Raw genomic sequence first — 113,345 nt, 5'->3', positions numbered from 1 at the left:
TGCAGATTGACCGGTATCGATCTTGGACGCTGCAAAGAAAAAAAAATCTTTTTTGTTTTCTCAGTGCTCTATATTGTGTTTTAGAAAATTCACTAGCTTGCACTGTTTTCTCAGAACGTATGTATGTGTATAATAAAATTAAGCAATTTAACTGTTTTAGAAGCCCAACCAGTATATTGTTTATTGTCAACATACGCAAGACAGAGGTATATTTCACCCCAACGCCATTTGCACCTGTGGAAACAGAAGGCTAGCGTTTAAAAACTTTTTTCCAAAGAACATGAAGAAATCCGTTACATTTGCCATAAATAGCACACATATATCACTGAACATTATGAGTATCCAAAAAAAAAAAAAAAAAAAAAAAAAAAAAAAAAAAAAAAGAATTATGTGTAAATAAAAAAAAAATCTCGCTGTTGTTTTTACTTTCTCTTGACATTTACTATTCACACACAGTTTGTGTAAAAACATGAAATGAATAATGTAGTATGTTATAATACTGTATTTCTTCTAATTGTTTAAATGAAAAACGTGATCTTACCAAAATAAGTGGACGATGGAAAAATCAATGTTCACAGTAATAAGTTGTTTTTTTTTTTCAAAAAAATATACGACCTCAGAAGTTGTGTACATCAAAAGTAACCATGGTAACGAAAGTATCAAGTAATAACGTATCTTGGTAACTATCAATTCTAATTAGAATTCTTTGTTTGAATACCTGATATGGATAAGTTTAAATACCATTTTGAAAATCCAGACTATAACTGAACCAGAATATAACAACTTGAATGATAAAATACATTGTATTACGCTAAATTGTCGTAACGTAAAAACCGATACATACGTGACTAACTACATGTACGAGGGGTGATCAAAAAGTTCGCGAACTACCTCTATATTTAAAAAACCACAATTTCGATCAGAATGACATTTGGCACACATATAGTCAAACACATGTTCTATAAATAGCAGATGTTAAAAAATGTTTTGCTCCGTGTTTGTGACGTCACAATGTGAAAATGACGTCAGTATGTAGGTCACTTGTGACAAAAAATGGTTGACTCAGTCGTACTCGAGCAACGAACGGCTGTAAAGTTTAACGTATATCTCGGAAACTTCTTTGCAGTAGAATATAATAATTTGTAAAAGGTTTTTCAAGACAAAAGACTTACCAGATGTTCAATCATTAACTGGATTGAATGTTTTAGTGAAGGCAGGGAGATGGTTAAAATGATGTTTGTTCTGTTGCCCAGCCAAAGCAAGCCGGTAAAAAGATGTCTCCTTAGTTGATCAATTTGTTTTGAAAGATCGCCAAGTTACAGTTAGAAAAATAGTTGAATATCTGAGCAATGATATAATTATTAAATCCCTAAAATATAGTTTATTTTAGACTTTAAACATATGAGATATGAAAAAAAGAAGGCGCCCATACTTTTTCCACATTGGCTAAACGACGTTTCCGAGACAGATGGCTCGGGTTGTGATGGTCACCATGCTCACTCTGGGAAGGGATATCCTTATCCATCCATCCTATTGCCGAGATTTGGTCATTTCTGACAGATGGTCTGTTCTTGTTATAAAAAAATACTTGCATGGTAAGAAATATAAGACTCGGAAAAATCTCCTAGCTTTTGTGAACAGACCGCTACGAAGCATATCACGTGACTGGATGGATCACGTGATTTGCGCATGGGCAGAACAATGGCAGATGTGCATTAAAATCGGACAGGACTACTTTAAAAAATAATGAACACTGCAACCTCATTTTACTTCTCTTAAGGAAGTAAATCAATTAGTTCGCGAACTTTTTGATCACCCCTCGTATATGCACGATAAACGATTTAAATATGATTTGTTGGGTTAATTAAAGTTGAAGATCTTGCAATTGTTGTGTTTATTTTTTTATGGTATAGAACAATCAAATTGTATTTGTAACCTAATCAACAATTTCGGCCATCTATCAAAATAAACTGGGGGACATTTATAAATAAAGAAGCACAAAACAGATCAAATATTTTCTAATGAGTAAAAGGAGCATTAGGTATGTAGATAATAAAGTTTATAAGATTAACTATCATTCAGAAAGGTACATTTACTGTCAACTTATAACTCCCAACTATAAAACCATAATATTTTATTCTTAAAAAAGATGATAAAGGCTCAGTTTATACCTACGTTACCGAATGTTACGTAGGTATCCGAAAATATCCGAACTCTTTAAGATTTATTGATATGCATTGTACATGTACTACATTGATACTGATTAAATATCTGTATTTAGAACCATGATTTTCTTACTTTAACAGCAAGTAATGTGGTACATCGTGTGGGAAAAAAGTAATACAAGAATATTCGTAAAATTCTTGTAAGTATTGGTAACGTATTATTTTTCGGTAAGTTAATAAACTGTGCATTTTTCAGATTTTGAGAGTGATCTCCAAATTCGTATGCAATAAAAAATCTGAACATTTTACAAGAATAGAAGCATACTTAATAGGGCTTAACACATATATATATAATTTTAGAATGATGAATAACGTATGCATGTATTGGAGAAAATACAACCGATGAAGTATTAAAATGCATATGCGTCGTTTGAAAATATTTTTATGAAATTAAATATCAGATCCAGTTTACAAGATTGTTACGTATGTATCGAACAGTTTGGCGGCGACAAACTGCAAAAAATTGTCATTTACAGATGATTTAATCAGTTAATATTAGTTTTATGATTATATATGAATCTAATATGGCGTGCATTAAATTCCCTAGGATGAAAAAAACACCTCTATTAAATAAAAGTTTTTCAATTATGTATTAATTTTGAATCTCGGATCTAGCAGTAATATGTTTTGTTTCCATGTATTGAGCGACGTATTTATCTCGGAAGACTTTTGCCGATTTTGCTATATTTTTGCTTTTGTTTATGGACATTTATATCTGTTAAATTGCTCGTGCTGAAAAACATTCTTATTAGATATGGAATAACAAGGGCAAAATGTATATAAAGAGGATTTGAAAACCCAGGCGTTTCAAAAATATATTGCTAAAGTAAAGTAAAGACACAGGGGCTCGGTTGTCGGACATAAAAAAAAGTTATATATATATATATATATATATATATATATATATATTTCGAGGACAAAATTAATAAAAAAAAATAATTATAATCTTATGTGTGGTTCAGTGAATTAATTATAATAGAAACAACTCAAAAAATTACAGTATTTTATCGTTTAAAAAATGTATCACGTATGTTCATTAAAAATATTTTTTTAAATGTACATTGTGATACCATTTTTAAAACGACAAAATACTGGAATTTTGTGAGTTGTTTCCATTATAAAACACATATAAGATTATCATTTTTTTTAATTTTAGTCCTTGAAAAATATATAATATTTTACTATCCGACAACGAGCCCCTGTGATTAGAGATGGTGAACTCGTCCTATAATATATTATAGTTTTATTTTTTTATGTGTTTATTACGTGTTCAAAAGTTGACAGGTAACCGGGGGTACGATATCACGACTTATTGACACCACTCCTTTGTAAAGGCTAACTTGAATTTCCTCAGTTAATTCCTTCTTGATCCTGAACTGCATGGTATAGGAATAAAATACTACATGAACATAAGTCCAGTTTCTGAAGTCTAGACTAAATCTAATGTCTCTCATTTGTCTGGTATCTGCATCTTTCTTTCTTCCCTCTGTGAGTATTATAAGGCCATCTTTAAAAAAAAAAATGGTTGCCCTCTCCCGACCGACCGACCGACTAAAAATGGCCCGACTCAAAACTTTTTTTTTTCATTCCAGGACACGATTTTTTTTTTCCTTTTTACTCCTTTTATCCCGCCAAGAAATACGTTGAAATTTTCTGGAAAAAAGATGCTCTCATCTACCTACCGACCCAATGATTTTACCCTGAGTCGGGAGAGGGCAAACAAACATTATTTTAAAGATGATCTAATATTGAGATCCTATGATATTGAGTTGTTGATCCTACAGATTCTTCAGTTTCACTATTTACAAAACCACTGAGAATCTCTTTATAAAAAAAGGAAGTAAAGAAACAAGAAGTTAATATTGATGCAAAACATCAAATCGGCCGCAAAGTTTTTAAAACCATTGTTAAAGTATAACAATGTAGTAAATGGGAAAAAAAAATTGAATTTCCACATTTCTATTTTAGTTAAGAGGGGTAAAAAAAAATAATATTGGTTATATAAAATGAAAACTTTAAGACAATAACTTCCTTATGCGCACTTGCTATATATACTTGCAGATTTTGTAACCACCGGTATTCTTAATTGTGACTTGGATTTGAATTTTGCAAAAATATCAATGAATATTTTTATCAAAACAGTCTTTTACCAGGAAACTTTGTCTTTTCCAAATGCATTGAATATTAAACATATCATTAAATGATGCCAAAGGAATGGTGTTTTGTATTAGACATATTATCAGATTGCTGGTGTTTCTTATCTGAATAACATGTTTAAATATAAGCCAATAAAAAAGTAAAAGTGAAGAGAGAAAAAGATATAAAAGATCTTGCAACTTTACCATATTATCCCTAATAAGCGCCCCCCTCCAGCTCTCTTCAATTGTCGGAAAAAAGCCCACTTTTGTTTTCTTAATACAGATTTTAGTATTTCATTGAAAGTTGCTCGTTCTTAAAGAAGACTAATAACATCTCTAGTCTCCGAATATCTAAATCATCCGATTGTCTGTATTTTCCATAATGTATCAAAAGTCAGCCATTACATTAATAAAGCAAAAATGAAACTAAAAGTTGGGTAATTTGAGATTTAAGCCATTTACAACGTCAACCATACTTTCTTTATTCATAACGACATTATGATATATAACAGCCAATCAGGAAAGCAATTTACGGCGCACAAAAAATTGTACTAGTTTTAGACCGATTAAACTTATTTCCACCCAAATTCTATGAAGATATTTAGTACCATTAAATTCCCCAGGCATTTACTACCTTTACCTTTTTACTACGCTTTACTTGCCTCAGACCTTCTTTTGTACACGCAGGTAAAGTGACAATATCTGTAGCAAAATGTCCGAGCAATTTTTTGGATTCAGATATTTGTACAAAATGTGTTCGAAATAAGATTCATCAGCCCAAAATTAGCGCAATAATTACTTGTGCGCCATAAGTTGCATTTTTTTGTATGGGAGGAACTGTACCTCTACGGTCGCCCATCCGATTTTTTTCTGACCGGAGAGCTACAGTTCTGCAGCTAGAATCTTAACTACCCAAGAATGCTTCCAGAAAAGTCACAGCTTTTCTGGTTGAATAGTTTCTGAAAAGATTTTTCAAGATTTTTCTCTGAATATTCCTATGCAAAGATTCTACCCTACATTGTGGCGACACCCTACCCCCGGGAATCATGATTTGAACAAACTTGAATCTTCACTACCAAAGGATGCTTCCACATAAGTCCAGGGCACCAAAGGCCAACTTCTGAAAATGAATTTCTGGAGTTCTAATTATGATTATGGGGGCTTCTGGGACAATCTACTTACAAATAGACTGGTAAAATCGCTCCTCTACAATACGCTATACAAGTTCTATATAACAACATCCCGTAAGGGATTATCTCAGAGCGAACTTTTATTAGTCAATGAAATCACTGCTGTTGAAATCTTGACTGACAGTTCCAATGAACCTAAATTCCTGAGGTGTCTCGTGAAGTAAACAAAGACATGGTGAAGTGCATGTGTCGATTCAAAGTTAGTAGTGAGTCTTTTAACCCCAAGGAACCCCATGGAACACCAAGGATACCCTAATACAAATTGTAGAGATATACACTTACAGAGTTGCACTTGTCTCGTGTCTAATCAAAGGGTCATATACAAAAATATTTGTAAAATATAGCAAAATATGTCTTTTTTTAAATTTCTGACACATGTTAAAACATTAAATTCCTATTAAAGTAATAATGATTTTCCTTTTTATACTTAGTATTCCCATGTAAAAGTTCACACCCTATATGATTTTCCCTTATACTCCTATGTAAAAATTTGACCCCCCCCCCCCCCAACCGAAGCACACACACAGAAGCCCTACCCTACCCCTGTGATCATGATTTGAACAAACATGACTTTATACTACACGTGCATGCTTCAACATAAGTTTCAACTTTTCTGGCCAAATGGTTCTTGAAAAGAAGATTTTAAAAGATTTTTTCCTATACCATAAAATTGCTTTGTACCAAGTTTGGTTAAATTTGACCCACTGAGTGGTTCTAGAGAAGAAGTCAAAAATGAGAAAAGTTTATAGACAGATAGACGGACAGACAGACAGACAAACAATGGACAACAAGTGATCAGAAAAGCTCACTTGAACGTTTGGTTCAGGTGAGCTATAAAGCAGACCCAAACGAGACACAAAACGAACTCGGGGTCAGCTTTTGGGGTCTGGTCTGGTGTTAGGTTGTGTCTGGTCAGTACTGTATACATTTCGGAGAGATGAAAACCAAAAAACTAGCATGTAAACATATCTTTTCAAACCAGTATTTTGGGGAGATCTCCGCAGGAGAATCAATAATCACCGTTCGGCCATTAAGACCAAGAAAATCAATTCACCCGTTTGAGAATATTTCAACCTCGAAGGTCACAAATTGGAGGACATGACAGTAGTGGTTATTGACCATATTGCAAAATGGACCAATACTTAGAGAAAAGCTAATAAAAGTTTGGTTGCACAGGCTGAAGTCATTCCGCCCTGATGGTTTTAACAAACTGAATGACTTCATCAGGATGAACATGAGTTACATCACAATATGACAATCAAGACTTTTTTCAAAATGCTATTATTCGTCAAAAGTTTAAAATGATTATTTCAAAACTTAAATTTTTAGTCTTCTAATTTTGTTCTACGTGGCTCTGTTATGCTGTTAAGGTGGCGCGGCCTACTTTATAGTGAAATGTTTACTATGACATCACACAATTATAGCAATTCCTCACAATAACAGAAAATGACATAATTTGCAATTTTAAATTGCATAACTAAAGAGTAATGTACTACTTTGAAATTCATTTTTGTCCTAAATAATTCCAACATAGCAAGTTATAAACAAGTCACTAATCGCAAAGCACTTGTTGACATGACGTCATAACGATAAAATTTGACGCATTTTATGTGCAGTGAGAGGCAAATCAAGTAATATTTTACCACAATAAAAATGCATTTTATTATTAAATAGAATATTATTTTCAAATCTTAGGTATATAATTAATACAAATCTGAAACCTTTGTTTAGTGCCATTATTTGAAAACTATCGAGAGAATGGATTGAATTAATTTTGTGTGCAGGGTTTGCATGTTTCACACTGAGGTGCCTAATTAAATCGCCTTTTCGCGAGGGCATACACTTAATATATCTTGACCATGTTTTGAATATACTTAACGAAAACAATCAATACTTGAAAATTGCTGCTGCTTTCCTGAAATCGAAAGCATAACTTAATAAATACATAGAATACTTAGTAAAGGTCACACATAACGACTAAAGCAGCAGCACTTTACATAATCTTCAAGTTATGCAGATACAATTTATTACTTAAATTTCTAATTCTAACTAGGGTATCCCTGACAAAAATTTACCATAGTTAACTATAGTCAACTATAGTCTACCATACTTAACAATAGTAAAAACTTTGATACTTTGATTTACTATGAAACTTTACTCTGGAACTTTTTTGAGATTTCAAAGCTTAGAATCTTTTTCATTCGATAGCAGTGATGTAAAATTTTTATATAATATGTGAATCATTTAATTTCTATTACACAACTGATTCTGTTTAAATGAAAATTCTTTTGATAACTGGATCAATAAAATCTGGAGTTCACTTGCACTTAGCAGCCAATATTACCTTGGCTGACTTTACATATATATTTCCTGCTTCCAGATTATTTTGTGAAACTGAATACTTTTACCCTATTTTCCTGAATTTCAAAACTTGTCCGTGACCTTATTTTCCACTTTCGTTTCTTTTCAAATTACCCCCCCCCCCCCCTTTTGTTAAACAAATCAGATCGTGGCCTTAAATTTAACGGCTAGTTAAACTTAACTAACTTTCGTTCAACCGGATCCAGGTCATTATCGTATCACATATATTAGTAGCCATTCAACTGTTGCCCCCGACACCGGGGCCAAAATACAATCTGGAAAAGGGCGTATATACTGTTTCCTTATTAAAGTACAGAGATAAAGAACAGTTAATGACAGATAAGGGTTATTTTTTTTTTTAGATTTTCATAGTCTTTGACACCACGTCTGAGGCCCCCCAAAAATTAAGTTGGTTTCTTCTTCATTCATGAACGATACTACCAAACTGGTTTGAAATTGACTCAGAGAGTCAAAGATACTCGAAACATTTACGGATATTTACGGACAGTGATGGATAGGATTATTACCAATGACTTAATTACCCAGGTTTTATTAAAATACACAGATAAAACAAAACTTGCGCTGATTTTAGAATTTATTTTTTATTTATTAAGAAAATAAAATTAATATTAATGACTTGAAGATAAACATGTATTGTTTCTTAAAGGTCTATATACATGTACAAATGTATATACGATGTGTATATTTGTTCCCATAAAAGCCAACATTTGAAAATCTATGTAGATGTACAGAAATGTGCATATTGTATGAAAAATCCGAGTTAACAAAAATTATCATCGTTTGGTAGGTCTATACGTAGTAGATTACCAGAAATTCTTCTTTCTGTGACGTCACGAATTATTTGGGTTTTCCGATATTTTCAAGGAACAAGAAAGAGCTAGGGCAGATCTGCGTTCAATGATTTTTAAATCAAAATATTAAGGAAAAACATTTTTTTCTCCGAGACATTGAAATTTTGATTTTATGTCATTTTCTTGATGAAATATGTAACATATGTCGACTAAGCTGATAAAAATAGATTAAATCACTTCCAAGTCTGTGGATATACTCCTTATTTAGAACAGAATTAATATTAATTTCCCCATCAAAGTTTGATTTTTGGGGCAGTCATTAGGCATTACATAATATAGTCCCTTACTATATTTACTTTTATTGTTGCGGGTTCTCTTTATTAACAAGTTTAAAGAGACGCTAATTCAAGATTGCGATAGGTATTATTCAATTCAGTTAAGTTTATCTCTTGGTAATGTTGCGAATCATATACTCCTGTAGGGGACATCTCCTCACTACTAACATACTTCGTTGATTGGATTCCCTGTGACTTCCACTTTATAAACAGCCCCTTTCTGTAAAAAATAAAAGAAAAGGAAAAAAAAAAACAAGAAAAAAGCATATAAAGTGCATTATTTGAAAGCATCCAATACCATTGAAGCGTATATCTAACTAGAGGAACTGTGAGCGAGCTCACAAATTAGTACCCCCGCTGGAATTTTTTTTAAATGCTCATTCAAATACTGACTTTGAACTTCCCAAAATGACATTGGTTTTAAAAAATGACACATTTTCTGGTCATTTATAATCTTTTAGTGAAATATGGACATGCAATGTTTCTCCATTAGAAAGTTATAGACCTTTTTATACCAGTGACATTGAACTTGTATGAATAAACTTGGGCCAAGTTCATGACAACCTAGGGTCATAAACATATGAACTTCTAATGATTTTCAATAACTAAGTAAAAGAAAGGACAAGAATTTTTTTCTGCCATTGACCCTGAACTTCACAGAATGACCGTGGTTCAAGATCAAGACAAACTCAAAGGGTATAAATAGGCGTTGTACCAAGTATGATCTTCCAGTACTTCTCTATTACAGAGTTAGAGCCCAGACAAGAATTTTATACTTTTTTTACAAATGACCTTGAACTTGCTGGAATGACCTTCGGGCAAGTCCGTGATACACTATGAGGTCATAAACAATCCCGTTCCAAATATGAGCTTCCAGTGGTTCTGCATGGTAAAGTTATTTAACTATTTTTTGCCATTTACCTTGAACTTGATGGAATGACTTAGGGTTAGATCAAGATACACCCTTCAATCATAAGCAATCTCTGTACCAAGTATGAGCTTCCAATAATTCTCCATTACTTACTTATACAAGAATTATATATTTTTGTTTCCAAGACCTTGAATTTGCCGAGATGTCCTTGATTCAAGGTCAAGACACACCACTTGATCATAAGCAATCTCTTAACTAAATACGAGCTTCAAGTGATTGTCCATTACAAAGTCAAAGTTTTAGCCCAAACAAGAATTATATACTTTTTTTTTTGTCTGTAACCTTGAACTTGCTGAAATGACCTAGGGTCAAAGTTATGAAACATCATCAGGTCATAAGCAATGTCTGTACCAAGTATAAGCTTCCATTGATATTCCATTAAAAAGTTATGACCCAAACAACATTTTCATACTTTTTTGCAAGTGACCTTGAACTCGCCGAAACACATTCGGGTCATACGCAATCTTTGTACCAAGTATGAGCTTCCAGTGTTTCCCCGTAACAGAATCCCCAACCCCCCAATAAAAATCGTTTGCGGGGGAGGTGGGTATAATAATGTGGTTAATCAAATAAAAAAAAAATTAACAGAAGTGTGGACCAGCGTGGAGTGAATTATTTTAAATTTGCTTGCGCGTTATACAAAATAATACGTGTACACGTTTTTCAGTAAAATGTCATTTTAAAAGGGAACAAAAGAGGAATCTATGTTGATTTTTATACTTATTTCTTTGGCTGTCTGGATCACCATCTGGAAATCAGTGAAGTTTGCAAGGTAATGCTACCTTAAGATAATCATGTTTCTCTTGATATAGGTACTTCAAGATAAGTTCTAGGAAATGTGTGTTCCAAACTGTCATTCATTCTTTATAATGATAGGTTTAAATTGCACGAGTTAGTAAGTAACATTATTTTGTCTTTAATGTTAAATGGAAAAGATAAAATCGAAATGGCCTGTGTATTTTAAGCAACGCCGTATAAGTATTTCAAATGTACGCTAATTACTCCTTTTACATATAGTCTTCTGTTGCAACCACTATTGAAATAAGGCCCATTATTGAAATAATTATTTCTGCTTTGAAATGAACTTCCAACCACTATTGAAATAATTATTTCAATAGTGGTCATTATTTTTATAGTGGTTGCAACATTGCTATGAAACTTTTATTAATGAAACCTCATCAAACTGATTTATATATGCCGTGCATTAACAAAATACCTTTTGAAAATAATGACAATCACAACAAGTGTGATATTTAAGGAGATGGAACTTGCAATTCCAATTTCCAACGCAAAAACCATTGCACCACAATCTCTGAAGTCTGTCATTGTTTGATGATCTGCAATATTGACCAAAAAAAAAATGTAACCTCTGTATACACGGATCATATATTTCATAAACTTTGTAAAGGGCTATGTGATTATTATAAATTTAGAAACAGTTTGCCCTCTAGATGTCGATAAGAAGGGAAAAGATATAATGTCCTTTCAATATGTGATCCTTAATATAAGCCCCACCCTATATCAGCCCAAGGGCCGAGGGCTGATATAACATTTGATATGAATTTTAGTAAGTAGTATTCTATTTCTCATAATTCAAAATACTTTTTTATATTTGAGTTCACATAAAATCATTTAAGAATGTTTCGTACATATATGTGACCTTTTTCTTTAAAATCTAATAGAGCCAAATGTAGGTCTCTCAAAACAAATCAAGACGCAAAGATATAGTAAAAGAATTATATTACATGTATATTTCAATAATATCATTGACAAGGTTATTAACTTTCAAACTTTATACAAATTTTACTTCCAGTTTGATGTGGATTTTTGAACTCCGGTCTGATACGTAATATTGGTTTGCGGACCGGTCTTTTATTTTGGGGTATTGTGACGTCATCCGTTTCGTTCGGTGCTGAATCGTTGTATCTACTCTTAAGAAATAACTCAACAATTAAGGAGAGCAAATGAGTTTACACTTGTTTAATTCCAGTACTAACCTTTCACTATTACTTCACATAACTCAGTTGAGATAACTGGTTCATATCCTTTAGGATAAATAACTCCATCCAATCGTTCGTTGTAAAATATTACGTGTGATGCATGTCCCTTACAGATAGTTGTGAAATCTAAGGGAGGTAACAGTGGCCCGTCTTTATAACATAGATGACCATCCTCTTTCTTGGTAGTATTAGACAGGTAAAGAGAAAATCCTGCAAAGTGGCCTCTTTGCATGTTTTCTGAAAAAGAAATAGTGAGAAAATAATATACTTGAACATCATCCTCCATTTTCAACTACATATTGATTTTATCTGATCTATAAAAACAGAAACTAGGATATTAATAAACACGGATATTATCTACCATTTTAAAAACTAAGCAGTATTGTAGGTTATTCTCTATATTGTTGAAAGGAAATGTGGAGAATAATATAATTTGTTGATTAATAGATAAAAATGACTCTCGGAGAAAAGAGTTCTTACAAGCATAAAAAATTAAGACATGCGTACTCAGAAAAACTTAAATAATTGTGAAGTGTTCCCTTTCTAGAACTGTACAAAACAGCCTCTAAAACTTTTTTGTCGTTTCGGTTTGTTCTTTTTGTTTAAATGTTACATGCAAAATTTTAAATAAACAATGTGTTTGTGTTTGGTGTTTTTTTTTTTTTATACAATAGGATACCTGCAGTTATTTCACACGACGTTCCGAAAGTTATCTCATCCAAGTTATTAAAGAGGACCAGAAAATTAGAACAAACATAACATTAAACAACTTATTTAAAAACAAATCAGCTAAGCATGCTGGTTCAATGTAATGTGTATATGTACAGTACCAACCAGACCCAACCTGACACCAAAGCAGTCCCAGAAAGCAGTCCCCGGGACTGCTTTGGGACCGCTCTGGGACTGCTGTGGGACTGCTCTGGGACCGCTGTAGGACTGCTCTGGGACCGCTATGGGACTGCTCTGGGACTGCTGTGGGACTGCTCTAGAAAGCAGACCCAGCAGTCCCTGGGACTGCTTTCTGGGACTGCTTTGTTCACTCATGCGTGAAAAAGGTTCTGAGTGACATGATAGCTCCGCCCCTTGTGTATTCTGAATTTGCAGCTCCTTGTTGTTGTTTTGTTTACTTTCTGCAGAGAGGTGTTTAAGATAGAAACAAATATAAAAAAAAAACAAGTATTAATTTCTTACAAAAATTAAATAAATAGAGATAGTTATACATGTAATTACTAAATGTCTTAAGAGGGCTGTAAATTTTTACACAATTATAGTCTAGAATTAATTTTAAGAAAATAAAAGTAGTTAAAAAGGGAAGTCAGGGGATGATTTTTATCCCTTAAATCAAACTTCAAACTGTTTGAAAAAAAAAAAAAATTATCTAGGCCTATTTAATTAACTTATGCTTTCAAATTATATATGTACTCAAAGTTTGCATTAGCACTATTTAAAAACAAACAAACTTGTCATTTCAGTAAGATACATGTATTCAGAGGAACGTACTGTACTGGATTTTTTTTTTCTTAATGGAAAAAGCTAATACCATGCTTAAAAAAGAGCACTCCATGCTAATTTTTACCATCCTCAAATATAACCTAATAATTTATTTAATGACCATGAAATAAAATTATTCTACCATTCTTCTGTCACATAAACAATGTGAACAATTATTCGGGGATTTATTTATGAATTAGTTTTTAATTTATAAACAAGTTATTAAAAGAGTACATTTATTTAAAAAATAAACATTTGAAAATATCGGGAATTGTGACTTGTTTCTTATTTCTTTGTTTGTGTTTACCTGGCCGGTTAATACAGCTGGATTGTATAAAATGGTGTCAACACCTGAGGTTTCAATCGCCTTTGGGCATTAGCAGAAAGTCAATGCATGTTATTTGGGTATCAGTGTTATACATCATTGAACACGCTGGGCAACATTGACACTAATTTCAATCTATGTCCTGCAAAAAATCTTAGTTTCAATAATTGTGTATAAATTTATTTCGGGATTAATTAATTTTGAACATAATCTGAGGGTTCCATTTGCGTGATTTACAGATGTACACTCGAACATTTATATAATAAACACTTAAAACTGAGAATCTAAAGATAATTCAATTAAGAAGTCATTGAAAATAATCATGACTGAAATATAATACTCGGCAATGTTAAACAAAGAATTTTTCAAAAGCTCCAATACTTCAGAAAAATGCATTCAGAGTATAGTATGGGAATCGGTCTTGCTCTATAATTATTATTATCTATTTAAAGCTAATTCTGGTATAAAATAAACAATTCAAGTTTAATTTTCTATATAAAAAAATAAATATGAAAACCAATATCAATCACAAAAAATAATGAAATTGGTTTATTTTGGTTAAAAATTAATATACCAAATAATTGTGTTTAAATATGCATGTTATTAATATGTGTGAACGTCTTCTTCATTCAATAATTATAATTTGTTTCTATACGCGTACTGTGATTTTCTTAACAGTTCAGAAATGACTGTTGCGTAAGAATTGTAAATATTTGTTGACACTACTCAGAAAGAATTGCTCATCAATTTCAACTGCCTTTTATATAGTTACATTGTTTATTGGTAATCTCATTCTGAGTAAGCTCCGCCCATTAAATTAATTAACCCCGCCCACTGGGACTGCTGGGACTGCTTTCTGGGACTGCTGGGACTGCTTTCTGGGACCGCTGGGACTGCTGGGACCGCTGTGGGACTGCTGTGGGACTGCTCTGGGACAGCTCTGGGACTGCTCTGGGACCGCTCTGGGACTGCTTTAGCAGTCCCAGAAAGCAGTCCCCGGGACTGCTCTGGGACTGCTTTGTGTCAGGTTGGGTCTGGTTGGTACTGTATTGAGAGGCGGACCAAGTTATATTTTGACAGTGCAAATTTTATTTTATTACTTGATTTCACTATTACTCAACTAAGCGGAACTCTTTCGAGGTGGAGGTAGGAAACATACGTTACCTAGAGAAAAATGTGTCGTCGAATACATTGATATATCTATCACTTTTGACATTTTAAAGACAAATGAGAAAAGTACAGGTGAAATATGTTTCAAAACAATCGGTGAACCCCGCTAACTAAACGTAAATGCAACTTCTTGGTAGGCAGACCATTCTTATAGAAACCATCCATTCCTTTCTGATATTCAAACCTCATGGAAGTATATTAAATATCCTGAACAAGACGATCTCTAGTGCAATCATCATGAATATAATTTACTTTCGGCAAATAAATTTGTCGAACAATTGAATTTTCACTAGTGGTAACAATGTTCCAGAAATCTTGCAAGATTTAGGGCGTCCTGCACGTTTTTACAAAAGTTAACCATTAACTGAAGATTTTTTTATGATTTTGTTCAAAAAGACTGTCGTACATTTGTATCCAGCTTTTTCGGAGGGTCGCAGAAGATCTTCATAAATCAATTACTGGGGGGGGGGGGGTAAACTAAATGGATCATACTAGTACTCAGCTTAGAAGTGTTGTAATCCTAATAATGTTTCACAAATGACTTTTTAAACAATTAAATAGAAGTATCTACGTAATTATAGGATCAAAGCACTTTATATAATCTTCAAAGGCTGTTGATTTTTGACGTGTTTATCCTCTTGCAAGATTGAAGTTTATAGATGATCTAAATACCATAAGTATTTTTGCTACAATCAGATGATTTGATATTGACCTGTCGAAAAAGTCCATTTTATCGTCCCCATTATGTAATCTTGTATAAAACTGCATGTACTGAGTGTACTTTTTGAAAATTTTCATCCAAAAACAATCATTCTGAATGGAGGCGCAGCCGAGGCTGAGTGTTTTTCGAGGGGTGAACATTTTCCATGTTATACTCAACTGCATTATATATATTATACTGTAAAATCACATATTTTCGAGGGGTCAAAATTTCAAGGTTTGAGGAAAAAAATATTGGTTCAGTGGGATTTGATTTCATAATCTAAGCAGCGTAGCTTTCTATCATGTATTAAATTTTACAATTCACGGAGGACACGGATTCGTGGGTCTTTTCATTCCACGAAATTCAAACCCCAACGAAAAAACTGAATTCACTGTATAATACTGAATGTTTTATACAAATGCATGTAACAGTGAACCTTGCCTACATAAATTCTGCCACTCAATACCTTGTTGTCTGCCTGTCGAGAATTTTACATTCATATGGAGACGCCACCACTTGACGGTGGAGGGCTGCAAATTTAGACCTATACTCGGCACTCAGGGTCATTTAAAAATGAGGAATCCTTCACGTGCCAGCACCTACTACATCACGAGACCTCGGTCTAAGCCGAGGGGCCGGTCTTCACGTCCCGTTGTTGAATTAGAACCCGCGACATAAGGATCCCGACATAAGGATCCCTTCCTTACTCTGCGTCTCTAGATCCAACGCTTTTACCCCTGCACCACGCGGGCGACCAATATAGTATGAACATTACCCGTGATGAAGCATGGTTGACAGTTGCTCCGGTTGATGGTGTGACTTCATCATTTAGCGAGTAATAGTGTTTTCTTACAAAATTAATGTGTCTCTTCGAATCAAATTCAAGTTATTTACATGAAGGTATAATATTTCCAAATATGAAATTTTTCCCACGTTAACATGAATAATGGAATTCTAAAATGAATCACCAATCCCAATAATGTATTAAAAAAACATCATCGATATGTCCAGTTGGCATGCAACCTAACTGTACTACGAGCCCGCCAAAGGGTAATCAAAAAAAGAGGCCGATGGGCCATAATATTCACCTGAGTCACTGGACCTTCTGTTTTGCATTAGATATTTCCCCAAAAGATATTTTTCCCAATATACATGTATTGATATGTAAAAATTTTGATTATCCCAGCCTATACACAGCTAGGGATCGTGATAGTGATTTGAACAAAAACGATTCAACCTTTACAGAGGATGCTTCCTCATTAATATGTTTTTCTGATGTTACATGTAAGTGGGTAATTTTAAAGAATTTTTCTTATGTAATCCCTATGTGGTTTCCACAGTTTACAATAAACACTACATAGGAAGCTTCCACATAAGTTTCAGCTTTGCCATGTTTGACCAATTTAGAATTTACACTACATATGTTCCTCATGACGTTTTCACATAAGTTTCAGCTTTTCAATCCAAGGGGTTTTTGAGAAGAGGATTTTTAATGACTAAACCCTTTTTTCGCTTTTTTTTTTTTTTAAAATTGCCTATCCTTGGAAGAGGACGTGGCCTTTCATTTTAACAATTTATAATCCCCTTTATCCCAGGACGCGTTGTAAATACTGTGGTCAAAATTGGTCCAGTGGTTCTTGAGGAGAAGTCGAAAATGTGAATAAAATAAATCGACGCCGGACAATTGTTAACAGAAAAACGCAGTTGAGCTTTTAGATTATGTCAGATAAAAGAATTTGAAAAAAAGAAGAAGAAATTACCATACATTTGTCCGTAGGATTTAAATTGTATAATAATACTGTGTACACTGTAAACGCCTCCCAGATCCACATACCACCACACTGTCTTTAGTGGTAACGACTGATCGATGAAATGTGTCTTCATACACGTTCTTTTGTCTCTGTCTACTGCATTACTTGCCACACATTTAGATTCAGGAACGCATCCAAAAGTAGAGCTCTGTGCCGATCTCTTGCCATATGACAAATCATCTTCAATGTAAAATTCAATACACAAATCACTTTCACAGTTCTGTTTTTAGTAAGCGAAACATTTAATCGCCTTTTTATTCCATTCACGAAAGGGAATTTTCAGTCAATGTTTAAAGTGAAGTTTTTTGTAAAGAGGTAACATGTTTTGATACAAACACCAGTGAATGTTCAGTCTATGATCTTTGTCTCTTCATAATTTATACAGATTTCAATTTTGTTTATAATGCATACTTTATATGAGCATAGAAGTACACCTTACTTTATCAGAAATATTTATTTAATTTATATAGGATAATTTTGCAGACTGAGGCAAAACGATTTTATTCAATGTCATTACATACATTTGTTGCTAGAAATAAATATTTGCCTCTAATTTCTATTGAATGATTTGTATTTTTACTGCATAGTTATAATATGCGTATTAGATGCTGATTACCATCTGTTGTAGAATCAAAGAGATACTTTCTAACCCTACTTTAATCTTGAAGTTTGGGGAAGGTATTTGAAATCATTTGCTAGGAAACTAAATCAAACGAAAAGGGACTTTTTATTTTTATTCTTTAAAACCTGTAACTTTCAAACCTATCGACATTTAGTAAACATTTTTCCCCCAGCAATAGCAGTGTATATCTCTTCCTTCTTGCAAATGATTTGTTTTTAATTGTATGTTAAAGGAAAGTCAACGCGACAACTAAATAGTTTAAATTATTTAGCAAGGAAATTTTTCCATCTTGTGATCGATCATTTACAAAATTACTCTTTTAAAATTCTACAAATAAATACTTTTAAGTTGATATTCAAAAGATGTAGAATTTCTTTATTGATAACATATGTGTAATCCTAGGAGACCAGGTATTCCAACATCCTGTTTGAATTCCAATTGGCACATAGTGCTCAATTGTTAGCCGACCTTTTTAAAATTCTTCTCTAAAAATCTACTTTAGAAAAACTCAAAAAAAAGAGAAACTTTATTCCACATTTAGATTGTCGTCGACGTTTTATCAATGACAATAAATATTTTAATTCACATATCCTCACAATATACATCAGTAAATCCGAAATTTAAATTACCATCTATTTAATAGTTGGGTATTTTCATGACTATGGACGACTTATTTCGTATGCGGGACTTGGAGACCAGTCTTTCGGAAAGCCCGTATAAATCGAGGTCCCGTGTCACAGTAGGTGCTAGCACTGCTTAAAGGCTGTAAGTGTCGAGTGCAGGTATAAATTTGCAGCCCTCCTCCGGCAAGTTGTGGCATCTCAATATGAGTGAAAAAAATCTCGAAGGGACGTTAAACAAACTATAGATGATAATGAGAAACTAACAACTAAACTATATCATCTGCACGATTACTTTTGCCTTTCCATCCCTATTTGTATTTACCTTCCACTATCACTAATGTATTGTGTAATGTCTCCAAACTGATATGAAATCAAGATTACTGTCGAAGAAGTTAATAAGATTTAAACCTTCGATTCGATAATTTCATGAAAAGACCTTGTCTGCACATACAACCTATCGTTAGGACGTGTTTTGACAAGGAATTATTCCATCGAAGTAAGGAAAAAATAACATCTCATTTCCAAATCTAAACATTCTAACACAACCACAAAAAGATCATAATAAGACGTTAATGTCAAACAAAGCGCATAGATTGCATAAGAATGGGGATAACTGTTTTCGCATTTGCTATTTACGACCCTTTATGCTAAATTATTGGTCGCAATCTGTTTTAAAAGGAGTGAACATCTCTTTTCCTGTGAAAAATTATCATGAAAATAATTGTAAAGTACGAAAACAAAGCAAATGAAATAATTTTACATACCATTTCCAAGCAAGTGAACAATGTACTCAGTCATGAAAATTATGAGAAAAGCATTCATACCGCGGCAAATTTCCATGTTCTACACATATAGGAAGTATAAGTATAAAATGTATTTAAAACTACTTGTATATTAAGGTAGCCTTTCACTGTAGAATACATGCACATGTGTGTAAATAGGATCATCTGATTATTGATGTCCACTTTAGGCTGTTAACATTTAAACAAACCTGTTTATTATAATTTAAAATTACACACGAACTGAAGAGCTACAAAACCTTAAAATACAGACAAAAGAAAAACAAACAAATTGAAACCAGTGAGTTTTCTTTTCTGGGGGTCGTAACATAAAGGATACTTAAGTTTAAGACCAAGCTTAAGTAGGACTTAAGTACAGTCTTAAACTAAGGACCGTAACTAGAAGAGTGTTAAGATTTGACAATCTTAGCAAAACTTAGGCGGCCGGTAGAGGTGACTTAAGTATGTCTTAACTTTCTAAAACATGTATTTAGAACTATTTAAGGTTGACTTACTATGGTAAAACATTCTTCTATTAATATTATGCATTAAAAAATAATTTTCTATATTAAATATACTTGTAGAAGAATTCTATTTTTTCGTCCGGATGGGGAGGGGAGGGGGGTGTTATACATCACTTATTATAATATCACTCTCTAAATGACATACATGTAAATGCAAAATATTATTTTTGGGATACGTTTGAAATATTAGTGGGACCTAGGTTATAAACACTAATCATTATAAGTAAATGGTATACAGCAATCATGGATTTGTTTGTTCACTGTGAAAAAATGAGACGAAATGATTTTAAAAATTGTAGGTGAAGTAAAGGATGATGAGTAGAGAATCAATAAATATTTTCTGTAAATTAGATTGAATGTAGAACGCAACAAGCGAGGATTCAGACAGGGTTCACTACTGTTAACGTTCGAGAGAGAGAGAGAGAGAGAGAGAGAGAGAGAGAGAGAGAGAGAGTTGTTGATAAGTTGGAGATATACGAAAAATTGTTTTCTGAAAACAATTCTTTTCCACCCTTCATTAAATTGTAAACAAGTACATCATAAAACGTCTGCAGTTTCTGCTTGCTGATATGGGAGGAAAAAAAAATCAAAATGCCCCTATTTTTTTTTTTTTTACTTTTTTATTAAGAGTTGCAATTTCAAGTACGTAGACGTTCGGTTATCGTGTCATGTCTGCGAGAATGACAATTTGAAAGCAAGTGAATATTTGTCAAAGGGAAGAATAACAACAAACGGTAAACTGAAAACATCGCAGTCTCGAGTGATACACAATATTCACGCATTTACAATGAACCACTAGTGCCACTTTGTGACCGTGCAATATTTGTTTTCAAATATTCACGATTATTTAAACAGAATTAACTTTATTTAAATACGAAATATTATCTAACATAGCTAAAACCGATAGGTAAGGACGTCAACATTAATATACATGTGATTCAAAACGCAACTAAATCATTTTTACAAATACATATAAAATAAATTGAAAAACTAGGATGATTAATAAAACATATTTTGAACATAAGTTTGACTAAGCTAAGACCTAGCTAAGACCTAGCTAAATCCGTTTTATGTTACGGTTTAAGACATACTTAAGTAGTACTTAAGCAGGTCCTAAGATTGCACCTAAAACATACTTATGACCATACTTAAGTAAAAACTTAGCAAACTTTATGTTACGACCCCCTGATGCCTAATCCCTTTGCGAGTTGTTTTATTCACAAAAAATGGCAACCCGTGACTAATCAATTAAGTAATCTTTGATAAATTAGCACACTTTGAATATAACCTGGTACTAGTATTCTTCAGGAAAACCCATGGAAATATTTTTTAAGAAAGAGCTATTTTTTTTTTTTTTATAATATACGAAACTAGTCGAAATATAGCTTGAGGAATATTTTCTCTTGCATATCTTTTACCAGGGGGTATCTCTGCGCTTTAAAAAATATTTCCTCGTCATTAAACTACCAGTATATCATTTGGTTTGAACATATTTTATTGTTTAGATATTACAACAAAAGGATCGGACATAAGTTCTTAAAACTTATTTCGCACAAGAAAAAAAGTAATGATATGCGTCTTCTATTTTTCCACAAGTGCATAATGGACTGTCAATGATGTTGCACCTAAATAAATCTTTATTCAGAACGCAATTGTGTCTTAATCTAGTATGAATTACATTCCAGTAACGAACACCAAAGGAAAAAAGGCAGGGGTATGTGTTTTTTGAGAGTTTATACAATTTTTGAAGGAACCTATAGTAGTGGATTGTCTTGTTTCAAGAGGTAAAGCGTTCCATTCCCTTATTGCCATTGGGACAAAAGATGATTTATAAATATTTAATCTACACTTAGGGTGTTATAATTTTGTGATTGTCCAGTTACGTAACTTGATTCGTGTGATCGAATGTTTGGAAATATTTCTTTCAGATACTCGGGTACCATATTATGAAAATTTTTATACATAGTTGTTCTTACTTTGGACATTCTTCTATAATAGCAAGTGGTTCCCATCCAGTTTCAAAATAGAGAGAATCTCGCGATGCTAAAGAAGTAAATCCAGTGACTTTTCTTGCTGCTGATAACTGTAATTTTTCTAGTTTTTCGGAATCTTGACTAAAACACCCACACCAAACTTCAGTTGCGTATTCTAACTGAGGTCTTATGAAAGTGGTATATAAAAGAGAAAAAGTTTCAGCACTTACCCTGAACTGCAATTTTTTAAGTAGACCTAATTTTTTATATGCATTGGCAACGATAGAATCAATGTACGCTGACCATGTAAGGTCGTGTGAAAAGAGAATACCTAAGTGGTTGTGTGATGATACAAAATCTAAATAACAGTCCTGAAATTTAAGCCATGGTAGATCGACATTTTTCTTAGTACTAAAAAGATAGCTTTGGTTTTCGAAGGATTAAATTTCAATAGCCTCTGTTTAGATCACTGTTTAAGTTGATTTAAATCATTATTCAATCCTACTTGAATATAATGTATATTTTCAGAACAGTTCTGTAAAGAATTATCATCAGCATACAACCTGCTTAAACTCGACATATTTTCAGCAACATCATTGACATATATCAAAAATAAAAGTGGTCCCAATACAGACCCCTGAGGGACTCCAGCATGGAAAGGTTTAAAATTAGACATAGTATTCCTGTGCAATACCCTTCATGGCCGTAGGAACCGGGGGGGGGGGGGGGGCACGGGGGGCCGTGCCCCCCCCCCCCATGATTTTTCCGATATATACATTACTATAGAAAACTTAGATACTATATGCTTGTGCCCCCTCAATAAAAACGTCTGATGACCTTTTTTTTTTTTGCTTGTCAAGAAATTTTTGGTAGTTGATAGTGCCCCCTAAACTGAAAATGTATGGCTGTGCCCCCCAAACTGATATTGCTTCTTACGGGCCTGGCCCTGTGTGTCCTTAAATCTTGATAACTTTGAAACCATAGCAATAATTTATCACTAACACCATAAGTTTGTAACTTAAATAGAAGACCTTTATGCAATATTCGATCAAATGCCTTAGACAAATCACAGAAAACCACACAACAGTGTTTTCCTTCATCTATAGCTTTAGCTATGTAATCGTATGTCTCAATAAGTTTTTAAACAGTTGAATGACCTGGTAAAAAACCAGCCTGGTATTTATAAAAGAAGATTGTTTGAATAAAAATAATTATAAACATATTTAAAAATGACTCGCTCAATAATTTTACCTACGCAGCTTAATAATGATACAGGTCTATAATTTGAAATAAAAATGATGGGTCACCTTTTTTTAAATAAAGGAAGTACATTAGCCACTTTCCATTGTTTAGGAAATACACATTGTCTTAAAGATCTATTAAACAGAATACACAAGGGAAATGAGACGCTAAAAATAGTAGCTTTTAACATTTAATGACTAATATTGTCAGGTCCTACGGCCTTGTTCACAGGGAGAATAGAAATTATATCAATAATGTCTTGCTCAACTATTTCAATACTATTAAGAACACTATTACACAATAAAAAAACTGGTAATGCAGGTTCGACATCATGTCACGACGAAATCGAAGCAACTTTGTCAATATCGCTATATGAAATATGCACATCGCCATTTTCTGTAATGTTCTGCGGCGGTGCTATTTCGGACCTGACCTTGGTTTTGAAAACATCTTTTAATAGTTTCAAATAAATTTTTGAACTTTTGATACTTGCGTCGATAAGATTGGTCTCTATATTGTTATAATAGTTTGCCATCGCTACTTTTTTTCATATTATAAAATTTGTTACGTAGTTTCTTTTTGTTTTGTGGGCTTTATTTCTTGCGCGATTTCGCATACCAACTGTTTTCCGCAGTGCGGAATCAAACCAGGGTTTATCTTTAGGCCTTATAGTTACTGTTTTTTTCGGGAATGCATTGTTTTACATGGTTTAAAAAACTCGTTGAAAAATTACTCTCCGCCTGGTCTATATCTTTGGCGTCATTAATAATCGTATTCCAATCTGTGTTGCGTATAAGTGTGTTTAGTGTTTCAAAATCTGCATTTTTGTATAGCCATATTTTCCTATCATATGATTGTTTTTGTATTGTATGTGATTTAAGATAGGTGTATGTGCCTTTGTGGTCGCTGAGAGAGTGTTCAACGTCTATTGTCCCAGAGTCCAATACATCGACGTGTAAATTTTCGCTAACAAGAATTGGGTCTATGAGAGATTTCGTTTTTTTCGTGACTCTAGTTGCGTCGCATACTGTGTTTTGAAAGGAGTATTTTAAGAGAATTTCATTGACTACATGTGTGATTTGGAGATTTAGGAAGTTTACATTTAAGTCACCTAAGATTAAAATTCTATCGGATATATCAACAGCTTCTTCAAGGGACCATTCAAACTTTTTCCAAAATGAATTATCGGAGTTAGGAGGACGATACACACAGCAGAGGAGAATATTGCATGTAGGATCGCTGATTTCTACCCATATACATTCAAGGTTCAAAGGTTCAAGATCAGGGCGTCTATTAACGCGCAACGAGTCAGATGCATATATAATTACACAGCCCCCATGTGAGTTCCTATCTTTCCGAAAAATTGAGTTGAATCCGTCAATGGAAATGTCTTCGTTTAAAATGGTCGCCCGCGTGGCGCAGTGGTTAGAGCGTCTGCTCTAGAGTCGCGAAGTAAGGAGTTGATCCTTACGTCGCGGGTTCGAATCCAACTGTGGTACGTGGAGACCGGTCCTTCGGATGAGAGCGTATAAACCTAGGTCCCGTGTCGCAGTAGGTGGGTTAGGGTTAGGGTACAGGATAAAAGCGAAAATGATCACGGATTTAAGTGATCAAGTAGGTCAATGGGGATTAAAGGATATGTCACAGTAGGTGCTGGCACGAAAAAGATCCATCACTGCTCAATGGGCGTAATGTTAACATCGAGATAGGTTTCAGTGAAACATAAAATATCAAAATCTTAAACAATGCTCAGAAACTTATCAAATTTGTTTCTTATACTCCTTACATCTAAATGAAAAATGTCCAGTGTGGATTGGGTAATTTGAGATGGCCCCGGATTTGTCTCTATGTCACCTGACAACAATATAAGTAAGTTCATAATTTGTAACATATAATTCAAAAAATAAATAACGTCTATTGCGCCTTTTGACAGTAAACATTTGGTATTTTTTTAAAATATACTTCAGACACTCAATCAAAAAATTATTAAATCGTAGTACAGAAAATAGCAGTGATTTTGATGTACGTCTGCATTTACAATAGAAAAGTCTAATTGCGGCTCGATATTATTCAGTTGTATTACCCATTGTCAAGAGTTAAAGAGAAGTGTTGAGGTTGTTTGAATCAGCCGCAAGGAGACATATCATAAATAAACATGCAAAATTTTTTGTTTGACCTTTGATTATAAGTAAAACGAAAATCATTGAGAAAAAGTTTCGGTAAATAGAAAAAAGAAACAAAAACAAAAAAGAATGGTACGAGTCGCAAGGCAGAATAAAAGGCCTGTTGACAGATACTTGTTGAAAAAATTATGTACATTGATACATATACTGCTACATGTAAGAGCAGCATGATTAAGACAGGGGAAAAAAATAAGGGAAACAATTCATAACATATCATGCATTAATAATTTACGAAATCTTTCTTACATTAAGAATGCAATTTTTTTTATGCATTAAGAATGCATTTTATAAGGAAATACATTAACAGCAGATAAAAAAAACTGTATCTACCAAAAGGAAAAAAAAACCCAAAAACAAAAACAGAACCGCACAAGTATAATCATTTTAATACTCAGATCCTGAACCTGGAGCAATAAGGTCAAGGTCATTAAAGGTGCGGATCAGTTGTTTTGGACCCATCTCCTCGACCTTCACAAAAATGCGTCCGTCGTTCGTCCAGTACGAATCTATCACTTCCGCTTTTTTGGTCTTAGACAACTCATGAACTATTCCTTGACGGTACCTCGTGAGGCCTTCTGTAACAAATAGGGACGTGCCTTTGAGTTTTCGTTTCGCTGAATATACATTGTTTTTCACTTTCCAGTTTTTAAATTTGCAAATAATTTGAATGTTCCCGTTGGCATTGGGTTTACCGATAGAGTGGGATCTGGAAATATCGTCCTCCTTTAAATCAATGTTCATTTTAGATTTGCACAGATCGATCACAATGGCATCAGTGTCCAAGTGATTACCAGTTTCATTTTGAACAGTTGGCACTGAACAGTTATGAAATCTAAGGGTGTTCCTCTTACCGTACTGCTCTAACTCGTCTACTGATGTCTCTTACTCCCAGATTTGATTTTGGAGATTAGCATTTGTTTTGTCCGCTTCCTTTAGCTGTTGTTTCAGATGCTTGATCTCCTCAGCTTGTTTAGTTATTTTCAAGTTCAGCTGTTGGAAAGCTGATTGAACAGCCTTTTCAATGGTTGGAGCAATAGCACTGGCCAATACAGGGATCAGCTGATTCATGATATTTTGATCACACATAGCTGAATATATAAGACCTGGTAGACTGTATGTTTGCCTCTCAGGTTGTATAAGGGGGGTTTGGGCAAAGGGACTGGGACTGGGCTCTGCGGTTGTAGATTAAAATTTCTGGTTGGCTAGCACTAACAGAAGCACTTACAGATGCACATATAGGTGCATTAGTCAAAGAATTTGAACATACAGAGGTCAATTCAGGATTGGGTTCCAAATTGTCCATATTGCCCTGGGTGCCAGAAGAATTTGCTAAATTTAGATCTGGGAGCGATGCAGACAAAAACCTTTTGCAGGATGTTTTGTTTTGGTTTTCTGATGGGCTGGTAAGTTTTCTCCTGGAATTTTTGGATTTCTTGTTATAACTACTATTGTTGGAACTTGAAATGACATGAGTTCATCTCACACAACAGCACAAAATGTTTTGGTTTTAAACTTTATCAGTGGAGTTTTTACTGAATATTTTTTATATCATTTCATCAAAAACAACTAAATGAAGTGTTGCATCTGTGAATTATCAAATTTCACACACGGAATAAAGACATACCCCGTTTTTTTCCCCTCCCGATCGAAACTAAATGTCAATACTAGACGCCATCTTTAATTACCTCTCTCTCTATATATAGTATATTATTAATCTTAAGAGATACGGTTATTTGATTGTAAGCACGGGAGAACTAAGAAAAATACATGTATGAAAAATTGCACGCACTGGGAAACCTTGTTTAATTCTTGAAAAAAAAAATACTTCAGTATCGACAAACATTGAATTACAGACTAAAATAATGAAATTCTTTGCATAATTCTTTAAAGCACCTAATAATTCCTATGTCGACGCTTTTTCTCATCAATTTCTTTCTAACATGTACACATGTATAATGACGCCAGATATAAACAATATAGTTTCCACATTAGATATTGTAAAATCCTACTCTTAAAGTTTTGCGACCTAGCTTTTTTCGCGAATATTTCTCGCCAGTAACAATTTATTTTATGTATATAAAAAGATTTTTCAGCCGTGAAAATCAGTCGACCCGATAGATATACTAGTATTCTTCAAGATAAGCCATGAAAATGTTCTAAAAAGAGTTTTTTTATAGCACACAAAACTAGTTGAAATATAGCTTGAATGTGTAAAATGTGAAATCAATAAGTAATAACACAACATAGTATATGATACATACATGTGAGCTAGCCCGGCTTGAAGGGATACTATACTGTTTAACTTGTAAGCATTAGAGTTTGTATTTTGACATTTATTTATTTCAAACTTGTTTTCTATATGTTTCAGAGATGTCTTAGATGCAATACTTTTCGTACCAGTGTTCGACTTAGATTTATAAAGGAGAATGTCGATTCCATACATCGAAGAGATACCTAGTTAACATGAAATATAATATATATGCAACAATTGTAAAATGAGTAATTTCAGTTTTGATCCTTTATTCAAATTAATATCCATTTCATAATGTTTTTAGCTGAAGATTGGAATAATGGGTTTTATTTTCTGATTCCCTATTTCCTGGTAATCGTGGATGTCATCTGCTAGCAATTGGTTTGTATGGAGCTCGGTTCTTGAAATATATTTTTGTGATCCAGCACTCTTTCCTTTCAAAATCTTTGCAATTTGTTTCCTAAAATAATTTAAAAGACCCTTGCAGATGTAAAATCAAGTAAAATCATTACATAGATATATATAGTGGTTCAATTTATCTTTTCTTAAATTCTCATTTCTTTTTTTAGTATAGGCCTTGTGTTTTCGAGACGAATAAAAATAAAGATTTTAAACAATTTTAATCCACTTTACTTTATCCAACTTCAAACATCAAAGTATGAGAGAACATGGTTGTCTTGAAATAAATCTAAACCTACACAACATGGATATACAGTGTACTCGCATGAATATATATTAGTTTGCATTGCAGCAGATCTAGACTGGTCGTTTTTCACCTTTAAATGTATTTTCACCGCCTGTTAAAGAACAATTACAAATATATATCAAAGTTTGTAAAAAGAATATATTTAAGCTCTTAGACTTTGCTGCAATAATAATTTGACAAATTGTTGATCTACAGGCGTATAATATTCAAACAATTCTTTCCTCTTGTCATCCGAAATATAAAGAAAAATGCTGAGGCCCTAGCTGTGCCCCGGCGTTATTACATGTATCTGTGCAAAATTAATTTATACTACATGATAATTATGCTAATTTCACTACACGTTATTATGACTTGATTGTTCTAAAAGAAAACTTTTTTACGATATCAATATATGACTGCATGGTTTGAATGAACAGATACAATTTTGTTTGGTAGATAATGGTCTCCATGCACTCATTTCTCAACACGAATGACTGTTGATTGTTGCTTAAAATCTAAGGTCACGTGATTTGAAAATCCAGTTTTGAGATCATGAATGTTAATCTGAATATAACTGGAAAAAAAGGTTGTTTTTCTTTCTCAAAAAAAAGTCCCACAGTTCTTGTGCACACAATAAGATTGTTAAAAATTAACAGAAAAAACACCTTTAATTAGGAAATTTTGTCTTACCTTTAGTTCAGACTATAGCCAAAAACATTTTTTAATGTTACACAAACGCATAACATATGTGAACGAATGTCAAAAATGTAATACCTTTTTAAAGCAGCAATGATAACCAGGCAAAATACGTTGAAAATTCCAGACTTGACAATTGCAGCCAGCAGTGCTATTTTTGATGATTCATTTGATTTTTCGTATATTCGATTTGCAAAACAGTGAATTTGTACTTAGGATTATATTATATACTATATATAATTAAAGTAAATCAATATTTGAATGTCATCTCATGTGTTGTGTTTTAATGATCATTGAAGCGATAAAATTTCCCCGTTTTAAGAAACATTTTGAGCTTTCCTATAAACCTTTTATTGTTACATAATAACATGCCAATTTCATTAGAAAAAAAGAGAACATTTTCTCATTATGCCTCATTGGAATACGCGTGGAACAGGTATTCTCTAAATACTTATAAATGTAGTAGCCTTGTGGAGTACTTCAATAAAAATGATAGATACAGAATTATGTACATATTCGTTGCAATATATAGGTGTTAGAAGCAAGGAGTCTTTCATTCTCTTTCCTAGCTTCATAAAATCTCCATTTCAGCATAATTTGCCTTGCTAGTTGAAGAAAATGTCAAAAAAAAAAAATGCTAGAAATATTGCCATCTCATTTCTATTTGCAAAGGTGCGTGTTACTATGTAACCCTAGACTCCCAAAAAGAAAGATCAATCATTCCATTCAAACGAAGTCAATGCGCATCATTGAATTATCTTTATGTCTATAGGACACGACCTCCACTTCCCTTTCTAATGTACTTTTCTTTTGTCATGTAAGTTTCTGGATCTAATCGTGTTTCTTTTACGGTGAATTAATATTTGAAAGTTAAATAGTTTGTTAATTGTGCGTAAATTAAAACAAAGATGACGGTCAAATATTATAGGTTGATTGAACTTATATCAATTGGTGAATATTGGCACGAGTTGGCTGTACAAATGCACGAGCTTGCGAGTGCATTTGTACAGCGAATGATTGCCAATATTCACCAATATATGTTCAATAAGTAAACCCTTTTATTATATAGCTAAAACATCTCCCATTGATTTATGATAATTATTTCAATTAAATAATTCAAATTAATAAGATTTTTTTAGTATCAGTATTTAAATTAGAGTCTGACCTGAAAAATAGTGTGAAAATAAACACATCTTACCTAGCTGCCACTACTTCTCATAAATTTGCCTTTGATAGGTTGACAAGACGACATTTTTTGTTTACAACGGGGCGTTCGATATTGAACGCTCGTATTCGGAATGTCGGAACTCATTCACGTAATACAAACTCAGCGTTCAATAAAACGTCAAGATATTGAAAGCTAAAATTATCTAGACTTTTAGTAGTTTAGTAGTTTTTCATTATAGACTATTTATTAGCTATATAATAAACTATGTTATTAAATAATAAATTGTTACTTGGAATATCACATCTAAGACCACTGTATGTGTCTTTGCATCCGCATGGACATGTTCAATTAATTCTGTGGCACGTATGATTAAGCTTACAGTGTTGACTACAAATATGGCCACAATTCGGTCCATAAAACCCGGATGGACATTCTGTTAAAGAAAGAGAAATGAAAATCAAAATAATAAAGTAAGATTTATAGCTTTGAGGACAATTGCATATGATAGTTTATGTCGTATACCTGTTGTACAGTTGGGCGATCCTCTCAGTCCATGTGAACAAATACAGGTTCCATCAACATGACTACATTCACTTATGCATTTGGATGAACATTTATTTGTGCAGTATTCACCATAATATCCAGAGTCACATGCTTAAAGAGTTAATTTTTCAAAAATAAAAATGAATCTCTTTTCAATTGAACTTTCAACTCACTTCACTGAATATTAAGGTCAGTTTCATAATAAACATTATTATCCTTCAAAATTGTACAGTCATTCTGACTAGTTTAGAGCAACGTGTGGGGAGGCGATTCGTGATGTCTCCCTTACGCGCAGGGTGACAACTGTGTTGTTTCCCTTTAGATGAAAATAAATTAAGTGTCGTGAGAGATATAACTCATATATATATATATATATATATATATATATATATATATATATATATATATATATATATATATATATATATATATATATATATATATATATATATATATATATTATGTAACTTGTATGCGGAATAAGTAAAAATAAATTTTAACGTTGACCTGAAAATTGTCTGTTGACATTGTGAATAAATGGAATGGGGGCAGCTGGTAGGAGAACACGAGGGATTTGACTGGTATAATCTATTCTTAATGATTTAGATTCTTCAGGAGAATAAAGCAATTATGGACTGTTTACAAGGGAAACATCACCAGTTTTGATTAGGGTTTTCGCCCTTGGTGACGCCTCCCTTCTAAAAAGTCCATAATTGTATAATGAAGGCACCTTCATTTACCTATAGAAATTAAATTTCCCTAAAATAGTTTCAATGCATTTTACTTTTTTTCAGAAAGTTCTATTATCTTCAAACTATTATTATTTTAATTTTAAACTCTTACAATGTGTTTGGCAGTAATTCCCTATCCATCCTGTCTTGCATCCTAGACATGCCCCTGTGATGATGTTGCATTTGTTGTCCCGACAGCCCTTCGAACACTCTTTGTCGCATTTTTCCCCGAAAACACCAAGTTTACAACCTAAGAAGCATGTTTCCTACATATAACTACAAAATGGGAGGTATTTTCACATCACCGTGCTACAAATACATGCTACTACATGTACAATAGTTTGACCAATATTCGAGATAAATTTTTATTATATCGCTCTTAATGTGAGATTTCAGGGGTTTTTTTTCTAAAAGGGGTTTGACAGGTCACGGTAACCTTGTGAAAGGGCGTGCTTCGTGATCTGATTTTTTTTTAACCAAGGATATACGAGGGTTGATCAAAAAGCTCGCGAACTAATTGAATTACTTCCTTACAAGAAATAAAATGAGGTTCCAATGTTCATTAATTTTAAAGTAATCTTCTTCAATTTTAATGCACGTCCGCCATTATTCTACTCATGCGCGAATCACGTGATCCAGGAGGTCATGTGACATGCTCCATAGCGGTCTGTTCACAGAAGTTAAAAGATTTTTCCGAGTCATATTTTTTACCATGCAAGTTATTTTTTGCAACAGGAACAATCCATCTGTCAGAAATGGTCAAATCTCGGCAATAGGATGGGTGGATAAGTATATCCCTTCCCAGAATTAGCATGGTGACCATCACAACACGAGTCGTCTGTTTCAGGAGCGTCGTTTATCCAATGTGGATATAATCTAAGAAGGGGGCCTTCTTTTTTTCATATCTCATATGTTTAAAGTCTAAAGTAAACGATATTTGAGGGATTTCATAGTTAAATTATTGTGAAAATATCCAAATATTTTTCTAATTGTAACTTGGCGATCTATCATAGCAAAGTGCTCAACTAAGAACACTTCTTTTCCCCGGCTTTCTCTTGGCAACAGAACAAACATCATTTTTAACCATCTCCCTGCGTTCACTAAAACAATCAATACAATTAATGATTGAACTTCTGGTAAGTTTTTTGTCTTCATACATCTTGTACAAATTATCATATTCTACTGCAAAGGAATTTCCAAGATATACTTCAAACTTTACAGCCGTTCGTTGCTTGAGTGCGACTGAGTCAACCAATTTTTTGTCACAAGTCACCTACAAATTGACGTCATTTTTACACTGTGACGTCACAAATACAGAGCAAAACATTATATAACATCTGCTATTTATAGAACAAGTGTATGACTATATGTTTGCCAAATTTCATTCTGATCTGAATTGTGGTTTTGTAAATATAGAGATAGTTTGCGAACTTTTTGATCACCCCTCGTAACAAGAAGTCTGTGAACGAATGTTAACTAGTAATATCCCTGCTCTGATGTGAATAAACCCTCTCATGTTGACGTCGAATTCGTACAAAAATGAATCACACCATAGGACATGCCTAAAGAAAGAATGTGCTAATATTTTAAGCATCTGCGATGAGTAGGTGCTTAGAAAACTGCGACGGACATTTGGTACGGACAGATGCACATATAAACAGAACATTGACATCAGATTCGAACAAAAATGAATCCCATCGTATAGTATGCCTTAACAAAGCGTCTGCTAAAATTTCGATCGTTTGTGATGAATAGTTGCTTGGAAAACTGCGACAAAAATTTGGCACGGACAGACACACGGACACACAAACAGACAGACACACAAGGGTAAAACAGTGTAACCCCTTTCCTTTGGAGCGGGGGTGTAATAAAGGTATTAAAACATCAAGCTGTTCAACAGAAATATCTTGGATAATCTGCCGTTCCTTCAAGCGTGCATCTTCATAAAGTACGAGTAGCATAAGCAAATGTTAAGTTTTATATTAATGTATATATATACATTAGCTTTATTACCTTCTGAAGTAAGATTTTACTGGAAATGAAAAAAAAACCGCATGTGAATTATGAACGTACCGTGCACTATCACCTCACACAATTTAGTGCTAGATACGTATTCGTATCCCTCAGGATATGTGTAGTTGTCTAATCTTTCGTTATAAAAGATGACGTATTGGCCATATCCAATACAGGTTGTTGTGAAGTCTAAGGGAGGCAATTTGGGTCCGTCTTTGTAACACATATACCCTTCATCTTTATTGGAGGAGTTAGATAAATACAGAGAAAACCCTGCAAATTGGCCCTTTTGTCTCTAAACTGAAATATTAATATAAGAATGTTATGAGCACATCAAAATAAATATTTGAAGCAGGCTTTAATCTGACAAAAACAAAACATTCGAGAAAAAACTAGCATAATTACAAATTGAGAGTAGTCAGCAGTGAAGTAAGGCCTGATTGATGCTGAAAAATTTGTCAGCTGTCACAAAGCAGTGCATATTATTCTCTCTTGCTCAGAATATTGTTTTGACAAAACGAAAATCCTTATTATTTACCGAAGTCCTCCCCATAATCTTTAAATAAAATTCTGATTCTGAACACACTGTAGATGTCTCCTAGATCCACCATCCACCACGATTCCCTGTATGGGGTCGCAGAACCTATCTTTCGAGTTGTCGTACAAGAATTATTATTTCTATCCACAGCATTGACAGCAGCATGGAATTGTGGCCAAACGCTAACATAAGCTGGACCCTGGAAGGCATTCTTGCCAGCAGATAAATCATCTTAAATGAAGTAAAGAAGCGTTTACATGAACTTGTTCTATTTATTTGTTATTCTGCAAATCGCATACGCATTATTACCACGCACAACACTATAATTGTGACTTTCAAGTACAACAAATTACTTTGTAAAAGAGCTTACTATATATGATTTCAAAGCTTCCAGTGGTTTTATTGAAATATTCAAAAACAGGGTACCGTATGTAAATTGATGTGCAGAGAAAGTGTTGGAGTAAATATACGAGGGGTGATCAAAAAGTTCGGGACTAACTGAATTACTTCCATAAAAGAAATAAAATTAGGTTTCAGTGTTCATTTTAATATTTAAAGTAGTCCTCTTCGATTTAAATGCACACCTGCCACCTTTCTGCGCATCCGCGAATCACGTGATATAGGCGGTCACATGACATGCTCCGAAGAGTTCCGTTCACAGGGACTAAAAGATTTTTCCTTAGTCTTATATTTCTTACAATGCAAGTTATTGTTTATAACAAGAACACTCCATTTGTCAGAAATGGCCAAATCGTGGCAATAGGAGGGGTGGATAAGGATATCCTTTCCCAAAATGAGCATGGTGACCATCACAACCCGAGTCCTCTGTCTTGGGTACGTCGTTTATCCAATGTGGATAAAGTAGGGTCGCCTTCTTTTTATCATATCTGATACGTTTAAAGTCTAAAGTAAACGATGTTTTAGGAATTTGATAATTATATTATTAAGATATTCAACTGTTTTTCTAACTGTAACTTGGCGGTATTTCATAACAAAATCCCCAACTAAGAATACATCTCTTGCCCAGCTTGCTTTCATTGGGCAACAGAACAAACATCATTTTAACCATCTCCCTTCCTTCACTTAAATGATAAATCCAATTAATGATTGAACTCCTGGCAAGTCTTATGTCTTTATAAACTCTGTTCAAATATATATATGCTACTACAAAGGAATTTCCAAGGTACTTATAAAACTTTACAGTCCATCATCGTTGCTCGAATGTGACTGAGTCAATCATTTTTTTGTCAGAAGTAACCTACCTATTGATGTCATTTCATCATTGTGACGTCACAAACATGGAGCAAAGCATTACATAACATATAGTATTTATAGAGCACATGAATGACTATATGTGTGCCAAATTTCATTCTGATCTGAATAGTGGTTTTGTAAATATAAAGAACTTTTTAATCACCCCTCGAATTGACAAAAAAGTTGAGGAAACAGGGATGTTAACAGTCTCGTATAAAGTCATCGTTTTGCAAGATCTATGGTCAGTATAATGACCTTGTCAGCAAATACATTGATTGATTGATTGTATGTTGTTTTACGTCCCGTTAGAAAATTTTTCTTTCATATAGAGACGTCACCAAATACCGATGAAGGGCTTTAAATTTAGACCTTTACTCAGCACTCAGGGCCATTGAGCAGTGAGGGTTCTTTTTCGTGCCAACGCCTACCATGACACGGGGCCTCCGTTTTTAGGACCCGCAACTTTCACTTCAAATTGCCGAGCGCCTGGCGAAGGAACAGTTGCTACCTATGTTTTATCGACTTAGGTCAGTCGCGGCCGAGATTCGAACACTCAACATTCCGATCACGGTGAGAGCGTCTTCCGACACAGCTACCGTGACGGCTTCAGCAAATTTAGAAATATAGTTTATCATTAAGTCAAATGCTGACTGACGTTTTTCCTTGTAATTGTAAGGCCATTATTTAAACATTGATTTGTCTGGATTTTTCGATTTGCCCGATCATGATAATGGGTTTGACCGGGGATGCTTACTCCTTTGTGGCACCTGATCCCTTCTCTGATGTTTTCAGAGATCTGTATTTGCTCTGCTCCTAATTTGTATTGTTTCAATGGCGCAGGTATGTTAAGGCAGTACCCAGATCATATTTCGCCGAATTTAGACTTTTTTCGTAAAATGTAACATTGATAAATCGGAAAAACCATAGATAAACATTTTCTATTATTATCCATTGTATAGACGTCATTGAGTCTTAGGCTAAAAGAAGCACTCCACTACGACGTCATCACGTGACGTCTATAAATAGAAAAATTGCCTTAATGAAAAAGTGAAAAGTTCAACACTACCCCGGTGATAATTCATTTCTTTTTGTGAAAATAATTATGTAAAAACATCACTGGGCCATGAAAAGTGCTGCTAGAATCCTACTCTCCTGACACAGAAAAAAATATTCCAAAGTTTCGCATGAAACCTTACCAAAATTTTTTAAATACATTTTATACATACGATCAAGGAATTTTTATCAATTCATGTTAACCACACGATTCTAGCAGCACTTTCCAAGTACTATTAATAGAATACAAGCTTTCGATACAAACAAAAATTATATTTCAAAGTATGCGGCGTAGTGTTGAACTTTTGCATCTTTGTTGTTATAGAACGACAGAGGAACGGCTGATCGGGATTTCAAAGCACTGACAGTGTTCATTAGAAGAAAACATGATAAGAATATATCAGCGTACCTCGTTCTTAATCTTTAATTCCTTATGAATCACACATAACATTCACGCTATATGCCTTAAAAATCCCATTTCATATATTTGTTTACATGAATTCTCGTCACCTTTAATTTCACTCGGCAAATATTTGATCAATAGTTATGACGTCATGGGTTTGGTATTTAATAGCGATTCTCTGTAACCACTTAAACTTCTTTGTCACGCATGGTCACCGATTTTGATGAAACTTTGCCCATTATTACAACTTGACACCAGAAACATATATCAACTAGGAGACTAATTGTTCAGAGAACAATTAGAGGCCTTTCCACCTTTTTAAGTGTTTCCGTGAGATTTGGGTTGTAATAAAGAAGAAAAATGCCCCCCCCCCTCCAAAAAAAAAAAAAAAAATGCTCCTCCAGCTGGGCTCGAACTCAAAACCCTTGGATTGAAAGGCAGGTGCGCTAACCCTTAGGCCACGCACTCCGATGAAGATGTAGGTAGTAAATATATTGTTTAGGAATAAATAGGAATATAAGAGCACGTGTCCTTTTGTTTGTTGTCCAATGTAGTAATCAGTAATAAATAGTTTTGAGAAACACGATTGGTGTATAATAAAAAGCAGATTTTCTGTAAATATAATAAATTTGAGTTGGTTTATACTTTGAATAAATGGAGTTAATCATCTAGAGCCTAGGATACATTAGAACTGCCGTGCCGAGACTTTGTTTACGAATTTATGAAAAATGTCGCGTTCGGTTTGACCGAATATGGCGATTCAAAATAATAGGTAAGATTAAATAAACATCTCTATGTGGGTTGAGTTAAATGTAACTAGCATAAATTAAAATTTCAGACATGCATTTCAGGAAGAAAAAAAGGTGTCAATGAGAGCGTGGAAATTTATTTGATAGGAAAAATCGCTATTTTCGAGATTCTTTCCATTAATATTAAATCTAAATAAAATTGAAATAAATTCCACATACTAAAGAAATCAAGAATGCTTGGTATTAAAATATTGTATTAGAGCAGGAGAATCGAATGCTATTAATAACAACTGAAGAAATAGCCGATAAAAGCTTAAATTCATTTTTATGCTCATCAGCACCTAAATTTCAGATTAAAAAAAATGTAGTATTTGTCGATAAAATTCATAATTTCGTTACACTTCAGAGACTCACCGTAAAACTTTCAGGAAATTTTTTCTTTCTTTTTTTTTTTTTTTTTTTTTTTTGAAGTCTTTCCTGCGGTTGCTTAAAATCTTATGTCGATCCGAGGTGTTGTATGAGTTTTAGAGACATTTTCTACGTTGCTATTGATTTTTTTTTAAAGGGGGGGGGGTGAATTATTTATTTATTTATTCCTAACATATTTTAAAGTAACAGTTGCAGCAAACTCCACGAACTTAATCTTGATTGTGACCTTTAGGTCAAAGGTCAAAGGTCAAGGTCATTAAAAAAAAAAGAAAAAAGAAAAAAAGAACTTTGCTTTAAACTGAGTTCAACACTGAAATGTACATGAATCTAGATGCATGTTCTGATTTTTTGTTTTACCTTTGAGTCAGTGTCAAGGTCAAAGGTTAAAGGTCAACGTTCAAGGTCAAAGTTCAAGGTCATTTAGATAAATAGCTGATATCAACAATTTATATAGTTTTCAATGACCTTGACCTTTGACCTTGACCTTCATTTCAAGGTCAAAGGTCAAACATGCCCATGCAGTTGGTTCCATGTCTCTAGGATAGACCCTTTGAAAAAAAGTTCATTAAATGTAAGCAGCAAAAACTTTCAGGGACAGTAACTCATAGAAGGGGCCGAAGAACCCTTTCGCACTGTATAGATTGAAGAGTGTACTAAATGAGTCGAAGACACTGATGAGGGTTTGGAATCTCTACGCTTTACGGTTTCAGAGGAGTAGCGATAACAAGGTTTTATTGCGAAAGGGGTGACAACTTTTGAATGGGTCAAGCTTGGGGGACAAGAATGAAATCTTTAAAATAGTTTTAGAAGGACAAATGAAAGATGCAAAGATATGTAGTATATGTTGAAAGACAAAAGAGCTATAAAAAGAGCTAATTTTCTTATATTTTGAATGACCTTGACCTTTGACCTTGACCTTAACTTCAAGGTTTAAGGTCAAAGAATCTTATGCAGTTGGTCCTATTTCTTTACGACTTATCGTTAAGAAAATTTTTCATTATTCGTAAACACCAAAAAATCTCAGAGGCGATAACTTATTAAAGGGCTCGACAAATCATTTCGCAATGAAAAGATTGAAAAGTCCTCTCAAGTAGTCAAAAACATTGGTAATGGTTTCGAACCTCTGCGGTTTATGATTTCGAAGGAGTAGCGATAACAAGGTTTTTCGTTCAAAGGGCAAGAACTCCGAAAGGGGTCATAGGTCATACTCGTTGGGTAGTTTTTCGAAACAACTTTTGATGTCGAGTATCATGAACTATAGAGTTCTTCGAAAAGTCTTTCGGTTCAAAAGGCGGTAACGGAAAAATAATAATAATAATAATAAACATAAGCATTTCAATAGGTCTTTCCACAGAAAGGTGGAAAGACCTAAATAAAATTTCGTTGCTATGTGTCTTGGTTGCCATGGTAACAGCCAGAAAAGTTGAAAAAATTTAGATTTTCAGCCACTTTAAATCTTTATTAAGCCTTAATAAAGACTAAGAAAAACAAACAAACCATTCTCCCAAAAACTTGACACCTTGTTGCCACTTATGCTATAATGAAACTATTTAGAATTTATCTCTAAGTAAGTGGTAACCATGGGTACATTTGGAATACATTTTAGATGCTGAAAAATGCTGAAAAACGCTCTATAGCCACAAATGATAGATGTTACATGATCAAACTCAATCAACAACGTAAGAAAAACAATGAAAAATATTTGACCTCATGTAATTAGGTATTGGCAATATTATTCTAAAAATAACTTTCATGGTTGCCATGGTAACACAGTGTTACCATGCAAAATCTGTTGCTATGATTGGGTTAATGCTACTATCGTGAGGGAAAACAATAAAATTCATGACTGGCACATATGCATCCTTAGGACCTTGCAACAACGACAACATAAAAAAAATTGAGATTAATTGTTACTTTGCAGTGTTACCATGGAAACAACGTACTAGTTGTTTAAAGTGATATTTTTTTGCTGCTTTAGGAATTTACCAACCTTTTAATCAAGAAAAATATCATTTGAATCACCTTGAATAGTACTTATCTCGTAGAACTAAAGTTGAATATCATATATTGATAAAGGTTGTTGAAAAATACAACACTGTTGCTATGGTTACCAAGAAGAGAAAATGTTCGATTTTGTTAATTTTTTGTTAATATTAGACCCTTTGTGCCAGCTTTTTGCATCCAGTTAGAGATTGGGTGATAGTCAAAATTGAAAGTCAGGTTAGTTGTTCACATATATCAATCATTAAAGTTTTGGGAATCTACATACAACGGTACGTATCCAAGGAAACAGAGTATTTTTCAGATTTTTATGCATGTTTTTTCGCCTTATTTCCATAGTAACGCACTATTTAAAGAAAATTGAAATTGAATTTTTTGAAATGTGAAAATTAGGGTCACACCAAGGGCCTTTAAAAATTGATCATCAGTTATATAGAAATATGCTTTTTAAAAAGATAGGATAAGATTAAAACACTAAGAGAGTAAATTTAAAATCCCTTCGTGGTATTAAAACCATGGCAACCATTGCCAACCTATAAGAAATATCATATTTCGTCCTTGGTATATGTTACATAGATCTCCTGTCTATTGTTTGCTTGCATTTCAACTTATAATTGTTTTTATTCTTAAGTGTATGACTTTACAAAATTAAATGAACAAAATTATTACTTTTGAATACTTTGTTTCCATAGTAACGTATGTTACAGATGATTTACCAAACATGTTTATCATGCATTTAAGACACCAGGCCTTCAATTTTCAGAAACAGTCATTGCCACTTGTTTGCTTTGCTGCAAACGTTAACTGTGGGACTCTGAAGATGTTTTAAAATGCCATTTTTCAAACTTTAGGACATGTTGCTATGGTAACCATGACACGTAGCAACCAATTTTTGCCTGATTTGAGTTAACGGTATCAAAGACTTTTATCATAGAGAGAAATTCTGAGACTATGCGTGCCACAGCTCCTATATAAAAGTTCAAGTCATTACAGAGAATGGCTCTTAACCCCCGTGCTAAATAACTAGCTATTTATACCACCCAAAAACGACAAGATTTAGCTTATATTATGTTTTGAATGATTCCATTCTTTTCTTGGACCTGAAATTAAACTTTAAAGATAGATATTAAGAAATCATTATTTCTAAAGTTCACGTCATACAGCTTACTATGACGTCATATTGTAAAGGCAAGTAGGATTTTCTGGGTGTAGCCTTAACATACCCGCGGGACTTTGAGTTTGATTACTGTTCGTTATCTCCACTGTTGAATTTGTAATGCTTTGATGAGGTCCGTACGTCTCTGAAATCAATTTCTAATTATTCGCAAGGCCAGTCTAAATTGTCTCAATAATTTCTTAACACGAGTCAGAAATAAATAAATAAATAAATCAAAAGTTAGACTTTTTATAAAAAAAAAATAGAGGCACATGTATTTCAAAATTCGTCATATAATATTATGTATTTAAAAAAATCATTTTTTTCTACCTATCTACATTTTACATGTAACTCAATGCAGATTGATATATATTGAAATTCAACTTATTTGAAATGAATCTCGACCAAGGTCCAGTTGTAACGTTTCTTAAAACTTAATGAGGAATTAGACTGTGTCACAATACTAGTACTAGTTATAATCTAAATCTGACTGTGTGTATGCAAATCAATATCAAAATATCTCAAACAAAATTAATCGTTGGGATTAATTAAATAACTATTTATTTGATTTAAATCCTGTACCTCTGCTTTTGTCTAAGAGCATTTACCAGTAAAAGATTGTCAGAAAGACGAAAGGCTTGTTTAAAGTATCTATAAATGGATATTTTAAAAGTTCGTTCTTGACTTCCATAGCGAAAGACCCCTCATACCTGTTAGACAGGTGTTCCACCCTTAATGCTTAGTAAATTTCATTTTGCTTGAATATCTATTGTCTACCTTTTATGTATTATTTAGACGTGGGAAAAAAATAAAACAACATACTTACCGTACCCCAAAATATGAATGAGTCTTGATAAGAAACAAAGTATCCACAGAAGAAAATTACTCTGATGATTCATTTTCCAAAGATGTATGAAAATTCTTAAACTCAGCAATGAATATTCTACTTCCATAGACCAGGAAGTTAATTATTAATCATTACTAAACATGGTATGGAAAAGTGTATCAGAAATAGCTAATTATTGTAAAATATTTTAATACAGAAAGGAGTTCCGATTTGTTTTTAGCCTATTTTTGCTTGAACGCATTGTTTATATTTGTGCCATTCTGAAAAAAAAAAAATATGCAAGTTTAAAATTTGAATCTCAACACATTGGAATATATGTTTAATAAAATGTCTTACATATCTCTCGAATTACCTAAATTAATACACTGTCATTGTCTGTGGAGATTTGATTTCGTAGTTGAAGAAATGTAGGTAAACTGACCAAATCATTTTTACATGTAGGGTATATGAATTCTTTGGTATCTTCATACCTCAAAAACAACAAAAAATAATTTAAACATATAATCCTTATTGTAGGTGGTATTTAAGTGAAATTTCTTCGTACAGTGTGTTTACATTTTGTAGTGTTTATATCAAAGTTACAAATCCTTAACAATTCTGGAGAAAAATCGATTAAAAACAAAAACATGTTTCATGTTTCATGTCGGTATTATATAAAGTGGTGCTCTATTTTTTTAAATGCACTAATTTTAAGTTGTAAAGCTTTTGACGTGATATTTCTATTTTTATTTCTTGTTTGTAGTCTGTCACCTTTGTTTCCGTAATTTTAATATTTTAAATCGAATATGTAAACGTTTCACAACTTTAGAATGTTTAATTTGTAGAATTGTTTTATTTTCTAAATTGCCAAATTAGGATGAGAACAAATAAATATTAGCACAATGAAAGACAACATTTCACAGCTTAATAGTTGTCAGCTTTGATATTTAGATTCATAAGTACTATATACTCTACAGTGTTCATTCATTTTCGTTATGCACTTAGAATACTCTTCACGAGTACCACTTTGTATGAGCAAGAATCCGTTGTCTGTTATACTCATTGTATAATTATGCGTTTATTTTATATTGTAGACAAAAATCGCGTGATATTTTGTCACATACATTTTTTCACATCACTTAATGCTAATATTTTTTTTTATGAAAGCTAATGTAGCATACGGTGTCTCTATTCATTTCGTAGTTTAATTTGTTTGACACTATATATCGTACTTAATAAAATCCTTTATTATAATAATGAATTTGGCTGGTAAAAAGTATGTACAATAATACAAGAAATATTCCACATGTCACTCAAATACCAAATATGCAATACATTTTCCTGTTTACGTCTGATGATATCAGAAATTATACCTTTACTCGAATGACTTTAATGGTACATTCTACACACGAACTATATTATTACATGTACATGTAAGTGATATAAAAAAACGCTACAAATGAGATATTTGCATTCTTAGACATATTTTTCACGAAAGACATTGTATCTCTTGCTTATCATTTTTTGTGAGTAGTAATAGGAATCCGGGAAAGTCATTCCAGTTGTCATTTCTGAATATATGTTGACTTTTATAGTATTTAATGTCTGTATTTAGGAAAGAATTTCTAATTAATAATGTTATTGCTCTTAAAAAGTATATTTAGTTTTTTTTTTTCTGATTAAGAAATAATGTTCTCAAAATCAAGGCTTGAGCTTTTAGGTTCGATGGGGTTTCTATATAATTTACTCCGTAAATGGCAGATGACCAATGCATTTTAGCACCAGTTGCAATAAATCAAAACAACAAATTCAGGGTAAACACATTAATTATTCTAAAAGGAAACATTATTTGAGTTTTGAGCTTTCTCTGCTTGAGGTAGTTATATAGATACTACACATTAAAGTGATCATATAAACATTTCTGTTTTGCACTTAGAAATGCTCTTCAAGATTATCTCCTTGTAAACAGGGAGAATCAGTTGTCTATTATTCTGCTTTCAAAATCTGTGTTTCAATGTCCTAGAAAAAAAATGATGTGTTATTTTAATGTTGTACAATTTATGCCTAAATGTATATTTTTCTTGAGCTGAAATGATACCTGTTTGGCTTAATGTAAATGTCCTAGAAAGGAAAATGATTTGATATTATGATTTTCCCTACAATTTATGCCTACCTGTATATATTTTTTTCAAGCTGATTCGATAACTGTGCTGCTTAATACCATTCTTTACATGTTTTTATCATTAATTTAACCATACAAAATTGTTCAGAATTGCATTACTGATGTTTTAAGAGACCTGTTTTGTTAAATGTCCTATATTTGATTTCGGTTAAACAAAACACTCTTGCTTTATCCAATAGCTTTCGGGTTACTAATAATTACCATTCATGCAATATAGTTCCTTCTTTGCTTCTGATAATATGATAACAATGAGGATTAGATACTGTGATTAATCTTTTAAAAAATCCTGTAAACATTATAAAACATAAACAAGGCAAAAACAGGTATCTTATAATAAAAATAAAGTACCAACTACTTGATAAAGAGCTGTTGAAAATAATTGAGAAGATTAATTCGTTTATGATTTAACAAAAACTTTACAACGAAAGAGGGTTTTAAATCAGCACAAAATGTTAACTGCTCAATATCAAGTTTGCAACCAATTAAATGTAACGGTAGTAAGTATAAACTTTTATTATCGGTTTACTTAGTATTTTATTTACAAAACAAATACTTCAAATGCTTTACATTTGCCACACATAAGTGAACATAAGGATATATAATTTTTTTTTTGTTTTTTTTGCATAGCATATGGACAGGAATTTATCAAAACTTCGTATATTTACTCCTTATCTATCATCCCAGCTTCATTCAAAAATATAAGAGCTTAAACTTTTCATGACTTGGGTAATTTTCTGCATCCTGGATATAAAATATGCCTCTCCTAAGTGGAGGTCGCCTAACAGTGAGGTTGCATATGAAAAGTGCATAAGGAGTTATTTTGTCGGCACAAATAACTTCCACACATTTTAGATACATTTTCTCCATCACATTTTATATCAATAAAAATCACAACATGTACAATCTTGAAAATTAGGATTTTACTAGTTGGAAAGGAGGGGTAGGTTCAAAATCTATTTATAAAACAGTTACGCCATTAAATAATGTCTTTCAAGGTTAACAATAATATTTGAACATGTGATATAAGCCGTCAATGCGTTTTCTTGAAGCATAATATTTTACAATGTTGATTAGCTCACCTAAGTTGAAAGCTTTTCTGATCTCGTTTTGTCCGTAGTCTGTTTAGCTGTCTATCCGTCTGTAAACTATTAACATTTTCGACTTCTTCTCACTCAAGAACCGCTGAACCAATTTCAAACAATCTTGTTTCAAAATTTCCCTGGGTAAAGGGGATTCAAGTTTGGCCACACCCTTTTTTCAAGGGGAAAAATTAAAAATTGGTGAAAATTTAATAACATCTTTTAAATATCTTCTCCTCAAGAACCACAGTGCTATAGAAGATGAAACTTGTATGAAAGCTTCATTGCATGACCTCAGGAATAAGGTGGGGCCAAATGAGCAATCAAACTTTTACACAGAAATATATAGGAAATTGATTTCATTAGTCTATTGCAATTGGCTCGCGAAAAAGCCTCCCTCTCAAGAAGAGCAAATCCATGATTAATCATATTTATATGGAAGCATCTCAGGTAATGTAGATTTAAGTTTGTTCAAATCATTACCCCTGGCGATAAGATGGGGCAATAATTAGCCACCAAATTTTTATAAATGAATATATAGGAAAATATTTTTAAAATCTTATTCTCGATAACAGCAAAGCCCTGTTTAGTCATATTTATATGGAAGCATCCTCAGGTAGTATAGATTCAAGTTTGATTAATTTATGACCCCAGGGATAAGATGAGGTCAGAATGGGCCATTTATGTATTACATAGAAATATAGAAAATTTCTTTAAAAATTTTCTTTTCAAGAACAGCATAACCATGATTAAACTCATTGATATGGAAGCATTCTCGGGTAGTGAAGATTCAAGTTGTATTCCACCATATTTCAAGTTAAAGACTACACCTTGTATTTTCTACAAATATACATCGACTATTGCTTCCAAACTTTTTAACTACAAGGAAATTTTACAGGGCCTGGATATCGAATATCTGAAACATAATCCTCCATCGTATTCATGTTCTTCTTCACCCTATAACTATAGTCCTGCTGGACACGTTATTACTGGTGACGTAAATATAGTTAATAATGAGGGCATTAGATCACTAATTTTAAAAGGTCATAAATATAGGGAACCCCGATCCGTCAACTGGCGTCGGAATTTCATAAATATTATGGATTCTGTAGAGGATTACGCCAGGCGATGGGTCAGACATGAAAAAAAAAAAGACCTTGACACTTTATCAGAATGGATTAAATGTATCAGATGTATGTTAAAATCGCGCATTAAAAGATTGAGGGGCTATATGAAAACCATCTATCCTTCTGTATTCAATAATCCAGAAGTGAAAAAAGAATTAGATAGATTACATGATCAGTACGTACTGGTCCCTGCTGACAAAGCAGGTAACAACATTGTTTTTGTTTGTAAGGCTCATTATTAGTCCCCTACCGGTGAAACCGGAGGGGACTATAGGTTTCCTCTGCGTCTGTCCGTCCGTCTGTCTGTCTGTATGTCCGTCTGTCTAGCTGTCTGTCTGTCTGTCCCTCTGTCTGTCTGTCTGTCCCTCTGTCTGTCTGTCAGTCTGTCCCACTTGGTTTTCCGCACTTTTTTCCTAAACGCTTGCAGATATTGAGCTGATTTTTGGTATGTGAGTGTTTCTTGATGAGTTACAGATCAAGTTTGCATTTCGTTTCGCTTCATTGATTTTTGACGTAATTACGGCCTTTTCAATTTTAAGGGGTTTTCCGCAACTTTCTTCTAAACGCTTTCAGATATTGAGCTGATTTTTGGTATGTGACTTTACCTTGATTAGTTAAAGATCAAGTTTGCATTTCGTCCTGCTTCATTGATTTTTGACGGAATTGTGGCATTTTCAATTCTTAACGGGAACCAGATTACACTTGCCGGTAGGGGACTATTATTGCTAATGCAATACTCTCAGAATTCTTGTATTAAATGTATTTTAGAGGAACTTTGATTTAATTCTACAAGTGGTAATCCGAATTATACTCTCAGTTCCCTTTCTAAGGAAGACATTCTTCAAAATCATATGTCAGTTTTGAATATTTTTAGTCCCCTACCGGTGAAACCGGAGGGGACTATATGTTTTCTCTGAGTCTGTCCGTCCGTCTGTCTGTCTGTCCCTCTGTCTGTCCCTCTGTCTGTCTGTCCCACTTGGTTTTCCGCACTTTTTTCCTAAACGCTTGCAGATATTGAGCTGATTTTTAGTATGTGAGTGTACCTTGATGAGTTACAGATCAAGTTTGAATTTCGTTCCGCTTCATTGATTTTTGACGGAATTATTGCCTTTTCAATTATAAAGGGATTTCCGCAATTTTCCTCCAAAAGCTTTCAGATATTGAGCTGATTTTTGGTATATGACTTTACCTTGGTTAGTTATAGATGAAGTTTGCATTTCGTTCCACTTCATTGATTTTTGGATGGAATTATAACATTTTCAATTCTTAACGGGACCCAGATTACACTTGCCGGTAGGGGACTAGTATTGCTAATGCAATACTCTTAGAATGCTTGTTAATATTGCAAACAACCAAAATGAATTTGAATTACCATATCTATATTGGATTCCAAAACTTCATAAAAATCCTTACAAACAAAGATACATAGCGGTTCCAGTAAATGTTCAACCAAGCCTCTTGTCGCCCGCGAGGCGCAGTGGTTAGAGTGTTTGCTCTAGAGTCGCGAGGTAAGGAGTTGATCCCAACATCGTGGGTTCGAATCCCACTGTGGGACGTGAAGACCGGTCCTTCGGATGAGACCGTATAATCCGAGGTTCCGTGTCGCAATAGGTGTTGGCACGAAAAAGACCCTTCACTGCTCAATCGCCGTAAGCGCCGAGCATAAGACAAAATTTGGAGCTCTCCACCGGCAAGTGGTGGCGTGAAAATTCTCGAGAGGGACCATAAAACAACATACAAACAAAACCATTAATATTATAAAGATATTAAGAGTAGTGAAAGAAAAACTTCAAGAGTACTGTGCAGCAATTTAAGTGGGGTAATTCAGATGTGGATACTTAAAAATTCCAAGGAACTTTTGGAAAATTTGAAATCATAAGATTTTACCAAAATCAACAGCTTAAAAAATTACGACTTTTCAACTTTATACAACCATTCCCCACAATAAATTAAAGTCCAGGCTGTTTGATATCATTGACAGATGCTTTAAAAAAAATGGAACTCTTAAATTTACTTACCTTGTCATTGGTCATTTGCAAAATTATTTTGTTAAAACATTCTGATTGTACACACAAGTACTCAGAAGTTGACATTTAAAAGATGCTTGAGTTTCTGATTGACAATATCTATGTGGTTTTTGGAGACCAGGTCTTCCAACAATCTATTGGAATTTCCATGGGTACCAATTGCGCCCCGTTATTAGCAGACCTTTTTTTGTATTCATATGAAGCAGAATTTTTCCAAAATCTTATACCTGAAAAGAAGAAAACACTTGCTGTGGCCTTTAACTCGACATTTAGATATATCGATGAAGCATCGTCAATTAACAGTGGTTATTTCCATTCTTATACCGATACGATATGTCCCGGTGAGCTTGAGTTAAAAGATACCACAAAGTCTGACACATCTGTTTCATATTTTGATACCGGTCCTTCGGATGAGACCGTATAAACCGAGGTCCCTTGTCGCAGTAGGTGTGGCACGAAAAAGATCCCTCACTGCTCAATGGCCGTAAGTGCCGAGTATAGGACAAAATTTGCAGCTCTCCACCGGCAAGTGGTGGCGTCTCCATAAGAGTTAAAATTTCTGGAGAGGGACGTTAAACAACGTACAAACAAACATATTTTGATATTTTACTTGAAAAAGACGTTAATGATAATCTAACAACTTCCCTTACTTATGCAGCAATATACCTTCAAGACCTGGATAGGGTTTATATCTCTCAGTTGATTCGATACGCAAGAGCATGCTCTACGTATGTGCAATTTCTAAAACGAGGTAAATTATTGACAAACAAGTTGATGAAACATGAATATCAGCAGTCTCGTTTAAAGTCATCATTTCATAGCGCATGTGAGTTAAGGCTAGGTATAGGCGTTTCTATGCAAATGAGCTAATAAAAACGTGCAAGAGGTATATTTATTATTCAAAGAATGTTTTGATTTATTTTCTTATGCATACTTAGTACCCACGATATGTTATAGCCAGTACATATTATGACGTCATATTATGACGTCATTGATCTTACCTACTGGTGATAATATAACACATCAACAAAACAGCTTCGGCGCAAGGGATTACCCTACTTATTTTTACATAAAAATTGTATAATGCTAAGAAGAATATTCTGTAGATTAATAAAATTGCTGCACAAATCCTAGGCATTTTCTCATTTGATCGGAATTTGAGGAAACTTATACCGGACTGTACATTTTTACCCTGATTCAACTTAAAACTTTACAAATATAAATTATACAACTGAGCTGTTGATGTTTGTGCAGCAATATCAGCAAACGTTGGAATATTTTGCTTCTAAATTTACTTTGTTTCAGTTAAATAAAATAGAGCATTTTTGTTGATGTCCATTATAATCTTGTGTAGTAAAGAACAATGACGTCATAATATGACGTCATAATGCGTACTGGCTATCTCATGTCGTGGGTACCAAGTATGTATTAGACAATAAGTTTTAACTTTCTCTATATGATAGATATAGTCCTTAGGCGTTTTGATTAGTTTATTTGCATAGAAATGCCTAACCTTGCCTTAACTCACCTGCGAGGTTCTATGGTCGATACAATGACCTTGTCAGCAAATACAATTTATCATTGTGTCAAATGTTGACTGACGTTTTTCATACTAATTTTTAGGCCATTATTTTCCGATCACGACAAGGAGCACGCAGTCAAACACGTGTTGCGGGGTCACGGTCTTGTTTTTGTGTAATTAAAACAAAACTGGTTTGGTCTTATAATTTCATCATGGATACAACAACACCCCCCCCCCCCCTAGAAAATAGAAAAACACACTCACAACACTCATACAAAATAATAAACATAGACAAACATAAAACGTAAATACATTTAAACATTAACGAAAAGTAAGGATTATTATGAGATTATTACGACTACCAGTAGATCGTTACAAATATTTAACAAGTAAATGAATTACAAGATCAATGTACATCTTACCAGGCATCCAGTATTAAAATCAGAAATAAATTATATACATCGATTGAATCGGTCTGAAGTTGAACAGATATTATGCGATCTGCTACCGTAAAGGCCGAAAAGCTTGGGGTTGGGAATATATGCACAAGTTAGTATAACATGCATAATAATTAGTTTAGATCCACTGGACCAGAGAAAGAAACTAATGAATGAAAACATCACCGTTAGTGTAAATTGTATTGAAATATATGACCCACTGGTCTAGACTTACTACACGTAGGGGCATAAATTAAAGCATTTTAAACAGTGTAGTTTCAAAGCATTCTTTCATATATAGCTTCCAGGGTCAGTATGGGGTCATAATGGATAATAGTTGTATATACATCATAATGGATAATAGTTGTATATACATGTATGAAAATAAAAAAGGAATCTTTTAAATGTTCTCGGCCGTACAAAGGATTGCATTTGATCGTATTTATAAAAAATCAATTTAAATGTTGGCAAGATTATGCTAAAATCTCGAGTTCAGAGAGTGAAAAGGGTGACAATTAGACGTTAAACTTTAACAAAAAACATTTGGGACACAATTTTGATATATTTTTTCTATGGAATAAGTCGAATGATTACGAAAGCGTCCCCGTGCAGTGTAGAAGCAAATGGGACTTGAAATATTAAAAGAAAGTTACCAGAGAATTTGCAAATCATTATTTAACTTAGAAAAAGATCTCGGGACGATTCTTACATATTTTTCATCGTAAGAACTGTAGATTATTAATATGAATTGTTAAAAATATCTGGCCTCTAGGACCACAATAAGAATTATCACATAAATCTATTAATTTTTCGAAGATCATATTTACAATTTATAGACTTGACCTCAAACCTCGATATGCTCTGAGATTTGTTAAACCTTTATTAATTTCTTTTACTTCCAATTCTATGTCCTATCCTATTTCTAAGCATGTTCCCCTGGATCATATGGTATTGAATGTAAACATTCTTTCTATATATACTCCTGTAATTGGCATCGCGATACTAATAAGTTTACAGGTATGTAAATGTGTCTGGTCTCTATATATACTCCTGTTATTAGCATCGATATGCTAATTAGTTTTGGGAATTTCAATTTAGTTAGATGTGCCATTTTTAGAGTGATACCCCCCAAAACTTCAAGCCCAATTTTTTGCTGATGAAATCCCCCAAAGAAACCCTTTTCCCGGGAATACTTCCCCTTGTGGAGCTTATAATCTTGATATCTGGAAACGTCATCTCTCTATATATACTCCTGTTATTAGCATCGCGATGCTAATAAGTTTGGAGGTATATAAATGTGTCTCGTCTCTATATATATATACTCCTGTTATTGGCATCGCGATGCTAATAAGTTTACAAGTATGTAAATGTGTCTGGTCTCTCTATATATACTCCTGTTATTAGTATCGCGATTACAAATTTATTATTTATTTTTATCTAAATTTTATTTTCAACCATTTAAAATCATGAAATATTGATATTTAACAACTTTTAACGCTTCTGACGTTACGTAAAAAAAACCGTTAATAATTATTAGCATCGCGATGCTAATAACAGGATTATGCCAAATGTGAAAAGTTTACAGACAAACAGCACAATTATAATTATACCATAGTGATTTAAAAAAAAAGATAATAAAATTAACAATAAGATGGCTTTCTCTGACTTTGTACAGTGATTAAAAGCATGCTCTCTCTCTCTCTCTCTCTCTCTCTCTCTCTCTCTCTCTATATATATATATAGTAACAAAAGCCGTTTAGGCGGGTTGTATTTTTTTTCTGCAACAACGCACCATTTAATCTACGAATTAACGTACAAAGTTCCAGAAAACAGGGAGATTTTTGTAATTTCATGATTCTTTAAATATATAACGTTTGCACTACTTCCCAAAACATATTGTATTTTCAATGTAACTTTTAAATTAGTTTCACTGATAATCAGTAAGACACAAGGCTAAAAGCTTGTTTGCTTAATCTTATTTATTCTTGTTTTTTTTTTTTTTTTTTTTTTTTTTAAATTCGCAACAAGCGAGTTTATTGGTCTGCAGAGACGACTAGAAAGGGTTAGAAGATACATAAAATATACATATCGGTTATAGGATATGTCTAGAATTAGGGGATGAAACGTAGTTGATTGACCAATGACCAATGCTGGAAAGTGACGAAATACACCCCAAAGTGAGCAGAAAATATTGCACAATATGTGCATTACGGGATCTGTAGCGGTGTGGTCAAAGACTAAAATATAAAGCCATTACGTTCTGCAGCTACGTACTTACCATAACCAAATGTTTTCATAATTCCCGATGACAATGTCAGTAATATGATAATTATTTTTGCGAAGGAATCCATAATTACATATGGTCAATATATGACAGGAAGTCAGGAACATTCACTTAGATACGGTGTGTCATTTGGCACTATCTAGAATAACTTTGATTTGATTCTTACTTTTTTGTAAACTGTGTCATTTGGCACTATCTAGAATAACTTTGATTTGATTCTTACTTTTTTTGTAAACCATTTTCCTTATAACACAACTTCCTCATACCGCTGTCTAACAATACCATATACTCATTCACGAATGGCTGGCCATGAATGTTGCAGGAAAAACGTCAAAGACAGTGCGGTATTCAATCGTACTTTGCTTGTCTGTTTCCATGAAGTCCAGTAGTTATTATAAAATTTTGTAACCTAGCCTGTTGAACATCTTAAAGAAAGGCTGACTCGATAAATTACGGCCTAATCTCGACAAATTTATTGAGGATAATCTAAACTTAAGAATTTTGAAGTTGTATTTCTTTGCCTTTTGTCCGTATATATTTGACAAATTAACATATCTTTTTGTTAATATGTCTCTTATCGTGAGAAAAAGATTGATAATGGCTGCTTTAGTAGTAACTTCCACTGTCTGAGAAGGAATATATTCACATTTCATCCATTTTGCAACGTGATCTACAAACATACATCCTACCCACCTTTGCACTGGTTTATTTTCTCACCAGCTAGCCATCTGGTGTGCGATTACTTAATCATACAGACTAAACTTTGATAATCTCTATTCTCTACTCTCGTCCCAGCACGTAATGGAGGAATTGGTGAGTGAACCTTATAATTCAGTGGCCTTCTTCACAAAAAATCTTCCGACTAAGATAAAAATTTTACAACTCTGTTATTTATTTTATTTAATTTTTTTTTTCTAAAACACTATTCACAATATATTGCCATGTAGTAGAAATATAAGAATTTTGGTGACTTACTATCCTAGATACTTTTTGTAGAATTGGAAAATGTTTATCTTAGTCGTAAGGTCCACAGCTATATAAAATACTTTTTTTTAAATATTACGATAAATAAACGTTATGTTTTGTCAATCGAATTTTACCGACATCGTTCTGACGTTTCTTTTCGGCACTTACATGTATATTCAGTTCATCCGCATATCTTATGAAACCTTTGACGTGATTCTTTTGATAATTTAACTGCCATTTCGCTATAATACGTCTTGTTTTGAGTTGTTGTATTAGAATTATTTGAATTTTAATGTTATTTCTAAATTCATTCATTTTTGCTTAGAACTTAGTGTGGATGAACTGAAAATGAGTGCCGAAGAGAAACGTCATAATGACATCGGTATATAATTCTTGCGACGATAGACGATATCCAACATTGTGCTTACATGTATACTAAGGACCCCTCTATGCACTAAAGGAAAAGATTTTTTGAACATTGAGAAATTTACCGTTTGTAAAGAGGTAAATATTGAGCATTTACAACATAGGGTGCATTTTCCCCCAGAAAAAAAAAAATGTTCAAAGACAATGAAGTACCGATGAACAGAAGTCACTGTTGTTTACTGAAGTAAGCAAAATAGCTGCAAATAAAGTCTTCAATCTATTTTGTTTTTGTCCTTTTAAAGTGTTATGAATGCTTGATGGTACATTTCAATTTGTTTTATTCTAGATCAAACGGCAGATTATTGCCATAAAAAAATGAATCTCTTTGGTGTGCAGTGTATAGAGGGCTCTTAATATTTTAGATTGATTGATTGATTGTATGTTGTTTTACGTCCCATTCGAGAATTTTTCACTCATATAGAGACGTCACCATATACCGGTGAAGGGCTTCAAATTTTGACCTTTACTCGGCACTCAGGGCCATTGAGCAGTGAGGGATCTTTATCGTGCCAACGCCTGCCTTGACACGGGGCCTTGGTTTTTAAGGTCTCATCCGAAGGACCCGCAACTTTCACTTCAAGTGCCGAGCGCATGGCAAAGGAACAGTTGCTACCTATTTTTTATCGACTTAGGTCTGTTGCGGCCGAGATTCGAACTCACGACCTCCCGATCACGGAGGGAGCGCTCTACCGACTGAGCTACCGTGAACGGTTTAATATTTTAGAAAATACTGCACATATCTGAATGAAATTTTAAGACATAAGACAAAATAGAGGTATTGGTATAAAGTTCGTTGATAACATTCGATTATTAAACATTTTATAGCAGTTTGAGGTGTTACTTTTGGATCAACACTCGTAAAAGGAAGAAATTTGAACATCATAAAAGCTCTACAATTTCTTAAAATGCGACAGATATGATATATGCATCATTTACAATCAGAATAGTCCAAAAATATATACCAATCCATGCATTCGGATTTTTTTTTTTTTGATTTTTTGATTTTTTAATTTTTTATAGAATATGCCCTTAATATCCGAAGATTTTAGTTTTATAAGATATAGACAAAAATATTCGTGTTTTGTTTTGGAAGTAATTTTATTTTATTTATGGAACACTCCATTGTCATTGCTTATAGATCTAGAAAAATCGACAAGATAATTTTAAGTACAGGTCGGAAAATTCATCAAATTCTTATTTCATGTAAAAAAAAAAAGTACAATAAAACCCTGTATTGTAAGAAAAACATAACAGAGAAGATAGTGTTCTGTTATAAATACTTGATATAGATCCCACATTAAGAATAGTCGCTATAGCTTTCATTTTACAGTCAATTTCAAATTCAGTGAAAAGTGTGTTTCTACGCATAAAACCTCTAACTTGCAATTAAGTAAGGAAAACAGGAATACCTTTCAAATAAATAAAAATGTTTATACTGCAAAAATCAATCTATTCTTTATTGCAAAGCATTTAATTAAAGTAGTAGCCAGCTAGCCATTATAAAATAACATTTACAATATGCACTAGAACTATTACTAACACATTGCTAATTATTGAATTAAAAATAATAAGATTTATAATTTAATCATGGTCATTATTATTTCAATAATGTGAAATCCAAGGATTATAAAAGTGATGACAAATAATTGTTTAATAGCGCAATTCATTCAACTCAAAAAAACAAAACAAAACAAAACAAAACATAAACAACATTTAGTGTCTGTTGAGATTTCCTTGTTTAGGCTAACAGTTTGCGTAGACACAGTCGTTTTGAATGTATTCTGCAACAGCATCACAACAAAGCTGGTATTCATCCTGAAACACACAAATAAAGAACGGATCCATTCAGCATTTAATATTGGCAAGCAATATATATGATAACGAAATTGCTAGTGAAGGTTATAGAAAGTGAAATACATGTACATTTAATTTATTCAATGTAGCTCAAGTTCAAATAAATCCAGACAGATGTCAGTCATTATCTTGCTTGTAAGAAAAAGACACGGACTATAGATATCTTATACTTAATATCGCGAAATAACTTAAGAATTCCAATTCAAAAAAATCAATATAAATCCGGATATGGACTATTAATGAAGAGTTTTAACATGTATTTCAGTAATATAAAACTATAACATAGATATTTTATTTTGGAATTGGTGCTTCTCGCGAAATAACGCAATAATAAATTCCTTATGTTTATTTAGGAATTCACAGCATGTCAAAATTAGTAAAAATTCACTGTGATGATCATTTTATACACGGGCCAAAATTGACTGCATAATTTCTGAAACCATTTATAATTCAGAAGAACAGAATTTCAGATACACAGACCAAAGTGGACACAAACTCCTGTCTACGAATCTGAAGTTGTCGTGTGATGGTGAAGATGTCCACTTCCTGGTCCATAGAGAGTTGTTCCAGAGCGTTATAGACCACACAGAATGCTCCACAACGTGTGGCACCATCACTATCAAGATATAATTATAAAATTAAAAATACTGGTTACTTTTTGTGAAAAAAAAAAACTTTATAAGATTTCATGGTGACATATTTTTGTATGCAACTATTTAGCTTATTTTTTTTTTAATTGATATTTCCCAAAAAAAGAGCCTGTCACATATTTTAAGCGATACATAAGCAGCGAACTGCTTTAAATCCTGCGTACATGCTACTGTTTTACATTACCTGGACAAAATGAGAAGTTTTCCCTTATAATTGATTTTTTCGGATTTTGCTTCTTTAACAACATCCAGAAGAGCTCTTTTGTTCACTGTCTTTTTACCTTCTTTCCATGTCTTACATTCTAGTACAGTTATCCTTGTGTCATTAAATCCCTGAATTAAATAAATGCGTTTTTAATAAATATACATGTACATGAATTATGATTAATGCCAATACAGGTGTATTTATGTTTGAATAGGACATTCGGCGTCCTCAATGCTCACCTATGTCAACTTTCACTTCTTAACAAAAAAGCAAGTACATAAATGAAAACCTCTTACTTTTCCAGATTAGATGTAAGCTCTCCGTACACTTTTGATTAAGGTAAAATAAGGCTTAATGTCAATTTTACAAATGTTGGACTGAAATTTAGTTATCATCTTTTACATATTGTGTCCCAGTCCAGTCCCTGAAGTATTGCTTTGAACGAATATTGATCTTCAATACATGGAGATGCATCATATCAACATCATATAAATGTAAATAATTGTAACCCTACTTTCTTGAAGATATGTTCTTTTTACTGTTTTTGTGTGTGTGTGGGGGGGGGGGGGAGGTATATATAACCATGCTTAACCTTTGTCTACTATATGTGCCATTGCCAGGAGCGACAAGAACAAAATGTAGCGACATACTTGGAAATGCTCAAATATTGAATAAATAATTGAAGCCTCTCTGTCTTCTGAAAAGAATTTTAAAAACAAATTTATCCCTACATAATCACTTTATTGTGGTATCACCCATACAAAGTGGACTCTATTCAACTTTTCTTCTTGCATATTTTATTGCCGTGCTTGTATACACGTATTACTACTTATAATTATATCTGGTGCTTTTGTGAAAAAAATTATTCAGATTTTTCTCCTGTACGTTATAATAATTAAATCTGATCCATAATTGTGTTTTCCTATAGCCCTTGGGGTCATGATCTACATACCAAATGCGTCTTCGCCAAAAAAGAATGATAATTGCCTGTAAATATGACAGAAAGTGATCCTGCTATACTTTCTGAAAAATAATTTAATTTAAAAATTCCTTTGCAATTCCTATGCTTTTTTACTGCCCAAACCTTGTCCCATGGCCCATACACTTTTCAAACATGGTTTTAAACTATATAGTGATGCTTTCATATAAAATCGACTTATCTGTTTCTGTTCATCTTGTGTAGAATGATATCAAAAATTACTTAATAAAACATTGCCTCATGAAGTGTGGCCTCATCCTAACCCCAAAGATCATGATATCAGTGTTACATGTGGATGCTTGCATACGTTCAATATAATATGACTATGACCCTGTTGATCTTAATGGGAGGGTCTTTTGAAAAGCAATTTCTTGAATATTACTATCATAGAATTTTGATCCTCATTTATTATTCCAGTCTTGATAAAGGGTCGTTATCCTGACTAGATCTTTCGAATTCTAAACTACCAGATTGCTGACAATAATATGAGTAGTTCTGGTCATGTTAATCCTGGGGAGAAGATTTTTAAAGACATTTGATCCTTAAATTTGGCCATGCACTACCGTACTCTAGCCTTGACTAAGAGCTCCAAAGGGTCACAGTTTCAAGAAATTTGAATCAGCAATAAAAATGAAAATGCTTTGATATGATTCATTTGATTTTGACATTCCATTTAAGAAGATTTTTCCCTCTAAATGAACCGATGTTAAACTACTTCTTCTTACAAGTGCTTAAAATTTTAACACATTTGTATCTACACTATATAAGTAATCTTTCAACTACATTTTGCAATTTTTAGTGAAGAGGTTGTGAAATGAAACCCATCCCCCATTCTTTTTTTATTATTTCCCCGAAAAGACGGTTTAACTCATCATTTGATCAACTTGATTCTCCTTTATCTTAGGATGCTTTGTGGCAAGTGTAGTTGAAATTATTCCCGGGGTTGTTGAAAAATTTAAAATGTATAACGTTATCGCCAATATAGAATTCAGTGCTAAATTCTTCAATCAGGAATACTCACCTTGGAGGTTGGATGAGATACGCTAAAAAAGTGTGTATAAAATTTTCAAATACACCTTACCTTTGGCTGAAGATCGATACGTCTTGTCGACAAATTTGCTGAACTTGTTGAAGCAGTCAATTTAAGTGTAAAGTATCCAACAGTCTTATGATCAGTTTTCGAAGGAACCCAAAGAGAAGACTTAAACATGTGAGAAAAGAAATTATGTAGTATAAAGAAGTCAAAATTAACTTAAATGTTGTGAAAGATATAGTAACTACAATCTTTTTACTAAGTATTTATATCCATCTAGTATTTGTTGTGTCTTCGTATCTATCAAATCATTAAAAGTACAACTGAATCGAGACACATCATTCTAACTTATTTTTTTTCTTGAATAATAACGGATCTTACGGATTTTAAATCCTTCAATGGACACAGAAAAACAACCACACTGACATCAAAATCCTTGATGAGTCTAAGGAAGTCTTCAGCGTAGTCAGGAAGTGGGTACTGAGCGCTTATCAGACTATCGTTTTCTGTGAAAGACTAGAAGGCAAATTGAATTTTTTTATGTAATAATTTTTTTATTTTCATTTAGAAATATACAAAAATCTAAAAATAACACTATCAAGTTTATATTCCAATAATGAATAATATAAATTCTATAAGTCATTCATAGCAAGATAGATTTTACAAAAAAAAAAAAAAAAAAAAGAAATAACAATTATATATTATTTTTATCGTTTTTGATGTACAGTTTTATTTTTAAAAACATCAATCGTGAACAAAGATACAATGTTCGCAAACATTATCAAAGGAAGATTGCACTTAAGGACATGCAAAATTTGTGTCAAAATAAACTTCCAAAACAAGCATTTTTCTTTTAATTGCAGAAATGATCAATAACATCTCATCTACAACTTTACGTAACTGCATTCAATAAAAGTATGTATTTACGAAGTGCGAATCTGTTTTCAAAGGCGGGGGTCATTACAATTTCTTGAATCTCCTCTCCATAATGAGGACACACACTTTTTTATTGACTATATACATAGTCAACGCACGGTTGTGCATTGTTCTAATTTTAACAGTAGTTGTATATTTGCATTACATGTACTTATGTTTGGTCAAACGGAGAATAATAGAAAAACATGCGTTAATTGTTTAAAAGCAAAACAGAAACAAAAAAAAAAAAAAAAAAAAAAAAAAAAACAAAAAACAAAAACTGCTTCTTCTTACATTCGCTCTCACTGTTGTAGCGAAGGGCTGTGACATGTTGAATATTTTAATTCAACACGTGATTTCTTATCTCAGGTAACTCTGTGAATACTAAATTCCGTTCTGTGACTTGTAAGGTAGCATGTTTTATGCTAACTACATCTAGGACACTATGTTCGAACACGTTAAATTCTCGGGCATTGATTTAAAATATTCTTTACTTACATGGGTGTGCTCATATTATAATTTCGTTTTGAAACCTTTGTAAATAGTGTACTTGTGCCATACAGAATACAGAGGGAAATAGAAAAGAGTGATCTCATATTTTTTTTATGTCATTGATATTTTTCAAGTCTACTTTCAGGCCTATTTTCTTACAATTTTTTGCTCTAATTTTAAATAAAATTATTTTATTATATCACAGTTTTAAATCATTTCAACATTTAAATTTTGTGCCAAATTGACAGAATTCTTTAGTAAATATACAAAAGTGAAATTAGATAAAAAAGATCCAAAACTCAGTTAAGTACAGTCATCCTTTACAATGTATGTGGATAAGATTCCTCTGTTTGACATAACTATATTCTTATCACGCTCAGCTACATTTAATAAAACCTTTTATCAATTATTTCCATGAACTTTTATATTATTCCCGGATATTTTATTTAAAGATCAGACATTAAGCATAAAAAGATTTGTAAATAAATGAGACCTGAAGTATAACAGCGTTGTAGTAGGTGTTCCTTCCCTTTGAATAGGACAAATGACACAGATATTCATCAACTGGAAAAAAAAGAGTGTGTAAAGAGATCTGCACTCACCAGTTAAATTAAAGATAAAAAAAGCTAAAGATTGTGTAATTCATTTGGAATCAATGAAACAAGTGTTTATTTATTCTCTGAAAAGATTTGATTAAACGGGGTAAAAGAATATGAAAATATACGAGGCAAAACGTTGTCTGTGTAGTTTGCAGATTTATTGTTACGTCCAGTTTCGTAATCCTTCTGATCGTATTCTTTCCGAAGAGACAGTAGCTCCTACAAAAGTTTCAGATACGTTATTAACGTGAACTTAAAAGGAAGGCAAAATTAAAAAAAAACACTTTTATGGCAAATTAGCTACAATATTTGTGGCAATACGTTGGACGCTATTTACTTTATCGATGATTGTTACTTTAATTTTTGAAACATTCAGGTAATACTGATCAAACTTCTTTTTAACTAAATGCCGCTGAGTAAAGAAGAGAATTCTGTATGAATCCGATTTAAAAAAAAATGAAAAAAGATGCATAAAATGTGCTTATTTTATATATTTGAATTTCTTATCTCAGTGCATTTAAATTATTCTTCTTTACTTTTTATAATAACTAACAATATGAAAAAAAAAAATGCAGATTTTCTGAATAGAAAGAAGAAAGGTATCAATTATTTTTCGAATACTTTTATTTACTAAATTTTTCATCGGGCTTTTTTCCCAATAAATTTGGCTCTTGTTTTGAAATGTATCGTGATATCACCTGGAACTCTGATGTCAAGGAGGATTTTGTTGCTACCTCTCCACAATTGGCATAGCACGATTGTTCTTGCAGTTTTCGTAAAAATAACTCTGTAGTCAAGCATCTTGATTTCCCATTGAATGATTCGCAAAGAGCAAAGTAGACTGCCTTATATTGATCCTAAAAATAAGAGTGGGGTTTTAGTGAAAACATACAAATTTTATACTTTTGGCATAAACAGAATGTAACATTTATTACTCTTTATCTTCTCATTCAGTCGAATGCACTTGTTTTTGTTCACATTGACGTATTTAAGATTGAAAGTAATGAATAACAAGAATCTCTTGAACTACTCTTAGGTTGTTTTAATTTTCTACTTTTTTTATCATGACTTGACTGAAGTTATTTTACTTAAAATGAATAGTCATATAAACCTGCCAATATTTGCTTATGATTTTGTTGTACATGAATATCATGTGTGGAAAACTGCAATGTAAAAAGCACTGTAATACAGTAGACTAGGAAGTAAGAAAAATACAAGGAAAATGGGAAAATGATTGCAAATTCAATATATTATTACATCTATTTCTTATTGGTCATGCCATTAGGGAAATTATTCCTGTTGAATAACTTTAATTAAGTTTGCCTTCAGACCAGTGGATTAATCATACAGATTCATTTCCTTTCCAAATTTTCTTTATTTACAATTTGCTTTTAAAGGTATAAGAATATGCATGCAGCGGCATTATAAGGAAGATATGTCGATTTTTTGTTTGTGTCAATATATAAGTGTCGTATTCTCATGGATATCATTTGTTACGAAATTGTTCAATACAAAACCTACCTTATTTGTACGATAAAGAATAGTACAATCACTCTTTTGTTTCAAAAACTTTTCAAGGTTTTCTTTCTTTAATTAAGGAAGAGTTTAAACGGAAATATACACACAAGGAAATTATTTTAAGTAGAGTATTAAGTGACTTGATAAACATCTCCGTGCAGGTAATTCAATACCGGAAATATTATGTCAATGATTTGCAATCTGAAGTTAAATGCCTTTTGAGTACCATAAAAAACAGTGGGTTTACATCTTGATACTGTGTACTATATATCGTTCCTATGGAGTAAAATTGACATTGAATAATAAAGCTAACACCCCCCCCCCATTCCCTAAAAAGCAGGCTGAAGGGAATCAAAATCATTACGCAGGGCTTGAAACTGAACACGACTCGTAAATAGGCATACACCATATTTTATACTACTAGCTACGATATCAGCACCGGGATATACCCTTCGAAATCGTTACATCTGATTGCTTTATTGTCACGGGTATCGGCGTGGAATGGCGACACGTGTTCGTTCTGGTTATCTTACATTATCTTTGCTTACATTTTATTGCAGTTACGTGTATTCGTGTTTCTTTGTTTCTTTAGTATCTTACTCTCCTGCATTAGAAGAAGTACACAGTTACATTTTGTCGCTACCGAGTGATGTATAGCATACGTACGTCTTCACCGGTGACGATTGATTACACTGAACAGTGACCAAGTCAGTTGCTTTATATAGGGGGCCTCAGATATAGCGAGAAACCCATCGAATATGGCGGACACATTCCTTTTACGAATCGTGTTCAGCTTTAGATACAGATGATACAAAAAATGGATGCCTGGATTGATATACATGTATATAATTTCTGACTTATTTTGATTGTAAATGATGCAAGTATTAAATTTCTAAAATATTTGAAAATTTTAAACTTTCTATGTTGTTTTAAGTTCTACTTTATTGCAGTAACCCTAAATCTATACAACTTTTTTCACTTTGTAAGACATTATTTTGAAACCTTAAATGAAAAAAAAAATCTATGACATTGGAATAATTCATTTTACTTATACAACCATGGTTAAGTAGTTGTTATCCTGATTTTTGAAAAGAAAAAGTTTGTTTTTACCACCTGTCTTTAAGAATTAAAATATAGCTGTAGGAAAAATGTTCCTTTTTCTCAAGACATTACTTAAAATTGAGTTAATTTACTGCATTTCATACACATCATCTGAAATATACAGTCAATATTTACATTTCTGTAGTGGAGGTTCCCAGAGATTAACTTAAATTCTTTTGTTAAGAGTTCGAAAAAATATATATTGTAAAATATGATTTAAACGTTTTAAATGTGTATTATTGTATTTCTTTCAAAATCGGATTGGCTCCATTTAAAAGGTTCGAGCTATAGATGGGAAGGACCATTAAAATTATAACAAATGGCATTTGATATCTTGTATCAATGGGACAGCATTCGGTTATAAAAAAAAAAATCTTTTCCCCCAGAATTTCATTTCTGTAGTGCTCTCTGACATGTACTGTGTATAGGAAAATGTTTAGCAAAAGCATCATCCACACTTGCAATATGTCTGAATAATTTTGATATCAAATACATGAAATGATAAGAAATATGAGCACACCACTTGATCACATGCAGCGTAAACTGACAACACACGCTGGATTTTGTAATGGATATCATCTGGAAAGCTTACAATTAAATATATAAATATTAAAGAAAGATCAGGAGTAAGTAGTTCTTCTAAACACACTCACATCTCCTTGAATCATGTTCATTCTGTCTTTTCTCATGGTCCTGACATACATTGGTACATTGACTTTACCATTTCTCTCCCCTTCCCGATAGAGGGCGTCTAAAGCAATGAACGTTCCGGTTCTGCCAATTCCTGCGCTGAAATATTACAGGGGAATTTAAACTTACTTGAAGTTCACAAAATGTATATCATGCTAAAGGACTTTAAAAGAAATATTTCTTTTTGCAGCTCATGTACAGTCAATTTTTGAATTATCTCATTTGATTCTTCGCTAGACTTTTTTCAGAAACGTTTTTCTTGATATGTAAAATTCTTCACATAAATGTAATGTCGAGGACGCATACAGTCACCCCCTGCCCTGTTTTTAGGACAAACGTCCGTTTTTAAAGTATTAGTTATCTCGATATACCCCCACAGATGTATGTGGTCAGTGAATCGGCTAATTGTCACTGTCGATTACCTGTAAAGCCAGTCAATATGATTTTAAATTGAATAAAAGAGATGTTTTCTCCAATATGAAGAAGCTTATTTTATTCATTCATAGCTTCACCATGAAAAAGGTGGCCGTTTATCGAAAATCCTCTGATTTACTTTTATAGTTATAAGGTTTAAATGTAAGCGCAAAGATGTTAAAGGGCGATAACTCATAAAAGGGGTCATCAGATCCTTTCGCACTGATAGATTGAAATTGTGTCTGAAGACCCTGAAGACATTAGTGATGAATTGGTGTTTCTACAGTTTACGGTTTCGGAGGAGTGGCGATAACAATGTTTTTTGCAAAAGGAGCAATATCTTTTAAAGGGTTTAAGTTAAGGGGACAAGTATGAAATCTTAACAGCACATATTAAAGATGCAAAGATATACAGAATATGTTGAAAGACAAAAGAGCTATAAAAGATCTAAATTTCTTATACTTTGAATGACCTTGACCTTTGACCTTGACATAAACTTCAAGGTCAGAGGTCGAAGAATGTAATTTGGTCCCAAGTCTTTATAACTTATCATTTTGATTTTTTTTTGATTATTTCTAATCATCAAAAACTTTCAGGGGCAATAACTCATTAAAGGGGTCCACAAATACTTTCAGAATGAATTGATTGAATTGAGTTCTGAGTTAGTCGAAGACATTGATGAAGGTCTTGTACCTCTACGGTTTACGGTTTCTGAGGAGTAGTGATAACAAGGTTTCTAGCGAAAGGGGCAATAACTGCGAAAGGGGTCATAGGTTATATGCGTTGGGTCGAATTTGTTCATAACTTTTTATGACCTTTACGATGAACAAAAAATCTTTTCGATAAACCTCGAAACAGAAAACAGCGGAAGAAAAAATAATAAGAATAATAATAGTAATAGTCAAAACAATTTCAATAGGTCTTTCAATAGGTCTTTCCTCAGAAAGGTGGTAAGACCTTATAAACAAAACAATTCCAATAGGTCTTTCCACATAAAGGTGGAAAGACCTAATAATAAAATAATACCCCCCCCCCCCAAAAAAAAAATCAACAGAAGACGCAGAATTGTCGTAGTAGGTGCTGGTACGAAAAAGGTCCCTCACTGCCCAATGTATCTGAGTGCCGTGTATAGGTCTTAATTTGCAGTCCTCCACCGGCAAGTAGTGGCTTCTCCATATGAGTTAAAAATTCTCAAGAGGGACGTTAAACAACAAACAAAGTACAAGTGCATTGTGTTCAACAAATCAAAGAAGCAAAACATAGTTGGGTTATGGGTCTATTCAGAATTTGTTTATTTCTTGCTGAATGCTTTACTGGAATGTTGAGCAGTAAATGCGTATAGTAAAAGATATTTTTTTGAACATACCTAAATAGACACTTTAGATTGGCATTAATGGACTTTTACGAGAAGCGCTGACTTTTACAATCGACGGCTTACTTTTACGTTAGGACAATATATGGAAGCTTTTTTGTGATATAAATATTAAGCTTAACAGTTAATTAAACGATAATAATGGGCCATTTCAAAACACATATTACGCTGTCTAGGAAGGGAACAGCAACCACCCTACACTCAACCCCCTCCCTTCCCACATTGATCAACTCTTGCTTAGTTTTCATTCCGGAATGTTTTGTCTTCCTTATTTGATTCGCTCAAAAAATGAGATTAAAAGGAGATACTACCCCTTCCCTCACGAATAAGGTCATTTATGTAATTCTAAATCCCATCATTTCTACGTTGATTGCATACTGGTAAATGTTAGTGCCTCTAACACCATACCTATAACCACTTTTAAGGCTTTCTTGTCTATTGTAAAATCCATACCTCCGTACATAAGGCAGGTTTAAGGCAGGTAAGCCGTCGACTGTAAAAGTCAGTGCTTCTCACAAATGTCCATTATGAATACTGACACATATTGAGAGAAAGAGAACGAGAGAGTAATGATCAGGAATTCAGACCTGCAGTGTACAACAATATATGTTCCAGAGTCTTGTGCTGGTAGTCTCATCACGTGACGATGGAACACAACAAGACTTAGTGGGTCAGGAACTCCATGGTCTGGCCATCTTGTGTAGTGAAACATCACGACCTCCCTAGTTGTTTTTTCCTATAATCACAGAACAAAAACTTAAATATGCTGTTTATTAAAAGATGCAATTAATAAAATTTAATAATATTAAAATTGCATATACATAGAGTGTTTCGTGTTAGTGAAAAAAATTACTAGAATATGTTTTGTTTTATGGTTACTGTGTAAATCAGAAGATAGCTAAGGTAAATTTGATTCATGGAAATTAATTAATTAATAAATAATTGATATACTTCATTGACATTGCAATTACTAATGCAATAACGTTGAAAAAGTGTTAAATATGATTGCTACATTTTTGTTTGGTGAAACATGTATTCATTTAACTTTTAAAAATTGAGATGTAGTTTTATTCTAAATCAAGATGGAAATTGAAGGACCAGAGTATGTAGTGTTTATTTTTTTTTCCTTTATAGATACCTCCACGTTTAAAGAACCGGGAACACAAAGTAACCAGTGTATCATTAACTATATTTTAGTTACATGTATTTATGAATTATGAATTCGAGTAGTTTCAGCGTGGAGGAAATCACATCCAATGATGAGGAAATACGGACGTCCGAATTCTCAATGATACATCATAAAATACCGACGATGGAACGGTATGAAATTTTGACCCTAGTTTCAAGTGTATGTTTAAATGATACAACAAAGAAATGAACGGGAATGAGAATGCATTACGCTGTTCGAATTTCTTTAAAGGATTGTCTACTCTCATATTAAGACTAAAAAAGAAACGTTTTGTCAATATAGAATTTAAGGTTTTAAATTCTGATAGCGCAGCAGTACATTCTTTTATTTACTAAGCTTAAGCTAACAATGTAAATGTATATTGAAAAGTTAACTCTTATACATGTACTAATTTCTCTTAAAATCTGGTGAATTTTGTGTCAGAGAAATGGAGATTCAGTCTTTCTTGAATACTACCGTAATCATTGGTTGCTATATTAAAAATGTGACTTCCGTTATAAAAAGTGTGTTCGAATTATTAAACGCATCGGCAAAAAATTAAATTAGATTCATAACATGTAAGGGTCCCAATTATTGTCAGCATGTTATTTGATAAAATCGAGGGTAAATATGGCAAAAAATTAAGCGGAATCTCACTATAATAGTGACATACCACTATTATAGAGAAATTTATTTTTACCCCAGCATTTCAATCAAAATATGGACGCAGAATACAGTTTTCTCTCAAAATCATGGAAATTTTTAATTTACGTCCTATCTTGACGTCATATTTAACATACTGGTGTACTGGCTGATGTGCAGAAGCCCGCCCCCATTTTGAACATAATGTTAGATTTTTCTTCTAAAGTTTGATGTATGGGGCAGATATTGGTTATTACCGAATGTAGTCCTCTAACAGTACATGTAATGAAAATATATGTATACGTTTTAAATATATATATCCGATCCGGCAAAATCCTTAATACTATATGACGTCATAGAAAGGATATGATGTAAATTTTGGAAGTAATATTTTCCTAAAAATTATTAAAGGAGATTTTCTTAAGACACTTAAAATGGACAGAATCATGCTGAAAATAATTTTTAAAAATTCTAATTTTCCTATACTTTATCTTTGCTACACTTGTTGCAGCGTCTAAACTTCTCCGCTCTACATAGCTTTTTGACTTAATTCTCGTTAAGTTTTATTTTCACTCAACAAATATTTGGAAAACGGCAACGACATCATTTTTAAATGTAATTATCCACTGTTTTGGTTGATTAGATACTATATAATGTAACTTTGAAAGCTGACAAAGTAACGTTTATAATTAAAAAAAAGACACTGGACCTTTAATGCTACACATGTAGTTTAATGATGGGGTAGAGTATTTGATATAAATCATGAGTAGGATACGACTTTTAAATCATTGTATCGTAAACACGTTTGATTGATAAACTTCTAGTACAAAACATAAGCGAATACGCATATGACGGAAATTCGAAGTATTATGACACCTTCCCTAGATCGGAGGGTATAATAGAGGTCTGCACGCAGGATTCTTAGCCAGGATATACCGGTGCTTATTCGTTGTCATTGGGTTTTCGCATGGCCTAAACTATGGTCCAGCAAATGCAATTAAAGACGCAAGGCAAAAAAATGAAGGTTGAGACAGTATGGGATGAGGTGTTTGCAAAACTATAAATGACAATAATCGTAAAGGATTCTGGGATTTTGGAGAAATAAATAGGTAGGGTTCTACAACTGCTATTTGTTCATAATCAATAGAATGAAGATGCGCTACTTTTTTTCAGAATTGTGCTCTGTTCCTAAAACGTTTATAAGACGAGTTTTGGGTATGTAAAATTTTCCTTTATGCTTGCAAGAATTCGAACTTACATTAACCAAGGTTATGAAGCTTGGCTTCTCTTTCAATTGACAAATAGCATAAGATGCATTCAGATTTTAAAAAGTAAAATAAGAACAATTAACATAATTAATTGATTGCCATTATCGATTGATTCTACAAATGACATATTGTCGCTTTGAATTGTATGTAATTTTAAATCGAAAATTCTCCAGTCTACAGCAGATGTTCATATATTAAACAACCCAAGTTTTTGGTGGGAAAGAATACCAAGATTCATGGGAAGAAGAAATATATTTCGGTTTCGGCTTCATATAAAAAATATATATTTATATAAAAAGACAATTGCTTGTCACTTGTTTCTTCAGGTATTAAATAGCAACTGCCCTTTCTAAAACTCATATATACTTGACATAAATGTTCTTTGATGAATTAAATTTTGTTGCTTTCTTATTCCTAGATAAGTTTGTATTCCACATACAGGGGGTAAGAGCATCTAGGTTCATTAGATTAATATTGCTATTTTGTCAATAAATACATCACAACATTTTTTTTACAAATTGCATAATTTAAAATATACTGAATTCAAGATTCAATATTTTAAATTGTTTGAAAATTCAACTTAGCAAAAAGTAATGGCCTTCCATTGCTTATGTTTTATGACAAAATATTTTACTATTTTACCAAAATGAAATATTTTGGATAATCACATATTTTGCAAATGACAGATAAAGATAACATCTTATCAGGACTTTATCAAACTCATTTTTTTACATTATTGTTGAATTTGCTTTCCATAATTTTAAGAGAGTACGGTCAATAAACTTTAAACTTCCTTAATATTAATGCGTTGTTCTTACTTGAGCCAAAAATACGTTTCTTTTACTGTGACATTCATAATTATGTATTAACTAACCTATATTTACCCTACATATGTGATTATGCTTTCATTTTACTATTTTAATGCTCTTTGTCTTTTACAAAATTCAAACATGGTTTCATTGAAAAATTAACAATTGGGTAACTTGCTGATATCTACTTACCTTTCATATCTAATAAAATTATTTTTTTTATATTGCCTTGTAATCTTTCTTTTCAGAGTTTAAGAGATACCGTATGAAGACAGTTCTATTTCTATGTTCATACCCGACAAAAGGATGTAAATTTCTTTCAAACCCGGAAGCGAATTTACATTTAAAACATCAATGTCTTGCACTACTTCCAAAATTATTCATGTGAAACATGCGCCGGAAACATGCGCCGGTATTTATATAAGCAGATTTGTCAGCATTGTCAAATAGCTTTATTATAGCCTTGCTGAAAAATACATATGTTATATTCTGAACTGTTCACAATTAGGGTAAGGGATAACAGTTCACAGTCACTGGATTTCAGCCGCTCTTAATTTTTATTTCTGATGTTTTTGTTGTCCTGTTTACATTTGCGTTAGAACTAAGAGAATATTTTATTAGCATTTTTAATTCTAGAGTTCAAAACCCACTACAGACCACTCGTTTATTTACTGTAAACCAACTTTTATTCGCGTGCAAGAAATATCTGCGAGTCTCACGACCCACTATAACTCGCGTATATTAATCGACGCGAACCAATTATTTTGTTTTGTATTTGAAGAGAATATTTTCTCAGTCGCGAAAATTACTTATCACAAATTGATTTCAAAATGATGATTCGCGAATAAAAGAAAACGCGAATAATAGTTGGTTTACGGTATATTAATTATATTTTGCTTTTGTACCTTTTTATTCAAAAGTTTTCATATTAGAGCTTTCTTCAATAAGGGTTCTAATTTGAAGATATCAAAATTTACACCAAGGGAAAGCTTCCATAGTTATTGGTAACGTTGGATACACTGATTCTCAGTTTTGTTTGTAAAAAACACATAAACATCCTTTTTATTTCGCCCCCAGCTATGTGTTATATTATATTATATTGATACCCAACCCTTTCTTTATGTGGCAATCTAAGGAACAGTCACTACCTATGTTTACGTCTTAGGTTTGATGCAGCGCGGCGAACGAGAATCGAACCCGGGCCTCCTGATCACGAAGCGATCGCCCTACCACTAGACTACCGTGACCGGTTTTATCAATGTAATACAAATACACTTTGTTCAAAAACAGATCCATTATTCAATTATTTTACAGGGCATTATGAAATTAATGTAAATAGGTTTACAGATAATAAATTGCAGATTCTTCCTTTTTCCCATTGTCAAATCTACTTTATGCTTGTCTTTGTAATCTGTGTTGATGTACTCAATAAAATATGTGCTTAGGAGTTAGCCTGTGACCCATTTTGAGGTTATCTGTGGATTTAATAGTGTGGAATCGTTATGGTATGGTAATTTCATTTATACCATGATGGATACATATGCCAGCCTTATATATGAATTGGGCAAGAATCTCTTTTTTCAAAATTACTTTAAGAAAGAAAGCCACACCAAAATTGTATTTAATAGATTTTTAAGACATTCCTGTTAAGTTTTGGTTTCAGCACTGAAAGGCCGATATAAGCTCTAAATATTTGATTAGATTTTTTCCCCCAAATTTTTATTAAAAAAATGAACTAAATGTTTTATTTGCGAATAAGAGAATAAGATGCCTTCGAGTTAAAAATTTCCTGTTAATAAATGCATAATATGAATATATAATAAAATATATATAAAAAACCAGATAGACATTTTCTTTCTTTTACTAAAAATTTTTTATGAATATTAAACGCATTATTTATGAATATTTTCAAAACCTATGAATAATATATTAAAAAAACAAGTCGCAGCTACAAAGAATATGTCGGACAATCATATTTTAACCAGAAGTCTCTGATGAGACTGTAGCTCTACTGGTCTGTTTGTATAACAAAAGAAAAGTAGCACTTGGATTTGAAACATTGCAACATGCAACAATAAATAGAATTATGTATCTTAATGTAGTCTACTTTTGTGACAAGTTATATTGAAATCAAATGAAAACTAGGAGTAGTAGCGTTTTGAAAGTATTTCACGGAAATTTCTATTTTTAGTACCGGTAACAATGACAACACCATTCACCCAAATAAAAAAAACAGAAATACATATTTTGTATCGTAGTGTATTCTAACTGTGTGCCAAATTAGATTGAAATCAGACCAAAATTGTAGGAGGAGTAACGTTTTAAAGGAATTTCACAGAAATTTCTATTTTAAGTAACCATGGCAACACTGTTCATCGAATTCAAAAACCAATGCAATAAATTATGTATCTTAGTATAGTCTTCTTGTATGCCTAATTATATTAGAAGCAGACTAAAACTGTAGCAGGAGTAGTGTTTTAAAGGAATTTCACAGAAATTTCTATTTTTAGTAACCATGGCAACACCGTCCATCGAAATCAAAAACCGATGCACTAAATTATGTATCTTAGTGTAGTCTACTTGTGTGCCAAGTTATATTGAAATCGGACCAAAACTGTAGGAGGAGTAGCGTTTTGAAAAATTGTTTACAGACAGACGGACAGACAGACAGACAGACAGACAGACGGACGGACGACGGACACCTTACTATCGCATAAGCTCTTCTGGTCTCTGACCAGTAGAGCTAAAAAGATATTGAGATCAAATTGCGAAATTTTAGAGAAATGAATTTTTGAAATTTTGCAAATCCCGATCGAAATTAAACTGATCCCAACCCGAATTTTATAATAATTGGAAATAGATTACATTTTCTCAAGAATACTAGTTTAGGTATAATACGCGTTAAAAAGTAATTGAACTTCACAATCAAATAGATTTCTTAGTGGTAAATACGTAAAAAAAAAAGGCAATAACTTATTATTTTATTTATTTTGTGTTAATTTTGATCAGAATCAGTTTAATTTTGATCGGGATTGGTCAAAATATTAAAATAATAATTTCCCTAAAATTTCCCATTTTCATTTCAATGTTTTAAAAATATAATTGACTAATATGTTCCCCCTAGTTGTGACTAGTTTTATGAAGATTTTATCCATAGGTTTAAAAAAATATTCACAAATAATGTGTTTTATTTTCATGAATAATTTTTTATTTAAAAAATTAAAATGTCTATTCCGCCTTTCTATATATATTTAATTAGACATTCATTTTATGCATTCATAAAAGAGTTTTTATCACGTCTCAAAATTTTTTGATATGACAAAGTTCACATGTTATTTAAAACACATATTTTAAATTTCTATGCTAGGAAATCAATATTTTTGATGTTTCGTCGATTCAAAGTTTCTCAATATGCATATTTTGATCGCCGATGTTACGCGCCGTTGCTCTGACGTCATAGGTGTCAATCCTGGTCAAGCGAAGTACTTATTGTATATACAAAAGGGCTCATTTGTTGCATCTATTAAACCTGTTAGAAAATAATTAAGTGATAATTGGATAATTAACAGCTAGTAAGGTATAAAATGTGGCTTTAGGATGCACAAATGTGCACAAGAAAGGTTTTAGGAAGATTTTTTCCACATTTCCTGGACTTGGTCGAGAGAAGAAAGGGAGGTCTTTTCTGCAAACGCGACGACGTTTATCTCCATTCAGAACAATCGTTTATGCCCGATCCCGAATTTTCTGTTCTACAAAATGTTTTAAGGAAAAGAATCCTTTCTTGAAATAAAAATTCCAACACGCATTTTTAAAAGTCGCATAGAATCTAGTGGGAATTAATATTGTGAACTTCGTAATGGCTCACGGAGTATATGATAATCACTGCTGGAACAGATACAAGATATTCAGGATTTATCTATATATAAATAATTGAAATAATGAAGAAGGGGAATTTAAAATTCCCATATTTATAAATATTTACGAAGTTAAACTTAAGTAATTTGCTCTGTTCAGTAGAAGTCCACGGCTTCGTCTTCGGTGACCTCTCCAATTGTCGGCATATTGTAACGTGTGCCGAATACACAAATCTATTTTTGGCTCCCGATGACACACTTACAACAACACCAGTCAAAACGAATTAAAACTTTAACAAATTTTAATAGTAAAACAAATATGTAATCAATAATAAATAAGCACACACAATTACAGTTACACACAAATTGACAAAATAAACAATTCGCGGACAGAATTTACTCAGCTGTTAGGAAGTCCTCCAGCTCCGCGGACATCGCTCGCTATGTTCACGGCAATACTTCCACGGTTAGCCCAAGCTCAAGCCGAATTACAAAGTATGAAATCATCCACCATTCCTGTGCCCAATGTCTAAAGTCTCTTGAATCTCCTGTCTCGCAGACGATCGCGTGCTGGTGTTCCTCGGCTTCCGGAAATCACACAAAAGGTAACGAGTGACGTCACACATAACAAAAATAACAACATCAGCTGACGCAATATCTATTAATAATATTAAAGTATCGTAACAATATTTTCTTGGTTATTTCTCTCTGCTAGACGTTCATACATAAAATGTTGACCGTCCATAACCAAAGGAATATAGCCGATGTCAAAATTTCAGCCAGCCATATTGTGAAGTCTATTTATTTAACGTAAAAATCTATTCAATATATTTTTCTTACGATAGGCTTTACGAGTTTTAATTGACCATTGACACCTATGACGTTTCACTATCACGTGACGCCTATCTAATTAGTGGAGATGTTTACCTCGAGGATCCTATATTACAGGCGTTTTATCTCTAATTACGACCGTTTTCAAAATTATTTCATTATTAAACGATAATTATATGTTTCAGGAATATAGTAGTGTTTAATTTGGAAGAAATTTAAATACGAGATAAAAACCCTCTAACAGCAAATTTTAAATCTTGAAGCATTTTCTTTGCAAATAAAACATTCTTTTTTTAAATTTCTGTGAAAAAATGCCAAAATAAAAATCTTATAAAATAATTAAGAGCTTATAACGGTATTTCATTGCTGAAACCATAGTTTTTAAGGGATGTCTTAAAGATCTATTCGATAAAATTTTGGTGTGGCATTCCTCCTTAACTATGAAAGTAGATTAAGTCGTTTTAGTTACTGTAATTCAAATCACCCCAGATTAAACTCATTCACAAAAAAATATGATATAATTTTCAAGTCTTACCAGATACTTGTTGACTTTGAATCGCCTTATTGTGTAATTAGCATGGCATTTTTCTTCTAGATTTTTTACATGAACATCGCCAATAAGTTTGTCATTGGTACTTGGCCAATATTGTGCACATTTATTCTAGAAAGACAAAACACCCAGCTAGATTAATGTGACAAATTAATTCAAGGAATTATATACTGTAATGTACTGTTTTGGGCCTAGCAATTAAAACAAAACATTGACTTGAATCAGCTTTGATAGAGACCAAACCAGTTGTTTAACAAGTTGCTTGGCAGGTCAAATTCAAATTGCATGAAAAATTTCGTGTTGATTAAAAAATATTAATTTGAAGCAAAGAATTTATTTACAAAAAAATGATGGACAATGTCTTGACTATATCATTGAATTAATAAAACAATAATTCACAAACCTTTTCTCCTTCCTTTAGATTTGTCAAACAAACAATTACGGACACATTCTCCTGCCATATCATTTTCCAGAAATCAGAAATTGTCTTTGGTTTGGGACCTAAAATCCGAATGATAATATTTCTGTAACAACGTGATATCTGTGTTTGCTATAAAAAATCAATTAAGCTCATCTTCTTTTCAATTATACAGAGCAAGGAGCATTTACCTTTTTATTTATTTAATTTAAAGCAAAAATAGTTTGATGAACTTTTAAGGACAGACGATACGTTCCTCAATAATATATAATTTTTTCTAAGATTTTGTCATTGAAGTTTTGCTACTTTAACATGTTTACTCGCAAAAAATTAAGGTACTTTACCAGGCATTTGTGCAAGATACCGGAGGATGTTGTTTCCTATAAAATCCTTTTGGAAAAAAAAAACTTAATTTGCCAATATCACATTTTTTAGTGTTTCAATTTTTTAAAGACAATTGGAAACCAGTTTAGAAATCAGAAAGTATTAAAATTTTTTAATATTTTCCATATAATACGAAGATATCCAAAACAAATATTTGAGGAACGTATCATCTGACCTTAATTTAGAAGTAGGATATAGGTGATTTCATAATTATAATAAATGTATGTTTACCCCTTGATTGATAATAATAATGCTAATAATAATTGATAATAAAATATGACTTCTATCAATTTAGTATTAAAAACACAACAAAATTATTTCCAGTCAAAATTAAATTAAAAAAGAAAATTATTACATGTATTATGAAAATTAAGTTTTTATTTTGTTCTTGTTATTTGTACACTTTTCCCATGGCTGTTTCTTGCGCATGAAGAAGCCTCCAAAGAATGCGCAAATAAAATAAAGAAAAAATTGTCATATTTTATCAGATCTATTATATCAATGACATGGGTTTTTTAAATATTCAAATTAAAAGAGATCTATTTGTTCTTAAGAGGGATTTAAATTGGTCAAGTTTAAAGGGACAGAGAGAAAGGGCCGAGGAAAGGGATGTCAAGGAAAGCACATTTGAGCTTATAAATCAGTTGCGCTTAAAAGAAAGAGCTGAATCAATTCCCTTAAAAATATGTCAAATGGCAAACAGAAGAAGAACATTAATAAAATTTATGTTTTACATGCTAAATAAAAACTTTTTATCTTTTACAGCTCAAAAGCTGTGGGACAAATTCAGATTTTTTTTGATTTATGTCAGTGTGAAAATTCTAGGTCATAGGGCTGGTATTCTTGTTCTTTGCTAAAGTAAAAAAAAAATGCAATGTAAATGCTTAATGTAAAACCATTTTACTACAAGATGAACTTAAGAGGAAATCATTTTTCAAAATAAAAACAACAGAGTAATTAGTTGTGATAAAGGAAAGAAGGTTAATGACTGTACTTTTTTAAAAGGCATATTGATTTCTCCGTACCGATCTGTTTTCAAAGTAACTAAGAGAAATCGATATTTTTGGATAGGGCATGAAGGTCAAGGCCGCAAAAAGGAAAAGTAAAAACAAGAATTGTCTAAAATTGTTGATAACTTTTAAATATTAGGCATAGTGTATATTTATTCATACATGTACTTTGTTAAAAATAATATACATTATCAGATGATACAGCATAAATTTATTTTTCAATCCAGACAAACACGCACAGGATTGTTTCAAATTATAATCAATATTATTCAGAAAAGCTCTCTTTCTTCTGAAACATTCGTGAAAGATAAAGCTGTTGTTAATTTCTACAAAATAAAAAAAAAATTATATATATATATATATATATATATATATATATATATATATATATATATATATATATATATATATATATATATATATATATATATATATATATATATAAATTAGGAAATAAGTCCCAGTTAGTGATTTTGACGTACCTTGTGTTGCAATGTAGGATGGATTTCCAAATGCATCCTATTGTATATAAAGTATAAAGGTCCAATTAAAATATATACGTATATATTAGAGACTTTCTGATATAGTTTAATTGTTTAAATTTCTATAGGAATTAATGTATAAATGTTTAGTACAATGATTGTTCTTTCAAAAATTGATCAAGAAAAGTGAAACATCTTTCTGAAAATTAATAGGTATATTGATACATTTACCTCATCAAAAGTTAAATCTCAATCTCCATCGAGTAACTTATATATGAACGTTCGAAATTTGATTTATCATGCATATACATGTTCATGGGTATTACTACAAATTAGTCAAGTATATTGCTAAAAAATATCCATTGACATTTGTGGATTTTCAACATGGCTATATCAACTTCATTTTCGTCTCCTATTATCTTATTTTTTGTTTAATCTAAAAAATTAATTCATCAAACTAATTTGAATTAGAAATATGCCATCAGAAAATGATATCTGTGCACACTATCTTCATGTGTGAATATATAATCGTATTTAAAGAACATTATATGACAGTTCTGTCAATATTTATAAATTACGTACTTCGATATAATTAGCATTGATGTAATCTCCTTCATTTGGTGATGATGTCTTTAGTACAACTCGAGAGTGGTCATCTATCAAAAAGATTGAAATACGAGTCGCCATTATCTTATCTTAACTACTAATATATGCAAATAGTTGGATTCTTAGGACAGTCAGACTCACAAGGGAATGTGGTTGTGTATCTATTTCTAAGCCGGTTTTCTGGTTTTTTGCCTTCTTCACAAGGATGAAGTTCACCTTTTGGAATATCCTAAAGCAAAAAGAACATATGGTCATATGCACTGTTTAACAATGCTTTAGTGTGTAAAAGTACATAATTATATGTTTAATCAATTAGGAATCAATTTTACAAATATTTCATACTCGGTATTCCTGCTTGAAGCCAGCATTTTCTGCAGCAGCCATTTTTGCTATAATAACTTTTAAATTTTTTACAGGAATAGTTTTATTAGTTGGTCGACCCCTCTTCGATGTTTCATAGGTATCATCCGAAGCTTTTTCAACATCAGAGGAATTGTTTTCCTTTATATTGCCGTGATCCTCAGCAGAATATATTTCTTTGAAATAATGAAAAAATAACGTATTTAACATATCAGTTATTTGCATAATTTGAAGATATGCATGTATATATTTTGAATTTATAACATAAACTGGAGCTAGCTTGCATTCAATAGTTTATTTTCGTCGGAAAGAGTTGTAAAGTAAATCCCTTTTGTCTGTTTACGTTTTAACTTCAATGATGAAATTCGAATTCCTTCATCAGTTTTTGTTCGATTTCCTATGTATTTTTTCCTTCTATATCTGCAAAAAAAAAAAAAAAAAAAAAAAAAAAAAAAAAAAAAAAAAAAATTTGCATAAAGCAAGTAAAACAAAAAAAATAATTTGTGATAATTCATGAAAAATAACTTTATAGAACGTAACCTAACGGAAAGATTATTTCCTGTACTCTGTAGGTAAAACAAAAGTTACTAAATTTAATTTTGATTAAAGGATATCCAATTAACGTATACTCAATGCTATTAAAATACTCCGTATTTGATATATTTCACTGTTTTTTTTTTGTTTTTTTTTTTTTATGTGCAAATATGTTCACTGAATAAAGTTTAAACTCCATTTTATATGCCTTACTAGAATACTAGTGTCGGGGGGGGGGGGGGGGGGGGATGTACCTGATGTACAAAATAATCAACACAGATAAGGTGCACAAAACAGCAAATGCACCTACAATCCCTCCAATGGTGAGAGTTTCCGCGGATGTGCTTTGAGAATGAAGTGAAGTTGGCGCTTGAAAAAGTAAATAAATATTTAAGTATAATACTTTTTTCTATTCAAGCCAATCAAGTACATGTAGGAAAAATTACTAGAGTATTAAATAAGATATATATTTAGCAATTTTATTTTTAGCAGGTTTTATTTACAAAATATATTGTTTTAGGTAAATAATTATGTTGTTCATTAACCTAGGAATTTTACTGTTGTTCACTCACCTTGGATGCACATTTGTAATGACGGATCCTTGCATCCCAAAGAACAATTTCCATTGTATTTATTACAAGTCTCATTGACACAATTAGTGCTACATGAGTGAACACAGTCTTTACCATACCGTTTATGTGGACATTCTGTTATAATGATATTACTGCATTTAAGATAATGACAAAATTATTCATTGGGAAAAATAAATATGGTATCAATAAATGATTGCTCTTTAGAAGATTATGAATAGTATTATGCCGTGTTAAATGAACAGGAAAAATATAATTTACAAAATGTTCCAATACAAAATTCTAAATATTACAATATAAAGATATATTTAGTCAAAGCAGGTTTTGTCATAAATCTAAAACATAAAATCACCTTTATTGCAGATTGGAGAACCCATTAAGCCTGGTTTACACTTACAGAATCCATCCGTATTTCGGCAGGTATTCGAGCAGTTTGTGGAGCAAGTTAGAGAGCAGTTTTTACCGAATATGCCAGGTGCACAAGCTTACAAATTCAGATATAGATAAATTGAAAAAACACATCCACACATTACTAAATGCTTAATGTCAAAAAGCTAAAAATGAATATTATACCATTGAAACATTGTTGTCCAAAATACCCATCTTCGCAACCATACTGACAAGTCCCGTTCACGTGATTACAATGTATTTCATTCAAACAGTGACCACTGCAGGAATTTCTGCATTCCATTCCATACTTTCCTGCTTTACATTCTGAGGGCGGCATGGAAGAGAAAATATCATAAATCAATTCAATGATTTAAATGCATGTCATATTTTTTGAAAACCTTCACAATAATTAAGGTATACCTTTAGTACAAAATGGTCCAGTATATCCAGGGCTACAACCCGAGTCACAATGTCCATTTGTCCGGTTACAAGGGGATTTATTTAAACAATGTCCACTGCAGTTGAAGACACAATCTGGACCATAGCGACCACTGATACAAGCTGTCATTAGTTGTGAGATTATTATTTTATATTATAAACACTTCAAATACACCTGACCGTTCAAGGTAGCTCAGTCGGTAGAGCGCTCGCTCCGTGATCGGGAGGTCGTGAGTTCGAATCTCGGCCGCGTGTCCCCTAAGTCGATAAAAAATAGGTAGCAACTGTTCCTTCGCCATGCGCTCGGCACTTTGAAGTGAAAGTTGCGGGTCCTTCGGAAGAGACCTTAAAAACCGAGGCCCCGTGTCACGGCAGGCGTTGGCACGATAAAGATATCTCACTGCTCAATGGCCCTGAGTGCCGAGTAAAGGTCAAAATTTGAAGCCTTTCATTGGTATATGGTGACGTCCCTATATGAGTGAAAAATTCTCGAATGGGACGTAAAACCAACATACAATCAATCAATCAATCAATCAAACATACTTTAATTTGGAAAGATTGTATAGGAGAAAATCGCTTGAGACAACAGAGATTAGATAAGAATTGAAATTAACTATGCATCAATGTACACAGGTATGAACCGTCTCGATATTCTTCAGTAAAAATGAAACGGAGCTTAATTTTGATTCAACTTCTGTTGTCTTCGATATGTTACCTCATAGTCTATTATATGTTCTTCCGCAATACCGTGCAACAAAATATTCAAGAGGTGATTTTAATCACGTATTATTTTTTATTCATATTTTGACGTTTTACATTGATTACAAACTTACAACTTTAGTTACAAATTTATTATTCAGTAAAATTATATATTATATTAACTCAGCGATCTTTGTTTATTGATGTAGGACCTGACCCTAGTATCAAAGTCTCCTGGTTGATTCAAAACGCAAGAGCTTGATTTGTGTTTGTGCAAAATCTAATCCGCGGCAGACTAAGTACTTACAAATACGATAATGTTGGAAGAATATAAACAACGCCTTTTGAAATCAAAATTTCGCAGATCCTATAGCGGACACAATGCCCACGTATGCAAGTACATTCTGTTGTGAGCAGGATGTTAACCAAAGGATATTATTTTCGTACTGAATTGTCTACTGGTTATTCCAGTCACTAGATCAAATCAAAGGGTTCATGGAGGTTGTTACTGTTTGATAGGGAATGCTTTGTTTTCAATTGTACTATTCAATGGCACCTTATCTCATTTCTGATGTTCTCAGGGGTCCGTGTTTGATCTGCTCCTAATTTGTTATGTTTAGACATTTGACCATGATTCACCTTGTTATTTTCCCTTAGCAGAGTAAAGTAAACTATGTTGTTGGCAAAGACGTGTTTTGGTTTGACTAATAATGCTACTGAATCAGTCTTCTAAACAAAGAGTAAGAATGATTGGTTGAATGCTTATTTGTGTTATCGTCATATCTCTCTCTCCAAAATGCATATCTGCTTTGGATCTTATCTTTATTTATAAATAATGATGTGTCAAACAAATATTTCTTTCTCTAGCAAGTCTTCAATTTTGACTTCACGAGAAAGTTTGGGTAAATTCTACCTTAGCAAAGAGTATTCTTATGTTGACATTTTCTAGGTTCCTTTTTTTAGAGTTCTGAGTTAAAACCCTTTAAAAATGCATAGCCCAATAGAATGTTCTTTCAATTTTTTCTATTGAGACATAATTGCGGATATTAAAATGCAATATTTTCTGCTCTTTACTAAAGCTGTTGAAAAAATTTAAACCAATTAAAACATATGTTTGAATCAACCCCCCCCCCCCCCCCCCTTGGACTTTATGGATTGTTCAAAAACCATTAAAATGTTTTAAAGTTTACTGGTTCGAAAATCTTCACTTTTGGTCCTCAAGCAATGAGACCATTGGCCTGATTGCAATAGACAGTGGGCTTCCTACTAAAATTGTGAAATTGATGATCACTGGGTCAAGGTTTCTCGTCATAGTGTTGAGAACCATTGAATATACATTTAAAATGTATTCTTTCTTTCAAACTCTTTTCGTTTGCAACGGGCATCTAGGATTTAAACAAAGTAACGTATATGTATCTTTTTTCATAAGATCAACTCGTTTTTCATATAAGTTTTTTCAAGTTTTGTATTATACTCAGATAACTATTACGGCCTTTGGAAACTTTGCTTCTATATTTCTCGAATTATTTTCCTTTGTTTAATGGTCTTTTAATATTCAATAAATGAATACCCTTAGCCTAAGGATGCTTTGAGACAAATTTGATAAAAAATATTTCAAAGAGGTCTTGAAATATGGCAAGCATTCCAAACGTTTTACTCACAAGTCATAACGCACGATTGCTGCTCATAGCATACCCTCTTTGAGCATTTGGATTAGAAGAGATTCAATGAATCACATAAAAGCTTTAAAAATTCCATTGGAATTTAACGTTTTGAGTTTTCTTTTGAAAGTAAGTTGTCCATTTCATCAGGAAAGAAGAGGTGTTTTATTTGTGTCCTATTTGTTTCAGTCTATCGATCATTTTAGTGAAATAAATAAAACTTGTATTCCGGTAAAGAAGCGTTCTCGCAAGTGCAAGTTCATCATTTTGAAGCCATTTCATAGCTGAACCTATACACTTAAGCCTATAGCTTTGGTAACAGGATTGTGATAACGTTTGCAAACATGATAAAACATAATTAAACAGGTATACCTTAAAATTAGAGATTTTTACAGAAGCGAGTACTCTCTCTCTCTCTCTCTCTCTCTCTCCTGACCTCATACAATCCCCATTTCAGCAAAACTTGCGTTGTTATTCGCAGAGTCGCCAGCGCGGTGCAGTGGGTACAGCGTCTGCTCTAGAGTCGCGGAGTAAGTAGGAAATCCTAACGTCCCGGGTTCGAATTCCACGGTGGGACGTGCAGACCGGTCCTTCGGATAAAACCTTATCAACCGAGGTGCCGTGTCGCAGCAGGTGCTGGCACGACAGAAAAGATCCTTCACTGCTCAATGGTCCTGAGTGCCGAGTATAGGTCAAAATTTGCAGCTCTCCACCGGCAAGTGGTGAAAATGAGTGAAAAAAGTCTCGAGAGGGGCGCTAAACAAACAACAAACAAACAAAACAAACTATTCGGAGATAATGAGATACTTTCAGATACTGTGATGAGTATTACTTTCTCAATACTTTAGAAATAGGCTTGTTACAATGTTAACAATCAACATTCTATAAGAAAGACTAAAACATCTCATTCAAACAATTAAAAATAGCAGTTCAGTGCATATCAGTGTATGAAATTAAATAAAGGCTTCAAGAAAGTCAAATCAATCTTTTTTGCTTTGCACAGAGATGTCTGATTATGAATTTGCATAGATATGTCAGAATATGAAAATAGAAATAACGCAAATTTGAAAAAAAAAAGCTACAAATGAGTTCTTATGATAAATGTAAGTATGTTTTTTTTTTTTTTTTTTTTTTTTTTTTTTAGAAAAGGCTTACATTCGTTACACAGTGACCCAGTCCATCCTGAAGCACATCCTTTATCACAATTTCCTGTTACAGAGTTACAAGTATGACCATCTCTACAATGCCCTAGACACTGATGTTTGCATTCTAAACCATATGATCCACCAGCACACGCTACTCATATAAATAAAATTTATTATTTCTGAATCTTAACAGTATATAACTAAAACTTAAATTATCAAATACAGCCCAGGTATAAAAAGATCTTACGTGTTTGACAGATCTTTCCGGTCCATCCAGGCATACATCCCAGACAGGTTCCATTTATGATATCACATCTATTTTCTTGACAATGTTCAGGACAGTTCATTTCGCATGTTTCACCGTAAGTTCCCTGATCTGCACAACCTGAAATAAAGAAACATTGAATAGTTTATGTAGAACATGTGAATTAAAAATCTAGAACAACTGGATAAATTTCACGAACATTCATTATCAAACATTCTATCACTAATATAATTATCATAGGAATTTTCTGTCAATGCTTAATCAAAGTTAATAAATTGCATATGTATTTTATTCACTTATCAGTCCTAAAATGTCTTAATATAGCGAATGTTTTCAGAGAACTGTAATCGCATAAATTGATTAACCTTGTACTGTTACTTCACATAATTCTGTTAAACTCAATGATTCGTATCCTGTAGGATAAACAGTCCCGTCCAATCGTTCGTTGTAAAATATTACATGAGAGGCATGTCCAATACATCTTGTTTTGAAATCTAAGGGAGGTAACTGTGGTCCGTCTTTATAACACAGATGACCATCTTCTTTTCTAGTAGTATTGGACAGGTAAAGGGAAAAGCCTGCAAAGCGGCCTCTTTGTCTGTCTTCTACAAAAATTAATAGTTCGTTCTGGTGCTAGCTAAAATGGACTACAAGTACCTTGATGTTAAATAACATGTCTCTTGTTCAGTAGTAAACGATTCAATTTCCTGAACAAAACCAAGATGAATACGTCGTGTGATTGAAGTACAGTTTTACCCATGTAATGTATAAGGTGTACATGATAAATAATTAATTTTTGAAACGAGTTCTTGAATTCGTTATAATAAGTTTATATTGATTGATTGAATTTGGCAATTCGTTCAATCAAAAAAATAGCACTATGGAACCTAAATGGCAATACGGAATTAATTCATTATATCAAATTTTATAGATAGTATAAACGAATTTAATTCATTATATCACATTTTATAATTAGTAATGTATAAACGAATTTAAATCATTATATCATATTTTAGATTTTGTTTATACGAATTTAATCTGTTGTATCAAATTTTTGAATTAGAAATGTTTTTAACTGAATGGGGACGGAAAGGTCAAGAAAGGTTACTGAATGACAGAGCTCTAACGCAGAAGTTTTTGCTATATACAATGTGTACAGTTTATATATGTAATGATAACATATTATTTTAAAAATCCATGGGTTAAATCCCTTTTACAATAGCTTATGGCGTATTGTTCTCCATTAAATAATCGAAAGGTATATTTAGACTTATGAATTTTGAGAGATGGATTTTTCATAACTAGCATTTATATCACATGTTTATGAACTCATGACACTGTAATTATACAGTTACAAGACAAACTTATAAATTTTAAAAATACATCAGGATCGGTGTAGTAAAATTGTTTTCACTTCAGCTCAAGTTGCAATCTCCCATGCAGAGTTGTCATTCGTTGCTCTCTCAGACACATGAATGCATGAACCGATGGTAGACAGTGATAAGATTGTCAGTAGACAGACTGTAATCTCTGTCTGGTCACAAATATGGGGGATTGTTGAATAATAAATAAATCTCAATATTTCAATATCATTATGCATTTTAGCGTTGAGTGTTGGGAAATTATATATTTATTCAATTGTTACATTTTAACAATAATTGCCAAACTATCGACATTTTATTCTCTCTATGGCTATTTTTTTCTTTGAAAACAATTGTATGAATTATATATAATACCAGCAGCAAATAAATAACTAGTCACTAATATTTATTTATAAGTACATCTTCACTGCTACCAAAAGCAGGCTACACTTGCGTTTTTAGTATGTTCTATATTTTTATAAGAAAAAAAAAACTTACCATGTTTTGAACCATAATCTTTAAACTTTATGGCAATGTCGTAGAGGTTGTAGATGTCTCCGAGATCTACATACCAAAATACTTCTTTCTTCTGTGCTGTTGGACCAATAATATCTGTTCTCGTGCAAGTGTCATTGTTTCTATCTACTGCTTTATCAGCTGCATAAAAGGCACAATTGTTTGAACACTGCGTGGTAGGAGGTTTATGATATGCTTTTCCTCCATTTGTTAAGACATCTATATTGAAAAAAAAGAACTTTTTTTTCATTTCAAAATTTTTATGCCTTTGAGCAAACTGAAAAGGCAGTCTGTCTGAAAGAATAAATAATCTACTTGTTTAAAAATCAACGTGGAACTAACTACAATGATTGTTCTATTTGGTAATATTTCAGGAAATTGCATTACATTTATTATGATGCATTTTAATGTTGGAGAGAACATGCAATTTCGGTATTTAATTGATAGAAGCAAAATGCATAAATCCTTGTAAGAAAGACCTATCTTAACTCAAAGAAACAATGCTCCATTATAAGTGCCTTAACATATATATGTACGGAAGGCCTCTTTAAGCATTTTTTTATTCATATAGTGTTTTCTTTGATTATCAGGCCATACGTTAAAAAAATTTCACCTACAGCTATAAGTATATGCGTATTAGGATTTTAAAGGAAGCCGCGGTTATTGTTATACGGAATGAATATTCCTCTGCATGTTCTCCGTCAATGATATAGGTTCAATTATACACGTATTATAAATGCAATGTATGAAACCAAAAAATCAAAAAAAAAAAAAAAAAAAAGCAAAAAACAAAAAAAAAAAAAAAACAAAAAAAACCCCACAATAATGTTTTAAGACCTTTATCCTCTTTCACTTATAATATTTAAAGAAAAATATACCACATACAGAGTTCATGTGTATACTGCTTATCAAAAATCAGACACAACCTTCATACATTTTTCTGGATTAAAAAAAAATCACGCACCATATCCAGAGGAACAGACAACTCCCGATAAAAACAAAAGTTTTCTGACGTTAATGCTGATGGAAAAAATCATTCTTATTCCATAACAAGTATGTCTTGATCAGTGCCTGGGTAAACAAGGAAGTTTATTAACATGTAGTTCGCAAAAATAGGTAGCTATGGTTGGGTGATTGTGCAATAAAATTATTGACATGCACACACAGATATGTTTGCTATTCGAAAACTCAGAAATGCATGATATAGAAGAGTGTCCGTAAGACCTTATTCTTACAAATATTAATGTATTCGATAAAAGAATTCGATAAAAAAAAATGTCATTTTATAGCTAATAAATAGTCTATAAGAAAAAAAAATTAAAAGTCTAGAGAATTTTAGCGTTCAATATTTTGGCGTTTTATTGAACGTTGACTTTGTGTTACGTATATGAGTATGCCCGAAACATTCCGAATACGAGCGTTCAATATCAAAGTCCTAATGTAAAACAAAAAAATGTCGCCTAGCAAACCTCTCAAAGGCAAATTTATGATAGGTAGTGGCAGTTGGGTACGATTTGATTAATTTTCACGCAAAACTGAAATAATTAATAATTCAATATGTATTAGCCTCAATAAAAGCTCAATAAGTATATCCTAACGCTTGGTAGGGTTATTTGAATGATGCGATATTGAACACTTACAGGACAGACGGTAATTTAAATACCGATACTGAAAATTCTTATTAATTTGAGTTCTTTAGTCGAAATAATTAATCTTAATGAATGGGAGATGTTTTAGCGATATAACAAAGGAGTTATTGAACTTATATCGGTGAATATTGGCACTCGTTGGCTGTTCAAATGCAGGAGCTTTACAGCCAACTCGTGCCAATATTCACCAATGTAAGTTTAATAACCATATATTCCTTTTACTTTTTTAATAATTGTTAAATAAACATATCTGAATGTTTAATCTGATATTTAATTAGAACGTCACGGGACCGTCTGAAATTAAAAATCGCTCATGAATTGAATTTATGATTCCGCATTTTGCTAAAATTCCTTACAACTGCATTATAACTGTATTATTACGTAACTAATCTTACCTCACACAAGTTAGTTAGAATTTAATATTTGTTATATGTATTTGTAATTTTTAAAAAGCTATTTTGTTATTTTTAAGAACGTTTTTGAGGTTTAACTTAAATACCATAAAAATGGGGGTATTGGAGGAGGGATGAAAAGTACCAGATATGTGTGTTGGCGCTTGGGTCCGCGTGCACTGATAAAAACTACAATGAATTTAATTCATTGACATTTAAAAAAACCGATGTTGTTATTAAAATATTAATAAATATTTCAAGAGAAAACACTTGCTTGTTTAACGTCCCGAGAACTTATCACTCATATCGAGACGCCACAATGTGCTGGTGGAGGGCTGCAAATTTAGACCTATACAAGCCAGTGAGGATCATTGAGCAGTGATGGATCTTTTTTGTGCCTACACCCACTGCGACAGGTGACCTCGTTTATACGGTCTCATCCGAAGGACCGGTCTCCAAGTCCCACAGTTAAATCCGGACCCGGGACGTGAGGATCAATACTCTAGAGCAAATTTTTTAACCAATGTGTCACGCGGGAAAGAGAAAACGCAAGTGAATGCTTACATACATGTTATGCTTATCCTGGAAATATGGATTAGGTGAGGCAATCTATTAAAGAATGTTTGTTTGTCCTCACTCGACTAAGGGTATAACAAAAATGACGGTAGGTAAGAAATTTTACATCAATGCTAAATTTCAATTATTGTGGATATTAGTGAAATTACAAGAGTTGGTACATGTAACGAAATTAGAAAAATAAATAAAATATTTGTTCCTAGGGAGTTTGAAGACAGGCTATTTTAGCTCGGGAGAAGTCAATCAAGAAATTTTTTGAAGATGAAGTAAGGAGTACCTAAGCACCAGCGTCATCTTCAATCATTCTATCACTATATTTTTCTCGCACATTGGTCAATTGAAAATGGCATCTGACCAAAATTAAGCCTATCAAACTATTGTGTGCAGATTAAATTCCAATCTAATTATTGGATGTTCTTTAAATTTATGACCATCAAAAGTAAGTTAATAATTTGAAAGAAAAATAGCATTGAGTATCCGTCTTCTTCAATAAAAATTATTGAAATAAATGTAAAATTGTTATAAATTATTATGCTAATAAATAAAAAAATAGAAAATATATTTTTTTAAATAAAAATAACCAAAAAATATTTGAATAAAAATTTACAAATAAGTTGATGTTACAGGGATTTCAACATCCTCGTTTAAAGTCAGCATTTCATAAATTCTGTGGTCGTTAAAATGACCTTGTTAGTACATACAACTTATCATTGTGTCGTATTTTGGCTGACTGGATTCATACTAAATATAAAACCTTTGTTTTATACTAGACTTGACTATGCAATGGATCTTGGTCAATTCATAAGGCTCTCGGCGGGTGTGACCGGTGAACAGGGGATGCTTACTCCTCCTAGGCACCTGACCCCACCTCTGGAATTTTCAGCGTTCCGATTGAATTCTTAACCGAGGTAAGCTTATGACGAGCAAGTTGATAAAACAAGAAAATCAACGGTCTGATTTCAAATCATCATTTTGCAAAATCTATGGTCAATACAACGACGATGTCAGCAAATAAAATCTATTATGAAGTCGAATGCTGACTAAAATTTTCCATTCAAATTATTGGGCTATTATTTACACTCAGAATTGTCTACGGATTTTTCCGATCATGCCAAGAGCACACGGTGAGTGTGATGGGTCGACATTGGATGCTCCCACCCCCCCCCCCCCTTTGTACCTGATCCCACCTCTGATGTTTTTTAGAGCTCCGTGTTTGCTCTGCTCCCAATTTATATTGTCTCAATGCATTTTTGTGCTTGATCTCCATATTTCAGCTGTATATATACATATTCATTTCGATCGTAATTTTCTTCCTTTTTGTTTGGAGTCAAGAGGGATAAATTTTATTTCTCAAATACATCAATGAGCGTGCTTCCTCATATATATATGTAATCCTACTGTCCCGGACTACATGAATAATAAACATGAGGGTAGCAAAATAAAAATGAAACAGGTAAATACATGTAGTTGTTTATTTTCATAAAGATATTGAGATTATTGTTTAATTTAAAATAGTCATTTTTTGTTTACTATTTTTACGAAAACGTTCTGTGAATTTCTACTCAAAGTGTCATTGCCAAAGTTTCATGGAGATGGGGTTATTTCAAGTGAATGATCAAGTTAACAAGAGTCATTGATGAACAACATCTTGACTGGTGACAGAATTCTGCATAGATTACCATCTCCTGGAGGTACTGTCAATTTCAGATCCCTTGGGTAAAGATGGCACTTTGACTGATTTTGTGTGTGTTTGTGTGTATGATATCATATCTTTGTATAAACTATAATAATTTAATAATTGATATTTAAAATATTTGCAAAAGACGTCCGTGACAAGCACTTTAAACAATCAATACTGTTTTCTAATCAACATTTATAAAAATTATATGAATGTCAAAATTTATTGCTGTCCATGCACAATGTGCCCATAGATTTACTTGATTTTGAAAATACTTGTAAATTATTTTTGATTTTCGTCATATATAGCTTGGTAGAGGAATGTCAAAAAGATCCAAAAAGCGGCGTTAAGTTCACTCATTTTTTCTCCAAATTACGGTAAATTTTATTCGAAAAAAAAGAAAAAAAAAAGCAAGATAAAGTATGATAATATGTAAAAATCCACCTGTAAATCAATAGGACGATCCTCTGTCATGGTCAGGCTATGCGTGGAATTTAGAGATTGTTCACAATTTAAGGTTGTTTTATCTTTAAAGATATTGAACATTTACTATTTAAAATAATTAGAGCTGTAAACACACTGTCTTTGCCCTTAAATTTATACGAGGTCATCTACTTGTCATGACAAACTTCGTAAAGAAAGTAGATAACTGCAAATTAGAGCCCTTTAAAAATATATGTGGAGCAAAAATGGTAAACCAGCTGATCAAAATTTTTAAAAGAATACCTCTTTTTCAAGACACACAGAATGTTTGTATTTAAAGTGTGATTAATTTTGTTCATGTTGAAAAATTCAAAATTAAAAATTCATTTTTGACACTAAGGTGTTGCCATGTAACGTCAGATTTGAGTCATTAAATATGCACAAGTTAAATTGATGCAAAGCATCGAATCGGCCGCAAAATTGTATCAAGCATTTTAAAGTATTTCTACAAGTAAGAGTCCAAGGAAAAAACATTACCAGTAGAAAAGTTATATGAAACATTTCTATACTTGCTTTACTTTTTAATTTCTTCTATTTTTTATATTTTAATTTTCAGTGATCAATTGTTAAATATTAATGAAATTAAATAATCAGACTGAATAAAGAATAGGAATGTATTAAAGTCAAATTATGATTCTGATTCAAAGACAAATGCTACAAATACATTTATCTAAATGCTGACAAAAAGGGACAAACTTCACATGTTGAGTCAAGTGCAGAAAAAAAATCATCATGTCATTTGTAAATGTAGTGTATTCAAAACAAAATTCGGTTCTTCTTAAATGTTTCATAATTTATTTATTTATTTATTTTTTTTTTACATTGTTATTCATATTCGGAAATTCAATAAGTTTGTTTTTTTATCTTACATTCATGTTGGGTAGCAGTTCATGTAACAACTTTTTATTGAATCGTAAATTAATAAATATCTCATGAGAAATGAAAAACAAACTTAAACGTTAGAACAATCATTTAGACTTAATATTAAGCATATAAAAAAATCTTTTATTCACAACTTTTAAGTATGCTGTCAATATATGTTTTTTTTCCTATGATGCAATGAATAGATAACTTCTTATTTCCCCAATGTGTACATTCTAACACACTTACTAAAAGATTGGCTGCTGCTGCGGCCGATAAAAAAAGTTGAAGCCCTGTGCTTCAGAATATATTGAAGTTACTATATCAAAAACATTTTCTATCAAAATTGACCGTTGATTTTTAGCAAAATTTCTATTAAAAGTTAAAATGAAAAAAAAAGGGCAGAGATGAAAACAGAGAGCACAATTTAGATGTACATGTGTGTATTGACTAAAAGACAGGTTTCATCTATAAAGTTTTCAATTCAATGTTTGCATAATCATTTTTATCTCCAGCTATGGTTAATTCTTGGTAATTGTGCATGTAGTCTTTTGATGGTCGTATATTGCATATATTGGTGTATGTCTCCGAATTCTGTGTTTTTCCTTTACAAATCTTCAAAATGAGTTCGCTGCAATAAAACATGAAAAATAAAATACAGTCACATGAGTAAACAAAACGTGAAAGTGTAGAATGTATAGTTCGCTCTAGTTGATGTAAATGTTGGTCATAATTGTTCGGAAACTTGTAGTAATGCAATTAGTCGAGTTCTTATATTAATCAATTAAAAATTGTTGACTTGCTAACTGATTATGAACTTGCATGCTTGTATGAAAAAAAATGAGGGAGGGGGATACTTACCGTCTATATAGAGCAATCAAAACAGAAAGGATAGACACGACAGCTAATCCTCCAAGAAGCCCTCCAATGGTCAGTGCCTCTGCCGAATAGCTTTGGGGATGAACTGGAGAAGTCTCTATTTAAACAATGAGTAAAATAATTTTCTACTCAACTGCATTAAGATATTCATCAAATCAAATGCCAAATCATTATATACATGCATAAATCTATATTATGTAGCTGTTTAATCAATTAAATAAATATGTTGTTCACTCTCACCTTGATTGCACATATCTCCAAAAAATAGATCCATGCATTCCAAAGCACAACTTCCGTTGAATCTATTACATGTATTATTGACACAGTCAGATTTACAGGAGTTTACACAGTTTTTGCCAAACCGATTTTTCGGACACCCTGTAATAATTATATTACTGCATCTAACGTAAAGAACATTTATGAATAATTTTTTTAAAAATTAGATTCAATGAATGCTGTTGTTCAATCGAATGATTTGAACGACTGTATAATGAAACGTTATCAAACAAATTGTATGAAATATGATATGCTTAGAAGTATTTCTTAAATGCACTCCTTTCACGAAGCAAGAAAAATGATAGAATCAAGTATCGTTATTTAAAATATTACGTGGTTACCTGTGCTGCAATATGGAGGACCCATGAATCCAGACTTGCACACACAAAAACCATCAGTATTTCGGCAGGTATCATGGCAATTTGTAGAACATTCAGTGGAGCAATTTCTTCCAAAGAGACCGGGTGTACAAGCTTTAAAAAGGGCACAGACGAATTAAGGGACATTCTCAATTAAAACATTGTATACGTACTAACATCTTAAAATGAAAAAAAAAAGGAATACATTACCGTTAAAACACTGTTGTCCAAAATACCCATCTTCGCAACCATATCGACAAGTCCCGTCCACGTGATTACAATGTACTTCATTCAAACAGTGTCCACTGCAGGGATTTTTGCATCCTTTTCCAAACTCTCCTGCTGTACATTCTGAGGGCATGGAAGAGGAAATATCATAAATCAATTCAATGATTTAAATGCTTGTCATATTTTTTTTGAAAACCTTCACAATAATTAAGGTATACCTTTAGTACAAAATGGTCCAGTATATCCAGGGCTACAACCCGAGTCACAATGTCCATTTGTCCGGTTACAAGGGGATTTATTTAAACAATGTCCACTACAGTTGAAGACACAATCTGAACCATAACGACCGCTGATACAAGCTGTCATTGTAATTTGTTAAATAAACTCACCAAAAAGAAATACATTCAGGATTTACCATAACAAATGAGCAAAGTTTTCTTTTTAAGACAAAAAAGCATTACAGTGTAATCTTATTAAAGGTATATATGAATATGGGTGTTTTGTTTGAGCTTCTTTAAGTACATGTATTTGTCTTTACATGATATGGTTTACTATACTCCGTTCTTTGTTACTAATTCGTTGGTATAGATGGATATTTTGGCTTGTAAAAGAATATGATGGAAAAATTACTTATACATATCGTATTCAGCTTTAAGTATGGCCTCGACTTGACCTGTCATTGAAGGATTATCTTCCTCTGTTTTTAATCATTAAATATCAATTTAAAAGAAATGTATTCAGTAAAAAGAGTATTCGATCATCATTATATTCCTAATGACTTTAATACATGCGATGTTTTACGTACAACTCGATGATATTGAACCCTTACAGAGACATTACCATAAACCGGCGAAGGGCTGCAAATTTAGACAGGGCCATTGTGCAGTGAGGGATCTCTATGGTGCGAACGCCTGCTGGGCCTCGGTTTTTAAGGTCTCATCCAAAAGCCCCGCTACGTTCACTTTAAAGTGCCGAGCGCTTGGTGAAGGAACAGTTGCTACCTATTTTAAGCTCATCTGAGCCGAAGCCTCAAGTGATCTTTTCCGATCAAAATTTGTTTGTCGTAGTCGTCGTTAACTTTTTGTATTTTTATCTTCTTCTACAGAACCACTGGGCCAATTTCAACCAACCTAGGCAGAGAGTATCCTTGGGTAAAGGGGATTCAGGTTCGTTCAAATGAAGGGCCACGCATCTTATAAGGTGAGATAATTTTTAAAAAGTAAAAATCGGGTGGGGTTATTAAAATCTTCTTAAGAGGCACTGGGCCAGAAAAGATAAAACTTATGTGAATGCTTCCTGAAATAATGTAGATTCAAGTTTGTTCAAATTGTGTTTACCTGGGGATAGGGCAGGGCTACAAAAGCTCAAACATATAGAAGAAAAAGTTTCTAAAGCCTTGATTAGTCAAAGAAGGCAGGTAGTGTAGATTCAAGTATAAATAAATTATGCCTACTTTTCCGGTGTAGGAAGGGTTATTTGCGATCACATATATTTAATTCTTTTAATGTCAAACTGATTTCTGCCTTATCTAGCCAATGTGAATGGTATGGCCCATGGGCCATTTGTATTTTATCGGCCTAGGTCAGTCTCTGCCGAGGTTTGAACCAACGACCTTCCGATCACGGAGCGAGCGCTCTACCAATGGAGCTACCGTGACGGTAGTTTGAAAATGAAAGCAGTTTTAAAATAGATATGACGTTAATTCTTACATATATGACATTTATTTTTTTGAGAAATTTACATTCATTACACAGTGACCCAGTCCATCCGGAAGCACATCCTTTATCACAGTTTCCTGTTACAGGGCTACAAGTATGACCATCTCTACAATGCCCTCCACACTGATGTTTGCATTCTACACCATATGATCCACTTTCACATGCTATAAACAAAATGTATTAATTCCTGAATCATAACAGTCCACAACCTAAACATTATTAAATACAGGATATATATTCATGAAGATTATACGTGTTTGACAGAACTTTCCTGTCCATCCAGCCATACATCCCAGGCATGTTCCATTTATGATATCACACCTGTTCTCTTGACAGTGTTCAGAACAGTTCAATTCGCACGTTTCACCGTAAGTTCCTCGATCTGCACAACCTGAAAGAACACTTACTAGTATTATTAAAACATTTTTCCCATAAGATACAAACAGTCAATATTTTATCACCTTGTAACAATTTATACATGTCAAGCACTTAAAGGTAGAACAGTGTTGATAAATATTACAGTTTATCAAAGACTCAATAAAATGCACACTATGTCAAAGATTTATCCTTTACAGCGTTATTTCACGAAATATATTATGAGTTGAATTTCAAGTTTCTGACAGGCATGTGCAATGTCAGTGATCTCATTAATTTGGGGGAAAATGTTGGTTATCAACCCACCTCTTATTATTACTTCACATAATTGTGTTAAAACAAGTGATTCATATCCGGGAGGATAAACAGTCCCATCCAATCGTTCGTTGTAAAATATTACATGAGAGGCATGTCCAATACATCTTGTTTTGAAATCTAAGGGAGGTAACTGTGGTCCGTCTTTATAACACAGATGACCATCTTCTTTTCTAGTAGTATTGGACAGGTAAAGGGAAAAGCCTGCAAAGCGGCCTCTTTGTCTGTCTTCTACAAAAATTAATAGTTCGTTCTGGTGCTAGCTAAAATGGACTACAAGTACCTTGATGTTAAATAATATGTCTCTTGTTCAGTAGTAAACGATTCAATTTCCTGAACAAAACCAAGTTGTATATGTCGTGTGATTGAAGTACAGTTTTACCCATGTAATGTATAAGGTGTGCATGATTCAATAGCGGATTGGAGGATATTCATTCTTTAACCCCATGGGGAAATTACTTGAATACGGAAGCCAATTTTGGACCTTAAACCAATATTTCTGAATTTGATATTTTCAAATTTATAACAACGAATTTATTTTTTTTTCCTTATAGATAATTTAACCTGTTATACCTAATCTGTTGGATTCAAAAATTTGCTATAGTTAGTTTTCGATAGGCCTGAATTTAGCAAGAGTTATTTCCCGTTGCTCCCCCCCCCCCATCTTGGAGGTACAACTAGCGAAGTTTCCTCTTTGAGCAACCAATTTTAAACTTGTATGGCAGAAATATAAGGGCAAAAATCTTTTGAAAATCAAAATTACGAATTAAAGGAAGCTTGTGTTAACATAAATTCTTAAGAAAAATTGTGTTTTTCACCCAATTGCCCAGTATGAGAAGTTTAAATTGGTTGAATAATGAAGGGAATCGGGCTTGTATACCTCCAATATGGCGACCAACGGGAAATAACTCTTACTAAACTCGTGTCTATCGAAAACAACCGAAAAGAGATAAAATTCGTTAAAACGAATTTATTATAAATAATTAAATTATTGAAAAGAGGTCTTGAAACATATGACAAATTTATATTAATTGATTCAATTTGGCAATTCGTTCAATCATAAATATAGCACTATGGAACCTGAATGACAATACGGATTTAATTCATTATGTCAAATTTTATAATAAGTATAAACGAATTTCATTCATGATATCAAATTTTAGATTTTGTTTATACGAATTTAATCTGTTGTATCAAATTTCTGAATTACAAATGTTTTTAACTGAATGGGGACGGAAAGGTCAAGAAAGGTTACTGAATGACAGAGCTCTAACGCAGAAATTTTTGCTATATACAATGTGTACAGTTTATATATGTAATGATAACATATTATTTTAAAAATCCATGCGTGAAATCCCTCCTACAATAGCATATTGCCTATTGTTCTACATTAAATAATCGAAAGGTATATTTAAAATTTGACTTATGAATTTTGAGAGATGGATTTTTCATAACTAGCATTTATATCACATGTTTATGAGCTCATGACACTGTAAAAATACAGTTACAAGACAAACTTATAAATTTTTAAAAATACATCAGGATCGGTGTAGTAAAATTGTTTTCACATCAACTCAAGTTGCAATCTCCCATGCAGAGTTGTCATTCATTTCTCTTTCAGACACGTGAATGCATGAACCGATGGTACATGTAGACAGTGATAAGATTGTTAGTAGACAGACTGAAATCTCTCTCTGGTCACAAATGTCGGGGATTGTTGAATAATAATTAATTTTTTTTTCGTTGAAAACAGTTGTATGAAATATATATAATACCAGTAGCAAATAAATAATTAGTCACTAATATTTATTTATATGTACATCTTCAATGATGCTAAATGCAAACCACACGTTTTTAGTATGTTCTATATCTTTATAAGAAAAAAAAAACTTACCATGTTTTGAACCATAATCTTTAAACTGTATGGCAATGTCGTAGAGGTTGTAGATGTCTCCGAGATCTACATACCAAAATACTTCTTTCTTCTGTGCTGTTGGACCAATAATATCTGTTCTCGTGCAAGTGTCATTGTTTCTATCTACTGCTTTATCAGCTGCATAAAAGGCACAATTGTTTGAACATTGTGTGGTAGGAGGTTTATGATATGCTTTTCCTCCATTTGTTAAGACATCTATATTGAAAAAAAAGAACTTTTTTAAATTTCAAAATATTTTTCTACCTTTAAACAAACTGAAAAGGCAGTCTGTCTGAAAGAATAAATAATCCTCTATGCTTAAAAATCAACGTAGACCTAACTACACTGATTCTTCTATTTGAGAATATTTCAGAAAAATTGCATTACATTTATTAAGAAGCATCTTAATGTTGTAGAGAACATGCATAATTCGGTATTTAATTAATAGAAGCAAAATGCATATATATATATAAGCACGAACTGAGTATGCATTGGTACTTATATGATATATTGTTCATTGTCAAATCAAATGTACTTCATTAGAATTTATTTCTTTCATTGGCTTTTGATTTAGAATCATTCCAAAATTTTTAAATAAGGACAGATTGCAAAGTACTATTTACATGTATTATTACTGCTATACTTAAGTTTAATAAATAAGAAAAAATCCGTAAATATTTTGTTTTTTAAAAAAAGGTTGCTGCTGTACGGAAGGCTTTTTAAAGCATTTATTATTTTTTTATAGTGTTCTCTTTGATTAACAGGCCATACGTTTAAAAAAATATCAACTACGGCTATAAGTAAATGTGTATTAGGATTTTAAAGGAAGCCGCAGTTATTTCTATAAGGAATAAATATTCCTGTGCATGTTCTAACTCAATGATATAGGTTCAATTATACACGTATTATAAATGCAATATATAAACTAAAAAAGCAATAATGTTATGAGAACTTTATTCTCTACGAATTATAATATTTAAAGAAAAATAAACCACATACAGAGTTCATATGTATACTGCTTATCAAAAATCAGACACAACCTTCATACAGTTTTCTGGATTAAAAAAAGATTTCACGCACCATATCCAGAGGAACAGACAACTCCCGATAAAATCAAAAGTTTCCTGACGTTTATGCTGATGGAAAAAATCATTCTTACTCCATAACAAGTATGTCTTGATCAGTTCATAGGTAAACAAGGAAGTTTTTTAACATGTAGTGCTCATAAATAGGTAGGTATGGTTGGGTGATTGTGCAATAAAATTATTGACATGCACTCTCATGGTATATACACAGATTTCTTTACTATTCGAAAACTCAGAAATGAATGATATAGAAGAGCTGTCCGTAAGACCTTATTCTTACAAATATAAATATTCGAAAAAAAAATGTTGTTATATAGCTAATAAATAGTCTATCATAAAAAAAATATTAAAAGTCTAGAGAATTTTAGAGTTCATTATCTTGGCGTTTTTTGAAAGCTGAGTTTGTATTACGTATATGAGTATTCCCGAAACATTCCGAATACGAGCGTTCAATGTCGAACGCTCTAATGTAAACACAAAATGTCGTCTGGTCAACCTCTTAAAGGCAAATTCAAGACAGGTAGTGGCAGCTACGTAAGATTTGTTTAATTTTCACACAAAACTGAAATAATAAATTAATAATTCAATATGTATTAGCCTCAATAAAAGCTCAATAAGTATATCATAACGCTTGGTAGGGTCATTGGAATGATGCGATATTGAACACTTACAGGACAGACGGTAATTTAAATACCGATACTGAAAATTCTTGTTAATTTGGGTTATTTAGTTGAAATAATTAATGTAAACGAATGGGAGATGTTTTAGCTATATAATAAACTGATATCGGTGAATATCGGCACTCGTTGGCTGTTCAAATGCAGGAGCTTTACAGCCAACTCGTGCCAATATTCACATATATAAGTTCAATAACGATATATTCCATTTACTGTTTTAATAATAATTAAGTATACATATCAGAATGTTTAATCTGGTATTTAGTTAGAACGTCACGGGACCCTCAGATATTAATAAAGCGCTCATGTATTGAACTTATAATTCCGCATTTTGCTAAAATTCCTTACAACTGCATTATAACTGTATTATTACGTGAGTAAGTAATCTTGATTTACACAAGTTAGTTAGAATCTAATATTTGTTATATGTATTTTTAATTATTAAAAAGGTATTCTGTTATTTTTAAGAACGTTTTTGAAGTTTAACTTAAATACCATAAAATGGGTGTACTGGAGGAGGGGTGTCATGAAAAGTACCAGATACGTGTGTTGGCGCGTGGGTCCGCGTGCACTGATAAAAAACTGTAATGAATTTAATTCATTGACATTTAAAAAACCGATGTTGTTATTAAAAAAAATGCTAAATATTTCAAGAGAAAACACTTGACTGTTTAACGTCCCGAGAACCTATCACTCATATCGAGACGCCACAATGGTGGAGGGCTGCAGATTTAGACCTATACCAGCCAGTGAGGATCATTGAGCAGTGATGGATCTTTTTTTGTGCCTACACCTACTGGGACAGGGGACCTCGTTTATACGGTCTTATCCGAAGGACTGGTCTACAAGTCCCGCAGTGGGATCGCGACCAGCGACGTAAGGATCAATACTCTAGAGCAAATGCTTTAACCACTGCGTCACGCGGGAAGAGAAAACGCAAGTGAAAGCTTACATACATGTTATGGTGGAGGGCTGCGATAAAGCCAAAAACCTCAAAGGCCCTATCTTCACTCCAATTAAAGAGGTAATTAGGTCAATGCAACATGTGAAGTCCACATCGGTAGTGGTACTTACTATGTCAGCATCTACGTCAGCATTGATAAATGTAACTTTCCCGTCATTCACCTCAGTGCTGAGCACAGCAGCACCCAAGCAAAATCTTTCAATCTCTACCAGTAGCAACCCCCTCAAATCTTGACACAGAGGCATCCATCCAAGTTATACCAATTGCTTTCTTTCTAAAGAGGAAATTCTTCAAAATCATGTCTGTTGTAGATATTTTTGATATTTCCAACAGTCAATTTGATCTCGAATTAGCAAATTTTTGTGGATTCCTAAACTATTTTTTTTTTTACTTTTTTTTTAATTTTTGTACTTGCAAAACATATACACCTCTCTCTCCAACTCTCATACCTGTTGGACAGATACATACATATATATGTACACACACACACACACCCTCACACACACACACACACACACACACACACACACACACACATATATATATATATATATATATATATATATATATATATATATATATATATATATATATATATATATATATATATATATATATATATATATATATATATATATATATATACACAAATAAACATAAATACCCGATAAACAATACATAATCATTCATAATATTAAGAGTTACTATTAGACACATTAAAAAGACATTTCCACTTGGACCATCTATTTTTATAAAATGTATTTTCTGACATTTTTTCCTCTAAAGTATAATAATTGTTAAAACATTTTGGAATTTCATTACAGACAATATTATTGTTTTTTCTTGATTGTTGAAATAAGTATTTCTTCACCAACAGGATTATCAAATTTATTACCATGTAATCTTTTTCCAGATAACCAAAAATAACAGTTTTCACATCAAATTCAATTTTTTTACCAGACTTTTGAAAAATCCAATCTGACAATTCTAGCCAAATCATAGAAATCTGTGGAAAGTAGAAAAATATATGGTGAATTGATTCTGGTTCTAATTTACATATTGAACAAAGTGGTGAATTTTTAATTTTAGACAAATATAAGTACTTATTAGTACCTAATATTCTATGAATAATTCTATAATTAAACCACATAAGTCCTGAGTCTTTTGTTATCAATTTAAAGTATGCATAAACATGTTTCCAGTTGAAATTTGACTCTTACTTTAGATCAGTAGCCCATTTGTTTTCACAAATTGGTTTGTGCTGTGTTTTTGAAATTAAATAATCATAAATATTTCAGGATCCTTTTTTGTTCTTACAAAGTATTTTTATAAATTCAGGTTGATATGGTTTGACAATAGTATTATATGACTATTGCTTGATATTTGGCCATGCACTCAAAATACTTTGCTTCAGACCCTCATATGTGGTAAATGGTAACTTTACTAAATAATCATTTGTGATACTTTCATAACTAATAAAATTACCTTCTATATCGAATAGGTCATGTACTATGTGGAACCCTTTATCAAACATTTGCTTACAAAATACATATTTATTTTGAATCTTTATTATATTATCATACGGCAGTGGTTCACACAATGAATTTAAATGAAAACTTTCTAAAAATTCTATAAAATGATATAGAGGTTCTTTCCAAAAATATTTTGTGTAATTTTTGCCCTTTGTTTACTGTATTCAGACCTAACACTACATAATATAACTTGGTAGTATTACTTCCTGTAATTTAAGAAAAAGAAATATTACACCAGTCTGAATTAGTTGTTAAAATTCTCCTAATCCAAGTTAGCTTAAGAGATTTAATAAATGTTTCTATATTGGTAATTCTACATCCATCATTTCCGAAATCCAATTGTAATAATTTTCGAAAAAATTTATCAATTTTGTTTCCCCATATGAATTTGTATAAGGTTTTTTTTCTTCTCGAAATTCTGTATCCACTGCAAACTTGGTTTTGGAAGAGAAATGAATACATGAGTAAACTTTGATAGGAACAACCTTTTTACTTCTGTTATTTTTCCTAAAGGGGTAATATTTCTTTTTGACCAATGGTTTATTTCTTTCTGAATAAGTTAAAACTTCTTGTCGAAATTAAGTTCCTCTATGTTTTTAAGATTTGCAGTATACGTTATACCAAGAACAGTAAAAGGTTCAATTGTCCATTATAATCCTGTCCCCATACAGATTGTATTTTCTGTGTTTATTTTAGAACCAATCCAGACGCTTTTGTTTTTGAAATATTCGGCTTTAAACCTGAACATTTTGAAAATTGAAAAAGAAGATCCAGCGCACTTTTAAGACTCTTTTCTGATCCATCAAGAAAAAGAACTGTGTCATCTGCATGTTGTATAAGACAAACTTTTCCTTCCCAATTTTAATGCCTTTGAAATTTTATTCTGTCGAATCATGTGTCCTAAAATTTCTACACAAAGATTAAAGAGGTAAGGAGATACTGGGTCACCTTGAAGACAGTCCGTATTAGTTTAAAAAAAAAAATGAAAAAAATACCATTCTGAATAACACATAGATTAACTTTATTATATAATACTGAAACCCATTATTAAGGTCAGGACCAAACATGAAAAATTTCAAAGTATTAAACGTAAATTTCCATGATATGGAGTCAAATGATTTTTTCAAAGTCAATAAGTAATATCATACCAGAATATGTTTTTCATGTACTGTATTAATTACATCGTAAATCATTCGTGTATTCTATCCAATAAATCTACCATTGAGAAAGCCTTTTTGGTTTTGATTAATTAAGGAGTCAAGAACTTTTTAAAATCTATTTGCAATGCATGCAGATGCAACTTTATGTGTTACGTTAAGGAGAGACATTGGACGCCAATTACTAAGAAATTCTCTCTGTTTATCTCCCTTTGGTAAAATGGATATAATACCTTGTTTCTGGGTTACTGATAGCTCTCCTGTTAGAAAACCTAAATTCATTGACCTTATTAAAAAGTTTCCTATTATATTTCATATCTTTTAAAGCAGAGAGGGCTTCCTCTTGAGTTATGATACCTTCCAATGTATTAGACAAGTTTTCGTCCAAAGTATATATATCTTCTTTATTGATAATGGTTTCTAAGTCTACATCAATTAGCTTGTTGTCGCAACAGGTATATAGGTTTTTGTAAAAAAAAAAAAAATCAATTTCTGATAAGATTTCGGATTGGGAAGTAATAACGCTACCATTGCTTTGATTAATTTTGCTTATAATTTTATTAACATAGTTCCTTTTTTCCAAGCTAAGGAAATACCTCATAGGTTTTTCTCCCTCTTCAATCCATTTTAATTTTGTTCTAACAAATAAACTTTTAATATATTCTTCAGATATTCTTCAAGCCTGTTCTGGGCTCTATTTAATTTTTCAACAGTTCATGTGATTCATTATTATTTCTTAAGGGTTCTAAGTACTTAATTTTTTTCTTCGAGAGATTTAATAGTTTTATTTTTTTATTTCCTTTTTTTCTAGAGCAGTAACATATTGTTGCACCTTTTATGCATGATGATAACTGTTCAAAAAATAAGTTGATCATCAATGCAAAAACATAATTCTCTGTCCTCCACAGAACTAATTGCTGAGGGGTTATTAATGAGTGGCAGCATATTGTAACTGTTTCCTTAACACAATTGATATAAAGATGGTCTTTTAAAAGAGAATTCTTGAATTTCCAAAAACCTTTTCCTCTTAAAAATTTAGTGAATTTGATGTAGAGTTCAATCAATGAGTGGTCAGACCTGTACCCTGACTTTATATCGACCTTATCTACTAATGCCATCAATTCATTGGGAACTAAGTGTCACAGTTGTAATTGAATTATTATTATTATTAAATACTAGTATATGCTTTGCGAAATACTTAATATCGTATTCCGATTGGCGCGCATAGCCAATCGAATACAACCGGTTTTGCAGGTATATGAGAGCCATGTGCGAGTGTTTTGTTTTGTATAGGTGAATTTCTATTTTTAGCATTCCTATACGTATGACTGACCAGTGACCTACCATGAACCAATGGATTTCACTATACTAATTTATATGCATGTTTTTACTAACTCGTGCACTATATTAAGTAGGAAACCCGCCAAATTCCCCACCCCAAGCTTTTGTGCCTTTACGGTGACAGATTACGTAACTATTTGTTATACCTTAGATCGATTCAATCGATGTGTATTTTTTATTCTTGATTTTAATACTGGATGCCTGGTAAGATGTTCATTAATCTTGTAATTCATTTATTTGTTAAATATAGGTAACGATCTTCTGGCAGTCGTATTAATATCTTAATTACTTTTCGTTAACGTTTAAATGTCTTTATGTTTCGTGTTTGTCTTTTTTCTAGGTTTTTTTTTCTGTATCCATAATTAAATGATTGAAGACCGAACCAGTTTTGTTTTCACTGAATAAAACAAGACCCTGACCCTGTGACATAAGAAAAAAATCAAGTCTCGCTTTTTTGTAGGGTTAGTCTTAAACCATGTGTACCTTTTTCACTGTTCATGTTTTACTCTCCAGGGATCAGTAAGACCATGGATATCTTTCATATTTATGACGATATCTCTAGCTTTTTTGTTATTTATATTAATATAATTACAGTAGTCCAATTTTGTGTCCTGAACTAGATTAAAGTCACCAGCCATAATTACAAATTCGCCTTGTAAATTTGAAACTATATCTGATACTGACTGATAAAAAAATTGGATTATCTGTATTTGGACCATATATGTTAACTAATAAGATGTCATATTATTGAACACATTAAGTTCTAATACCAACAGATTACCTTCTTGATCTATATGTTCATTTTAATTTTGTATTCGAAAGTATTATCAAAAAAGATTACAGTGCCTCTGGCATTGGACTGCCCAGGAGATAAATAAACATCATAACCCTATAAAGACCTAATATCTTTGTAATTGTTCATAGTGAAATGTGTGTCTTGTAAAAAGTAAACAGAAAAATGTTTTTGTTTAATGTAGTTAAGCACATCTCGCCTTTTTTCTAATCCCCCAAGACCTGTACAGTTTAAATACTAAAGCTCATCAAAGGATGTACAATTTGGACTAAGTAAACAATATTTTTCAGTTAATATCCATACTGAGTGTATTGTACAGACAATGGGAGGTATATGTCAAAAGTATCTCAAAAAATAATGACATGACTGACTTAGTGCATGTACTTTGTTACACATAACTGTGATACTAGTCCAACCTAATTCACACATACATCTTTCACACACTGACAAACACAAAAATACGAAAAAATAAAGAAGCATAATTCCAGTAGACACCTGAGCGGCTCATCGATAGCGCATTTTATTGTTTACCCAGCCATTATGTCACTCATCAACGGAAGTGTTCTTGGCCGTATACATGTAGGTTGCAAATCAATATCGATCAGAGAAATCCTGGAATTATTTGCAATCCACGCAAATGATAGATTTTTCAAGACTTGATCTAACTATAATCAAAACATTAAAAAAAATTCTTCAGCAAAATCAAAGTATTCAATGCTTACTATGTTTCTAAATTTGAGGAGGTATTTTGTGATTTTTCCAATCTTGTGACATCAAGTCCTTGATGAATTGCATTAGAGATTTTTTTAAAAATACCTTTTCAATCTTTGCTTTGAAATGCTCATAAGTTGCTAGATATAACTTTTTCGAGAAACACTCCAGAATGAAATAGGTGAAGATAACGAATAGTGATCAACATAAAATAACCGACAAACAATACAAATATGTACAAAAAGTACGGGCCCCTGGAGATTCCAGATGTGGGATCAGGTGCATAGGAGGAGTAAGCATCCCCTGTCGATCGGTCATATCTGCCATGATCACTTTGTATTGCTCAGGTAAACGAAGTCATCCATAGTCAAATTTAGAATAATACAAAGGCTAAAAATTGCTATCAAATGTCAGTCAAAGTCAAAATATGTAAGAAATTCTTCATCGATAAGAGGTAATGATGTCATTTACAAACCTAAATTCAGCAATGTACCATGAGTTGAAATATATTGATTTTTTTTATTAATCAATGTATAAAACAGCAATACAACGAGATAGTGTCTATCAGGGTGAATAATTATATTTGAACATTTGTAAGCGTAAAATACATTTTTTGAACGCTTGATCTTCGTACACCCGATAGAACGGAATCAATTCATAGCGCTGCGGATTTCTTTGTTCACAACTGTTTATAAACTTCAAATTAAATATGTAACACTGTAAATATTTAGTGTTTAGTAGTTTAGTAGTAGTGCTAGTTGTTTTTGTTTCTCTATTTCCTTTGTTTTTATGACTTCTTAACTTTTTTTCTTTGTCCTGAGGAAGTCCCCGAAAAGAGCTAAAGCCACGAACCATCAAATTTGGCCCTGTGTTTTTCACAAAAATAAAGTTTTGATTCAACAAGAGTCCTATACATTAAATGTTAGAGGACAACATACTTATTTTCCATACGTAACTTATTTTGTTAAATAATGCGCCATTAGGCACGTGCGACGGTTGGAACATGCGATGATGTGATAAAAGTGTTAAAAAATGCCAATTTTTCGACAGATTTTTCCAAAGTTAGTTGTGGCCACAGTCAAGAACAACTTTTATACTTACCATAGATATAGATATTGCCGATACAAATCTTTATGCTTATTATCGTTGTTGTTCGTGGGTGTGGCCAATATGAAATTTGATTTTATATTTAAATTTTGATGCATCAAATAATCACTAATTTGTGAATCAATCGTTAACATTTAATTCATACAACAATAAAAAATTATAAATTTCACAAAATATGCGAAAAAAGCAATTTATTGTTCGTTTAAAACGCTTATTGTGGAAAAAAACCTCAAGAATAAACATTTTCTAAAAAAATATCTGGCAAAACATTTTTTTTATTGTGAATACATGTAGGTCCATTAAATATGACGTTACTAATAATACGTCAGTTATGACGTCATAAAGGCTCTAAACTATTTGGAATGTTGCTGAAAAGTTTTTATGCTCTGGAATGCTGTCATTATTTGTATGATTTAAGCCCAACTGGATGATACCATCAGATTATTAATTATCAGAAATTCACGCCAAATTGTTTTCTTTACTGCCCTTAACACACCCACCCCACCCCCACAATACCTGCTATTTTAAAGCTGTTATTAGACCTACAATTTTATATTTAAGCATTTTTTAAATATATATTTATTTTTATTTATTTATTTTTGATATTCTTGCGACAAGTTTAATAATGTTGTGCGTGTTAACAGACATGACTCAAATTGTAAACGAATTAAAAGAGAATGTAGCAAAGATATCACGCTAGACCTCTGTAAAACAAACGAAATAATAAAAACATAGCTTGCTGTGCAAAGTGAAAATTAAAAAAAAAAGGAATTAAAAAACGCATTTGGATAATCATCTACATTTCGGCTAAACAGAATCTAGGTCACGGGCGCGGGTTCATCAAGTGCAAGTGTTTTGACGAAACCCGATATCGATACACACATGCATATATACTATAACTATATTCTTTTGTACCAGCATATATAAGCTATCGATATAATAACTGTATATTTTAAAAAAATCCTCTGAGATGATTCTTATGCATGTAACACAAAAGGGTGAATTTCCATCCTGCTTCAAAAGCATATATATTTTTCAATATGTCTGGATTTAATAAATGCGAAGAGAGGATATTGATGATGCATGTGTACATATAACACATAAGTGATTTTGTCATCATTTGTGAAACATAATTCAATTACACCCCAGTGAGCAAAAAATGCATAAAAAAAATATCAGAGTATGTCTTAGAAATCCAGTATAAAATGTTTATGCATCTTTTACTGTGCTCCAAATATTTTATTGCTACTATCACAATATAAATAATTTATGCTTCTGATCGTCAGATAGTTGGGGGTAGTGGTTTTAAATCTATTTAGACAAAATAAAGAATAGAAATAAATAAAATAAAGTACACTACATATAAATTACTCGTAAGTTTTTTTTTATCTGCCACCATTTCTTCATTGCGACTGTAAGTATGCAGTTTTGTTTTATCTAAGAATTCAGCACCATGAAATCTCATAGAGAGAGAAAGAGAGAGAGAGATTCCTTAAAATGTTTTTAAAACTCAAAACAATAAACCAAGAATATATTCTTTGAAACGTATGGGCTTAAGTTGTTTATAGCTGGTTATTTTATACCCAATGAAGTAGATTTTTTTTTTTATAATACATGAAATAATAATATTTTTTAAATCTATTGTCAGCTTATTCTGGTATAGTACACTTGTACCTCCTTCCTCAGTATTAATCAATTATTAGTATCATGATATGTAAAAAGGACTTATCGGGGGGGGGGGGGGGGGGGGTAGATCCAAGACTTCCAGTTGAGGTTGAAAAAAAGGGGGGGGGGGGGTCACAAACTAATGACAGCAAAACTTGCAATTAATGTAATTATTTAAAGTTTGATCCCATAAGTTGTCTTGAATTTAAATTTCTTTACTGTTTATTAATTGAAATCAATCTAGAAATTGAAAATTGCTTTATACTTTTCTACTCCTCTCATTTTTTTTCTCAGTGAGAAGGGGGGGGGGGTGCCTGGTGCGGCGCCACCACTGTGTACAAAAACTATTTCATAAAGAAAACTGAAAAGAAAATATAGGGACAGCTCTTATTGTTTCTGAGGGTATTACCTTTTTAAGCAAGATTTTGTTGAATAAAATCAAACTTGCGCTGATTGCAGGACAATAAGACAAGGATAAATGAACACCCGTCACAGGCACTTGTTTCGGTAATAAATTTTTAACCCATGGTATAATAATAACACAAGGTATCTAACTCCGAATTACACGGAGTACCCCCCTCCCCCCAGAATCGCACTCATTTACACTTTCAGAGGAAATACACTGACAAACTGTTTATACCTATGTTTTCTACGATAATTTATCTACACAACCATATATGGCATGCTTGTCTTTATTTTCTTTAGTCTCCGTAAACAGCGTCAAAACTCCGCTCGTCGAGTGGAAAAGTCGAATTCAACCATGAAATGGTATGTGCATGGTTGAATTCTGGGGGGAGGGGGGTACTCCGTGTGATTCGGAGTTAGATACCTTGTGTTATTATTATACTATGGGTTAAAAATTTATTACCGAAACAAGTGCCTGTGACACCCGTACATGTCTTTCACTTATGACTGTGACCCACATCATGGCCGTAGGAACCGGAAGGGGGGTGATAATTTTGCCGATATATAGATTACTATCATAAACATAGATACTATATGCTTGTGCCCCTCAATAAAAACGTCTGATGACCTTTTTTTTTTTTTTTTTTCTTTTCTTTTTTTTTTTTTTGCTTGTCAGGAAATTTTTGGTAGTGCCTCCTCAACTGTCAACTGAAAATGTATGGCTGAGCCCCCCCCCCCCCCCCCAATGAATTTGCTTCCTACGGGCCTGCACATATCAGCAATATAAATGCAGCTCTACTCTTTTTATAAACCATAAAAACCATTATGTGCAATGAAATCGAAAGTAGGAATTTTACACTATAGTTACGAATGCTAAAAACGAATATTTGCTCAAGTTTAATTATTTTGTACATTTACATGAAAAATAATCATATAATTTTCGCAGATTTCTATCTTTACAAATTCCTTGCAATTAAGATATTTGGGAGAGAAATATTCGAATATTTTGCAAGAAAAGGGGGGGGGGGTTCTAGCAAATATCGATAAATATAAAATAATGAACAGGGCTGATTTATTTTCTGCTTTAGCCTTAAATTAGTGATTTTTAAAGGTTTATCTTTCTTAAGAATATTTTTTTGGAAATGTATTCCATATCATTCCAAAGAAACTCACATTTAGGGCGACAATGTTTTGATGAGTTTTGTTTGCTTAATAAACCATTCTGATAAGTTGCGACACCCCTTTTCAATTAATCTATGTCTCTGTTTCGAAAACGACGTTCAAAATATTGTTACAAATGAAACAAGTCTTTCCAACCTTTTACTTCCTCCCTTTTTCCAAATCATTTAGAACTTTTATATGTTAAAATACTCGCAAGTTAAGGATCTAAGAATTTCGCATTAAAAGTCTATTTCCATTTAAACATATTTTTTTTTTTTTTTTTTGCAATTACTTCTATCCATTTATTGAATTACATTGTAGTTCTTCAGTTTAGAAACATTCGTTTTAAGATCATTTCAGGTATCTCGTTTTTTTTTTCTGACTGCCCTCTTCCCCACTTTGAAAAACAAACTTCGTGCCTGGACGCGCATTCCAAAGATCAGCTAATATTTGCAGGCGTGTAGGAAAAAGTCCAGAAAACTAAGTTGGAAGGCTATCGTCATTTGAAGCAAGTCGTATGTTTTTTTTTTAATGATGTTCAATACTCAATACTTACATGTAATTAGGAGCGATGCATCGCACAAAAATGTGTTCAAGGGATAGAAATACAATGTTCCTTCTTAAAAATTATATTAGCATAGGGACCAGGTAGAGTGAAAACTTTCCGAGACAGTAACACAGATTATTTTTACTGTACATGTATCTATAAATTTCAATCAGTTAAACACGCAGTTGCCATCAAGACTGCGATGTGAAATCAATTTCCAACTGTCCTTAATTGTCTTAAATTAATTATGAAGTTTATTAGTAAGATAAGAAATATCAATTCCAATTAATACTTGTTTTAATTCAAAGTCACATATGTAAAATCGCTCAAGGTAATTTTTCCTCCCTACGACGTTACGTTTCAAAAAATGACGTTCTACTAGCATTTTTCTTTCAAAACACCGTCATACTTCAAACTCTCTTTTTCAAAAAATATAATCGATATCGAAAAAAGAAAAACGGCAAAGAAAAGCTAAAAGTCTACACTATCAATTGACAAAACCCCGTTACTTTTTGAGACAGGGCCATTTTTGATGGTCCGTGGCTCTTGCTCTTTGACAATTATTATTGTTCGTGTCGTTGGACATCTTTAGTGCTTTATATATATATATATATATATATATATATATATATATATATATATATATATATATATATATATATATATATATATATATATATATATATATATATATATATTATAATTATTTTTCTATTTAAACATACGTATATATTCATCTGCAGGCTACAAAGCAGATTCGTATTGACAAATACATTGTGCATATCGATTAACTTTAGGATTAAAAATAATTAACCTAGTAAAAAGTCTTGAGAACCACTATGGGAAGTTAAGTTTTTCATCCCTTGGTTCTCCTTAGTTTCTGAAAAGTTGCTTTCATAGACACTGCAGCAAAATTCAGTTTAAAATAAGGAGTTTAGAGGGTTGAAATTAATCAAATCAATTACAGTCATACACTATGGATATATTGACCTTTATAGAAATAAACATTGTTACTTAATTGTTTAAAATTTATCCCTTACAATAGCAGCATTAATTGAGTTACAAAAAAGGGAAAATACGTGTCCATGTGGAATAAAAATCTGACAAATAGACTAAACACATGAAAATTGAAAAGATTTTGTCAAGGAGGTGTTAAATGTAGTTAGGTGGAAAAACAAAAAGAAATCTTCTCAAGACAAATTAATCGTGCTTCTGTGGTTGTGAAAGGCAGTTAATTTTATATACTGTTATAAAAAAAAAAGACATGAAGTATTTATAAGATATAATCAAAAGGTATTCTTTGACATGTATAGAGAGTTTTTTTTTAATTTTAAGGGTATCAAATTTATTTCAAAACAAATTTATTGAAAATATAAAATACCACTGAATATCAGGAAGTAGGATTTGGTGAGGGGCCAGAATATGCAAAAACTGCCTGTTAAAGAATAGCAAACAATACAATGTTGTCCAGTGCATATTGTGAGTACAATTTCTACATCCTAAATATTTTTAATTTCTTTTTGAGCAGATACTGACTTTTAGGCTGTTTCAAATCAAACAGTTTTGTGATGTTTTGAAGTGCCTGCCTGACAATTTTTTTGGCATTCCTTACTTCTCTAGGTCCTTTTTTCCCCATCCAGTTGTGAGAAGGAGCGACATGTTTTTTTTTTAATTAAAAGATTAATATATTTTTCAATGTAAAAGCTAAGGCTATAATATACTATACTTTTATTTATTTTAACACTATAATTTTAAAACAGATAATTTTTCTTTACATTTTCTACATCTAATGCAATTACTATTTATTTTTCTCTATTTCATTTTAAAAATATTAGCAAAATAATTTTTTGCTACAAAATGACAGAGAAATGATAACTATTGTGTGTGTAGGACGTTTGATTGTTTTTTAAATAATTTAAACAGTTCAGACAAATTTTTAAAAAAGTGGACAAAGCAAATGATGTTGCTATTTATTTGAATATTTTATTTTTTAAATGACAAATGAAATAAATGCCGACGGAATCAAAATTATAAGTAGCATCAGAGAAAATTTACATATTTTTAAAAAAAAAAGACTTACATTTTACTTCAACAGCTTACAGTACAATTATTGTACAATTATAATGTGTACATACTGTACTATAAAAACTAGGGAAATATTCGCAGAGGATGATAAATAATGAGCCTCCAAATCCACCATTTTAAGTTTTCAGTATTTTATGCACTACTGGTCAACTGAACTATAATGAAGGGGTTAAATTGCCCCTAGTTCAATATTAACATAATTTTCTTCATTTTTGGAGACACATAATTCTTGATAGTTTGAATCGATTTTTATTGATTCAGTATTAACGTAGTTTTCAGTATCTTTGGAGATATTTAACACTTGGTAGGCATGCGAATCGTCTTTCGGTGATGTAAAGGCTTTTTGACCGGTAACACATCTTTGTGAGTGTCTTCTCCACATTGCCAAATTAGGTAAAATTCCTTTCCTGAAACATTTAAATATCAATCTATTAAGTAAAAATTGCATGATATGAACATGATAATCAGGTAAAAACACAATGACGAGGGCTGTATGTATCTAACATTTAAGAAGAAACACATCCGTTTACAAAGTTAGCAATGAGAAATTGCAGGAAATAAAACGAGTATTCATTTTTAAACCAAAGAAAATATTGACATATTGAGAAATATCTAAGCTTTACA

At 32.4% G+C, this 113,345-nt stretch overlaps 1 protein-coding gene and 1 long non-coding RNA gene across 2 annotated transcripts; one reads left to right on the top strand and one right to left on the bottom strand.

Moving 5' to 3' along the window:
* Positions 1-30,999: 30,999 nt before the first annotated feature.
* On the bottom strand, positions 31,000-100,462 carry LOC133180136 (uncharacterized). The gene is made up of 37 exons (XM_061314711.1): positions 100,210-100,462; positions 97,471-97,707; positions 95,568-95,807; positions 95,140-95,277; positions 94,910-95,050; positions 93,387-93,527; positions 93,151-93,291; positions 92,923-93,054; positions 92,546-92,683; positions 92,288-92,402; positions 91,903-92,057; positions 85,770-86,006; positions 84,276-84,515; positions 83,893-84,030; positions 83,656-83,796; positions 80,123-80,263; positions 79,295-79,429; positions 78,171-78,364; positions 77,970-78,057; positions 77,805-77,878; positions 77,223-77,259; positions 75,332-75,429; positions 74,914-75,039; positions 66,394-66,542; positions 63,984-64,119; positions 61,410-61,568; positions 60,837-60,930; positions 60,606-60,676; positions 59,087-59,221; positions 58,754-58,873; positions 56,673-56,821; positions 56,319-56,454; positions 55,733-55,799; positions 34,064-34,294; positions 33,586-33,798; positions 31,625-31,762; positions 31,000-31,097 (listed from the first exon to the last, which is right to left on the bottom strand). The coding sequence occupies exons 1-37, from the start codon at positions 100,460-100,462 to the stop codon at positions 31,000-31,002; spliced, it is 5,376 nt and encodes a 1,791-aa protein (XP_061170695.1).
* LOC133180237 (uncharacterized) lies at positions 68,565-70,087 on the top strand. Its single transcript, XR_009720293.1, has 3 exons — positions 68,565-68,661; positions 68,790-68,831; positions 69,942-70,087. It is a non-coding gene; the product is annotated as an uncharacterized LOC133180237 (long non-coding RNA).
* Positions 100,463-113,345: the final 12,883 nt, after the last annotated feature.

The sequence above is a fragment of the Saccostrea echinata genome, unplaced genomic scaffold (genome assembly GCF_033153115.1).
Source record: "Saccostrea echinata isolate AGI-Se365-2 ecotype Australia unplaced genomic scaffold, CSIRO_AGI_Sech_v1 ptg000006l, whole genome shotgun sequence".
NCBI classification, from domain to species: domain Eukaryota; kingdom Metazoa; phylum Mollusca; class Bivalvia; order Ostreida; family Ostreidae; genus Saccostrea; species Saccostrea echinata.
This window is presented reverse-complemented; position numbering and strand designations above follow the sequence as displayed.

Excerpts from the sequence above, each read along its gene's own strand:
- LOC133180136 (XM_061314711.1), bottom strand. The coding sequence starts at position 100,462 with ATGCCTCTGTGTCAAGATTTGAGGGGGTTGCTACTGGTAGAGATTGAA. Across the intron at positions 92,403-92,545 it reads TGGAGATATGTGCAATCAAG|AGACTTCTCCAGTTCATCCC; the intron begins GTGAGAGTGAAC and ends TTGTTTAAATAG. Across the intron at positions 61,569-63,983 it reads TGAACATGATTCAAGGAGAT|GATCAATATAAGGCAGTCTA; the intron begins GTGAGTGTGTTT and ends TCTTATTTTTAG.